Source organism: Peromyscus leucopus, chromosome 11 (assembly GCF_004664715.2).
Source record: "Peromyscus leucopus breed LL Stock chromosome 11, UCI_PerLeu_2.1, whole genome shotgun sequence".
Lineage (NCBI taxonomy): Eukaryota > Metazoa > Chordata > Mammalia > Rodentia > Cricetidae > Peromyscus > Peromyscus leucopus.
The window spans coordinates 47061580-47205758 of record NC_051072.1 but is presented as its reverse complement, the minus strand read 5'-3'; the positions used below and the strand labels follow the sequence as shown (position 1 = coordinate 47205758).

The 144179-nt window shown below is 43.4% G+C and overlaps 1 protein-coding gene across 3 annotated transcripts; it reads right to left on the bottom strand.

Moving 5' to 3' along the window:
* Positions 1 to 55808: 55808 nt before the first annotated feature.
* Positions 55809 to 139806, bottom strand: Pik3r1 (phosphoinositide-3-kinase regulatory subunit 1). 3 transcript variants are annotated; one of them, XM_028884829.2, is made up of 16 exons: positions 139583 to 139806; positions 129179 to 129894; positions 81633 to 81725; positions 80873 to 80947; positions 74800 to 74931; positions 73804 to 74005; positions 73513 to 73592; positions 62454 to 62556; positions 61569 to 61667; positions 61146 to 61326; positions 60793 to 60918; positions 59638 to 59780; positions 59277 to 59453; positions 59116 to 59184; positions 58409 to 58579; positions 55809 to 57170 (listed from the first exon to the last, which is right to left on the bottom strand). In XM_028884829.2, exons 2-16 carry the CDS (start codon positions 129510 to 129512, stop codon positions 56981 to 56983), a joined length of 2175 nt encoding a protein of 724 aa, XP_028740662.1. In that variant the 5' UTR covers positions 129513 to 129894; positions 139583 to 139806; the 3' UTR covers positions 55809 to 56980. The 3 variants fall into 3 exon arrangements, with proteins under 3 accessions (XP_028740662.1, XP_028740664.1, XP_028740663.1); XM_028884831.2 differs by lacking the exons at positions 73513 to 73592; positions 73804 to 74005; positions 74800 to 74931; ... (2 more) ...; positions 129179 to 129894; positions 139583 to 139806 and adding an exon at positions 66278 to 66444; XM_028884830.2 differs by lacking the exons at positions 73513 to 73592; positions 73804 to 74005; positions 74800 to 74931; ... (2 more) ...; positions 129179 to 129894; positions 139583 to 139806 and adding an exon at positions 64125 to 65014.
* Positions 139807 to 144179: the final 4373 nt, after the last annotated feature.

Sequence of the window (144179 nt, the reverse complement as noted above, 5' to 3'; positions counted from 1 at the left end):
GCTCAAGGAAAACCTGCATGCTCATGTTTAGAGAAAGAGAGAGACTGGGGGGGGAGGGGAAGGGAGAGGTAGAGATAGAGATAGAGACAGACAGGAGAGAGGAGATAGAACCAGGAGGCTTCAGAAGGTTGTATGAGCTACTGTGTTGGGACTGTCTGGAAGGGTACAGCAATGGAAAAGAGTTTATCTCCCAAAACTTCCTGTCCCCAGAGTTCCAAATCATCACAGTCATTCTCATGAGATCTAAAATTTCTCAGTTTCTGATTATATCCCAGAGCTCTCTAGCTAGCTGCCAGAAGCCAAAGCCTGCCCAGGAGCAGCAGGGCCAGCACATAGGTACTGTCTTAGTTAGGGTTACTATTGTTGTAATGAAATCATGACCAAAGAAACCTGGTGAGGAAAGGGTTTATTTGGCTCACACTTCCACACTGTAGTCCATCCTTGAAAGAAGCCAGGACAGGAACGGAAACAGGAGCAATGGAGGAACTTAGAGGCAGGAGCTGAAGCAGAGGCTACAGAGGGATGCTGCTTCCTGGCTTGCTCCCTGTGGCTTGCTCAGCCTGTTTTCTGATAGAATTCAGGACCACCAGCCCAGGGATGGCCCCGCCTACAATGGGCCGGGCTCTTTCCCCTATCAATCACTAATTAAGAAAATGCCCTATAGGCTTGCTTACAGCCTCATCTTATTGAGGCAATTTCTTAATTGAGATTCTTTCCTTGTAGATGACTTCAGCACATGTCAAGTTGACATAAAACTGTCCAGCACGAGTACAGTGATATCTCCACTAGGTTCTCTGACTTTGGCGACAGCAAAATGAATCTTTCATTTTGGAAACTGTGTGGTTATTGCTGGCACCGTGTTGGTCTATAAACAAAGAGCATCATAGATTGGCGACAGCACATACACTGAGTCCAGCGCATCATCCTTATCTGGGATGGTGCTCCTTCCAGAAGCTTCCCCTGAAGAGTAAGGAAGCCCTTTTCCTTGACTCCTCCCATGTCTTGGCCAGTTCAGTGTCCTGGCCTATCTCTGAACCAGTGTGATCATCCAGGGAGTAGGGGTGTATTAAATTTACACTCTGATCATTTATGTACTATCAAGGACTTCTGGGATAGCTATGGATATCAGAGCAAAGACCAGAGCAGCTTTCAAAAGAAGAAAGAAAATATTAGGTAAATGTGGTAGGTTTTTGGTTTGGGTTCTGGTTTTTGAGATAAGATCTTACTACATGTTCCTGGCTGTACTGGAACTCACTCTGCAGACCAAGCTGGCTTCAAACTCAGAGATTTCCCTGCCTCTGCCTGCTGAGTGCTAGGATTAAAGGTGTAAGCCACCATGCCTGGCTGATGTGGTAGTTTAATCCTAACCCTGGGAGACTGAGGCAGGAGGATTGCTGTGAATTTGAGGCCAGGCTAGGTTACACTTGGAAACAGGATTCAGAAAAGATAAAACTGTTTCCCCACATATTTCTCACACCGTAAAGATAGACTTTCTTTCATACACAGGGTACAAACTGTCTGTGATATGGACCAGCATGGTAATTTAGTTGCTACAGATCTAGCCACACTCAATGAGACCAAATCTTCTCTTTGTACTTCACTCACTCAACTCAATCCATGTCTCCTCCGAGACCAGTCTAATTACAGCCAGAGTGTGCACTCACACAGAATGTCTGGTAGAAGATCACTCCTATAAAAAGAACCACATGATTGGGGAGAGGGAGATTATAAACTAAAATAATACAATATACCTCGCGAGGGCCATTTTTGTAAGTTTTAAAGATCAGTACATTCACTATGCATTGCCTGCAACACAACCTAAATATCTCTGACTCTTTAACCTTCCCTGGTACTGACCACATGTAATCAGCACCATTACCTTGCAACTTAGAATTGTCCCTCTAGGTTGCTATTACATTTTCTATTTTCATTTTATGGATAATAGCCAACACCCACCTACACCTGAAGGTATTAACTTCAAATTCAGGCCATGCATGCCTCACTATTTCTTGAAACACGAGAAAAAATCACTCTTAGTCTGAGTGGTCAATACACTGTGAAAATCTGGACATGATAACTTAGAAATGCAGACTGCTGGCTTTCGAGGCCAGATCAACAGGTGAGTTCACTAGCCCAGACACACAACCAGTGTTGACCTAACACATTCTGAACTCTGTCCTTTACATGTTGAAAAAGCAGCTGCTTGTGCTACCATAAAAAGAACTACAGTTATGGCTGTCCTTTAAAGATATTAGATGGAAGTAAAAAATAGTCCAGAGGACAAATCTAAGAACAGAGTGTCCTTCAGTATGCTAGTGGATAGTACTGTAGCCTGTTCTGTCCCACTGGACCAGAATACCATAGACTGGGAAATTTATATAGAATTTGTTTCTCTGGCAGCTAGGAAATCAAAAGATCAAAGGTCTTCTTATTATATCATCCTATGATGCAAAGTGGGTGGTCAAGACAGCATGAGGCAGGGGCAGGGAGGAAGCATGCCAATACTTACCTTTTCTAAGTCACCCCCTTCCATAGTAACATTGATCCATGCATGAAGACAGAACCTCCATGATTTAATCACAGTTTAGAGTTCCTAACCCCCCAGTGCTGCGGTCAAGGCAATCACGTGTTCATCACATGAACTTTGGAGGATCCATTCCAACAAGTACAGGTAAACAAGCTGCACTCTATCTACACAACTGAATAGTATTTGTCAATAAAAAGAAGTGAGCTATAAAAGCAGAAAAATTTAATTGCATTCTGCATAATAAGAAGCCTATCTGAAAATACCACATGCTATATGCTTCCATCTTTGCCAGTCTAGAAAAGTTCATAGTTTCTAGGGATTTGAGGGAAAAGAGAAATCAATGAGCAGAATACAAAATTTTTAAGACAACTAAATTATTCAATATCCTGTGATGATGGCGACATGATGTTATGTATTTTTCAAGGCCTATAGAGCTGCACAACACAAAAGGTGGACCCTAATAGAAACTGTGAACTTTAATGACTAATTGTTCTATATTGGCTCATCAATTATGAGAAGCACATCATGTGCTAATGTAAGATACAAACAATAAGGAAAGTTTGGACTAAATGTCATGTGGGAATTTTCTACTTTCTGCTTCAAATTTGTCTGTAAGCATTAAACTTATAAAAACTGAAGCCTACTACAAGAAAGGAAGGAAGACAGGAGAAGGAAGGGAAAGAGGGAAGGACTGGGGCCAGCCCTTCTCTGCCAGGCGTTAGTCTCTGTCACATTTGCCTTTGTCTCAGACCCAAAGCATCAGAGTCATCGAGACTACGCACCTCCCTGGAAACCACGGCCCCAAGTGAGTATCTAAGTCTCCTCTCTTTCAATTTGTTTTTGCCCCCCACAGGAATTTTGTCACAACAAGGAAAAAAATTGACTACTACAGCTATCTTCCCAGTTCCCTCATGCTTTCCCCATCTGCCATGGTTTGTGGGAGTGGGCTACCAGCAATGCTCTCTGCAGAGGTCTCCATCCCCTTGGCTGTTTCTGGATTGGTGCAGATGAGGTGTGGTGCAAAGCCAATTAGAGTCTGGGATTTCATCTCTTGATTATATATAGGCAGACTCAAAATTTCATGAATGAAAACGTGGTCCAGGCAAGAATTGTACTCTCAGGAAGTAGATTGTGTTACCCTTTACAGACCTTACTGTGTTCACCTTTGATGTTTTGCCCAATCTGGTGTGATAATAAAGAGACTATATTATGCCAGGTCTCCAGAATATAAGCTCCTTGGGGATGATAACTCCACCTGCATAGTCAATCCTCAAAAAATGTACATGGCTGCCATGCAGTTTATGATGACGATAGAGGAGGAAGTTATTCAGCCATTTTTTAACTAGTCCAGCCACTTATAGAAGACCATTTCAACCTTCATCATTTTATAGATTTCAAAGGGATGAAGCTGGGGATTTCTCTCCATCCCTCCATACTACTACTCAAATTTGAGCTGGAGTTGGAGGTCAGAAGTCAAAGTTCACCTTTGTTTGGCATCATCCCCCTAATCTCAGGTCACTGCTGCTGGCGACAGGCAGATCATTTGAAAGAACAACACACAAACCTGCTTCCTCACAATATCAGGAATAATTGACTTATTATTTCACTTTTTTCTTCAAATGGCTGAGAATGCTGCACAGCATATAGTGTCTCTTTCTGGTCTTCCTGCAAGATAGGGCGCCAAAATTGGGAAGCCTTGCTCATCTGAAAAAGAACAAGGCCTCCTTTCCACTGTTCCCTCCAGAGAAAGTGATAGCATCAGTAGCCAGCTCTGTGTCCTCCTTCCCTCTCCCGACAATGCTGGCTAAGCTCTGGGAGTGAATGAGAAAGCATCTCATAAACAGAATGAGGATTAGGAAGACAATTCAGAAAATGAGCGCAGTGCCCGACAAATTAAAAGCAATTGAAATGGAGAAAGGAATGAAATCTTCGCTTTTTAGAAAGGAGAGGCAACCTTCCATGGCAGCATCCTCACCCCTTTCCTTTCTTGCTCCCAGGCTGCACATCCTTTTGCCTTGTCTTGCCCTCTCTTTTGCATTTTCTGAATAGAGTTGACGCCACTTTAAACGCCCATCTGTAGGTGTATCATTTAAATAAGGACATGACTTCTAGGCACCCATGATGACTCTGCAAGTCCAGATTTTATCATGTGTGTCCCTGCACAGAGCCTGCTGGGTGTCCAGGGCACCTGCAAGGAACTCAGACATACAATGGAATGTCATGCAAGTGTCTGATGCCAAGTTATTTCAATGGGCAAGATGGATGGGCAGGACAGAGGGAGGAGCTGCCTTAGGAGAGCCTTTTTTTTCTGCCCTAGGAGAGTAGGGGCATAATGTCAGCACTCAGGCCACTCCAGCTCATGGGGCCTCAGTTGCTCCTTCTGGAGCTGTATGATTAGGTTCACACCAGATACTAGGGGGTGGTTTAGCTTGGTGACTGCTAAGCTTCCCTTCTCATGCACATCATCCCGAGTCTTGACAAAATGCAAATTTGAACTCAGTAGGTCAGGTGAGACTGAGGATCCTGTAGCCCTAACAGATGCTTCCATTCGATGCTGGTTCCGCACTTTGGATCCCAAGAGCACACCAGTTTGAGTCTGCCATTAGCAGGAAAGAGAACAGAAAGGCATGACGCACCCCCCCCCACCCCCCCCCACCCCCACCCCCCCCCCCCCCGGTCCCAAGAGCAAAGGAAAATGAAACTGCCATGGATGGAGCCTCTGCGGTGCTCGGGGGAGGCCCCACTGCCAGCATTTGGTCCAAGTACACGCTTCAAAGGGTCTTAGCAACTCAACTAAGAAAGGGATCAAGTAGAAATTGTGAGTCCTCCCCATTCTAACACCATGGGTTGTTAGTGTCACTGAGATAATTTGACGGGCCCAAGATGTACCAACCCTGAGAAGAGCGGATGTCAACAGAGACCAAGAGCTCAAGGCACATGACAGGAAACCCTGACACCAAACATGACCTGCTGAAAATAGAGGTGTGCAGATGTAAATCAGCCACCACTGCTGTTCCCTGGGTGGAAGAACCAACTGGAAACTGCTCTGGTGACTCATCCGTCACCACAGTTGCCAAGAGCTCTCTCCAGTCAGTGCCTGTGGAGAAAAAAAATCTCCCTGTAAGCTTTCCTTCAAAGAACTTCTGGATTCAAGGCAGGATCTAGCTGAAACCCATTAACCAGGGCTAGGCGACACAAAGAATTGTGTCCTGCACTCCTTGAGCAAGAAAGCCAGCCCTGGTGGTCAGGGCTCCTTACTCCTCCCAGGGCCATGGCAGAATTAAAGGTTTTCCATAGGCAGGTAGAGACCCCTTTCTATGGTTCCTTATTTATCCAAGCAGGTGAGGCCTGATACTCTGAAATCTATACTCTCCAAACCCAACAAGGCCAGCCCTGTGTGCCGGGGGAGGGGATGTGTTCTCTGTTAGAAGCAAATACCTTGTACATTCTTCCTCAGCTGAGGGCCTCTCTCCTCTCTCTGGCACACTTGAGCGCTGTCTGTGTGTCTCTTTCTCCGTCTTTCCTGCCCATTTCTCTTGCTCCTCTTTCCTGTCCTCCCCTCTCTTGACCATTCATCCTAGCGCACACAGCTATGTCTTCTAAGGTACAAACTCCTGCTGCCTGCAGAAACCGAGAGTGGATGAATGGGGATGGTGTTTCATGTTGCCGTGTCTTGTGAAATATTTGCTGTATAGGAAAGGGTTCCCAAATACCACGATCCTGGCTGAAACTTACAATAGCAGAAACATTTCCTTGGGAGGTTGAAGGGTGTAGGATATGAGAAAAATTATCAGTGTTGGCTGGCACCAGTCTTGGAACCTTTCCTATGGGTGTGATATTGTGTTAGGAGTCAATAAGAAATAACAAAAGCTATGCCTCAAATCTTTATCATCTAGTGTGGAATAGGACCTGTGCATTAGGCTTATTAGATAATGAATTTTTCCATAATTGGAACTTTGTGGATGGGAGATTTTTTTTTCTTCCATCATTTGAGAGCACTAAAACTGAGTCTATTGAATATACCAACAGCAAACATATTAACAGGATAGAGGGCATGCTAACATAGTATGTGTATTGGGTTGTCATAGGAAAAAAAAAGTGTAGACCTCAAAGCCCAATGAGATCTAGAAGCTCAAATACCATCTTAATAGGGGAGAAGGCAGGAAGGATGTAGACAAATAAGTGATCGGAGGGGGAAAATGAATGGACCTTAAGAATAGGAAGTGATACTGTAGTCTGCCTGGACATGATATTAACCTCCAGATTTGTCCCTTATTGCCTGAGTTCATCTTCTGATGAGATTCCCAGGGTGGGTTCATGCCCATCCAGCTCCATTCTGAAGATCTGTCCCCTCCAAGCAGATAAGGAAAGCTCTTCCCTGTATTTGCTGCTGCTCCCCACATGTCCTCAATCTAAATCCATCAGTATATGAAAGGGCATTCGGGGTGACACTTTGCAATCACTTCCAGAATAAATATGACAGTGCATTGAAAGTTTATGGCACACTTTCATATAAATTATGCTATTTGATTACTTTCAACCAACTGTGGGGTGAAAAGAATTTGCATTTTTGCAGATAAGAATGAATCTCAGAAGGGTTAAGATAACTTTTCAAAATTCCATAGGTAGCTAGAAATGGAATTGAGGTTGTATACTCATATGCCCAGAGCCCCTTCATCCCCTCTGGAGTTAAGGAAAGGGAGCGTCCCTCTGCTCAGTGCCTTGTGTGGGAGTCCTAGGTGTTTGCATCTGGATATATTTTCCAACCTTTTCCACAGCCCCTTATCCTCAAAGGGGAAGACATCTCTAATACAAAGCCCATGGCGTTTATAAGTTTGTAAGTCCCCACCATACACCCAAAACAAACAAGCCAACCAACAACATACACAAACCCCAGTAACCCTGGCCACCAAGTGCTTTGTTTTCTTCTTTAAGGTTTTTTTTTTTTAATTATGTATATGTGGGGGGCTGGGGACATGCACATAGATGTGTTGGGTCCTCTTAGGAGCTGGAGTTAATTACAAGCAGTTGTGAGTTGCTCAAAGAGGATGCTGGGAACTGAAGTCGGGTCCTCTGGAAGAGCAGGGTGTGTTCATAAGTACTGAGTCATCTCTCTAGCCTCTAAGGACTTCATTTGGCCATCCTCACTTGTCAGGTTTAAAAGTAAATAATGAGATTCTTGGTGTGCCTGGGGTGACCACACAAGGATCATGTTATATTTTGCATTGAATCTTCTGCCAGTCACAATTTTGTCAAAAACTATGTTCTCTTAAGACAATTTGGTGACAATTACTGTGTCTTGTTCACTGATCCATGCTATCAGTAAGCATTCTGAATTTGAGATCTTGTGTTCTCTTTCCATGAAGGTCTTAGGGGAAAGCTTTAGTTGGTAATGCAGATAAGAATAACACAGAGCCAGCTGGGCGGTGGTGGCACACACCTTTAATCCCAGCACTCGGGAGGCAGAGCCAGGCAGATCCCTGTGAGTTCGAGGCCAGCCTGGGCTACCGGCTACCAAGTGAGCTCCAGGAAAGGCGCAAAACTACACAGAGAAACCCTGTCTCAAAAAACCAATAAATAAATAAAGAAAGGAAGGAAGGAAGGAAGGAAGGAAGGAAGGAAGGAAGGAAGGAAGGAAGGAAGGAAGGAAGGAAGAATAACACAGAGCCATTAAGGGAAAGCTTGAAAAGCTGTACTCTTTATCAGAAAACGTCACCAGGGTTCTCTTTTGTGGAGAATTAAGCCTTTAGAGCTAGGACTATACTCTGCCCTTAGAATTTTACTGGCAGGGTCTGGCCTCTGGCTGGTAGATGAGGCTATCATAGGTATGCTCAAACAGACATACCATTTCACTTGCCCAGCCTTAGGTTGGTTAATCACATCTATCTCTGAACCTCAGGATGATCGGTGATAAGGGATTGGCCCCTATCCGACAGGTGCTAGCTCTCCAGACTGAAATCAGGTCTATATATTTCAAAGGAGCTCAAGGTGGATATAACTGGTTGGCTCCCACACTGCCATTTGAGACGAGAGCATGTTAGCAAAGGTCATGGGAGGGGTGGTGAGAACCATTCCTGGAGGAATGCTTGACTCTGAATCATGCCCTATCTGGCCCCACTGTGACAGAGATCAAGAAAATATTTCTAGGTGACCCTAGGACCATTCTACACGGAGTATGCAGCTTTGAGTCCAGCCCAGAGCCATGGTGCTTGGCCTGGGATGCTCCAGGAATGTTCCAGTTAAAGGTGAAAATGTATACATCTTCTTTACCACCCAACCACTCCATCTACCACCTTCTAATGGCAACCCTTAGTCCGTGCTTGATTGGTCAGCCAGTGTGTAGAGTCTTTCACATGGGCCAGATAGTGCTCCTAATAACTCTTGGAGGTTATCCTCCATTAGAGATGAGGAGCGAGGTCAGAGAAGCTAAGTCATTCATTTAGCGATAGAATGTATATGGCAGGGTTGGGGTGCATGCCCACCCAGCTCAGTTCCAGCACCCCTCCTCTTCCCAACCCCGCTATGCTCTTTCTCATCTGAACCCCACAGGTCTGGAGTTGAGGAGCAGAGTGACTCGACAAGACGTCTCACCTGGAGACAGTCTGTCCCTCCCCTACACTGTTTCCCTCCTGTATCCAGCTGGCATCTTTGCCTTGTTGGACATTTGTTCAAAGGGCTTAAATAAAGATTAATCAGGAAGTCTGGTGGGAGGATGGCAGGCAGAGGGTTTATTAATGGAGCCAGGTGTGTCCCTTTTAGCCACAAAATCTGCCCTTTGCTCTGCACTCTATCCTGACCTTAGTGGAGGATAGGGAGCCCCTTGTCAGAGCTGAGAGGACAAGGATCAGGGGCAACACATGCTCAAACCACCTCATGGATATGTTGATTTTGGCTATGATCTGATAATGTCATTCTGTATGTGACATTTATCTCTTTATCCATGTCTTTTTTCTTTTTTTTTTTCTTAAGAGACAGAATAGAATGAAGACTCTTACTACAAGTACTTAATACAAGAGTAATTACAATACAAAATTTGGGGAATAGGCCCTCAGGCTAGCTTTTTTTTAATAGAAGTTAGTAAGTTTACAAACAGATCAGTATAATTCCTAGGATTTTTATTTAGCATTTTGTTCCTACTAAACTCAAGCCTCTGAACAGACTTTGAATTTGCTATCCTGGTTTCTCATCTTCTTTCTGTCACCTACTTAAGCAAGACACTCAACACCTCAGCCTCAGTTTCTCAAGATCTATGTGTGCACTATGGTACGTGCTTTAGAAAGAGAGATGTGAAGATTAGAAATGATGTATGTGGAGGAGGCTTTCAACAAATGGCAGCTGATATTAAAACTCTGCGATTCATTTCCAAGATGGATGAATCTCTGTGGATGAAGTGAATTACACGAAAGGCCTCGACTTCTGGTCTTTATGATTTCAAAACTGGTGCTTACGTATGCATAAATAAACTATGCTTATTTCTGTGAGCACACCAAATGTTGAAGTGGCTTGTCTGCTCCAGAAGACTTGGATGCTGATAACTAGGAGATGTGCAGCCTCGGAAGTTCAAGCTTAATGTGAACACATGCTCGCCTAAGAACAAGACTAGGACCATTAGCTCCCGGCAGGAAGCCTATGAGTGTCTGCAGAATGATCACAGAGCTTCGCTTACTATGCTGCTCAGAGCTGCGATGAATTCTCAGGCCCATTACCAACCGTGGAAACCTCATCCCTTGGGCCCAATCTGTATTCCACCTGCACGTGGGGACGAACTCCTCAAGGTGGAAGGGGGCATCCATTCGAGTCCAAGAAGGAAAGCTTCTCCTGAGAGTGTTTCTTCTTGGTGGATAAGGTGACTGGGGAGATTAAAAACCTTCCGCTTCCTCTGTGTGTGTGTGTGTGTGAGCTTCTGAGTGAGCCATAAAGGAACACTGTTTCCTAACCATCTCCTGTGTGACTACACTATGGGGCACACCCAGGGTCAACTCATTAGCAAAATTACCTTTCTCAAGTCCAGGCTGTGTCTGTGCAGCTCAGTGTAGGCTCATTAACTAGGTTTGTGGGTTTGGCCCTGACTTCTTGGCTTGCAGAGTTCCAGTTCTCTCAGTGCCCCACCCAATTTGCCCTGCTGAGAAAATACCCAGCTGTTTGTTTTTGTTTGGCTTTCGTTTACTGTGTTCTAATTCAATATCTATATTTAAAGTCAGAAGGGCAGTTAGATAATGGACTACCTTGATCCCAGGAAGGACACAGTGGGCCAAAGAAACACTGCGTTTTCTAGAACCTCTTTGTTCTAGGCCTACTTACCCATCACAGGAACCATGGCATCTGATGCCCTGTCTGTCTAGCGGCCCTTTCATCTCCAGAGGGTAGCCTAGAACCTCTACAGCCCATTATTCTTCCTAAAGGACTTGGTCCTATCTAAATCCTCTTTTCCTAGAGCATGTGAATCTCAAATGTTCATTTCTTATGTTGCTATGATAAAGTCAATAGCTGAAAAAAACAACACAAATTTACCATTTTACACTTTTAGAGATGAGAAGTATCCCTGAGCTAATATCAAGGAGCCACTTTGGTTGGGAACCTTCTAGAGACTCTAAGAGGAAAAAAAATTTTCCCTTATCCTGTCTGGCTTCATACTCTCGCTCTCAGCGTCTACTCCCCATCTCCAAAACCAGCAAGCTCAGATAGAGTTCATTTCTCACTGCCATGTTCTGATTCTTCTTTACCACTTTCAAAGAACCATAAGATTATGTGGAAGTCTACCTAACTTCAGCTCAAAATATGCAATTGGAGCCTTCATGTCACCTGTCACATTAATTTTTCTTTATTATGCCTGTAACATGTGATAGTCACAGGTTCTGGTATTAGATTGTTGATGCCATTAGGGAGCCATTACTTTGCCTCTTATACACTTTACCACTTTTCCATGAGGAAGAGCTTGCACAGGACCTTTGCTGAAGCAGGCCTGGTCACATGCTCTACACTTGTCCATTGAACTGTCTCCTGGTCATTGATGAATGCTTGTGCTCAGCCTCGCTTGGCAGCCTTCCCAAGCATGTGGTCTGAGTTGGCTTTCAGGTATTCCAATGTCCTTTCCCTTTCAGATGACACATGCTGTGTGTCCTCAGTAATCACCCATTCAGTTAATTCTACCTTAGATATACATCTCACTCTGAGAAAAACATGGCTGAACAGTTGGTTCTCAAGCTTTAAATTTCTGATTGCTTAGCATGCTCCAGGCAAAAAATATCAATCTTAGGCTTGGTCTTGGGGTTGTTAGTATCTCTGGAGTACATAAGTTGAGCTCTGCTGACAGGGATGGTATAGAACCTAGGACCAGAAACTGAAACATGTATGTCTTTCTTTGGCCACAGTGCTAACCCAAAGATAGACATATGGCCTCAGCCAGGTTGCCAGGGACAGTGATGCTCATCAAACATTCTAACACTTGCCTACATTCCTGGCCAAGATACACTTAGGAAGGGTCATGTGCTTAGCTCTGGCCAGTACATGAGGCAGGTGGGGTGGGGTGGCAGAGCATTCTTCTGCAAGTACAAATGCACTATTGGTCACTTCTAACACCAGCCTAATTCCTATGCTGTAGCACTAAAGATGGTGTTCTGTCCTAGAGGACATGACGACAGAATGTAGCACGTCCACCTTTCTAGGCTGCAGACAGCCAATGGCATCCACTGGCCATTTACTATGTGCATGAATTATACTAGAGTGTTGAGTCTTGGGTCTGAGATTAGTGGTTAACAGCATTAACTAACTGATGCTAACATGTTCTCCCCAACGGAGTCTTCCAGAGATCTCTGGAAAGCTCTCCTTTTTTGGCACTGCATATGGTAAAATTATTTCAAGCTTAGAAATTCAACTGTCATCTTTCCACAAAGAGGACAAGGACCATGCAGACACGAAGCCTTTCAGAAATATTGCCAAGAAATAAAGATGAAGAATCCTTCTGGCCACATAAAATCCTTGGCTACATCAAGGCACAAAGGCTGCTTGACCCTTCCATTCTCCTGATGTTGGGAGGACATTTCTGGTTTTGCTAAGCTAATTTGAAGGGTGTTCTGAAGGTCTTCACAATCATGACTCTTCCTTCTGACTGACTCATATGACAGTCTAGAAATATTCCTTTTCTTCTCAGAAACCCTTTCTCATAGACATCAATCTCCAATATATCAGAGCTCTCAATCTAATTCTTTGCCTTTTCTGCTCAGAAACCCTTTCTCATAGATAGCAAGCTCCTATATGTCAGACCTCTCAATCCAATTCCTTGTCCTGAGAGATGGTAAGTCCTCCATATTCCATATTCAATTTCCCTGTTGAAGTGTAATTTCACTTCTCTTTCCCATTTCCCTGGAAGTAAGATTTATTAATGGCCAAAGACTGTGAAATGACCCTTTTTGATTGTAACCACCAAGTTACTGAAAGGCAAAAATTCACCAGTGACCACAAATTAAACAACAACAGTGAATATTGATGGATATCACAACTTGCAGAAATAAGTAATACAGAGAAAATGACACTGCCTTCATCTTGCTGTGAAACTCTTTCTAGGCATTTATTTGCCTTCTTGCATTCCCCTAAAAATGAGTTTGGGCCTCTGGGAAGAAAAAGGTTTTGTGGGTTTCCCCATGCAGACATGATGACTGTGTACAGACTCATCCACAGCTGCTTATTTATTCCCTGTGTGAGCCAGAGAGGGGGCCGATAGGAGGTCACTTCTTGGGAAGAGGTTAGTGTCTGTGGCCATGGAATTTCACCAACATACAGGTCCACTGACGGTCAAACCACTAACACTGACCTCAGCCCCAGGCTTCAACCAATGGTGCCACATTCTGACCAGCACCCATGTATGGCTGAACCACATTTAGATCTGACCTGAGATGACCCATCGATCCCTACAAATCCTCTCACATGATTCCTCAGAGATCCCTGAACTGACCAAATTCAACCTCCACATTTAGAAACGGTCATTGGTCTGCAGGGGGAACACCTCAGAATTTTTTCAACTTTGATCCTAACTGTGGGTTGGTGGATAAAGTTGAGTCTCTCCTCCTAAGTGTCCTTCTGGGTGCTAACTTGTAGGAAAGATTTTGGCAAGCTTTATAGGAAAGATTTCAGTGACTGAAGAATGTCTTTAACTAATATAAACTTTTCTGTGTGAATATGTATTAGTGGCTGGAGGTCTTTTGTCAATTTCCTTACTCAACGGAGCAAAGCTGAAATATGTTCCAAAAGGATTAGTTATCCCATTAAGAATTATTAACTAGGAGCTGTGTTTACATAGTACCTGATAAGATGCTATTGGGAGTGAATTTCCTTAAATAATTTTTTCCCTCTGCTTCTCCTTTCCCTTCTCTCTTGTGGGGGAGGGGAAGGGCAGGGTGGGTCCCTCTATGTAGTCTATGACGGCCTAGAATTTAACATTCTTGACCCAGCCTCCTAAGTGCTGGGATTATAGTGTGCACCATCATACTGGCTTCCAATCTTTGTCACTATTCTTGATGAATGCAATGTTAATGTAACACACTTATTAGTTGGCAAATTATGATAATCCCTGTGAACATCTATATAGAGGACTCTAGAATTTCATATGAAGCGACTGCCTAGCCTATATGTTCAATTATTTCCCTGCAATGCTTGCCACTCAGAGTCTAAGTGGCTGACGCCAAGAAACAGTCTACTCTAAATGCCTGACCCTTGGCATATCACCTTGGCTACCCTGATATCAGCTGCAGGCCAGACCAGCATCATTTAGAACTGACGTTGTCTCATCACAGCTGCTGGCTAGCTTGCATCCATCTGCCCAGTCTCTGGGAAAGGCCCACAGGAACTGCTTGCTTTTCCTTTTCTAACTTGCCTCTCCCTCTACCCTCAATGACCTGGAACCACCTCTCAAACAACGGCTTTTATAGTCAAACTCTAGCATCCAACTTAGGGAGAATTCAAACCGAACTAGTTTACTTTTCTGTAGTGAAGAAGAATATGGGCTTGAAATACATTGTATGACACCAGCTCTGTGATCCTGGGTACAATCCCTAACCATCTTTGTCTCATTGCTTTTTTCGGGTGTAAAGCAGAGAGAATGGAGTCAGCTACATTCTGGGGTTAGTATAGCAGTCATAGTTTAGAAGTTTATCCTTATGGTAAGGTGGGACCTGTCACCCTATGTTTCACCTTTGGGAGGAAAAAATGACCGAGAGCTTCAGACCACAGTACAGTTAGGTTGGGGACAAGACAGATAAGAAATCAAGTCAGTGTTTCCTGGGGGTTTATGACTCAGCTGCTAAGTTGCTTCTCTGGGCCTGCTGTGTTTTAGGTCATGAGGCCGTTCAAAATCAACAGCCCTCCTCTTAGTGCTCCATTTCAAAGAACAGGGGCAAGATAGATTAGTTTAATAATCCTGTGTAATGAATGGCAGTTAATTGTTACAGAAATGCTAATAAAAATGGTATCTAATGTCACACTCTATCTTTTCCATTCTTTCCTGACAGCCTGGGTTCACGTCTCTAAATGCATTGCTGATGGCGGCTGCCCCCTTTGATGTAGATTCCAACACCATGCTTCCATTGACTTGTGCGTATGTATGTAAAGTGAGTTTCAAGGAAGTGATTTAAAACAGAGGCTGAGAGCCTCAGTGGATATTTGCTGGGGCTAGTGGGTGGCTGACTATGTGTGACAAGGAGTACAGGGAAAAGATACTATTAAAATTTCCAGCTTCCCCTGTCCCTTCCCTCCCTACTCCTACCCCTCTGTATACCTGTTCATCATTCCTTTTGGATGGTATACCCACAGTGCCAGCAATACTAAGAAGCTCAATAGACCAAGAGAACACTGGGTCCTTCCCCAGGCCTCTGAAGTCTACTTTTACCCATATCTCCTTGTGCTTCTAAATGGGCACTGTGATTTGAGAAGCTCTGTCTAAGGAAGGAAGCTCTCTTGCTTGCTGGTCCCTACCCATAGGGGTGGGAGTCCACATAGTCCCATGTTTCACTCCAGAGTGGCTGAAGGTGAAAATTGAGAGCAGCTCCTCCTCTACTGCTTGTCCATGAGGCAGGTAGAGAAAGAAAACAGTTGAGGAATAATGGGACAGGGAAGGAGGGAAAGGAGAGATGAGCAGCCAATAGGCACTTGGAGGTGAGAGGTGTACAATATGGCTGAAACTTCTGTTCTATTCCTTTCTCCTGGTTAGTTTTTATGGTCAACTTGACACGACCTAAAGTCGTTTAGGTAAAAGGAACTTCAACTGATAGATTGCTTCCTCAGTCACACTGGCCTGTGGCCATGTCTGTGAGAGACCATCTTGGTGAATGATTGATGTGGGAGGGCCCAGCCCACTGTGGGCAGCACCATCCCTAGGCCCAAGATATATAAAAAAAACTAGCAAAGCATGGAGTAGACAGTGTCACTCCATGACTTCTGTTTCTGTTTCTGCTTGAGTTCCTGGCTTCCCTCATGATGTACTGTGACCTGGAAGTATAAGTGATAGAGACTCTTTCCTCCCCAAGTTACTTTAGGTCAAAGTGTTTTATCAGAGCATCAGAAAAGCAAACCAGGGCATCCACTTTTTCAACTTCCTCAATAAGCCCACAATAAAAATCTCTTGTTTGTGTGTTTAATTTTGAAAACAAAACATAGCTACAAATGATAACATTGCCAACATTATGTTAAACCCACACAGTTTGTAATTTTTAACATTTTTCCCCTTGTTTTACTTGCATTATCAAAAAGAGACACATTACCAATGATACTAACAACTCATTGGCCCACTTCTTTGCTGAGATGCGACCACTATACAAACATTGTCATCCCATCCACTTATACAGTTTTACTGCATGCATACTCCTAAATGATAGAAAACATAATCTCATGAATCTAGATTTAGGTAATCAGTATATTTATAGACTAAAAGTAGCCCAGAATATGTAACTTTCAAATTTATCTATTATCAAGAAAGACAGATCAAACTCATATAGTTCTTATTAATTTAAACTATACATAATAACTTTACCATTTAAATGGGATTCTGCATGTGCGATTCATTGTCATTAAGTATATACATTGTCTTAGGGTTTCTATTGCTGCATTGAAACACCATGACCAAAACAATTTGGGGAGGTTTATTTGACTTACATGTCCATATCACTGTTCATTATCAAAGGAAATCAAGATAGGAACTCAAACATGGTAGGCACCTGGAGGCAAGAGCTGATGCAGAGGCCACGAAAGGGTGCTGCTTATTGGCTTGGCTCTCATGGCTTACTCAGCCTGCTTTCTTATAGAACCCAGGATTACCAGCCCAGGAATGGCACCACCCACAATGGACTGAGCCCTCCCCCATCAATCACTAATTAAGAAAATGTCCTACAGTTAGATCTTATGGAGACATTTTCTCAATTGAGATTCTCTCCTTTCAGGTAACTCTAGCTTGTGTCAAGTTGACATAAAACTAGCCAGCAAAATTGACCCCTTGTCAACTTAACCAACAAACACATTGCTATTAAGCCACAAACTTTCCTTTCTTGTTCACTCCTAAGATCACGCATTAACAACATAATATAAAATACTTTTGATGCTTAAAAATACACAGAGTCTTTACAAATTCAAACATTTTAAAACTCAATCTCTTTAAAACTCTGAAGACTCTTTTAAAACCCAAAATCTCTTTTAAAATTCAGTCTTTCTAATGTGGACTCATGTAAAATTAAAAAAAAAAAAGTTAAATATTTTCTGACTTCAAGAGAAAAATAACACTGCCCAGTCAAAATCAGATCAAAGCCATGCCCAGTATCCGGGATTCACTTACCATCTCCTGGGCTCCTCCAAGGGCTTGGGTCACTTCTCCAGCTCTGGCCTCTGGAGCACATGCAGCTTGTCTTCTAGACTCTGGATGACTGCACAACTCCTGCTCTTCTTGGTGGTCATCCCATGGTACTTGCTTTTCCAAAATGCTGGGGTCTTCTGCAGCCACTGGGCTGCACTTTCACCAATGGCCTCTCACAGGCTCTCTTCATGGTGCCAAGCCTCAACTTGTCTGCTTGACCCCTTCAGTCCTGGCCCTTCAACTGCCACTGAAGCTGTACCTTTACCAGTGACCTCTCCTGGCCTCTCACAGTGCTAAACCTCAGGCATTCTCCATGACCCCCTTCATGCCTTCAAAACCAGTACCACCTGGGTGATTCTTACACTACCAAGTTCAGTTGCCAGTGCAAGATAAAACCTTAGCCACCTCTGGAACATGCCTCTGTGTGCTGACTTTGAGGAAACACTTCCCAGATTTCACCTCAGTAATGCTGGTCTCTTCTCAATCACCACTAATTTCTCAGCCCCAGTTCACCAACATCCATTGTCCCAGTAACTCAGCGGTTTCTCTTCAGTGGTGCTAGTCTCTTGTTTACCATGGCTGCCTCTTCAGCCCCAAATGACCAGATGCTGCAGATTCTTCATGCAGAAGGCCTGGTAGACTCTTTGCTTCCCTCTGAAACTTCACAAGCCGGGCTCCAACATCTGCACTGCTCTCCATATTCTTATCTTCCAAGCTCCTTCAGAACAACTTGCTGAGCCTTCAACACTCAATGGCTTTTCTGGTTCAAAATTCCAAAGTCCTTCCACAATCCACTCTAAATATAATGGCCAGGTCTGTCACTGTAATACCCCACAATCCTGATACCAAAATCTGTATTAGTCAGGGTTCTCTAGAGTAGCAGAAATTATAGAATGAATCTCTCCCTCCATATGTGTGTGTGTGTGTGTGTGTGTGTGTGTGTGTGTATATATATATATATATATATATATATATATATATATATATATGACTTAAAGGCTATGGTCCAACTAACCCCACAGTGTCTGACTATGAATAGAAAGCCCAAGAATCCAGAAGTTGCTCAGTCCATGAGGCTGGATGTCTCAGTAGACTCAGAAATCCCATAGAAGTAGGCTCTAATAACAGTGAAGGAAAAGACTTGTTAGCAAGGCAAGAGCAAGCAGGCAAAGAACAAAAACTTCCTTCTTCCATGTCCTTATATAGATGTGGCCCTGGGTAAAGGTATGTGTCTTCCCACCTCAAGATCTGGATTAGAAGTGGATCTTTCTACTTCAAATTAAACAACAACAACAATGGTGTGTCCTCCATTTTTGAATTTTAGTTAATTCCAGATACATCCAGATATAGATGATGCATGATGCCCATCAACACTATTTTGAGAATGTTTGCATCTCCTAAACAGAAACTCCTTTTAAACAGGAGCATCCTGTCACCCTCAGGCCCTGGTCCCTGGTAACTATTTTACTATTCATCTTAACACATTTATTTTTAATTGCTGTATTACATTTCTTCAATAACTGCCTTGCATGTGATCTCGTTCTCTGGTGGATTAAAGAATTGCATTTGTTTTCTATTACTGTCAGAACTAATAACCATAACAATGACATGTATTATTATATATTCAACATATGCAAATCAATAAATGTAATCCACCACATAAACAAACTGAAAGAAAAAAACCACATAAGCATCTCATTAGATGAAAAAAAGGCCTTTGACAAAATCAAACACCACTTCATGGTAAAATTCTTGGAGAGATTAGGGATACAATGGACATAACCTCAACATAATAAAGGCAGTTTATAGCAAGCCTATAGCCATAATCAAATTAAATGGAGAGAAACTCAAACCAATGCCACTAAAAGTCCATTAAAATAAAACAAGTCAAGGTTGTCCATTCTCTCTGTATCTATTCAATATAGCACTTGAAGTCTTAGCTAGGGCACTAAGACAACTGAAGGAGATCAATGGAATACAAATTGAAAAAGAAGAAGTCAAAGTATCTTTATTTGAAGATGTTATGATAGTATATATAAGTGACCATAAAATTTCACCAAGAAACTCCAGCAGCTGATAAACACTTTAAGCAAAATAGTTAGATACAAAATTAACTCATAAAAATCAGTAGCCTTCCTATATACAAATGACAAAAAGACTAAGAAAAAAGTCAGGGAAGTAATACCTTTCATAATAGCCTCAAATAATGTAAACTATTGTGAGGTAATTCTAACTAAGGCAGTGAAATATTTGAATGATTAGAACTTTGAGACAGTGAAGAAATTGAAAAAGATATCAGAAGATGGAAATATCTCCCATGAGTATGGATTATTAGGATTAATATAGTAAGAATGGCCTTGCTACCAAAGGCAATCTACAGATTCAGTGAAATCCCCATCAAAATTCTAGCACAGTGCTTCACAGATCTTGAAAAGACAATATTCAGCTTCATATGGAAACACAATAAATTCAGGATAGCTAAACCAATCCTGAACAATAAAGGAACTGCTGGAGATATCACCATCCCTGATTTTAAGTTCTGCTACAGAGTTAGAGTAATTAAAAACTGCATGGTATTTGACACAAAAGCAGACACAATGAACAATGGAATCAAACTGAAGACTAAGACATAAATCTCCACCCTATGAACACCTGATTTTTCATAAAGAAGCCAGAAATATACACTGGGAAAAAGACAGCCTCTTTAACAAATGGTGCTGTTCAAACTGGGTAGGTACATGTAGAAGAGTCTAAATAGATCCATAATTATCAGCTTGCACAAAACTCAACTCTAAGGGGATCAAAGAGTTCAACATAAAACCAGATACACTGAACCTGAAAGGAAAGAAAGCAGGGATAGCCTTGAACTCATTGGTATGGGAAAAGACTTTCTGAATGAAACACTTTCCACAAGCACTAAGATTATGGGACCTCATGAAACTGAAAAACTTCTTCATGGCATAGAAAACCATCATTTGGACAAAGTAGCAGCCTATAAAATGGGGAAAAAATTTTTACCAAGTACACATCCAATAAAAGGCTAATATCCAAAATACATAAAGAACTCAAAAAAACTACATATCAATAAAACAAATAACCCAATTAAAAATGGGGTACAGGTCTAAACAGATAATTCTCAATAGAGGAATCCCAGATGGCTGAGAAACATTTAAAGAAATGTTTAAGATCCTTAGCCATTGAGGAAATGCAAATCAAAACGACTTTGAGATTTCATCTTACCCCAATCAGAATGGCCAAGATCAATAAAAGAAATGACAGCTCATGCTGGCAAGGATGGGAAGTAAGGGGAAACTCATCCTTTGCCTGTGAGAGTGCAAACTTGTACAGCCACTGTGGAAATCAGTGTGGTGGTGGGTAGGAATTAATCTACCTCAAGATCCATCTATACTGCTCTTGGATATATACCCAAAGGATGCTTCATCCTAGCACAGAGACACTTGCTCAACCATGTTCATTGCTGCTCTATTTATAGTAGATAGGAATTGGAAACAACCTAGATGTCCCTCAACAGAAGAAAGGATAAAGAAAATGTGGTACCTTTACACAATGGAGTATTGCTCAGCCATAAAAACAAACAAAACAAAACAAAAACATGAAATTTGCAGGTAAATGGACAGAACTAGAAAAAAAAATCATCTTGAGTGAGGTAACCCAGACACAGAAAAACAAGTATAGTATGGATTCACTTCAAAGTGGATATTAACTGTTAAGTCATTGATAATTGAATTACAGTCCAGAATCATAGAGTTACAGGGTAAGGGACTAGCCAGGGACAGATAGATCTTGTTAGGAAAGGGGGATCGAATTGATAGCTATGGATTGGGGTGTGGGAGGGTTGGGGGTCTGAAATAGGAGGATCAAAGGAGGAGAGGAGGGAAGAGAGTAATGAGGCAGAAAATATGGGGAAAGGAAGAGACAGCTAAAATTCAGGGCCATTTGAGAGACAGTATGGTAACCTAACAATAGAATCTTCCTAAAATATATACACAAATGAATACAGTATCGATGAAATTGCCAAATAATGGAGTAACAGAGCCCAACTGGCCATCTCTTATCACCAAATGAAGCTTCCAGTACCAGGACTGGGTTCCATCTAATTGAGTGGCTGATCAACGGGGTCCCATAGGAATCCCCAAACAACCCAGGCTGTTACCGAGACTATAGGTTGCTCTCTGCAAATTGACAGAAAGGCCTCATTGCTAAAGACAACACCTACACAACTCATTGAACATGGAGCCATGGATCTAGTCCCTACATAGAGTCTTGACGCCTTTTCTGGTCTTTTCCACCAGCCACAGGCTGTTCACATTCTTTGGTCTCCCACCTCCACTGTCAAAGCCAACAGTTTAGAGCCATGCAGACTCTGCTTCTCCTGTCTTACCTTTTCTCTAACTCTCACATTTTGCTTCCCTTGTCTACTTCCGACAGCCCTATGATTAATTACACTGGGCATGCTCAGACAATCTTCCTATGCTACAGTCACCTGCCCAGTAACCTTCATCCCATCTGTAAACATATTTCTCTTTTGCTATCGATAACTTTCAAGTCCAGGGATTAGGATGGGGGCATCTTCAGAGGAGCTCTTATTTTCCCAGTGGGTTACTAGAACAATCCTACAGTTAAAGCACACCTTTCTCTTCGTGCTCATGTCTGTGAATTCTCTGGCAGTACATCTGCCCTGGAACTTTCTGTCCCTTCTTTGCTTTTGAAGGTCTTTTTAGAGTCAGATCTGTCTTTATTTTGGGAACAACCACTACTGAGATGGATCCCAGAGAGCCCAGCTTTATTCTTACCGCGAATGAATGGTGATGGTGACTCTGCCTTGCAGGTCAGGCTCTGGGTGTTTACTCCCTTCATGTTTATACTTTGGAAATGTTATGGTCCTGATAACTGAGAGGGAAGCTAGATGATTCCACAACAGTCCAGGGAGGAATTTAAAGCAGTGCTCTCTAGGTCATGTGTTAAAAGAAGGGGTGCCTCTGACCCCAGGAAAAGCTGAAACCTCTGTTCATGGAGGAAGGTTGGCTAGGGGTGAGGAGATGGTCTTGTAGTGTGTGGCAGATGTTCTTTTGGGCTCTTTCCCCTTTAGAATTGACTCTTATAATTTCCTTAAAACTCAAAATGCATTCTTTGACAATCGTGAGAGGGTGGAAGTATCCATCTTTTTGAGAAAAGTATTTATTTTGAAGTAATAAAGGATGAGCACAAGTCGAGTCATACAAAGAGTGAAATTATTAGCTTAATAATATTTTGAGGGTGAAAAAAATGAATGCTAAGGTTGATTTGCTTGTGTGTCCTTGAGGCAAAGCGGTAGCCTATTCTAGTTGTTGATGACTGGGTTTTGCATGGTTATAGCAATTTAATTGTTTGTAGTAATGAAGGTTGTTTTAAATAAATATTCTTCACAGGTTCCATAGATGTGCTGAGATGGATTTCAGGTGGAAAATCCTTTAGTAGCACCAGCTGCTTGCTTAGGGGGAACTTGGGATAGGAAATAGAACACTCCTCGAACACAGGAAATTGCTTACTTTTATAGACTTTAGTGGGGAGAGGTCTCTAACTTACAGGGTCTCTGAGTTTAGTGGAAAAAAAAAAACTAGGTAAGATATCAATGATCACTCAGCAAGCTAATCCTAATGTCCCATCCTGCCTTGGGGGTTTAGCTGCTTAAAGGTGGCACTAGATAGGATATGAGGTGTGGTTAATTCCCTTTCCAGGGGCAGCATCAATCATCTAACATGGGTCTTTCTCAAAGCGCCTCAGTGTGTTCCATAATTACAGTATCCTGTTCCAAAGGCAATTCCAAAAGGAAGTAAAATCGCACACAAGCCATGGCTGGACAAAGCACCAGCTCTCTGGTGCCCCTGCTTTTAAGAGCCCATTAATGTCCAACTATTACATTTAATGAGTTTTCCTCTTCTAAAAGTGCTCAGACATGGGTCAGCAAGATGGCTCAGTGGGTAAAGGCACTTGCCACCAAGCCCGAGGACCTGGTTTTGATCCTTAGGACCGATATGGTAGGAGAGAACCCGCTCCCACAGTTGTCCTCCACATGAACTGGCCTATCCGCCACACACACACACATAAAATAAACTAAGCATACAAAAAAAATTAATGGTCAAGCAAATGGTTCTCTCTTTATACTTTCCTTGGCTTCACGTTAAATTCAGGAACATAGGGTGGTGGGCGCTGAAGCTGGGGGATGGCAATGAGTGAGAACGAAGTGCCTTCCTCCTGTTTCTCACTGTCAAGATGAGTTTTTATGGCTTGTTCCTGCTGCGGATTGTCCTTGGTATTATTTACTGTGACTAGGCTTTATCACAATAATAACACTGGGGGAGGGATAAAGGAGTACATGTAATGTAATGTGTCCTGGGTCTGGCAGGCCCACAGGAATGGCCTTGAGGAGGGGCATGGTTTTCTTCTGGGGGCCAGGATAAAAGCAGAAAGGGTGTGCTGAATTATGATACTGTAATGAGGGTGTTTTGAGAACAGAGTGTGAGAACTATTGCTTTTTAGAAGGGCAGGTTATCCCAGTGTGTCACGGACAACTTCATTCTATACCCTATCTCCTTTTTCCTCCTGGGGGACCGTATCATGGTATCACTTCGTAAATGTGACCTTAGTCATTATCATAATATATTTTCCCAAAGTCTGGAAAGGGCTAAAATACTTCAAAGGGACTTGTGGCTATTGATGTAACATCATTAAATTCTACTAGAAACATGAAGACATAATACTGACACTTCAGACTATTTTGGGCTAAAGAATGTAAATAGACAATGTTTCAAACAGAAACATCCCCAACCTTCTGATATCAAAAATAACAACTTTGCAACAGGCAGTATATCTGGGGTTCTGGCCACCAAAAAAAAAAAAAAAAAAAAAAAAAAATCTCCAGTGGAATCACAACCCCTAGTGATGAAACACAGGCTTAAAATAACAGTTTCGACTATTTTTAGAATTCTTTTTCTCCAAAGGAGGTCAAAGTAATGGAGATCTTTGAACATTTTCTCCAGTCTTGCTTCTCCTAGAGAGGGAAGTAATAGGCAGGGCTGGGCCAGAGCAGGGAAAACAGCCACCGCCTGAGGTGTGTGTCTTGCCTGACTGCTGTCAGGCACACACAGTGGGTTAAGCCCACAGCCCTTGCATCAATGGCCCCCACCACATCCTAGCCTCAGGTGGCTAACCTTCCTCTCTGCTATTTCTCTAACTTTATCCCAGACTTATTGCAGGACCTCCCTCATAGGCTTGTGGTGAGGGTTGTTCATCTAAAGCATTCCATAGTACCTGTGTCCCTCAATATCCACTGGAGGTTTGTTGATTGGTTCCAGGACCCCCTTGGATAACAAAAGCCACAGATGCCCAAGTCCCTCATATAAAATAGCACATAATTGTGTATCACGTTTTCATTCTTTCTGTCTTTAAACCTTCTCCAGGTCACTAATAAACTCAAATACAATGTGATAGAAGTCAGAAGTTGCCATGCATACTGTATGATTTAGACAGAAATAAGTGTCTGCTCATGTTTAGTAGAGATGCATTATTTCCCCTGAATATTTTCAATCTTTGAGAGCCTGAATCTTCATAGATGGTACCCACAAATAGGGCAGGCCCACTGAGAGAGGCACAGAATGGTCACACACACGTCACAGGTACAAAACAAGTCTAGATAAAAGTGTAGTTGTCAACACAAGCAGCACACAGTCAAGAGGAAAGGGTTGCTCTAGCAAATGAAGGAAGGAAAGATTTCAGACTTGGAGGAGAAAGCAATTCCTCAAGGGGGAAGCAGGGTATGACCAGAGCATTGACATGACATGGGGAGGCAGTTACAGGGACCCACCTTAGCAGAGCTTAGATTTTAGCCAAAAATCAATCTTCTTTCCTTCCTTCCTTCCTTCCTTCCTTCCTTCCTTCCTTCCTTCCTCCCTCCCTCCCTCCTCCCTCCCTCCCTCCCTCCCTCCCTCCCTCCCTCCCTCCCTTCCTTCCTTCCTTCCTTCCTTCCTTTCTTCTCTCTCTCTCTCTCTCTCTCTCTCTCTCTCTCTCTCTCTCTCTCTCTCTCTCTCTCACATACACACACACACAAGCTCATGTTTTTATGTAAGTGGTGTAGCTGAAAAGTTCAAGGTACTAGGATGCCTGAAAGAAAGATCTGTATTATAAACATCAGTTTTTGCCCCTCAGCAGGAGTCAAGTGTCTGGAGTCTGCTGGGGTGGGGGGAGCTGAAAAGCAAGTCTTCTATGGAGCCAGCCAAACATGAGAGGGCTAATAAATGATGCGAACTGACCCCAAGGAAATTTCTGATGCTCAAGGTAAGGCAAAGACCCAAGGCCTAGCCTAGAGTGCTAGAAAGGTCTTAAGAAAAACAGCGTTGGGGCTAGGGAGAAGGTAGGTTCAGTTCATAAAGTACTTGCTATGAAAGCCCACATTTTGATGCCCATCACCCATATAAAAAGCTTGATGTAGCACTGTAATCCCAATGGTGGTGAGACAGAGAGAGGAGGACCCCTGGGGCCTGCTGGCTAGCCAGTCTAACTGAATTGGTAAGCTCCAGATGCAACAAGAGACCCTGTAGTGAAAAAAAAAAATATAAGGTGGAGAACAATAGGGGATGACATCTGGAACATACTTATGGCTTCCACATACCTAGGCATGTATGTATACATGCACCCTCACACATGTGTGCGCGTGCGCATGTGCACACACACACACACACACAAACATAAATACATGCATACCCCTTCACACATGCTGCTATATTGTGTTAAAAAAGAACAGTCCCACAGAGACCATTCTTATTCCTCACAAAGCAATATTTGGCGCTGCCCATGCTAGAGATGGTTAGGAATACCTTTGAGATTCTTTGAAAGTATCTCTTCAATACGCTTAAGGTTCTGGCAACCTGGATGAAGGCCGTTGTGGGGGCACTTCTCTGGAGGAAGGCTGAGTATGTGGCCGCCGATTGTTCAGTAAATATTAAACGAGTCATGTAGATAAAGTGAGCTACTGAAGGTCAGAAGGGATTCCTTGAGCCACAGTGGTAATACTACAGAAGGCTGCCTTGATTCTTTGTTTTGTTATAAATCAAGATAGTTCTATTTTTGGAGAGGAAAAAAACAACCGGCAGCTGGTTAAGATGGAGAAGAAACAAAAAAATAAAATTTGAGACTGTTATCCATATTTTTGCTTACACGCAAAATTCCATGAGCCAAAGATGTAAATCTGAGGAAAGATAGTTTTAATAATAACAACTAACATTTGCCAAACACTTAGATACAGGTTACTATTACATATCGGATCACTTCATCCTTCATTAAGTAGGTATATCACTATTATCTACAAAACCATTATTGCTTTGCAGATAGGCAAGAAGAATAAAAAGATTATCTCACAACCTCAGAAGATTATTCTTCCTGTTAACATTATCATAATTAGCATTATCTACTAGCATAGATTCTGTGACTAGATTCTGACCTGCAATGATGATGATGATGATGATGATGATATCATTATTTCCACTATTGTATAAGGACTAACAGTCTTATGTTTGGGAGGCTTCCCTCATTAGACTCCTTTAGCTGAAGTTAAGCTGGATCTCTGTATGGATGGATCAACTGTGTATTGTGAAACACACAGTTTCAAGCCTGTGTGTGCTGCTCGCACACTCACATAGTCCCTACAGCTAGCACCTGTGGCACTGGTCCAAGCACTGACCACTATCTCACCCAGGAGGACCTCCCTGGTGGTCAGTAAGCCAAGCAGTGGAAAGGATTGAAAAATGTGCATCTGCTTGGCTCTGTGCCTTCCTTGGGCCTTTGGTTACCGTCAAGAGGATTGTCAGCCCTCCATAACTGAATCATGTCCTGAACTTCAAGTTACTAGATCTGAGTAAGTTTTCTACTCATGAGTTCCCCCATCTATACAATCAGTATTATCATAGCACCCGCCTTATACACTCAGTATTTGTTAGTCATTGTTTCTGGAAATCCTCAAGCCTTCATGGGGATAGTAGGGACTAGAGTCATGCCACACTTAGAAATGATAAATAATGATATCTAAGAACAAGTTATAACATGATTACAGAAGAAGACTGACACAGCATATTTCACAAGTATACCACAATGCCACTGAACATGAGCTTCCCCGTCAATTAGGAAGCAGAGCAAAAGGGAAGATTGACAGGACTGTAAGGAAAGGGCCCAGCAGCCTTGCTTTGAGATCCATAAAGTTGTCAAGCGTGGCGAGCAGTTACATCTGAGGAACACTTGCCTGAGTACTTTTAAAGCTTTGACTTCTGAGATTCTATTCATCTAGAAGCCCTGGGAGTCTTTTTCTCTCCATACCTCCTCCTTCTCTGCCTCTTCTTCCTCCTCCTTTTCCTCCTCTTCCTCCTTCTCTTCCAACTTCTTTCCTGGCTCTTCTTTTTAAATGAAAGCTCCCTAGATAATTGCTGGGTGCTTGGAAGCTTGGTTACCATCCACCCAAGGCCTGACAAAAAGCATCCAGCCAGGACCCAAATGGGCTTGCAGCCAGACAACAACAGCCAGCCTGATTTCAGAAAATGACCTCAATGACAGGCCTCTCAGGTATCAATTAAGCAGAGAAGTGGCAATGAACTAGCTTCATGGAACACCAGCACTGAGTCAAGAACATTTATCTTCTGGAGATCCAAATTAGTCCGATTTCAAAATTGTAGACACCCAGTAAAAAGGATGCACAGGGCTTAGTAGCTGAGGGGTGATGACAGTGAATCCTACCTGATCTCTAAACTCCCCCGTTTAATAACAACCATCATTCAAAGCATTGGCAATGAGTGTCTTCAGTGAAACTAGGAGCCAAGCAAAACCCTGACATACCACATGTGCAGAAAAGCAATGAGAAGAAAAGACTAGGACCTTAGGAGACTGGAAAAGATGAGAGGGTATGATTGACAGCTACATAAAGCTTGCCGAGTTTCCCTGGACCTACCCCCATCCTGCATGGTCAGGAGATTGGACCTTCCCATCTCCCTTTTCAGGAAACTGTCGGAGGATGTCCTGACCAAAATAGGAGATAAACTAGGGAAGAGGAAGACAGATTTTTAGGAAACAGGAGCCCACACAGGAAGGAGGTGAAGGGAAATCCCAGAACGATGACGCAGGGAAGTCCCCAAACGACAGCTGTGCAGCAGGCATGAAGGAGCAGCCCACAGTGGAGCCATGCAGAGGATTCCAGAAAAAAAAAAATACTGAAACTCAACAGTTTCCGATGAGTTTGAAGGTGTGGAAGGTTTAACGGTGATTATATATAGCCATTGGAAGGAAGGCATGGTATAGATTCTTTTAAATCTGATCAAAGAAGACATTAGGTAATGATTAACTCCAGGAAAAACAAGAAGTTCTGTAAAATAGAAAATACAAACAGTCTGTGTCACTTGCCTTAGAAATGAGTTGTCGTTTGGGGAAACACTAAATATGCATTCAACCAAAATTAGGATGAATATATTGAAATAATATGAGAGTTAAAGTGTTCATCCACCATAATAAACACTAGATTATACCAAAACTTATTGTAGTATTAGAGATGTAGTATTAGAAAATGGTTTAGAACTATGTAGTAAATGCACAGACACACACTCAAAACTAAAAGTGCCTCTCAAGAATATGATAGTGAGGTGTGTGTGTGTGTGTGTGTGTGTGTGTGTGTGTGTGTGTGTGTGCTTGGAATGTGTTAGTTTTATTTTTCCAGAGTCTACACTCTAATGTTTTATTATAAACTTTCCTGAAGCAGAGTGTCATGATGTTAAGTGTGTTGATTCTAAATAAAACTAAACCCGAGTTCAAATTTGAAAGGCACAGTGAAGAAGTTCTGTGAGCTTGAGGAGTTTCTTCTGCTCTGCATAATGTCAACTCGGGAGAGTGACATGAACAGGGCTCAGCTCATGGGTATGCACAGTTAAATGATCATGTCCTTGTAAACTCTTAGTTATAAGAGTTTTGTAAATTGGCACATAGGAAACACCCAGTAAATCTTAGGCGTTATTATTTCACTTTTATAATTATGTTTGTGTATTATTTTGATAAGAAAAAACAATTTAACAGAAAGCAAGTAGATCAAACAGAGAGTCACAAGAAGGGCATGTTGGAGGTGTCCTAGCCATGCCAAATCTGATGCCGCATCCTGGCTTACGTGATCAATAAAGGGCACCAAGTGAGTTGTGATGCTTGTGAGCTGGGAGGAAATGAAGAATGCCAAGTGTGTGTGCCTTTAAGAGAGGGGACTGAAGCTTCCAAGTATGTCCTTATTTAAAACCAGATTTGTTGCACCAGTATTAAAAAAAAAAAAAAAGCATTCTTCCCAGTGATTCTCTGACATAGAACGAATTTATTTTCTAGCCCTGTGTCTGCTGGAGAAGGAAGGGCAGTGGGATTTTTCTCCTGATAACTCAGGCCTCCACGTGGGCCTCTTCCTGGCTTTGGGTGAGAGGCCATGAGGATGAGGATGGTATGGCTTCCTGCAGCCCCTTCCCTGCCTCAGCTAGATGAGGGAAATGACCAGTCCAGACTGAAGACAGGCTGCAACCACTCGGCATGTTCTCCTACGGCTGCTAAATCAAAACAGCTAATTGGTACCATTTCCAGCTCATGCTAGGTGCAATTGGCTGAAAATCAGCCTGGCTGGTACAGCTGGAACCCGACTGTTTCTCCTGGAGAGCATTGCCTGCAGGGGCTCCTGCTAGGAGCAGTCAGCTTCTGCTGACTCACCCTTTGTGGAAGCTTTCCAGATCTGCTCCCCATGGTCCTCCCGGAACCCACCAAACCCCAGTTATCTGGAGTCCAGTTTCTCTTACTACCTTTTGGGGAAAATGCACTGAGGTCCCTGAAAGGCCACCATCTTCAGGCAACTGCACTGTGAACAGAACACTGGAGTGTAGCTCTGTCCTCTGCCTAGACTCAGAGCCCTCAGATCTTTCTCCGTTCCTAACCCAGATATGCACTTAGCATGGCTCACCATTTGTTGTATATTCACTTAGCCTGGTTCACCATTTTTTTGTATATTCACTTAGCTTGGCTCACCATTTTTTTTTTTTTTTTTGTATACTTACCTCTGACCTAAATGGATATAGTCTAAACACTTACATCGATCCAAAATGCAAATTGAAGTTGAATCCCCACTGCGGCAGTATTACGAGGCGGGATCTATAAGGAAGCAATTAGGTCCTGAGGGTCCGCACCTGTGAATGGGGTGGGCCGTATAAAAGACACTTGCAGGTGCTCCCTTTCCAGTTTTAGCTCATGAGGACTGACAGCAGATACTGCGTAGGAGGGAGAGGTGATTTTTTTCAAACACCAGCTCTGCTAGTGCTTTGATCTTGGCCTTGTAGCTTCCAGAACCGTGAGTAAAACTTTGATGTTTTCTGTGTGGCTCATTCTGTGGCGTTCTGTTGCAGCAGTCCAAATGAACTAACACAAACAAGTGGTGATTCCATAGCTCTTCTGTCAGTGAGGGAGACGATGTCAGGAAGTTTTCAGTTTAACAAATGTTTGGGGAGGTGAGAGGAATATTTGGATTTGGGCAGGAGACCCAGCTGGCAAGCTCAGAGGTGAAGCAGCTTTTCACATCGTGACGTGTGCAGAAAGTGTGGCATCCAGGACAGCTGAAGTCCTTGGGAGGACAACTAAGGCTTGACGACTCCCTCAGTGACCCCAGTGAGTCACTTGCGTTTGGTCTTCTGGTTTCTCTGTTTTTAAGTGATAATAATGATGTTCCAGAAGCGTGAAGTGAGGTTGTAAATTGCTTCATAGAATCTCCAAAAAATGAAGGCTTACCACTTGGATGGCTTTTGGGTGAGTGTGTGTGTGTGTGTGTGTGTGTGTGTGTGTGTGTGTGTGTGTGAGAGAGAGAGAGAGAGAGAGAGAGAGAGAGAGAGAGAGAGAGAGAGAGAGAGAGAGAAGAATGAGGTGATGTGATGGGCTCTGAGGTCATTGGAGATGAGGAGTCATTCAGTGGTTTAGCCTGGAGTCTAGAACCCAAGGCAGAAGGAAGGTGAGAAGGAATATTGTTGGTTAAAACTTATCAACCACAAGAGCAGGGCTGTGAACATCATTACATGTCAAAGGCAACACCCTGCTTACTCACTTTATGGGCACAGGAAGCAGCCTGCTGCTCACTACCGTATGAGCTTCCTGTTTCTGCTGCAACAAATGAAAACAACACAAATCTGTCATCTGGTGCTATGGGCTAAAATCTGGTTGTTGGTAGAGCTGTGCTCACTCCCTCAGGAGGCTGTGGGGGAAATTTGCTTTGCTTTTTCCATCTCCTAGGGACTTTGCATCCTTGATGTGTGGAGGAGCACTTTGCATGACTCCAGCTTCTGATTTTGTGACTATGATCTCCTTGGCTCGTTTCTACAAGGGCTCACTCTGGTCATTTCCTGCTCAGCCTTCCCAAAGAACCATGTACACCATGACATACAGGCCTTCTCAACTATGTGACTCACAGGTCAAAGAACAAAACTGAACTGCAATTACCAGAACTCTACAGTTTGCTGGGCTTGGGGTTTTGTTGAAAGACAGATAACCCAGATGCCAGTAACCCCACCTTTTAATTAATTATTTGTCCATTTCATTCTTTAAAATGTTCTTGACGCTGCCTAAAAGTCCTCCTCCCTTCTCAAAGATCGTCCCCATTTCTTAGCCCTTTTTGCAGTTCAACATAGTTTGCCCACCTTTCCTAATGCCTCAGGTTCTCCCTCGCCTGTACACTGGCTTGGCAAATTCACCGATATCTGTGATCATTAGTAGAAGGCACAAAATAGATACACTCCTAGGTGGGTGTAAATGCTCACAGGAAAACAGCAGCAACAACAATAAATGAACAAACAAAAAACGTACTACTTTGAAGTTGAAAGGGCAGGCAGCAATTGTTCAAACCACCTGGGGATGCATTTTGTAAAATACTAATGTTGAGGTGTAAACCGAGTTCTAAAAATCTCTCCAAAGAAATCTCCATGGACTCGTGCCTCTTGGAGTGATCTCGGGCATAGAGCATGAGCAAGGTGTGGGAGCTTGACAGTTGGACCAATCTCAGCCCAGCTGGACTTCCTGATTCACATCACGGCCCTTAGCAGGACCTTGGGTGCCTTGTGCGCATGTTACAGTTTGGCAAGTGTGAGCCCTGCTAGTGGAACAATGCTAGAATCCCCTGGCCAACTCATGTCACAGACTGCTGGGGCCCATCTCAGAGTTGTTGATTTGGAGGCCTTCAAGAGATTCCAGGGCTTTTGTCTAGCACATTCCCTGGAGACCAGGGTTTGAAAACCACTGGTGTAGAGCAGTAGGGAACAAGGGGAGACTTGGAGGAAGCCTCAGTGTAAATCAGGGCAAGTCACGCCACCATCTTGGTTTCTCTGCCAAGGTGAGCTGCAACATCATCTGGTCACCTGCACAGAAGAGCCTAACAACCCTAAAATAATTACTACCAGCCAAACAAGGAGATTGTCTTTCGAGCATCTGAGGCACTGTTAGTTCAACACTCCTCTTTCGTCTGGCAGGATCCCTTGTCCTGTGGAAAGCTTTCTTGGGAACAAAAGACAAAGCTTCTCTTGAGAGTGGGGGTGAGTCCAGCCATGTGGAGTTGCCACAGCTTCTAGGGAGCTTTCTTTTTCCTTCACACTTCTTCCTTACTCCTCTTTAACAGAGTCCCGAAATAAGTCACAATGGCTTCCATTTAACTAACCTGTTATTTTAATAATCCATGGATCCACACTAGCTCCCTGGGACAATAGCAGGGAAGGTTTTATTAACTTCATTTTGTGGATGGTTAACTTAACCTGCCCCAAATTACTTGGCATGAAGACCTGGTCACTACCCACAGACACATGTGTTCATTCAGGCTTGCTGGCTTCAGCTGTTCTCTTGAGAGGAAGCGTTACTGAGGTAAGTGAAAAGGGCCTCTGATGTGACTCACAGTGGATGAGAAAGAATGGGAAGAGTCTGATTCTTCCCTTCAAGGCCCTTGGCTTTGCTTTCTTTCTCCTCCTCCAACTTCTTTCCCAGTTCCTGTTTCTGTTGTTGTTGTTTGTTTGTAGTTTTGTTATGTTTTGTTTTTGAAATAAAAGTTCTCTAGATGATCATCGGGAGCTTAAAAACTTGGCTACCATCCATCCAAAAACTGAGAAATGGCATTCTACCAGGATCCAAGTGGACTTGCAGCCAGACAACAGCCAGTCTGAGTGTTGAGATTTCAGGCAGGAAGTAGCCTAGTGGCCCTGTGAAGAGTGTAGTTAATGCAATGGTTTAGAGACAGTAAGTGGGAAAAATCTCAAGGCCCTGGGTGTCTAAGGACCTGAAGACTTACCCCAGTCCTATGTGTACTTGGAAAGGAGCCCTCATAATAGGTGGGCAAATGAGTAGACCAAGATTTTATTGACCACACAATGGGTATGCGAGTCTTTCATCCCCTGATCCTCAGCGAGCCGATCTGTAGTAACTTATCCAGGGCAGAGAGGATAAAGCCTTTTCCTGCTGGATAAAAGGGTTAAATGCATCATGTCGGTCTGGTTCTTGTTTGTTTCCTGTCTTGTTGGTCTTGTCTACCAGCTGGTCCTTTACTTCTGTTATCCTCTGTTGAGGCTTCTTTTCTCTCCTTAGCCTAATCTCTCAATTGGACATGGTCAGTACAATATGTTGAGTTCTGCTGCCGAGGGATGGAAAGCCATAGGAACCTTCCTTCCTGCTGAATGCTGACTACTTTCTAGATATGTTTTCTTTGTATGCTTGGGTTTTGTTTTGTTTTTGTTTTTAATCTTAGGTTCACATTTATTAGGTATATCTAGGTGTCTAGTTCTGTGCTGATGTCTAAACCTAGATTCCGCCCCTTATTCTTCTATAGCATTACCGCTTTATAGAAGAGGAAACAGGCACAGAGGAGTTAAGTGGGAATTTGCTGTAAAATGTATTGGTTCCCAGATTTCTACAGCTGATTCTTCTTAATGGACTCTCAAGGGGGAGGTTTCATCAAACCCTGACATAGTAAACTGTGAACTTTAGGTGAATATTTGGGGGCAATCTGGAGAGAGTACTTTCTGCATTATCTATTAGCAAGATGTTAGGTTTCAGGTGAGGCCATGTGATGTGTAACGAGAGGACCCAAGGCAGAGTACCATCTTCCCATCACTTCAGCATCTTTGCTTCTATTTGAAAACCATGAACATTTAAAGAGGAATGAAGAAAATGTTATCTGGGGAAAACAAGTATATTCTCTTACTCAAACCAGGAAGTATGCCTCTGGCCTTGGCATACTCCTTGCAATGAGGCTAATATCTTTGACTCCAGGAAGAATTCAAAGCTGATGTTAACATGACTGCAAATCAACCTAGTATTTAGGCAGTGGTCCACTAATCTGATCAGGGAATCAAATGAAGTCCATTTCTTTATTCCTCATCACTGTAGTAGATAATCATAGTAGAACATATTCCAAACTAGAAATCCACTTAGCTAGTCTTAGCAAGTGTTAGCAATGCGATTGCAGCTTCGTGACTTTGTCTCAGAATTTGTGAGTTCTCATCTTTCGATGTAGACTTATACCTGTTCTCATTTAGAGAGGATAGATCCCAGAATCAATTGAGATGATATATGGAATGGAGACTTAAAATTAGTGGCTTTAATTTACCAGGGGTATCATTATGTCAGATGGTTTCGGAAGTCCTGGAATTAGGGGAAATTGAGAGGTTCAAGTTCAAAGACACTTGGGAAGCAACACTCATCTGAAGGCTTAGGACTAAGGACTGTTTTAAAGGTGGTAGGCAAGTTGATGCTGGATTTTGACTGAAGACCTTGGTTCATCACTTCATGGATCTCTCTATAGGACTGTTTTAGTGATCTTATGACTTGCAGCCGACTGCCCTCCCAGCAGGCCTTCCCTGAGAAACATAAATCAGCTCTACACTGTATGGAGCATGAATAGCAGAAGTCAAGGATCATTAGGGACCTCTGAGAGGCCATTCTGTAAGTGGTTGCTGTGGATGTTGTCAGATTTATTGTTCTAGCTAACAATGTTGCTGTAAGTTGGAACGACTGCGGGCTTCCATGATGACTTTGGCTAAAATTCAGACTTGTCCCTCAGCTCAACAGCTCTTTCTGTGTTCTGAACTTATGACTCCAAAATGTGTGTTCCAAAGGCTATTTGGAAGAGTAGGGGTGGGCAGCGACTAGTGCAGATGACAGCCAAGACCAGGTCAGGAAGTGCTGTGGATATTTTAAAGAGCATGAGTAAAAGACTCAGGATAGCTTCCGGACCGTAAGCCAAGAGAGCCACACTCAGACCTCATTGTCCCTGCTATAAGAGGCAGTAGCAGAGTCTGCCTAAGCCAGTGGTTTCACATGCCTGCCTTAACTGATCTTCTGTCCATGTTGCTAGCAAAATATCAAATGTAAGCTTCACTTCCTGTGCCTTTTCCTGTTGGTTTTCTGTGCTGGGGTCAGCCATCCCTTACGGAAATGGTTAGAAAAGCTGTTCAAGGGCAAAGTGTGAGGGCTCAGCCAGCTCCCTCCTGCAGGCCATGTAGCTTTTCACGGTAATGAAATATGATCAAATCTGAATGTGGTTCTGTGTTTCAAGATTTCTTCAAACGGTGTCAGAAAAGAACACTGCTTGTATGTCTGCAGTGGGAATTTTATACTTAATGCATGAGGTGCTACAGGGGTTTGTGCAGTGCCAACAAGGTACTCGGAACATTGTGAGATCACCATGGCCCCCTCTATTCTCACTATCAAGTGTCTACTTGGGGATACCAAGGAGCCTGCAAGATGCTCTGATGATGGAATGGCATGGATTCAATGGCCATTCTGAAGGTAACTTCTCCCTGACTACCTGTAACTATAGTTTGTTTTTATTTTCTTTTTTTAAGTGAAAGAACTGTCTTTCCTGGCAACACTATCTTACATGGTCCTGGCCACTGTCTGTTATAAAGTCCTTAGCAAGAGGAGGTGGTGTGAGAAATTCCCCTCTTCCACAGAAAAGAGATGTGTGCAAGGAGGGCTCATTACCACTGCCGTTCTTCCAACTTCCTTCCTTTGATGTGAACTTGATGGCTTGGGTGGAGCAGTCATCTTGTGGACATGAGGCAACCAAAAATGTAGCTAAAAATCCCCCATGGGAAGCAAAGGATAAAAGGAGCCCTGTGTCTTGGATAACATTGTATTTCTTACTGCCTCCAGCCAGATACTGACTATGGAAGTCACTTGCAGGCAACTGATACTGATTGTCTGAAAGAAGAGTTGTTTTGGAAAGGCAAGGCAATTAGAGGATCAGTTTGAAGTAATTTTGACACCTGGAGAGACAGGGATGGACTGGAGAGGAATGGGCTCAGATGGACCACTTCACAGATGGGAATGTGCGAGAGAGGAGGTAGCAGCACAGTACGCAGATTGTCCTGAGTTCACATCTTTAGAGGCAAGGTTTTTGCCTGGTCTTGGCAGACTAGCCTAATCAGAGACTCCAGGCCTTGTAAGAGACCTTACTTCAAAAAATAAGGTAGATGACTTCTGAAGAATTCACACACATGTCCACACACATATACATCCCTTCATATGCATCCCCCATACATGTGCACCCTATGCATCTGCCCCCATACAAAAAGCAAATCAAGTTATGAATACATGAAGATTATGATCATATTTATATACCAACAAACTGGATATTTATGCAGAGCTCCATATATATATATATATATATATATATATATATATATATATATATAAATGTGTGTGTGTGTGTGTGTGTGTATTTCCATGTGTGGGAATGAATAGCTGTCTGCAGAGTTCAAAAGAGGGCATAGGATCCCCTGGAGCTGGAGTTACAGGCAGTTATAAGCCATCTGACATGGTGCTGGGTATCTACCTTGAGCCCTCTGGAAGAGCAGTAAATACCTTTAAACAGTGAACCATCTCCCGAAGGGTAAACAGCTTTCCAACTCACTGATATCTTCTGATTTACTTTGGAGAATTATTTATGAAATTTAAGAAGTAGTCTAATATTATTAAAGGCAAGCTCTGTAAGCATCCTTGCTCATACTTATTTACACACTCACAATCATTGTCTTCTTTAACCTTCAGAATTAGTAGAACAATCAGAGCATCTAAATTTATCTGTATATTATATGTACTTTCAACCAATCGTCTCTTTTCATCATCAGAAATGTTAACATCAATTATTTGGATATTAGCTCCACTATCTAGTATCCACTAGTTTTTAATTATGATTTCTTTTAGAATGCCATACATGAGTGCTGTATTTGCAACATTTACATCCCTCCCTTTCTCCTCCGACCCCTTTCCCGCCCTCCCACTCTCAAATTGAACACCTCTTTTTCAGCCATTGTTACAGGTATATAAATACAGTATAAATACAGTTCGTTGGGTTACTTAGTGTTGCTCAAATGTGTTCAAGTCTGACTGTTTTGGCCTGAGTAACCCATCAGAATTTCTTCACACTCCTTTTTGATTTTTTCTTCATTTGGCTGGAGGACTGATTTTTTTTTATCTTGAGTAAGTTTCTTCTGAGAAGATAAAGAGTGACCATTTGTAGGCATTATATGTCTTAAATTGTCCTCAGATGTGACTTGCTGTTTGGCTTATCATATGGCTATTGTCACAATCCCTAACCCAGTAAGTGCTATGAAGGCAAGTTTTGACCAGATTCATATTTAACATATTTTCACCAGGTTCATTTCAAAGTATTTGAAAATACTAAATAACATTTAGTACCTAAAATACTCAATAGCGTTAACATTTTACTCAAAACACTCTGGTCCACTATTAGTATTGCCTGGTTACGTATGAAATGCATACTTTGTTTGAACCCTAGAAAAGGAATCAAACATTCTAAAACTCTTGTGCTTCTCTCCCTTGTTTTCCTTCCATTGACCCCACAGCCCCATGGGAGCTAAGCACACATCCTACCCCTGGGCTCCTCTGACTCTGAATCTCTGCCTTTGTGCTTTATTCCGCTGGTGGCCCTTATGTGACCGTTTGGTCCCCCCTCACCTCAAAGCTGTCTCATTTGGTGCTTTGCCTGCTCTGCCCTGTTCTGGAACTTTGAGTGTGCATGCCCAAAGTCTCTCCAGTCTGTACCCAAGGTCTTCCACTCGTCTACTTGTCTTGGCTATCTTTTTCTCTATTTTCTTTTTTTAAAGAGTTTCTTTATTAATGTATATTCTACTTATTAATGGGGCTCAGTGTGGTGTTTTCATACATGAATATAGCATGTACTTATCAAACACCACATCCCCTTTCTACTCTGCCTTCCTTTTTCCATTCTCTAGCAGTCACTATTTTTTAGCTTCCACATAAGACAGTTCATGTGGTACTTGCCTTTCTGTCTCTGGATTATTTCATTTAACATAACAGCCACAAGTTCTATCCATTTTGCTTCAAATGACAGCATTTAGTTGCTTATATATACTGTTATGTATATATACCCCATTTGCTTAATCCACTCATCTGTTGATAGACTCCTAGGTTGAGTCCATGCCTTAGCAATTGTGAATATGTTACAATAAGCCTGAGTACTTCTTTGATGTGTGTGTGTATGTGTATACATATATAATATCCAGAAAAAGGATAAATGGATCATGATGGATTATGTTGAAGGTCTATTTTTAGTTTGATAAAAATTTTGATTACATTTTAAATTAGCTTGCAAAGTAATAGATGCAATTATAACATTTTATTCATGCATATCATTGTAATTTATTAAAATTCATCCCTCATTACCCTACCCCCTTTTCTTCTAAGTAGCCCCTTATTTCATGTATTTTATATATTTAAATATATGTACATATATATTATAATCTAGATTTTAAAATGCAAGCTTATTTTGCTTAACACTATGACCTCCATTCTATACATTTTTCTGGCAAGTGATATAATTTCTTTCTTTGATATGGCCTAGTAAAACTTCTTTATCCATTCATCTGTTGATAGACATGCAGGCTGATTCAAAACATTAACAATTGTGAACAGCGCCACAGTAAATCTGGATGGGATGGTATCTCTACTATATGCTCAGTTAAGGTTTTCATATGTATACCCACAAGTGGGATACAGCTAGTTCATATTGTAGTTCAAATTGTAGTTTATTAAGCTCCTCCATACTGATTTCCATAGAGGCTGCATTCATGACATTCCCACTAGCAATGGATACAGATCCATTTTCCCCTGCTACTTTGCAGCATTGGTTATCATTTGCTATCTTGATGATAACCATTCTGCTGGGATAAGCTGAAATCTCACTGTTGTTTTCATTTACATTTCCCTGTTGGCTAAGGATGTTGAACATTTTTCATATATTAATAGGCTATTTGTGCCCCATTTTTGAACTGTCAATCCAATTCATTTGCTCTTATTTATTGATTGGATGACTTGAGTATGTTTAATTTTTTTCTTTATTCTGGATATGAAGTCTTTGTTAGATGTATAGTTGGCCAAGATTTACTCTTGTTTGTTGGCTGCCTCTCCATTCATATTCCTTCACCGTATAGAAGGCTTTTAGTTTTATATTATTTGTTGATTCTTGGTATGAATTCCTAGGCTACTAGAGACCTTTTCAAAAAGTCCTTGCTCTAGCTGGAAGTATTTTCTCTGATTTACTCTATCAATTTCAAAGTTTCGAGTCTTACATTTAGACACTGATCCATTTTGAACTGATTTTTGTACAGGGAGAAAGGGAATCTAACCTCATTTCCCATGTTCCCCCAGTTCTGTTTGTTGAAGCAGCTATAGTTTCTCTAATGTATGATTCTGGCATCTTAGTTGAAAGTCAAGTGCTCTGTCTGTGTGGGCTTATGTTTGTGTTCTCTATTCCATTTAGCTCGGTGGTAAAGCGCTCGCCTAGCAAGCGCAAGGCCCTGGGTTTGGTCCTCAGCTCAAAAAAAAAAAAAACCAAAAAATGAAACAAGCAAACAAACAAACAAAACAAAAGACTAGACCATTTCAGTGGTGACATGTCTGTTTCTATGCCAGTGCCGTGCTGGTTTCATTACTATGGCTCTGTAGTATAATTTGAAATTCAGTGCTGTGATCATCTCCAGCACTGGTCTTTCTATTCAGTATTACTTTAGCTATGTGGGAGCCTTCTGCACTCCCACCAGGCTTTTGGGAGAGTTTGTCTAGCTCTGTGAAGAATATCACTGAAATTTTGATGGACAGTCGTTGAACATGTAGATTGTTTTCAATTATGTAGCCGTTTTCACAGTGTTGGTTCTTCTGATTCATGAGTGTGGGGGTCTTTTTACCTCCTAATGTCTCCAATTTCTTTTCACAGTTTTAAAGTTTTCACTGTAGAGGTTCTTCCACCTTTAGTAAGATTTATTCCTAAGTATTTTATTGGTAGGGGGTTGGCTTTTTTTTTTTCAAACTTCCATATGGTTCTTTTTAGTGGCTATGTTAATTTGCATTCCCACCAAAAGTGTATACTTCCATTTCTCCTACAACCTACAGGATGTGTAGGAGTGTGTGTGTGTGTGTGTGTGTGTGTGTGTGTGTGTGTGTGTTTGCACACATGTAGAGAATGAACCAGAACTTGACACACATGAGGCAAATGCTCCGCCACTCATCTGTATCTTCCACCACTTCTTCTTGAATGATAGCTGTTCTAACTGGACTTAGATGGTATTTCATCGTAGTTTCAATTTGTGTTTCCCTTACGACTAAAGATGTTGAACATTTTTTTCATATACTTCCGGCTGACAAATGGTATTTCTTGTTTTGAGCAAAGGATCATTTTCCCATTTTTAAATTGGATCTCTTTTTGTTCTTTTAAGTAGTTTAAGTTTCTTAAATATTGTGGTTATTAACCCTCTGCCAGATGAATAGTTGGTAAATATTTTCTACAGATTTTGTAGTTTCTCTTGGTGTTGACTTTTTTTTTTCTTTTGCTGTATAGAAACTTTTTAGTTTGATGCAAATCTTCCTTGTCAGTTGTTGCTTGTTTCCATGCTTATGAGGCTCTACCCTCTTATATTTAGGTCTTTGATCTCTCTTAAGTTAATTTCTCTACTGAGTGACAGACAAGGGATCAGGTTTTAGCCCTCTGCATGGAGAGATATTAAGGTTTCTTAGCACCATTTATTAAAAAGGCTGCCCTTTCTGAAACATATGTTTTTGATGCCTTTGTTGAAAACCTATTGTCTGTATAAGGGTAGGTTTATTTCTGGGATCCTTGCCAGCTGATCATGTGATTGTTTTATACTTCATCCTCTTGATGTGATATATTATCTTTAATGATTTTAATATGTGAAACCATCCTTAAGATGGAGTCAACCTGATCACAGTGAGAGATCTTCTTGATGTACTGAATTCCATTTGCTAGTAATTTGTTGAAAATGTTTGTGTCTATATGCATTAGGAATATTGGTCTGTGATTTTCTTTCACTGTTGTCTGTTTTGGGAATAGAGCAATGTTGGTATTATAGATAGTTCCTTGCCTTTCTGGTCTTTAGAATGATTTGGGAAGGATAAAGTCAGCAGTGGAACCATCATCCAGTCCTAGGCTTTCTGTTGGGAGAAATTCTATTACTGATTTTATCTCATTACCTGTTATTTGTCATTGGTCCATTCAGTTGTTTTAAATGCTCTCAGGGTTTGATTTTTGCTAAAGCATATGTCTCCAAAAACTGATACCTTCATGAAGGTTTTCCAATCTGTTAGCACAGAGTTTTTCACAACCCTAATGGTTCTTTGTGTTTGTGTGACACTGATGATAATGCTTCCTTTTCTATCTCTGATTTAATTTTTTGGGTTGTCTATTTCCCCTCACCCCTTGGTTAGCTGAAGTTTTGTTGATTTTTATCTTTATACAAAAACAAAATTGATCTTTTGTAATTTTTTGTCTCTATTTCATTTATTTCTTTTTAACTTTTGTATTAATTATTTTATGTGTGCATGCAGGTGTGTAGAGATGATATGTGTATGATAGGGAGGGCCATGTGCATGCCGCAGTATCTGTGTGGAGACCAGAGGACAGCTTGTGGAGTCAGTTCTCTCCTACCTTTACATGGGTTTCAGGGGCTGAATTTAGATCATCAGGCTTGTACCATAAGTACTTTCAGCCACTGAGCCATCTACCCAGCCCTACTTATTTCTGCCCTGATTGTTAATTATCATTTTGAGATTGGTCTATTTCTGCTTTTTAAAAATCCTTAGTGTGCATTGTTAGATCATTTACTTGAATTCTGCTTATTTTTATCCCAGATACTCGCTGCTCTAAGCATGTCTCCCAGTGCTGCTTTTGCTGTATTCTAAGTTGGAGCATGTTATATTGTCATTTAATTTTTTTTAATTGAATTTATTTTTTGATTGTATTCACGGACCACTGTTTACAGGAAAGTATGTTGTTCAACCTCTACATATTTGTATAATTGCTCTAACATTTTCTCTCATCAATGACCTCTCGTTTTTTTGTTCCATTACGAGCAGAGAAGATGCAGAAAAAGAAAAGTGCCATTTGCAGGAAAATGGATGAAACTGGAAAACATTATATTAAGTGAGGTGACCCAGGCTCAGAGAAATAACCCTGGCTCTTTGCATTGGAGAATTTGTTCATTCACGTTCACGTTCATTACTGATAACTAAAGATGTCATTTTGCCCATTCTCATTTGGCTGTTTCAGATATTTTTGTTCTTTCTCTCTTGCTTATCTCCTTGGTTTAATAGTTAGGTTGGACTTTTCTACTTCTTGGGTACCCACTCTCCTGGTGGGGATTTATACTTTCATGGTGACTGGGGTTTTTATTTTACTTTTGAATGTAGGACTCTCTTAAGCAGCTTTTGTGTTTGCTTCTCTCAGAAGGATTTTATTCACCTTCATTCTGAAGGACAGCCTTTCTTGCTGGGTATAGCATTCTTGACTGGCACTTACTTTGCTTCAGAACTTGGAATACATAATTCCATTTCCTCTGGGCCTTTAGGGTTTCTTCTAAGAAACCTGCTATTAGTATAATGGGGTTAGCCTTAAAATGTGTCTTGGCACATTTTAAGATTCTAGAATCTTTCTTTTTACCTTAACAGTTTGACTATAATATGCTGAAGTGAGTATCTCTTTTGATCATGTCTATTTGCAGTTCTATAAGCCTCCTGTATATGATTATATAATTTCCTAAGACTGAAGAAGTTTTCTACTACTCCTAACTAGGCTTTCTATGCTTATTAACTTTTTTCTAGTTATGTTTGGGTATTCAAATGCAGATCTCTATTCATTTAGTGGTTCCTCAAAAGCCTTGAATGCTCTCACCTTTTTATTTTTTTCTTTCTTTCTTCCTTCATTTATTTTACTTATTTATTTTGCCTGACTGAGATATTATAAAAGGTCTAGATTTTAGTTCAGATTCTTTCTTTTTTTTCCATTTAATCTAGTCTATTGTTGAAGGCGTTGATTAATTAATTGATTTATTGAGTTAGTTTTCAAATGTTTATTTTTCTGTTAGGTCCTTTTAAAAAACTCTACCTGGTTTATTTTTATTCTGTATTATCTTACTTTCAGTGAACTGTTTATCTGCATCTTCTCAGGTCTTGCTCTGCTTTTTAATAACCAGTCTTTTGAATTATCTATCACACATTTCCCCCATATTAATTTCTTTGGGACCCATTACTAGAGAGCTACTGTGTTCTTTTAGTAGACTTATATTATCTTATTTTTTCACACTCTTTTGCCTTCACATTGAAATTTGTGCATTTGTTGGATTGAGATTCTCTGCTACTTTTTGGGATGAACTTAGAGGTGGTTTTATCTTGAAGATGTATCTAGGGTATTATTGATTTATTATACAGTTTTGGTTTAGTGTCTAGCCAGGCACTACAGTAGTTTGCCTGTAGCTTCTTTGGTTGTCACTAATGATTTGGGTGAAGTATATACTGTGGAAAAATCAAACTCACTGTCCTTGTGGTTCCTGAAAGAGTTGTGGTAGAGACAACAGTTGATGTGGGCCATTCATCAATTGCCTACCCCTACAATGAAAATGGTGTTCCCCCAATTATATGATGATGACCATTGATGCTAGTTAGCATGCTACTCACCAGGGCCTCTGGGATTGGCAGCCTCAGCAGTGATGAGGCCGCCTGAGATGCTTGCCTTCTGACCAATCAGTAGCAGAAGTTCACAGACAACATGGGGAGAAGTAGGATAGGAATTGTGGCCCTCACACCCTGTGATGGTTAGTTTTAACCATCCAATCAACACAATCTAGAATCACCTGTAAAGCAAGTCTCTATGAGGTAAGAGGTTGTCTAGATTTGGTTGCCCTATGGGCATGTCTATGGGGGTATTGTCTTGGTTATTGGGAAAGCCCTTCTTGTGTGAGTAGTAACATCCCCTAAATAAGGGGATCCTGGATTGTGTAGGAGTACAGGAAGTAAGCTAAGCACTACTATGGGTGCATTAATTCATTGCTCTCCGTTCTTTATCATGGCTGTAGTATGACCAGGACTCTCAAGTTCCTGCCACTGTGACTCCTCTGCCATGATGGATTTTGACCTGGAATTGTGAGCCAAATAAACCCTTTCTCCTAAGTTGTTTTTGTCACAGCCACAGAGCATAAACTCACCTTGGTCAGACAATGTGTGAAAACAGGAACAAGGAAGGAATGAGGTGGCCATAGAAACTTATGCCTCAGTGGTAGTGCCAGGACAAGAGCAGGACATTTGCTAGAGATAGACAAAACTGTACTTGTTTCTCCAGGTCATGTGTGCCCATGGGTTGGTGACAGCCAGAAACAAAGTTGATTCAGGCTCCTCAAAACAGTCCTGTGGGTAGGGCATCAATGTGCACTCTACTAGGCAGTGTTCTCTAGAGTGATAGAACTTATAGAATGATTCTCTATATATGTATAGTGGGAAAGGGGATTTATTAGAATGAATACAGGCTGTGGTCCAGCTAATCCAACAATGGCTGCCTATGAATGGAAGGCTACATCCGGAATGAAATAAAACCCAAATAACTGGGCACACCCGTGAGGGACTTTTCTAAACGAAATCATTTGAAGTGGGAAGACCCACTTATAATCCAGATCTTTGAGGTGGAAAGATAAACTTTTAATCCAGATCTTTTGAGGTGGGAAGATCCACCTTTAATCTGGACTACATCTTCTGTTGGTAGCCCATATAAAGAACATGGAGGAAATGAGCTTTCTCTCTTTACCTGCTTGATCTCACATTCAGTAGCAAGTCCATTCCTTCACTGACAATAGAGCCTACTTCTTAGGGATTCCAGCCTATACTGAAAACCATTGGAGGCATCCAGCCTCATGGACTGAGCAACAACCAAGAACAGCCATCACAGGCACTGTGGTAGCTCTCCTGCCCTTCCCTGTCATAGATGCCTGAACATGGTACAGAGGAGAGGAGAAGTAGAATCTATGTGGGTACCTACCTTCAGTTCTAGCTCTGGTGAGGTTAATAGACAGGCAGTCTGGTGCTTGGATATTTTCTAGCATTTCCCTGCTAGCCCAATCTTCCCTCATATCTCCATTTCTTTAAGCTGGGGGAAAGAGGAGAGATACTCTGAGTCTCTGGTAAATATTGAGATGACTTACTGCTCAGAGATTTCTTCAAACACCTTCCTTGAAACCTGTCCTATGCTCACAAATATTTGTAGTTACATCGCAAAAATTTCATGGGCTGATAAAGTCCCTCTCCTTCAGAAAATTTGGGCTTCCAAATTCTATGGATGTTACTAAAATGTTTCATTGAAATCTCTCATTATAGATGAGTGTGGTGGTTTGGATAAGAATGGCCCCCCCAAGATTCATATATTTGAGTGGCACTATTCATATATTTGAGTGACACTACTAGGAGGTATGGTTTGTTGGAGTAGATATCACTTTGTTGGAGAAAGTATGTCACTGGGGTCGATCATTGAAGTGTTGAAAGCCCATGCTATGCCCAGCTCACTCTCTCAGTCTATGTATCACAATGTAGCTCTCAGCTACTTCTCCAGCACCATGCCTGCCTGCACCCTGCCATGCTCCCCACCATGATGATAATGGACTCAACCTCTTCAACTGTAAGTGAGTCCCCAATTAAATGGATTTTTTTGGTAAGAGTTGCCTTGGTCACAGTGTCTCTTCCCAGCACCAGAACACTAAAACAACGAGTTAAAGAAGAAACAGGTGGGTAAAACTGAGGATGAAGCTCAGTTGAGGGGGGCACTTGCTTAGCATATACAAGCCCCTGAGTTTGATTCCCCAGGGCTGCCATCCTTCAAAGGAAGTAAAAGCAATTAAACCAGAAGTGGATTGTATGGGAGAACAGTGAACTATAGGGCCACATGAGGTTGGGCACCAGGCCCACTGGATATCCAGTGGGAAAGTATAGAGTCCAGATCTCACAGCATCAACAGAAGCTACACCACCTTTTATTTATGTGCACCACAAAACTAACATCAAGTGGCATGACATTTACCACCAAGCCTCTGGTCCATGAGAGTACAACATTCAAGCAGTGGGCCCTGATTTAGCTGCTCTTTCTTTCTGTATACTTTGCCAAATGGCTTTCTCAGACAGGGTGAGGTGAGTGTGGCCCAAAGACAAAGAATGCTGGGAAAAGGACAGGATGACCCTAAGGAGATTTTGAGCCGAGCCGTCAAAGATTTCTAGAACCATACTTGGTTTTTACTGCAGGTTAGATAAGAAAGCATCATAAGGGGAATTTTTCTGAAAAAAAAATGTAAACAAATAATATTGTGCAAGGACCCCTATCATTTACAGAGACCTCATGACAGACTCCTTAGGGGATGAAAATGTTAACTCCTGATATGCTAACAAGTTCCTTCTATGGGAGCGTTAAGCTATGAAGCTGTTCTGTGGTCTTTTTTTTTTTTTTTTTTCTTTTTCTTGGCTGATAGAAGGCTGCATTTCCCTTCAGTTATTGGAATTTTCCCAATATAAACCTTGTTTTATTATCAATAGCCTTCCCCTTTCCCTTCATTTATTTGTTTTGTGTCTATTGTGTGTTAGGCACTTTTTAAAATCTTCTGGTATATTTGTGTTTAATAATTAAATGTATTTTTCAGAATAATTAATAGACATCCATCCATTCACAGACCAGTGATTTTTGTGTGTGTGTTGGCTTATGAGAAATCTAAGAGTGCATGCCAAGGATCTAATAAAAACAAAATAATGTGCTTGATATAGGCATGAGTAATCATGAATATTTTACATAATGTATGTAGTTTAAAAGTCAAGTAAATACATTTTTCATTATTCACTATATATTTAGCCCTATGCTAAGCAATACAGTAAATGAAAAGTGGGAGATACATTCCTGGGAAATATAATTCTATTAGATGGGGGGTTGTTACCACTGAGCATATTCACTGGCATCTGTTATTGAGATGCCAGTCATGTGCTAGGTATACTCTGTGTGGCATGTGGTTTAACTTTTGCCTTCCCCCAGAAACTAATAAGTCAGGTGCGTCCTATGAAATCGGGACTTAAATGACCCTATTGTGCAGCAAGGGTGAGGATTTCTCATCCAGAACCGAAGGAGCATGTGCAATTGAATGCAGCTCCCTTCTACTCTGCCAAGGCAAAAGAGCCAAGGAAAGCTTGGCAGCTGTCCCTGGGTAGGGAGAACAGTGGCCAGCCTGGAGCTGAGCTGTGTGATGTCAGCCATCTGACCCCCCTGCAACATGGGACCCACAGATGAAGACATTTGTTTCTAGGAGAGAGTTCGCTGTATTCGCTGCTTTTCTTGTTGCTATGACCAAACAGTTGACAAGCAGCAATTGAAGGAGAAGGTTTTAATAGTTTGATGGGGTGCAGCCTGTCATGATAGGAAGGCATGGCAGCAGGGTCCTGAGTCATCTGGTCACACTACATCTATAATTGTGAAGCAGTGGAATGGAAATGGGACCTGGCTAGAAAAAATCTCAAGGCCTACTGCCCAGGGACCCAACTTTCTCTAGTAAGGCTCAACTTCCTAAAGGTTCCACCCACAGCCTTCTAAAACAGTACCACCAGCTAGGGTACTGCTCAATGTGAACCTACAAGAGATAGTTCACATTTAAACCACAGCACTCATACTGGAGGTGATGTTTTTGACAGTACTTAAAACCCTTAGCATTACCTGAAGGGTAATGGGAGAAATACAGTGACTCATGTCTCAACAGTATACAGGCTGGGTAAAGTCATCACAAGGAGTGTGTGGGCCCGTTTTCCTTTGCTAGGCGACATTTGAAGTGTCTCCTGCTCTGTAAAGCTTTGCTTTTCTCTCCCTTGGCCATCTTGAAGCGAATTGTTCATTGTTATTATAAATCTTCAAACAACAGAGGACAGTCATTCTAGTTTGCCTCCAGTAGAAGACTGGCCTCTTTGAAGGCAGCCATTTTCCTTCGCCGTCATTGGATGGAGCCCTCTCACTGAAGTTTTGTTGAGTGGATAATAAGCACTGTCAAACTTTTAAACTCCCAAGTCCAGAGGGAAGAACAAATTGAGTCTTTAGCAACTCTTTAAAACTACACAGCATGTGGTACGGGGCCTCTCTCTAGACGACAGCAGACACAAGATGAAATGACTAGTACATTTTCTCCATTGTGATAAAGTTCTCCATATTTTTTGGTTTGCAGAGGTTTGGACAGTAAATCAGTGAGCTCTGAAATGAAAGCTCTATAAATAAATTGGTTCCAGTGGGCTAGCCATACGACGGATGGTGTATTTTTCAGTCACAGCTACAATTTTAATGAGCCGTCCTGGTGATGGATGGAGCTCTCGTGGCACTCTGTCCTTAACGCAGTGAGTGGTGGTCCTGGAGGTTCATTGTCCTGTCCTTATATTATGGGACAGATCTTTACATGTGTCAGGGCAGGTCTAGCTTGGAGTTTTTTATTTAATAGCAAGTTAAGCCTGAGGCCATGCTCTGACTAGACTGTCATGATTGAGTACTGTAGAAAGAAGAAGATTTCTCCATTTCCTCCTGGAGAGCCAAATGCAGATAAGCAAGAGTGTGTTGGTGGCTACTCATTTATCCTTTTTTCTTCCCTTTTGAAAGCCTCTCAGCAGTTTTCTGTTGGGCTGATTTATGACATCAATACCCAGCTAGAGGATACAAAGTGGCATCTTTTGAGAGCATAATCTGAACTTTGGATAGGAAACAATCTATTATATCTATTTATGCTAAATGTATCACAAGATTCTTATTTCTAGAGAGGGTTTCAGAAACTGGTTAAGAAAATAATTTTTCATTTGTTTGTTTGTTTGAAAAAATGGGCTCAGCAATCAGGTCTTAAAAGATTGTACTTAACCACTGAGAACCCAGAGCAGTAATTTTCAACCTGCAGGGCACAATCCCTTTGGGGGTTAAAACAACCCTTTCACAGGGGTCTCCTAATACTATCAGAAAACACAGGTATTTACACTATGATTCATAACAGTAGCAAAATTACAGATATGAAGTAGCAACAAAAATAATTTTACGGTTGGGAGTCACCACAGCATGAGGAACTGTATTAAAGGGTCACAGCATAAGGAAGGTTGAGAACCACTGGCATAGAGGGTTTGGTAGGCCTCTTCTCCATGCCTCCTGTTGTCAGGAGGTGGTCAAAGGTCATCCTGAAATATACTTCCATACATACTGTAGAGAATTCAGTTGCCAGTTTGGGTTCACTTGAAGAAAAGCTTTTAAGATGTCAGCAAGACTACCAGAGTCTAGTTCTGGAGTGCTCTTCCTCCGCCATCTTGTTGACAATACAAAGGGCTGACAAACATTCAGATCGACCATAGCCCTGTAGTTAACAGTTTTGCTTGTGGGCTCCAACTGTAGTCAGATTGTAACTGGCATGTTGGGGGTGGAAATGTTTCTCTCGTTCACCAAATTCCCTCTCTAGATCCTAAACAGAGGCTCAAGAGCCTCAGATTCACACCTTGTTTCCACAGAGAAGGAGCTAGAGGCCTGGATGGGTACGTGAGTTGGCTAGGTTCCCATAGCTGGTTAGAGTCAGTAGTAAGACCAACTGGGCCTATCCTAATGCAAATTAGACTGTTTTCCTTTCCCTATGGGGTCTATACCATGAACAGCCATTGTATCACAAAGTAACATGTCTAGTACTCATTCATGCTAATACTTTTTAATGAAAACACTATAAGTTCTCTGAAGAGGTGACATAAAGTAGCCACTTTCAACCCTGTGTATCCAGGAAGAGAGTCTGCAGAGTTTGCTTGGGTAGAGTAACAGCTCTACTCTTGAGTTACCTAGTGAGGGATGAGGTCTGAGAGTTGGCATTTCCACAAAGTACCAGCGGATACTGATGCTGATGTGTTCTGAGCAAGACCCTGTGATTTCAGGCCATTCATCATTGGCCACCATGTTCTGTCTACCAGGTATGTTACATTGTTCACTCCCTAGCAGGAAGTTACTGGTGACCCCTTCGAACTGTTCTGTGCATTTTTTTCATGGGAAGTCTTTAGAGTCTATCCTGAGTGGGGAGGGTGTCTTGGCTTTGAGTTAGATGGCCTTGGCACTCTGTGTTCTATCTAACAGGTGGCAAGATCTTGAATAAGTCATGTCCTTTTCCTAGGCTTTTCCGGTCTGTAGAATGGGGGTAATGTCTTCTAAATCATATATAATTGTTGGGGGATTGCTTTGGATAAATCATAGGGAGAACTTAATGGTTAATAATTACTTGGTATGTCAGAGACCAGTCAGGAAAAGAGTATATATAGCCTTGTGCCACATAGTGACATCTCAGCTGACTCTGGGCTGCAGATATAATAGCGACTCCCTAAGATTACATGGATCTGGAACACTCCACCCCCACCCCACCCCCGCTGCCAACACACACACACACCCACCCACACACCCACACCCACACCCACACACACACACACACACACACACACACACAAGCATAACTTATTATCATATGCTTGTGGGAAAGCTGATGCAAACAAACCTACCATGCATGCTGGTGTGAAAAGTAGCAGCCTGGACAGGACCTGAGACCTGACAATCAACAGTTGTTATTGACTCATGTAGCTGATATATTTTAGAGTGCACTCCTACTTATAAAATGTATTCGGTAAAAATTTGCTGTTCCACCAGCAGTGGCCCCAGACACTCAAGTTCATGTGCCTTGATTGTACCATTTGCTATTGTGCTTCACCTATTCTCACATTTTTAGTCGACTTGGGCCCTACCTACAAGCCATACAACCCAGGTGTAGGATAATAGGCTATGCCAGCGAGGTGCATGGAAACACGCTCTATGATATTCACACAATGACAAAATTATACAGGCATTCACCTTCCGGAATGTATACCTGCCACCAGGCAATGCATGTCAATGCCCCTTACAGGCAGAATTAAGTGAGAAGAATTACTCAGCAGATAAAAGGGTTCAGAAACCAAAGAGGCTATATTGGGAAAACAGAGGGTTAGAAGCAGTATGAGGCTGCAGACCTTTGGAAGACTTGGCCAGAGCCTTGTCTGAGAGCTAGTTAGTGCATAGAATAGCAATGGCACCTGAGGAGACAATTCATACAGCAGAAGCTGCAGCCATGGACTCGATCATGGAAACCAGAGGTGAGAAAAATCTAGGGAATGAGTTCTGTGACAGCACAGAGCTAGAAGAAGACAGGACATGAACCTCAGAGCTGCCGCCATTCTTGATGCACCAGCCATTGTTGCCATGGCAGTGAATGTGGGTTCTCTCCCCCTTACGCCTAGATCATATCTTCTTCTCTAGCAGCCTCCCTGTGCTCACACATAAAACATGGGACCCACATATCTACATACGCAGAGTGTGGTCACAGGTTCAACTAGCAGGAAATGTCAGTGGGGAAGTTCTTTCACAGTAAGAGCTGCTGCTTGAGCAGGCGCTGCCATGCTAACTGGTATTAGGGAGTAACTTGGCCCTAATTATAGCCTCAAGTCACACCACTGCATTCTGTTCTGATACCACAAGCTGAAGTTATCCAGTGTACAAAAGACAAAACCAGAAGCCATCAAAAACCATAGGTACTAGTAGCTCATTGTTAAGGTTGGGTGGAGGATGGGAAAGATGGGAAGAAAATGAGACTTTTTTTTTAAATAGCAAGACCATGCCTTGAAATGCTGTCACAGCTGGGCAGTGGTGGCGCACGCCTTTAATCCCAGCACTCAGGAGGCAGAGTCAGGTGGATCTCTGTGAGTTTGAGGCCAGCCTGGTCTACAGAGCGAGCTCCAGGACAGGCACCAAAACTACACAGAGAAACCCTGTCTCGAAAAACCAAAAAAAAAAAAAAAAAAAAAAAAAAAAGAAAAAAAAAAAAAGAAAGAAATGCTATCACCTAGAAGTATTTATTTTTTACCATTAAAGCATTCAGATGCTACATAAATAATATTGAGCACACCCAAGTGACCAATCTGTACCTTTTTGTTATTTATAAAACGGAGTTGGGACAATGAAACAAATAAAGCTGGTGGAAGTTTAGAAACGTCTCCGATGAAAACTAAAATTTCAAATGGAAACTTAAGTTTCAAAACAACCTTTATTCTGTTTGAGGACCTAATACAATGCATTAAGCAACTTAAAACAGTACATAGCTTCACTGAATCTCTAACTTGAACAAAATGTCAAGGAGGCACACTCCCTCCCCCACCCCAGTTACCTTGTAAAGGCAAAATTACAACTGACCATGACATCCTCCTCCCTCTCGTCAAAAGACCAACTTTATTTTATCAATGTCATATAAACAGATTTGTAAAAACATTTAACAGAGTGTAGCTTTAAAAAATACACACATATAAATGAGGGTTTTTTTTTTTTAAATTTTTGTTTTGCTTTTATTTTCTTAAATAGCAGCATCCTGGGCAGCCAATGCTATCTCATGGTGACAAGTTCTGTGTGAAGGTGGAGAATCTGTCCAATTGAGCCACCTTCTCCCTAACCCCCAGTACTAGTTATTATATGTAACTCTAGAGTTCTGTAAAAAATAGGAGAATTTGGCATTTTGGAACTTTGTCCCATGTGAGGCATTGTGCTTTTAACTGCCCCTTTCTTAAATGACCCTAAATTCAAACAGACAGCAAAGCCCACTTTGCAACTCACTTAGATACCATGCATTGCCAAAGCACAGTTGGGAAAACCAGCAGGAACTTTCTCCCCATAAGGAACATCAGTAGGACTTCCCAAACAAGTTACTAGTTCACAACCAAGATAGATGACAGAACGACTGCTTCCTCACAATGACAGCTCACAGAAACACACTCTGACTGGACAACACCGAGAACAAGGATACGTCAGGTAAGCAAGTCCTCCAGACCCGCTCCCTGAAAGGGCATAGCTCCTAAACAGAAAAAATGTCCAACGATGAACTTCTCACTTCACTTGCCAACAGATTTCACCTTTATATAAGACAAAACAAAGCAACCTCAAAGGGAAAAAAACCCACACACATACACAAGACCTGTACTAGACATCTGCTTGTTATGTACTTGAACTCGACTGTGGATCTGCGTGGCTGAAAGGTGTCCTGGAAACACAGTCCATGCACATATACATATATACATATATCCAGGGCCGTGAAGTGGGCAAATGTTGCAAACCTATTCTTGCTGCCTTTTCATGTGGTTATGACTGCTCTGGTGTGGGAGATGAGGTCCCAACCCTCCCACTTCTAGAGTCCAGCTCAGCCTCTCAGCAGCTTAGTGTCTGGCTGTCTTTAGGATGTGACAGTTGGTGAGAAAACCTATGTGGGGATTCTTACATATCAGGAGTGCTGTATCCATCTACACTCATGAGCTACCTAAGGGATGCTACTGGATGACTGCCTTGATGGAATCCACAGAAACTTAGTGATCAAACTTCTCCAAGGACAGAGTTGGTGGGCATACTAACCTGTCATCCAAAAGGCATTCAGCAGGACAGGTGTGGCATGGCTCACTACTGTGTAGAACAAGTGACTTCTACCTTCTGACAAATGGAAAATCTATTGTACCACAGTTCATGAGATGAGACGTTTTTGCAAGTCATCTTGCCAAGTGTTGAACAAAAACACACGGAACTTGAAATGGCCAATCTCAGATCCACTTTTAGAATGAAAAGGAAGTTACTTGTGTTTGATAGCATACATGATGTGCTACAGAAAGAAAGAGAAAGAAGGAAAGAAAGAAGGAAAGATGGAAAGAAAGAGAAAGAAAAAGGAAGAAAGAAAGAAAGAAAGAAAGAAGGAAAGAAAGAAAGAAGGAAAGAAAAAGAAAGAAAGAAAGAAAGACAGCAAACTCCAACCACTAAACCTAGCTTACAACTATTAACTATTCAGTCTTATGTGGCATGGCAGAATGTTACCAATGGAGATTGCAAAGGCCAGAGGAAACCCAGGCAACCCTCAATTATCTGGCAGTAAGGATGGTAGGTTAGAAGAGTAAAGTCTGTAGGTTCACAGTCTGGCTGAGTGACTTTTGCTCTCGAGGATGAGCAGTGGCTTCATAGAAAAACAATACCCCCTCCAGACCATTAACCCAGCCACCAGGCTGCAAATTCCAAAAGATGAAAACAGCAACACAAAAAGACAAAAAATACCTTCACCTCAGCCTGGGAAGGGAAGAGAAATCAAGTTGTGCATCTGAGACTGAGAAAGGAAAACTGAAGATGCCCCTTGAATCTACCAGGGCTGTGACTGTGACTTTGGTTAGCCTCCACACTTCACAGCACGTGACAATTCCCAATCAACACACCAGCTTCTGCACATGTACATCAGGGTAGGCTCGAACTCTTCAAGATGCCACCAACTCCTCACCATGAAGTACAACATGCACAATGATGTGAATGAGAAGACTGCTCTTTGTATTTTTTCTAACACTTTCCACAAAGCACAGTCACCATCTACATGGGTCGACTCCCTTTCTGTTCTAAAGTGAACAGAGAGCTAGGAAAACAACTAATGTCCAGCTAAAAGGCTTGTTTTTCAGATCATGCTTTTGACGAAAATGGATGGTGGCCGGCTGCTGTGACTAGTCCAATATTAAAAAACAAGAAAGAGCACATTTTCTAAATGCAGGGATTCAACCTTGAGACCAGTGTGTTCAACCACAATAACAACAACAAAAAGAGCAAATTCCAGGAACCCCCCAAACAAACCCAGCACTTCATGAGAATGGAGATGCTGGCCAGCTCCGCTGCAATGGAGTTACAACAGGTCTGGAGTTGCTGCTGATTGGTAATGATTACCAAATTCAGACGGGGAAAGTTGGAGACAGCACATCCCCACTTCAATTCTTCTCCCCTTCTCTGGGATCCCGAGAAAGTGCTCACCACCTCACCCGCCCCCCCTCCTGCCCCCCACCTGTTACAACCCATGACCCCCTTCCCCTCCAGATTCAAGAAGTTCACAATTCATTAGGAAACAAACATTGCCAGGTACCGTATTTCAAGAGTCTTAACACTGTTGGACTCAGCAATACTTTGTCATATCATATATCATTTTCTTTTTCATTTTTATTGAATAAAGCAGCTTTGAAGCTTATTAGGCCCTGCCCAACATTTAGTCAAAAAAAAAAAAAAATCTGTTATGAACTTTTTAACCTTGGGCTAACAGCCAAGGACTCTGTACAAGAAAAACTGTAAAATATTTCATAGTTTTAATTCTTAAGCCATTTTCCTTTCTGGCATCCTGTACATTTCTTTAAAAAAAAAAATAACAAAACAAATATTAACAAAAACGAGGGACAATATTTTCAAGCAACGAAAACTGGGGTGAGGGGAGCTTATTCTGAAGGTGTGTTTGAAACTGGTAACAACGTAATAAAAATTAAGAATTGCATAGCGCAGCACGTTTAGCCTTCAGCAAAACAAAACAGAAGCTATTTGGTATTGATACAAATCCATCTATTTGATAGTTAGTCACCCAATATTATGTACATATTTTATATACTGAATGTCACTTCGAGTCCCCTTGCCCACACTCATTTTTCTGTTGGTGGGTGGTCGGTTGTCGATTTGACAAGTTTTAAGCGAAACATTTTCCGGTCTTTTTTTTTTTTTCCTCCGAACATGCTGCATCGATGTTCTCTCAAAGTGTCCTGTGTGAGCAGACCTGCCTCTCTGCTCCAGATCGTTCATTCATTAAAAAGGAAATAACCCACAGTGCGACGTGTCTGGGCTCACCACACCCAGCGACACCCAGGCTAAACCAGGCTGGACCAAACGGTTCCAGGCCCAGGCCCTTCAGCCCTGTCTACCTTCTGGTCTCCAAAGTTCCAACTTGCAGCTGGTAAAGCTTCAGAAAGCGTTAACAAGCACCATGGTTAAAGGCCTCTTTGTCCCTGCACGGAGAGATTTTTTTTTTTTGCATTTCCTTTTCTCTGTGTTGGCTGTGTGTTGTGGCTTTAAATTAAAAAAAAAAAAAAAAAAAAAAAAAAGAAGGAAAGAAAAAAAAAAGGATAAGGTTAGAAACGTCTAGTCATCCAACAGCCCTAGGCTGCCGTGTCTTCCCCGACTTCTTTTTGTCCAAGAAAGCTCTAGTCCCATGTGCAGACAGCCGGCTTCATTTCTGCAGCTCAGTTCACAGGTCGGGCTGGAGAGGAGCCCTGGGCTTCCCAGAGGCCTTGGGTGGCTTGAAGGTGAGGAACTGGATCCGAGGGCAGCGTGCTTCATCGCCTCTGCTGTGCATATACCGGGTATGCTAGTGTGACGTTGAGCGAGTCATTGTGCTGCACGAGGGAGGTGTGTTGATAATGTAGCACCAGCTCCTTCAGGGAGCTGTACAGGTTGTAGGGTTCGGCAAAGCCATAGCCGGTGGCAGTCTTGTTGATAACACAATGCTTGACTTCGCCGTCTACCCTGGAGAGGGAACAACAACCAAGTCTCAGACAAACGGAATGCCGCAGGGAATTTTTTTAAACAAAGCCATCATCATGGGAGGGCACGGGGAATGGGTCTGTGTCACTCCCGGGGGAGCCAAAGCCCCCAAGCCGCGGTAAACTATGAGTGGCCCTTTTACTGGTCAAGTGACACACACAAGGGTTGAGCGTTTGGGCCTGCTTCGGGGGACTGTTTGATGGTTAAATGTTTTAAAGTCGGGAGAGGCATGGTGACATGTGGATTAGGGTTCATATGAGACGTGAGAAGAGTGTGTGACAGATGTGTGGCTGCCCGTCACTTGTGGCAAGCATGTGACAAAGGGCAGCTTCCCACCTCCCAGGTGCTGGAATTACTGTCTCTGTGGGACCACAGGCTAGCTTTCCTCCGGTTATAATCGTCCAGCCTCTCCTCGAACTGGTATCACAACTCTCCAGCTTGGCATTTATTCGGAATTCTCCTAGTCTCTCGTCCTAACTCAAAATCCTCCCTCTGTCCATCTTATAGGAAGAGTTCTTAACTGAAGCAGTGATTGGCATAGACTATAAGGTACTTTTAGTGTCTTTCCATGCAAAAGGGCATTTGCTTCTCTGTCCCGAGGATGCTAGTGACTCCAAACCCACTGTTCTTTTGGTTGGCTCGGGGTCCCCATATACAGCCTGTGCTGATCCCAGTCACTCTGAGTGCTAGGATTACAGACATCATGCTCAGCCTTCAGGTTTTACTTTTCAAAGCACTTCCCAAACTACTATGAAATAAAAAGGAACTAGGCTACAAGACAGAAATGTGTCTCCTTCGGGGTGTATCTCTATAGGATCGCAGTGGGGTCCTTCCTCTTCTTGCTCTGGTCAGTCCCTAAAGGATTACTTTGTCTATTTTAGGTGATGGTCTCATAATGACCTTGCATTCTAACTATATTGACTTTTAGAGGGGTGGGGGCAGCGGGAAGGCACGGCCATTTCTGTTTATAATTAAGATGGGGGGGGGCGGGGAACACCTCAGGACAACTAGAGATGAACTTGTCTTGACACTGGACCCCAAGTCTCAATTGTCCTACCATATGGTGACAGGTGTCTGTTAGGTTCTTAACAGGTTCATTCATCTGCCTAGACCCAACTGCACTGTATGAGTCTTTGGGGTTAAGATGTTTTCAAATCCTGACCTCCAGGGACTAAGTGAATGAAATCTAATGAATGAGTAAGTTTTCTGGAGTGACTTACACCACAGAGCAGGCATAGCAGCCCTGCTTACTGCTCTCCCGGACCAGAAAAGTACCATCTCGCTTCCCCCGTAATAGATTCTCGGCTTTGTTTCGGTTGCTACTTCCAACATTCCACGTCTTCTCGTCATGGTGGGGCAAGTCCTCGTCATCTTCTACCAGTGAGTATTGGCTACATGGGCGGAAGCGAAGGTTTGTGAGTGAGTGAGTGGACGTGTGGGGACCCCAGCCTGCCCCAAGGTCTCCTTCCAAGCAGGCCGGATCGGAGGACTCAGCCTCCTCGCCAGTCCCCAGGGTGAAGGGTTAGCAAAAGTCATGCCTAGCTCCATTTTCAAATCAGCCATCACCCTTAGGTACCTGGGCAGAGGGCAAGGACAGTACTGAGAAGAGTGTCAGTTCTCAATTCAAACCAAACATATACTCAGCCTTCAAGATATACTAAACGTAATTGTTTGTCTCTCATTGTTCCAAAAATATTTGGGGATTTTTCTGATGTTCAGGGACATCATGAGGGACACAAAGGGTCAATTTACACAGTTGTGGGGAAAACAAAGCAAAAGGAGCCCAGTCTTCCTGGGCTCAACTCTCCCTCTGCAAAAATAACTCTGGTTAACGCTACTTAGTTTATACATTTTGCTTGAGAACAGAGTGAAAATCTGTTCACAAAACTCCCTCCCGGCTGGTCTCCCACCTCCTGTGGCTACTTACTCTTCCGTGTTTTCGTTTCCTAACCACTCGTTCAACTTCTTCTGCCGAACCCCCTTCTGCGTCAGCCACCTGAAAGAGTTTTGCAAAAGAGAGAAGGCATTGAGGACGCCTCTTTGATTTCAGCCCCTGGCAGTTCTTCAGGCTCTATTTCAAACACTTACATCAAGTATTGGTCTCTGGTCTTTCTCAGCTGAATGAGGTCTGGCTTAATGCTGTTCATGCGCTTGTCAATCTCTCGATATTCAGCTGCCTGCTTCTTCAAGTCTTCCTCCAGTCTCCTCCTACTGTCAATGATCTCACTGATGCGAGACTTTAGCTTATCATAATTATGCATAATCCTGCAGGCAGGAGAAACATATCGCTAAGTACCTGGGGACACCATGCAAGGTCCCCAAAGTTAAGCTTTGTTTATTCCATTTGAAAATTGCTCCAACGCCAGGAAGGCAGAGCATCAGTGACCAATCTTAAACAATTTTTGATACTTCTGTCACAGGGGTGTTGGCATGCTCATGGCTCACCTACCTTTGAATTTCTTTCTCGTTGCCTTCACGTTTAAACTTTTCTATGTATTCTTTGCTGTACCGCTCCTGGGTTTGGCACTGTTCTTCAAATATTTTTATGGTTTCATTAAATGCTTCAATAGCTGTTCTTTTCATTTGAATTTCCTGCAACACAACGTTTCAGAAGACAATGTTATCCCTGTCAGAATATGCCTTCTTACTGTGAGAGACAGGCTAGCTCGTGACGAAATGCAAGCGTGCTGCTAGTCGGCACCGTCATCCATGGGCACCGTAAGCTTAGTGACAGGAGCCCCCCCGGCCACTAACAGCCAGATGCTGAAGTTCCTTATTGAGGTGATGTATCGGCCACACAGGGCCTATGCGATTTTTCTCATCAACTTCAAATCATCTCTAAATTGCTTAAGTCCGATACAACATCCATGCTGTATAAACAGCTGTGTGGTATTGCTTAGACTACGGTAGCAAGGGGGAGCGGGATGGGGAGAAGTCTGCACTTTACATCCTCCATACAGGACCACGAGAGAGGGAAAGCCGGCGTGTACTCTGTTAGCAGGGCTGGATAGGAATTCACAACCTCTAGTCAAAAGGATCTGGAAACAGACATTTCTTGTGGAGAATTTTCTGTCTACCTTCACTTTTAAAAATGATTTCTTTTACTTTTTTTTTTTTGAGATTATAGTAAAATTGTATTATTTCCTCCCTCTAAATCCTCCCATATAGCCCTTCTTGCTCTATTTCAAATTCATGCCCTCTTTTTCACTAACTAGTGTGTGTGTGTGTGTGTGTGTTCCTAAATATGTAAACACAAACTGGTCAGTCTTTTAAAAGGCAATTTTATTTTATATCCACGCTGCTTTCTCCTCTGGCAATCAGCACAGTGGACACAGCCACTTCTCCCAGCAAGGGGGATGGATATGAAATTTCCATCCCAGAGCTTGGACAAACTGGCATTAGCAGTTATTATTAATGTCTACCCTGGACAGAAGTCTCCAGTCAGGAATTATATTGCATCAACTGGAAGCTCACAATGACCCTGCCAGTTAGAAGCAAGCTTAATGTAGGATTCTTATACCTAAGGCTACTCTGAAAAGGGTTAGACCATTCTTCTTTTGAATCTGATTATAACATGTGTTAGTCCAAAAGATCTTAAACTCACCTGGGAAGTACGGGTGTATTCCTCATATAATCTATCATATTCCCGACTTTTTTCTTGAAATTGAGTATTATATTCATGTAATTTCTTCCCTACAGCTTCAATATTATCTTCTTTGACAACTTGATCCTGGAAGGATATACAAGGAGGAAAACAGAACTCATTTGGTAAGCTATTTATTCAAATAACAATCCTTAATGAAATAGTCAACATGTTATCTGGCTCAGCCATTGTGAAATTCCAGTCATGGTGTAGAGTTTGTCAAAAGCCGATTTTCTATGTTGTCAAATCCTTTTCTACGTTGGAGAGTGGCCCGGCCCTGTGCTACTGCAGTTTGAGGAGTTCTGAGCAATTACCTGCTGGTATTTGGACACTGGGTAGAGTAACTTCACATCCAGCTTGGGGTTATACTGAGCTAGGGACTCATTCCGGTAGTGGTTTATCAGTTCAACCACAGAGTTGAAAGTTAATGGATCGGAGAAGCCATATTTCCCATCTCGGTGAAATATTTTGATTAATTTGTTATTTCCTCCTTTCCTGTAAATACAATATAAAAAGAACGGTTATTCAAGTTGTCTGAGGCAGTAGTGGGGGGCTCTTGGGGGAGAGGGAGACAGGAGAAGGAAGTGGGGGAGGGGAACAAGTATGGTTTGAAAATTCTGTCATGAAACCCATTTACTTTATGTGCCGATTGAAGGAGAAAAAAAAAGCCTAACGAAGGTTAGAAATGTTTTCCTGACAGCCCAGACATCCCAATGACAGCTGACTTCGGGGCTCACCTTAGTGTAAGAGTGTAATCGCCGTGCATTTTAGTGGATGCGTCTCGCACCAGAAAGGTCCCGTCAGCTGTATCTCGGAGTTTTTCATTCACTTCTTCCCTGAAATCAACACAATATAAGACCATGCTTACTTTTCAACTTTGAGTAACCACACTCCTACACAGACAGGCACACACACACACCGATTTCCCTCCTGCCCTCAGGATTGTTATACCATTGGATCCGACCCTTAGCCTGAAGAGACACTATTCTTTAAGACACAGAGCAAAAAAATCCAGCAGTTCCATATGTTTGACCTTGTAGAGTCAAATGTCAGTATTGCACATTTTCAAAGGTAACTAATTATTTCTCTTTGCTTGTAAAAAAATAAGTGCATGGTACATGCACTTATGTATGCACACACCCATTTACACTATTGGCATATCTATAATACACAGGTTTTTTTTTTTCCTTTTCAACCAGTCTCTGACAAACTGGTACAGAAAGTCATAATCCACAGAGGCTCTTCCAGCCCACTCACTAACACTCTGAAAGCTAAAAGGGTGTGCAAGGAGAGCAATAACCGGAATTCCTAAAGTCCTGCTTACTAGAAAGAGTGCAGGCAGTGCTCTATCGCCCTGGTGCGCCCCCGACATCTCTGTCAGTCCCCTGACATCTCTGTCAGTCGGGAAGCTTCCTGGGTCTTTCATTTCCTGTGCCACCCAGCACCCACGGCGCTCCAGTGCTCAGTGACTTTTCTGGTTGTCTTTGGAAGAGAACCAACTGTGCTTCATGCTTCTGTTGGATGACATCCTAAAAATGGAACTCAGCAAGCTGGTGCTTTCTGTTCTTCCTGGAAACCTCCCTGCCTCTGGTGAGCTCGCAGAGCCCCGGGGCCGGCCTTACCTCGAGATATCTCCCCAGTACCATTCGGCATCCTGTAAGGACATATTGTTGTTCATGCCGTTGTTGGCTACAGTCGCGGGCTTGGGTGGCTTCGGAGGCAGTGCTGCAGGCAAAGGAGGAAAAAGAAGTTGTCTGCAATCCTAACTCCAAATGCACACTTAAAATTATTTTATCACAATGGAGAGAAAGGGCAAAGGGAGGCAATTTTATTTTCATTTAAAAAATGCACAAAAATTCAATTTTCAGTTAAAAGGCAATTGAATTTACTAAGACGTTTACAATGGAGAAGGGGGGGGAAGGAGGGGGAGTGGACACCAGGAATTCACAATTCTATGTACCACGGCAGATACTTGTTTTCAAAAGAAATCTCAGAATATGGTTAACACAAGAAAAGGAGAAAAGTAGGAGGGGAGGGGGTGGATGACACAGACAGACAGACAGACCTAGAGGTTAAGAAATAAATGGGGCTGACTACGGGAGAAAAATCTCAACGCTAGCCCAGAGTCAACGTTTCTCCTTCTAGACTGTAGCTGTACGAAAGTTGTGTGCCCAGGCAGCTCCGGCTAAAGTAAGTAACTAGGAACATCTGAGCAGCAGAAATAACAGGAGTTGCCTTTCATTTTTTTTTCTCTTCTTTAATTATGAAAGACAAATTTGGTTGCTGTGTCCTGCAAGAGCGCAGTAATCACGTTTTTCAAAGCCCTCATTTACAGCAGTATGTTTTAAGAACTGGGCTTCTCCATGTTAGTGTTTCAGGCACAGCGGCTCTGCCAACGCCACTTTAGGAAACTCATCTGTGACCTAAATCTCCTTAGTCTTCATGTTACTATTCTGCTGGGGGACTCTGTGCTCTACATGTTAGGTCTGATGAACACCCCCGTCCCCTTCTTCAATGTCAAATCAGTATGTACACAGTGACAAAAAAAAAAAAAAAAAAGGTGACAAGAAGCCCTCAGCATTTCTGAGTTTCCTCGTTGCAGGGAGGGCTGACCCCAGAGGGAATAACCAAAGAAGCCTAGGATTTTTAGCCAAATCCAAAACCATTAACTCTGAAAGCACCGTGAGTGCTTTAATTTATGCTCCAGATGATTTCAGGTGTCTAGCAAGACTTTTCCAAAGGCACAGAAAGCCAACTTCTTTTTCCATTGTAGTATCTCAGCAGGAGAGAGCAAGCGAGTCCCCACATCTGATTTACAAGAGTTTCAGGTCATCAGACACGAGTTTTGAGTCACCGCTACATCTCACATGCTTCCTAAAGCACCCGGCATGATCCCAGCAAAGTACCACACTGCCAGAGTCCACAGCCAGCAGAGACAACAGCACAAAGGACACATCCCCTTAATTAAAGTAACAATATACAACAATATAGCCCAAGTTGCCAAGGATCATAATTAACAAAAGACGCCGGCAGCGGAAAAGTGGAATCTAGTTCCCATCCATTCAGCAAGACCCAGCAAGTGTCAAATACAGCCCGGGCTGCCTACTGCTACAGCCAAACAATCTGTTTAATTTTAAAGTTCTAATCAGACTAATTTTAAACCGTGAAACAAATCAGTAAAAATAGCAACCTCGAGAGGATCTGTTAACAGCAGCTTCCCCCCCCACACAAAAAAAAAATATTTTTAAAGTCACAAAATAAACTAGCTCTCTCCATTAATACTGCAGTATTACCTGGTGGATCCATTTCTATATAAAACATCAAGTCCGTGCCACAGTTTATATCTGTCTTGGTACACTCTAAGTCCAGGTCTTCCATAGTCCAAACCGTGGTGTACATTTGTGCGAGAGTTTCCTCGGCTGTGCTCAGTTATAAGAAAAGAGTCCGGCTTTCTTTGTAATGGTGTCTTGGAATTCATTTTAAAACCTATACGGGGCTGCACTGTAACCTATTACATCACACGCCCCAGCCAATCAAGTCAGAAAAATGTCACCAGACCACTCCTGCTTCATCAGTTCTCCTGGATGCCAGCCTCACACGGCCCCAGCCTCTCTCCGAGAAGCTACATGCCACACAGCTGCGATGTCTACATGCTCATCATTTCGAAAGGTGTTTAATTTGCCTGCTCTCCTCCAGCAGTGAGTTCTCTAATTCCCTTTTTATTGCTCCTCGCAGCGGCGTGGTACATTCCGCTGTTGGCAGATTGACAGCAGCTGATAAACGGCAGCTTCTAGCTCTGTCCCTCGGTGCAGCTGGGCTTAGAGATAGCCTGGCTAGTCGGGGGTCTAAAAACCTTACAGAGGCATCGGACTGCTACCCCTAAGCTCTATTTTATAGTCCTTAGGGATCCCCCATGTGTGTTAGAAGCAGAAAGGATCAAGCACTCTGGATATTTAAGACAGTCTTCCACAGTTCTTAAACACGGCCATAAATGCAGCACATTAAAAAGGGAAGTCGAAAGCCAGTACTCAGGCAAAATGCCTCTACCAGAATATCCCAAGGTCGAAACAAGACTTTACAGAATAAATCATGCAAACTCAGCCCAGGAATGGAGACACCTATTATTTGCAGAAATGATAAACGTAATGGTCAACATTGGTGAGTTTCAATGTTTCTCCCTAACAGCCCTGGACAGCATGGTACTTCTGCCATCTGCCAAAATGAGAGGCCGTACATATATCAGAACACAGAGTTCAGGTGCTCTCCGCCAAGTGTCTCACTCAGGAACCCATCTCACTGTGAACTGCTTTAAAGAAGGTGATGTAATCTCTCTCTCTCTCTCTCTCTCTCTCTCTCTCTCTCTCTCTCTCTCTCTCCCTCCCTCCCTCTCTCTCCCTCCCTCTCTCTCCCCCCTTCTCTCTTTAGCTCAGTGCTTACTCGGGGAACAATATCCCTTCTTAGCAGTGTTCAATATAAAGAAATCAATTTCCCTACAAATCTAATGATTTACCTCGGTTCTTTAAATGGTTCTGCATGTAATTTCGTCACCACGACTGGCGCTTGATGTGCACTGGCACTGGGAGCCAGGATCTCCTGACATTTACATTATTATGGAGGGTACTGCTCCCCTGAAAATGTGGCTTCATTTGAAAAACTAGAGTGGGCGTTGTGGCCGTGGAGGTTATGGAGCCGCGTGGAGATTTATGGAACACAGAAGCCCCTGTAGATTTCTATCCCATTTGGAATCACACAGCATTCGAAGCAGAGGAAGGCATTCTGTTCCCTGGCTCCTGTGCATCTGAGTCCCCTCTCTAGGGCATGTCTGCATTATTGGAGACAGCAGACTCAACCCTATCCCTTTCAGTTCACGCTTCTCTATTTGCCTATAGGTTTAAGTAAATTTAAACCTAAACTAAAATTTAAATAAAAATGGTAAAAAGTGGTGGTGAAGTATATCTTTAGACAAGATTTAAAAAATAATAATAGTAGTTGAATAAAAAGGTTGAGTCTTCTCCCAAAAGTAGAGAGACAAGTCCCCTTGGCAGCATAGCCCAAGGGTCAACCCAAAGGGACAGTGTGCCATACTCCCACAGGCAGTCTAGCTGCAGACTGCTCTGCCATGTGGCAAGGGGACCTAAGGGGCAGGTCAGGCAGACAGGTGATTTTCCGTAGTCTCTGCAAGCTCTGGCTTGGTCCCAACTTCCTGACCCTTACTTTCTCAACTCCAAACCCAATCCCCATCTCTTCCCCGCAGTGTCCCCCCCTGGAGGACAGAAGGGAGTGTCTCCCCTAATCTCCCATCTGCTCTCCCCAGGCAGCACTCACCCAGGCGCACACACTCCCAATGCACACACACACACACACACCCGCCCCAGCCAAACTCGAGAGGACGGCTTGCAGATAAAGAGCCCGGTGCGGAGAAGTGCATAAATGAAAAGCGACTTACTTTGTAGGTTATGCATTTCAGCGGTTTCGCTTTGAACTGCCAGTATCCCACCGAGAGAGAGGAAAAAAAAAAAATCCAAAGAAGCTGTTCTTCCACCAAGTGGGCCCAGCCCCCGAGGCTCCCCCGCCCGCCAGGCACCGGCAGTAGCAAGCCTAGCAGGAGGAGAGCGCGCAAGGCGGGGGCGCGCGACTCTCAGCCCGGCCGCCGGCTCCCCCAGGCTCGGCTGCAGCCGGTCCCTCCGCCCCGCGCCCCGCCCCGGCAGCACGTCCCCGGCTCGGCGAGCAGAGCCCCCCTGGGTCGCGCTACTGCACCGGGGAAGAAAGGAGCCCTGGCGGGCGCTCGCACGTCTCGCTCAGATAAAGATCGCGGCTTCATGATTAACTTGGGCAGGTTCAAATATTTGCTGAGCTAGGGATTTGGGGAGGAGTGGGGGAGGAGCACCCAAGTCAAAGTCAAAATTGTCATCGGGCTGACAAGTGGCCGAGGCAAGACTGACTTGCTCATTTTCGCCTTGGAAATGAGAAGGGCATTGTAAGGGGGCGCTGAAAATAGTTCTCCCTGGTGGCCATGGTGCTTGCAGGCGCGGGCAGCCCCCGCTCCGGGGGCTCAAGTGGCCCACAGTGAAGCGGCACAGGAAATGGCCCAGCTAGTTCAGCAAAAAAGAGAGTCAAAGCCGCGTTTGTGAAGGCCTGAACCTCTTGGAACGGCCCAGAACAGGGTGCCTCGCTCTTGTGTCCACCTCCTCCCACACATTGGCACAGTTGGCCCGGCAGGTGTAACAGGACAGCCTTTCACCGAGAGCATGGCACACGGGCTGGCAGCCCCAGGAGGACATCCTCCTCCACGCAAGCCCAGATTGTCAAGAGGTCAACTTCAGCTCACCTTCAAATGGTCCTAGGACTTTTCTAATCAGACTTTCTAAGGGGTGTGTCTGCACTGGGTTAACTGCTGGCTGGGCGCGGCAAAGCACAGGACAGAGGACACACCTTCCTTCCTGGGGCTTCTAGTCCTTTATTTCAGAAAGTTGCCACTAACGAGGTTGAGGATTGTTGGCTGGCCCGAAAAGAATTCATGTCTTTTCCTAGGAAACGTTCCCACCACGTCCACACAGAAGCCCCACTCTAACCTTTTGAACCATCAATAAAAGTCACAAAAGCCCCTAAACCTCAAAACATAACAGTAATTTAGATATTACCCCAGGCAATTCCTTCATACTGTAGGGGAGAAAAAGCCCCAGGCAAAAAGAACCCAACCTTCAGACTTTTGGTCCCAAACTCCATTCTCTGCTCTTAGCTTTCCTTGGTCATGAAAAGTAAAAACTGATAAGAAATGGAATTTGCTTTTAGGCCACATTGAAAAAAAAATCATACCTATAACAAAACTCTAGCTTTTCTCCCTTTTCGCTTAAGAAAAAACAAAACAAAACAGCTTTCTTATTTTAATGCATTGCCCTGTTTTAAAAAGAGCCCCTCTGGGAGAAACAGACACAATGGCTTCTTAAGCATACCTGTCTGGACCTACCTCAGAAACTCCTAGAACATTTAAATGTAAATCTGATAGTTTCAGAACAAAAGTATCTACAGGAAAGTAATATACACCAGAAAAGCCTTCAAAGAGCCATGAACACCTTGTTTCAAACAATTTCCTCACAATATGTACAATCACCTACCATGGAGGCTCTCTATGTGACTGCGTGAGAAGAATCTTTCCCCACTGGGAAGATTCATGCTCTCTATAAGCTTAAGGAGGGAGCCCTCTGCTGGCAGAACTGAGTAAATCACTCCTGCTTCAGAGAAAAACCATCAACATCACATTTCATCTTCTCTGGATCCAAGATGTTCCCCAAACTAACAGACATAATTAAAAGTGCTACTGAATAGACAATTCACTAATAAAGGCACAGACGTCACAGTACCTAGGAAATAATTTCCATTGGCCTGATAAGCCCCTTTAAGAAATCCTGTGCTTTCTCAATGTCCCATAGCACCCAGGAAACCTTAGCAGCATGACTGAAGGCAGGCTCAACTTCACCTTCTGGATGTTTCAAGCTAGTGTGCGTCCCTTTCCTCTGGGGTTTTGTACAACTCATTTCAGAGGCAAAGACAGGCCATGAATCCACTTTTCAGCAGATTTCACAGAATCAGAAAGCTTTCTCGTGATTATTAACATGTGTTTGAAAGTTGTGTGACATGGTTTCTGCCCTGAATAAGCCCTCTTCCGGCATCAAGTGAGCCATAGCCTGAGACCTGGAAAGCTTGCTTCTCAATGGCTTTCGTGTGCCACTATTAATGAGGAAAAAAAAAAAAAAAACACGAAAAAGGAGGCAGCAGAAAAAAACCTAAAGAATCACAATCATCTAGGGTAAAAGGAACATGTTCCTTCATAATTTTAATGGAACACAACTTGGAAAGTAGGGCCATCCAGTATGAAGCAAATCTGTAACTCCATGTTCAGGGATCACAATGAACCACACACACTAAGGAAGGATAGCCTTTTGAGTTAGTAAACAAACCCAGGTTTACATACGCAAAAAGCCAGACACAGGCTCCAGGCTTTCTGCAAAGGTCCGCCCACTGTCTAGCAGAGAGGGGAACTCTTTCCCCTGTGATTACTGCCACCTCCCCCACCCCCATCCTGTCCCTTGAGAGACAGAGAAGGCTGTGCCATGAGAACAAAAGTAAAACCATCCCCCAGCACAGGCTGTTGCAGACCTTGAGTAAAAGAGGCTAGTTTTGACAGGATGGAGCTGGGCTCTCCCCCTGCTCACCTCGACCTCAGGATATGCATCTTTTTCAAAGTTTCATTCCTTACCTTTGAAACAACTTATGTCAGACCACATTTTAAACCCAATGGGAGAAAGAGAGAGGAAAAAAAAAAAAAGAGAGAAGCATAAACTCTGAAAGTCATTTCCCTCTGCCTTAGCATTTGCTTATGTTTCAGCTGAAAACCCAGGGCAGAGTATTTCAAACAAAATGCATGAATTAAGCTCTTCAAGAGGGATGCAATGCACCAGTGGTTAAAAATTAACCTTGATGGGTGTAGGAGGGCAGGGAGAGAAAGTCACTTGTTGCTTCCTCCCAGCTTGAGGGTGCAATGTAAGACCCCAGTTATGCTACATTAGTATTTCCGAATACATCCATGAAATCCAAATCAGGGGTGGTGTTCAGAGGTACCCTGTGTTCACTGGATCTGTTCCTACTGCGGTTGCCCTGTCGAGGTCAGCTTAGCTCCCCTCGTCTGGGCAGTGTAAGGAATTCCAGAAAGCCTGCTGCCCATCTTCAACTATATCAAGGAGTTCTCATCATGGAGGGAATGGCAAGCTAACAAGAGAGCTCTGGAAACATACTGTCCACATCACCTGCCCACATCTGGACCTCCTTCCGTAAAACACAAGGAATCTTTCTCTCAAAGGGCTGCTGGATGCACAAAACGTTTCTAACATTTCTTTGAAAACCAAAGTTTATCAGTGTATGCGTATCGTTGGAGAATTATTAGTCTGTGCTCATATCTGTAACTGGAGTGGATCAAAATGAAAAAAAAATGCTTTTGTCTTTGCCTTTTAGAAATGTAGGCAAACCAATTAAACAGTTTTGAAAAAAAGGAAAAAAACAACCACAGGACAGTTAGAGGTAAAGGAACAGGGGCTGAAGAAGACACACACACCGTGAATGGGCCATTTTAACCCACGCAGAAAGCACACTGGGACCCTACTGGGACACACATGAAGTGGAAGACACAGGGGACCACTGTCTACGGTCGCACATTTTGTGCACTGCACAAAGGCACATTGGCAAGCTGTGTGTGTGGGGGGTGGGGGGGGCGTGGCACTGACATCCGGCCACTCCACCCACCAAGCCACACGGCCTATTTATGTCAGCTCATTTAATCCTAACAATCCTGGGAGAGCCACCCGCTCGTCTTTCCGCTGTGCATCCCATGGGGCCTTGTCCCCAAACCTATCCACCTGGCACTGTGGCCCTTTGCTCTATGTTGTCCACAGGATCTTTCTGGTAACTTCAGAAGGGTTTTTGAGTGGACACTGAAAACAGCCCTGTGGTTCAAGATGGTTCCAACAACTTAGTCATACAAAGATTGCAAAGAGGACAGGCCGGACCCAAAGGTAGCTCCTGGGCAGATCCAGCTGTGGCATACACTGGTCGGGGAGCATAGAGTGAGCCTGTCATCCCTGTTTCTTCAGAGTCCCACTGGTGACTTATAACCCTGTCGCTTAAAATGTGGTCTTGGGTCGGTGCCTGATGGACCAATTTGGAGAAACCCATTCTTAAGAGATCGCGACGCACAAATGTCCTAGCTTGAGTGGGCACAACCTAAAGAATACAGCCTAAGACACTTTGATTAGCTGGTTTGCTGTCCATCTGCATCAAAATGCCATTTTCCTTTTCTCCGGTTAAAATTGGACCTGTTTTCAAGGCCCCTTTCAGGGTGTATTCTTCCATGAATTTACCTACTCAATTACCTTAAAAAGTTACCAACTGTAGCTCTAAAGCTCTGTCTTAGGACAAGGGCACTCGCAGCTAGTATTTAGGTGTTACGTTTTTAACAGGCCTTATTTAAGTTGATATTTTGCCTTTTCATTCTAACTACTACCTGGTAAAACTCAGAGAAGATGTCTATCTGCCCCACAACACACACTTCCTTGAAGTCCCCATCCAAGGGTCCTTCAAAGACTCCTTTCTGTTCAGAGTGGCAGTTTCTATAAATGACTGATTGATGAGCATTCACTTGAGATGCACCGGAGGTGAGCTTCCAAAGCCCTTGAGGACCCTGGCATGCTGGGCTGGCTGGTGGGGAAGGCCTCTGGGAAGGCACTGGATTCCCACCGGTTTGAAGAGGTCATTTCTTTTTTCCTGGGATGCCCTGCCAGTCACTGCCTTGGAGCTATCCTGGAGCCCAAAGGTGTTCAGGATGAAGGCACCTTCCCTACTCTCCTGTAGGTGGAGAGTGAAGTGAGACACTCTGAGGCATCCAATTAATCCTAAGGGAACCAGATGATGCTCAGGGTGGCTGAGAAGTACCACATGGCATGGAAATGGTTCAGATAGGGCTTAAGAATTACTTGGGTTTAATTCTTTTCCTTTCCTTCTTTTTTTTCTTCTTCTTTTTTTTTTTTTTTTTGGTGAAGGGCATACACAAATACTGGGACAATCCACTGTGTTCAATCTTTGTCATTCTTCAGCAGCAGAGCTGACGGAACTAATCCTCCTTTGAAATTAGTATACCAATTGCTATGTGGGGGACTGGAGTGCTCTTCTGTGTATCAAGCCACATTATGAAAATGGTTGATGATGATACATGCTTGCTTTTATGAGTCAGTCTTATAAAAGACATTTAATCCATTTATATTAAACTCCAGTGGTGAACACACCCGCCCTCACCCCCCATCAGACAAATAAGCCCTTAGTAATCAATTCATCTGTAAAAGTCCTGTCTGGCTTTGAGCCTCCATGTCACCTGCCTGATGAGGCCAGGGGGTGTTACTGAGAAGCCCAGGATGACCAGCTCCTCAGCTCCCCTCACCCTAAGCCCTTCAGGGCAAATAAAGCTCAGCTGTGCCTCCTCTCCACGGTGCCTCTCAATGGTAGTCGGGAGGAAGTGAACAGTTGCAGCTGGCCGCTTTGGCTGGGGCCTGCCTATTCTTGGTACCTCTCTTCCTCCCTAGCCAGTGTGGTTAGTCTATGGCTCACAGCCACATCCATTCCCCACTCTCCTTCTTTCCCATTAGGGCCAAAGGCGGCTCCTGAACATAACCCAGGGCTCCTGAATCCACTATCCAGTAAATTCATATGGGACAAAAACCTCTGTTGCTGCCCTTGGCCTGAAGTCCCAGGCGATGCTTACAGATAGGTTCCTCAGTGCACTTGTCTATAGCTCTGGGCATCCCCATTAAATGCTGTTGGCTGTGGTTTGGAACCTTTAGAATATACCCTGCTTGCCTCCTCTATGATCATTCTCACGCTGGGGACAGTATTTGGGGCCAGTCCTCCTAAGTCTTGCATCTTCAGTGCTCATCTCTAGCCAATCATCTCAGGCTGGGGTTTGAGCCCAAGCCCTCTCTCTCTCTGTCTGCTGCCTCCAGATGTAAAGACACACAGCGGCCAGGCAGTGACCGACAGAAAAGCACAGTCTGTTGCTCTGTCCCAGCGGCTGCTCACAGCCAAGCTAATCTGCATGAGTTACCCATTGTCGATAGTAGAAACAGGGTGCTTCAGTTTAAAGGGCTGGGCGTAAAGGATGCAAGCAAAACTTCCTCTTGGCCCTGCACCTACATTTCACCCTACTAAGGGCTGATTAGTCATCTCAGTGACCAGCCTTGTGTGCTAACTGCTACCAGATCACAGGTTGTCTGGACTCTCTAAATGAAAACCTGCTTTTCTAGGTGAGTCCATACTCCCTGCCCTGTTAAACGGCTAGAAGACCACCTGCTTTCAAAGAGGCCTCTGGCTTGCTCTGACAAGCTTCTAGTGAACACTGCTTTCATATTGTCAGTGTTATTGAGAGTGTTTGTTTTGACGGACATTTCGCGGCAAAATACACACTCCTTCCAAAATACACACTCCAAAATACTTTAAATTATATAGTAATTATAAATTCCCCCCCCCCACTTTATAAGCATTAGAAAAACCAAAAAAGAAGTCAACAGCTAAAACAAACTCCATAAATGTATTCAGCAGCCTGAAGCCTAAGAGGTGTTGGGTCCAGGGAGTTCTCCCAATGCTCATCTAAGACAAAAAGGTAGAGGCAGGAAGGAGGCTTGAAGTCAAGGCCAACCCCTGCTACAAAGTGAGTTCAGGGCCAGCCTGAACTACGTGGTGAGACTTTGTATCGAGCTAATAAATTCAAAAAAAGAAGAAGACAACGACAACGACGACTAAAACCAAAATAGCTTAATTCTGCAAGAGCTGACATCTAACTGTACCATATAGACCACCACTGTTATTTTTCTGTGAACTATAAATTTAACATATTACTATGGGTTACAATTGTATTAGAAGCCTGCATTAATTCAAAGGAGATAGAAACCACTATTTCTATCTGTATGGGCCTCTTTTTGTAGCTAAGGAAGAGAGAACAAAATGGTTTAAGCATTGGCTCAATGGTATCTGCTACACACAAGCTTACTCTGTTTCTTGTATTTTTTTTTTTTTTTAAACTTGCAGAAGTACAAAGAAAAGGCCCCAAAAGCTAAGTGAACGTCAAATGTTGCAAAGCCTTACCTGGTGCTGGCTGTCGTTCATTCCATTCAGTTGAGATTAAAATCTCTATCACTTTTATGAGGTGTTCAGTATTATCAGAGCTGCAACAGAAAGGGTTTTGTGAGAACCAGAGTTCCTAAAAACAGTACCGTCTCCATTCATCATTCTACTGATGGGTGGAAGGCAAGTCCACATAAAATGCGCATCTGTGACCCAGTATCTTTAGATAACCCTGAAATAACCATTAGGGCCCCTCATCACCCCCTTCTCCATACCCCCCACCCCCAAATCTCCTTTTCATCTTTCACTTACCTGGATGCTGGGAATCTGAAAAGCACAGGGCTGAAAATTTCAGAGAGGACTCTTGCATTCAGAAGATTTTTGCTGGAGGCTTGAGAGAGCTTGAAGAAATGCTTAAGTAAATACTGAAGCGTAAGCCAATACTGATGAGGTATATTAGGCGACCTAATGAGCTTCTTCAACAGCTGGATGTAGTCTTCAGAGCTTTGTACTTCTACAAGTTACGGAAAAAAAAAATACAGGAAACAGTAAGGCTATGTAAAGGTGCCAACGAGCCAGTGCTTGAACCATTTCTTGTCTCTGCTTTAGCTACACGAGGAGGCCCATAGAGAAATCTTCAGGAGAGGTACCGAGGACATTCGTCCTTCTTATTAAGAAATGCATTGTGAGAAAGTAAAGATCTCCAGCCAAATGAAATGCAAGACATTCTTCTTGTAAAAAAACCACAAAATGTTCAGGGTGTGCTCTCAGAAGCCTGGCCTCCATCAGGCAGCACCAAGCATGATTGGCTACTTCCTCAGAGCATCAGATAAGTATCACAGGTTAAACTTTGAAGGTCACGAACCACAATTTCCTGTCCCCAAAGCACTGAACGGAGGAGCCTCGGCTGCTGATGCTGGGTGCTCCACCCTCGATACATTTTGTTCTGGGTGTACAGGGAACAGGGCAAGACTATTTCTCACCATGCATTCTAGCCCTGGGTCTCCGAGTCTGAGGCTAGTGCTTGAATAATCATGACCTTCACATCTGCAGTGATCTTGGCAGATAGTGATCAGAAGTGAATTAGCCAGTTTAACACATGGGCAGGCTTCTAAGCAAACAGGAATCCAAGTCCCTTCTGTGCCCGGGTGCTGTGCAGCTAAGGAGGGAATCAGGGTGGTGGCGAGGCACTGGGGGACAGCTTAGAATTTTCTCAATGCCTTCTGCTTATACCCAGCACTTCACAGAGTGACAAGCATATCTACATGTCAGTATCTGTTCGGAGAGGTCTGAAAAAATAAAACCAACCTTGGGGTAAAGTCATCATTTCATTGTAAACAGCTACTGGAATGACAGGATTTGGTAAGTCCAAGAGATAGCGTTTGAAAGCGTCTGCTAACACTTGTACATCAATCATTTCCAAGTCCACTGAGGCGGCATCTAGGAGAGAAATAATTTAAGAAATATTTCAGGCATTCATACTTCTGTTGGGCCAATTTCCCAAATGTGGGACTTAAAAAAGATACAGGGACGGAAGCAATGTGAGGAAAACGGAAGCCATGGCGTGGTGACTACTGTTTCCCATAGGGCTAGTTCCTGAATTTGGGACAGAATGGCTTTTCTTTGCGTAGCTGTCTCATGTATTATAAGCATTCAGCATGCCCAGCCTTTCACTATTGGGCTAGTACCATAGTCCTTAGGGCAACAAGAAATAATGCCACTGTTATTGATAAGCTAGTGCCCTCTCCAGTGCCTGTGTTGAGCCCCAGTGCGCCATACAGAAACACGTTTGGAGATGGACCCTGCAAGAGGTGATTAGGTTAAACAAGGCTGTCAGAGTGGGCCCTAAGTCCGATCTAACTAACACCATTATAAGAAAAGACAAAGTCACAGAGACACCAGGAATCTAGGAACAAATGAAAGGCCATGTGAAGACACACTGAGAGGCAGCTGTTGGAAAGCCAAGGGAGGCCTCAAAGAAAGCAGACAGGTCTATGCCTTCATTGTCTTGGGTTTCCAGCCTCTACAGCGGTGTGAGAAATACATTTTATTCAGTTTGGGGGAGTAGTTCTGCCCAGACTGAGAAGGGTCTGACATATATATAGCCAGTGTTTCCTCGTACCACAATAGGAAGATGAGAAATGAAAAGTCCAGGTTTTCTCAAATCTGAACTGATAAATGCTACATAAAATTCAACCTGAACAGAATGCTCAACTAAATATCAAGATACTACAGCATTTTAGCAATCAATTTCAAGATTGCCTGTAGAATAATCTGAACAGTTCCAGAAAGCTTTTCCTAATGCTGTCATTATCTAAACTGTGAGCATCCAACTCACTCAGAACAAAGAGAAGGAGAACGAATTTCTCCGATAAATCTATCAGCTAGAAAGGAGGCCGAGCCATTCAGTAAAGGGGTAACGGTAATCTAAAGCACTTTTCTGCACACATAAGGTGTATGTAGCTCAGTCCTTGGGATGGGAAAGGAAACGAGGTCCAATAGAAATCAGGGGCACCAAGAGCAAGATTGGCCAAGGGCATCCATAAAAGACAGCCATTTGGCAATTGGAAGGAACGTGAGGAGACTTATCTAGGGAAGGTGTGCTCAGAAGGTGGGCTGACGTTACATGTTGTTTACTGTCTCCAGTTATGGCACTGAGGGTTCTTCTGTGAAGGAGATATAAGGAACAAGATAATATAAAGAAATTACATAACTCAGTAAATGGCTGGATCAGGCAGTGTCTAGGAGATGAGAAAATACCAGAGTCATGTTAAAATGATTCTATAAGGAAAGGCCAGTACTTAGGCTATCCCTGAAAGATGGATACTGTAAGTAAGCTCTTTAAACTTTCCCCCATTCAGTTAAAAAAAAAAAAATAAAACCTCTGCCTATTCATGATCTCTTTGTAGCCAAGAAATTTTTATATGACCCAAAATATATAGGTATGTAAAATAGGCACACAAAGCAAATACTTACTGAAATTATAGATCAGTTTATTTTAAAAGTATTCTTAAGTACACATATAATTTTACCATTGATTAAAGGTGAAGGCTAATTGCCTACTGAGTGATTTTCTTTGTTTATTCTTATATAGAATTAAATCTTAGCTTAGTATTGGATACTGTAAGATACACAGCACCTTCAGTGCTTTTCAGAGGTAATCAATATTATTATTTAAAAATTGTGAATAGGGGCATGCTGTTTTCCATAAATGCATGATATAAAGTGGCAGAATTACATCAAGAGTCATTCCAAAACTTTCTGGAAATTCTGTTCTAACCGCATCCAAAATTTCTTTAACTTTTTTTTTTTTTAATGAAACTCAAACAACAGTTTTCACAATCAAACATTTTTATACAATCCAATCCAAAGATATACTAATATGTGTGTATGCATACATGTGATATGTGTGTGTGTGTGTGTGAGTGTGTGTGTGTGTGTGTGTGTGTGTGTGTGTGTGTGTGTGTGTAAATACATGCCAATATCCTAAAGATACACAAGCTAAGAGGGATGATAGGAAAATCCATGTCAAAGTCATCCATAATTCAATCGTGGTGTTTCTATGAGGCAGGAAACTTTTTAAGTAATTCATACCATACGATGGTGTTGAACCAGAGCTGGGGTGGGTGCGGCCACAGGCATAGACAGCATACACAGTGCAAGGTGTGAAGGTTTTATGTTCAGAACTAAGGATACAGTGAAAGTGAAGGAGGACTCATGGGTAAATGCTGCCCAAAATGTCTTAGGCTAGTCCATATTTGGTTTTGACTTAAAGTTTGGTTCAGAAACCTTGTATCGTTCCAAATTCTTCCTGACCACCACATGCAGGTAGTCGACCCTTTACGGGAAATGACCCACACACTGGGAAGCTGGGGTAAATCGAGGCTGAGACTAAGTCACAAAAAGTCTTCGGACACATCACTACATTAAGCAAAACTTGTTCCACCAAGTAGCCAGGGGTAACTCTAGTATACACTACACATAAGACAGGAAAGGGAAAAAAAACTATAGAAGTTGAAGGATAAGGTGGCAAAACGTTGTGCCACTTAAATATCCTAAAGAGCTAACCGGACACAAAGCACTTTATAGTAAGTGTGCAAGGCCATACTGGGCCTTTGCATAAAGGGTCTAGCCTGAAACTAAGTAATTGTTAGTGAAATTGTATAGTGTCAGTTAAGACTACAGAACTCCAAAGAATATTCCAAGTTTCTGGCCCCTCTAGACAATGCCCTTGTGTGCTTTATTTCATCTCTTTGCCTTGGAAAATCACTGAATTTCTCATCCTGAAAAAGTATGCTTCACCATTTGTCGATGTCTGTAGGGTCACATGTCCCTTTCTTGGGCATAACCCCCTTGGTGCACTTGCAAGGGCCGATGAGCAGTCCCTTCACCAAGAGAATTGGCAAGTAGTCTGGCAATTCTGTATCTCACATCACACCTGGGGAGCCTTGAGGACAAAGTGTGCCTCTCCCCTGCTCTTCCTGCCTTCCTCAGCAGCCAACGTAAGCCAAACGGCAGGTATTTAAGGGCTGGAGCCCTTAGGCTGGTGCTCATTTCAGAGACCTTCTTAAGAACCCAGGGAGGGTCATCCACCCAAGTCTTGACAATGTTTGAATGAAATCACATCATGCAGGCCTTGGGATAAACTCACCACATGTCAAAGTGCACAAGAGTTGATGATGAAGTATACTTGGTTTTATTACTTTTTTTTTTTTTTTTTTTTTTTTTTTTTGGTGACGTGACTTTCCATGTGCCCCGGGGTTTCTGACTTTTGCAATATAAGATTCCTCTTCTGTATTAACACTACCCTGGCATCTCTTAGCTACCCACAGCTGTCTTTAGTGAAAAGAGCTGGTATTCTTTTCATTTCACTTTTCACTACATTACCAATGGGTAACCAGGTCCTACAATACTTCATGACTCCAGTTCCCTGGGAAGCCCCACCCCCAACCCCCAGCCAGCCACCAGCTGATCTCTATCTGGTTCAGTGGTTCCTAGGGCATGTGGGCAGAGTAGGCTGCAACTGGCACTATTTGGAGACATTCTTGACTGTCGTGACTCGGGGGGGGGGGGGGGGAATGCTACTGGCACCCCATGGGTAGAGAGGCTAGGGGATGTGGCAAAAATACCCTGCAGTGAACGTGACAGTCTTCCACTTCTTCATCAGCGGAATACATCAACACCGCGAGGTTGAGAAAGCCCAATTCAGGTTATGAGAAACCAAAGGGCATCAGGAGAAAATTTGGACCATTAAAATTCAAGTAAGACACACACACACACACACACACACACACACACACACACACACACACACACACGGCAGTTTGTTAGTTTGTTTTAGGGTAAAATGAAGGAGGGGTGGGGAGGGGAGGGACAATCAGAATAATCTGGGTAAAAACCACAGCTTTGCTGCCCTCCCACCAAATCATGTTAACTGAATTTGCTTAAGTTGGGCTTTCCTTCCTGGAGACTAAGAGTCACCCACACTTCAGGTTAACATGAGATGCTGTCAAAGGACACAGTGGGTATTAAGAGAAGTGGGCTGCTTGTCCCACCTGTCTGGCGTCGCAAGTTTACAAGGTCATTTAAAAGCCGGCATTTCCTTTGTCAGGTGAAACTGAGGCTTTCTCCGGGATATTATAACAACTTGATGTATTGACAAGTCTACAACCTGGAGACACTTTTTGCAGAGGCACTCTTAATGTGTGTTCTTTTGTGGCTATGAAAATGTGCCAGTTTTCTATATGTGGGTTTTGATGGCGATGGGGAAGGAAAGCTGCCCATCAAAATATATTATTGACGTGAGTGAATCTTGGTGGTTTACACCATCTCTGAGTGGTGTGAAAAAAAAAAAAACAAAAAAAAACAAACTTTTTTCCAGTGCTAACCTGGATCATTTTGTACTGGTCACATTAAAAACCTTAACCACCAGCTTTTCACAATTTCATCAGTTTCTGATGTCTTCACGTTTCCTGTGACTTTTAGCATGTGTTCAATTTTACTTTTTTTTTCCTTGTAACCAACACATGTAACTCTATTTCAGTTGGCAAAGAACAAAGTTTAGTGTTTCCTTCACACCCTGGTAAGGTTGGTGGAAACGTAGGAAACAGAAAAGCCTCTCACTCTTGACTTTTCTGCCAGTTAGCATCTAAAGACCCCATTGGTAGAAGCATGGGGCACATCCGCACAGAGGTATGTTGCCCTGTGTGTGCTTGGCTGAGCTCAAGAGACACAGGAACTGGAGTTGAGACATTTGGTTGGGTTTGCTTCAAGTGAAATCACTTACTGATAAACATCTAGTCTCGTCTTTTCTCTAAGAAATGTCTTTTGTAGAAATTCCCTAAATTGCCCAATCCTGAAGTTACTTCCCACTTCAAACGGTTACCTTGTAAGGGTCAGATGGGCATTCCTGTGCAAGCATACTTCTGAAGGAGCCTTGTCCAGAACAAGAAGAAGAGCATGTACAACTCTTTCATTTAAATATCCAAATTCAGGTAAATGATATGAGGTAGAAACGCACAAAAACAAAAAGGAAGAAAGAATACTATAAATGAATGAAGGATTTGAAAAATTCTAGAAGTTGGTATGAGAAGATAGATTGCTGACATGAGTTTACTACTTTTCCCTGTATGGAAAAGAAAAGAGGAAGCCATTTAAAGTGACCATTTGGCAGGACAAGTTAGTGTCTCTTAAGTAATGGTGTGCTGGAGCTGGCTGGAGCTGGCTGGAGCTGCTTCAGAAGACCAAATGTTCTCAGTTTTTCCCAACTCCACATTCAATGACATCATGTTAGCATGAAGTCAGCCACAGTGGGGATATTTACATCACAGAGGGGCTAACACTCTAACCCAGTAATTTTCCTCTGCAGAGAGTGCAGTTAGCGTCACACTACTGAATAAATCACCCAGGGTCATGATGTTACACGATGGACATTTGGCATGAAGAGGTCAGCAGGTGAGCAAGGAAGAAGGCCAGCAAGCCAGGTGGGAGGAGAAGAGAGACAGAAGGAGGAAGACACCAGGAGACATTTGTCAAATGATACAGACTTAGAATCTTCTCAGCTGACTCAACTGAATGGCATGTGACCAATGGCAAGGCTAAGGAACATGACCGAGGTATAGTGTCCAATGAATGCCAAGAAATGGTTTCTGAAATTCCTGCAGAACCCAGGGGCTCATGTGTGTGAAAAAGGTTGAGAGCTCACACTCACACCTCCACTCAGGAGCCACACAGCCAAGGCGTGCACTGCTAACTCAATGGGTCAGAGGAAACTCTATGATTTAAGGAGTCTTTTGAGACTTACAGTGTTGGGGGAGGGGCGGGGGGGGCGGGCCGTCAGAAACCGAAAGGTGAGCTTTATCCTCGTTTATGGGACACTCACCACAATCAAGAAGCTGTCGTAGTTCTGCAGGGTTGCTGGAGCTCTGTGTTCTGTAGAGAGTCGAACATTCCAGTCCTAGGACACAAAACAGACCATGTATGCAAAACACAGTTCTCTGGAGAACCTGTGAGCCTGGTGCCAGAGGGACATTCCAATTTCCATCCAGTATCTATTCGAGATGTGTACTAAATATTCTTGGAAGCCAACCCCAACAATTAATTTTATCTGCTATGTCAATAATTTTTGGCAAATCCAGTGGGCCATTAAAAAGCAGGTTACTCATATTTATTAAATTATGAAGAATTGAAGAGCTCCCACAAGGTAACCGCATGTTAGTCTAGAACAGTGGTTCTCAACCTGTGGGTTGGAACTCCTTTGGGTTTGAACGACCCTTTCACAGGGGTCGCCTAAGACCATCAGAAAACGCAGATGTTTACATTATGATTCATAAAGGTAGCAAGATACAGTTAAGAAGTAGCACCAAAAATAATTTTATGGTTGGGGGTCACCGCAACAGGAGGAACTGTATTCAAGGGTCACAGTGTCAGGAAGGTTGAGAACCACTGGTCTAGAGTTAGAAATTATCAGCCAGGATTCCTCCCCTGGTACAGAGACCCACACAGCTGGCATGGTTAGAACGGCCTCTATTGACGGCAGTTAGGAAGACAGTCACATATTGAATGGCCTAGAGATGCATATCAAGTTTAATAGCCATGAATTGAAGGTCTCAAACACTAACTCCCTCTAGCAGTCTGGTTACCTTTCTTCTCAATGGCTTCTAGGAGCTTGATAAGGAGAGGTGGGGCAACATCAGGAGGGGCAAACTGCTCAGCCAGATCGGGAAGGGTCAAAGCTGAAAAAAAGAAATCCCCGACATTAGGTTTCATGGGAGGCAGTCAAGTGCATTCAACCACAATGAAGAATATTTAAATACAAGTAATTCAATGATTCCCATCCATAGCAAACTCAGAGTGGCGCTAAAGGGATTCCTACACCATACTACACATTATTGGGGCCTAGGACATACCTGTTGTTTTTCTCCAGAACACCCTCCCAATGCCCACCAAGCATCCCAGAATCCCCTGACAACAGGCCTTGGATGGTCTCTCCTCTGGGACGTCTTTCCTAGGACAGACTGTCCTGCCTTAGGGCACCTCAGAGTGCAGGCTGGGTTAGGTAGAGGGGCTCCAGGCTGGACTGGAGCTTGGGTGTTCAGGGAGCATTGAGAGATGCTTCGGGGTACAGCTCCCTTTATCCCCATGCCTGGGCACATTGCTATTTAAGAGTGCAATCTAGGGGAGCTCTCCGAACATCTGAAATCAAGTCTGGCTTCTAGGTTATTATAAAGGAACCTTTGCTCAGGTAGGTGAGACAAGATAAAACCTTATGAGATAGTGTGTTATCCTGATGCATAACTGAATAGCTAAACTCCTAGCAGCTGGGCATTCTTTTGTACCCTTGCACTGAGTTCTATCAATGAAAGGCAACACCAATGACCACTGGCCACCTAACAACAAACTAAACCCCTGTGTAATTGTTATCAAAACTTTTGCTTGCGTGCGTGCGTGCGTACGTGCGTGCGTGCGTGCGTGCGTGCGTGCGTGTGTGTGTGTGTGTGTGTGTGTGTGTGTGTGTGTGTGTATGTGGTAGGAAATGAGACACTTAAAGTTTTTAAGGTTTATTTCATATTATGTATGAGTGTTTTGCTGGCATATACGTATATGATGTATATGTATATGTATCACTTGTGCGCCTGGAAATTGTAAAGGAAAGAAAACCCTGGAACTGGAGTTATACATGTTTATGAATTACTATGTTGGTTCAGGAACTAACCTGGATCCTCTATAAGAGCAACAAGTGCTCTTAACCACTGAACTACCTCTCCAGCCCCAAGAAATACGATACTTTAATAAACTGTGTTTTCATATGTTATGAGTACATTTTACCAGTTGTAATGATACAAAATTATCTAATAGAATGACAATCACAAATTACTTGCTCTGACAACATTATATTGATAACCATATTTTTCACTCAAAAAAAGAAAAAAAAAAAAACTGAAGTAAAAGTATTTTTCAAAACTATGCCAGAAGAGGGAGCTAAATATTTCACCTCGCATTTTTCAAACTCCAAAATATAGTGTTGCGAATCTTAATGAAAACATCTTCAGGAGTAACTCATCTGTCAATAATCCAATAATTTCAGGTGTTTATGATTTATAACTTGCATCTTATCTAGGACAGTTTCATATAATCCACTGAATGGCCATAATTAGGTTTCAGTGAGGTTTTAGTGGTATAATTATTATAAGATGTATATGATATTAAAAAATTCTAATTAAACCCATTGTAAGTACCAAGAATCAACATAGAATAGTAACAGATTTATAACTAAAAGTAGTGTTATTAAATGACCTCAAAGAGCTAAGTATGACTTGGGAAGTCATTTTGCAAACTCCAAGACTCCCTGGCCTAAGACCCCTGGAGTTCCCACTGTGTCCTGTCGGAATCCCATGGGGTTTGTCACTCAACTATAGTGACGGAAGCAGCCACCCAGAATGAAAGAAGAACAAATTCTAGAGGAAAACCCTATCACAACACTGTCCAATGACACTTTCTGTGATGAGAGAAACAGTTGGCCAGGCTTGCTCTACAATACAATGACGACTGGGAACTTAACATGTAGCCACTGCAACATTCAGCAACTGATTTTTTTTTTTTACGTTTAATTAACAGATGTGGCCTGAAGTAGCTAAATGCAGGCTGTGACCACAGTATTTAAGACTGCAATCTGAGAACCTGAGCAAAGGCAAATTCTGATAACGAACTGAAAAGTTTCTGAGTCATTTTCTGCTACATAGACCCCAGAATGATGACATCTTTGTCCAAGATAAGGCATCCCTGATTGTGCTCCATAACCTACAAATCTCTCCATCTGGCTTCCTGGGAGACTCTGCCTCATGACACCACCATCTCATAGCTTTTTGACATAATAAAGGTAGAGTAGCTATCCATTAACTTTCTAGAAGGCTCCTATGGAGAAGGCTGATGGGACTTCATTCCTAGAACCAAGATATCTAAGAATAGGGGTAGTAATCTGTTTTGAGTTAGTAGTAAGTTTGATTTTGTAGGTGATTTCTATGAAAAACCCAGCAATGAGATCAGTCAATTTTAAATGTCAAGATGTGAAACATTTTTGAAAAGTGCTTATAATATAAATGTATTTATTAAAGGTTTATAATCATTTTAACTAAAAGCACTATAAAATTTTTTAAAAAAAAGCTGATATGGAAGTGTAAGCCTGTAATCCATCATGTGGGAGGCTACAACAGGAAGACCATAAGCTAAAAGATAGCCCAGGCTACCCAGCAGGACATTGACTGGAAGTACACACACACACACACACACACACACCACACACACACACACACACACACACACAGCAGCAGCAGCAGCAGCAGCAGCAGCAGCAAAGGGCACACCATTTCATTTCCTTTGATAAACTATAAACCACTTCCCTTGGCTCTCATGTTTCAGCTCACAACAGGATCCTCTCCCACAAATACCTTCCCTCCTCCACTGAACAAAACGAAGGTCATCCCATCCATGTACGTACGTACTAGAAGGGAAACGGAAGGTAGAGAAGTGGAGTAAAGAAATGCTATCAAGCCGGATTCAGTACCGTGTTTTCCTGCTAAGGAACCCCAGCACGGCCCCAAACCAAAAGCCCACGGCTAAGTTGTAATTACCCAAGTATGAATACCCACACTGCACTCATGCCACTAACTTATTAAATCATTCCCCTTTCATTCACATATAACACAAGCATTTTTTATGATTAAAAAAACAAAAAACAAAAAACCAACCACCCACTGGCACTGAGATCGGAATTGCTTAATAAAGTTTATCTCTTTCCAAAATCTTATCAGCAGGATCACTTCAGCAGGCAAATAGGAAAACTAAATTAAATGATAATTAAAAATTTCACATAACTGTGATTGAAATATGCACCCAGCAGTTGCTGGTTCGGCAAGGGCTACACGTAGAGGCGTTCCCATCCCTCTCTCTACTACAGCTGAAAAAAAAAAAGAAAAAAAGAGTCGAACTGTCTTGTTTTCCTTTGTCTTTCCTACATTTCCTTGGCAAAGATGTTTTTGTTCGCCTTTGGTTATCCTGAGCTACAAAGTACCTTTTGTTTCACTCATCCTGATGTTTCTGAAAGCCACTGTGATAGCCATGGCCACCAAACATCTGCGGGAACACTGGCCTTTTCAAACCACTGTACACATGTGTAGGAAGCAGGAGCTCTCCGGTTTGTACTGTGTCCGTGAATGTCCAGCTGAATTTTTTTTTAAGACGGAAGAAGCTTTACTGTGCAAAGGCATCAATCACCAAAGCTGATCGAGATTTTGCAATCGAAACTTTAAAAGGCAACATTTACAAGGTGAGACAATCAAAAGAACAACAATTCCAGGATTTCCTATTCCTTAGTATAAGGTCTCTCACTCACTGTGCTTCCTCTCTGAAATATTCAGACACAGGTAATATGGCAAGTGCCTGTCGCCCACTTTAAACAATGGGATTATCACTAGAATTCTAAACAGCATTCTAAAACAAATGTTATTTTCCTCAATAATCCGAAACCCAACTATTCTCTAATTCCATTCAATATACTAGACCTATATATCTGTCATAAGATTTCATCATAGGAGATTCCAGCAAGAAGCAGCAACTACTGGGGATGACTAAGATTGGTAAGTTGTTGAGTAGTCCATAATGAAACATCAAATCATAGTCTGATAAGTCCTAATGGTACCAAAAGTTAGTTTTAAAAAAACTACAGAACATATAGGTTGGGGCTAGCAAGCAAAATGCAAATTAGCAGCATGAACTTGTAAATTTTACATATAAATTCCATTTGATGTGATTTTTTCCACATATTTTTGACCTGAAAAAGAATGCACTTTGATTCGGAAACGCGACATAATGCATTGTCTCAGGTCTGCGGAACCATGTTCATTCTTGAGCATCTGGAAACATCTGTGGACTTCCTGGCACATCCAAGCCCAGTTTCTCCCTTAGCCAAATCATTTTTCACTGGAAGCAGTCAAGGTTGTGCAAGGAAAAAGAAACAATGTGAAAACAGCCAAAAGGTCTGACAGGGGAGAATCTAAGCCATGTATAATTTCTAAGGAAAGGCAGGCTCGGTCAGGGTCAGCTTGCCTTCCACACTCACAAGAACTCCGGTGAACCAGGGAGCCCTAGGTCATAGAAGAAATTACTCATGCTACAACGGAGGCTGCATTTTCTCTTTGCTCTCTCTGCAGGCCCTGGTGACAACCAATCACACAGAACAGAAGGGACTCTCTCCAAACTGAAGCCCTGCCCAAACTACTTACTGGGGCAAGTCTCAACACTCCTGGGCACCAGCGGTGTGTGGGAGATAGGAGCATTGTGTGCTCTAAGTGGTGCCAACACCCCTAAGTGCAAGATGAAACCAACACACAGCTGCACCTTTTGGAGGCATTCTCCATTTAAAAAAAAAAAAAATTAAAAAGAAAGAAAAGAAAAAGACATTTTAAAGTTGGTGCCTGGCAGGACTGAGTGGAAAGTTTAAGGAGAAACATCAAAACGGCAGAGACTGCCCAAGCCAAGGATTTCATTCCTAATGGGAGCAGCTTGGAAATGTGTAAAAAACTGCTCGTTACCACTCAAAATGTAACACGAAATACACAGGAAAGAAAGGATATATGCAAATGGGAACTGATATTAAATCAAGATGTTAAATTGTCTATGGACTTGCTGAATCCAAGCTTTATTTCTGTCTGAAACAATTTTCTCTTGTGACTTCAAAAGAAAAAAAAAAATAGTGGCCACAAATCAAAGCAACTTCAATTCTTTTCTTAAACAAACTCTATAAGCACGTTCATACTATCTACCTGTGACAGCTAATACCTTGGACTTCAAACTTGCTAAGCTCTGTGAGCTGCAAACCACATCAAAAGCTGGCGTGCTCTTTGAGCAAGACAGTTAACACTAAAAAATAAAAACAAGGTAAAAAAAAAAAAAGAAACTGTGGGTTCGTTAATTTTGGTACACACTGGTTTCATCAGTATTGCTATTATAATGAAAAGCACAGAGACATGGGTTTCCATCCTTGTGGTACCACTTCCTGACAGTAATCTTGGACAAGTTAATTAACTTGGACCTGAGTTTTTTCATCTGTAAAATGGGAGTAATTTTATGAGTTAGAAATGATTAGTGAACAACATACCCTCAGTGGACACAGTACAGGATGTAGAAAGCACAATCGTTATTAACATTGGAATTATTCAAGAAATCTTTACTATGATTAGCAGATTTAAAAGGTTTTGTTTTTACGTGTATAAATGTTTGTCTGTCAGTCAATATATGCAACCACTTGTGTGCCCGGTGCCAAAGGAGGCCAGAAGAGGGTGTTGGATTCCCCTGGAACTGGAGTTACTGATGGTTATAAGCTGCCATGTGGGTGCCAGGAACTGAATTCAGGTCCTCTGAAAGAGCAGACAATGTTCTTAACTACTGAGCAATCTCTCCAGCCTCATTAATAGATTTTTAGATATTCATTCCTGATGACAAAATTTAAGACCAGAACTATCTACAATATTAAGACATTTTTCTTAGTACTTCTTAAAGGAGGGGGGGCATGCCTGATGGAATAGATATTAACATTTTGCCTCTTGCTCTATAAATACTCGGTACCTTTAGAAGTCAACTCAAATATTATATTATTTTTAATTTATCAGACTTTCTCCCAATAAGGACCATAATACTAATCTGTTTGAATTATTTGACTTCAGTTCTCTGAATATGAAGGGAAAAACTAAGTTGGAATGATGGTGTAATAAATTATACTAAGCTTCCAGAAACAAGATGGGTTTTTCTTTGGAGGAACGGGAAGATAAAAGTATAGGCAATGAAAACTGGGAATTGATACGAAATGAAATCTTCAGGCATGGCCACATTGTTTTCAGAGGTAACTGCTAACATGGAATTTTTCAAAACTGCCCACAGACTTAAACAGACGTCTGCAAGTCCTTGAAGCTAGCTACCCCGAACTCCTTAGTTCTTCCTAGCTCCGTGTCCACCTCCCCTATCCCTTCTGCTCCACAGCTCTGAAGGCAAGGGGAGAACGGGAGGCCACGCCCACTTACTTTTATTTCTATATAACAGACTGGCAGAAAGAAGTGGCAGGCAAAGGTCTTATGAAGAACAAGTAGGCACACAGCTCTGCCTCTGCGAAAGCCTTCAAGTGACTAGAAAGAATACTGAAGCCCACACAAGGTTACACTTAATCTCTGACAGGCAGGCTAATTAATTGTGATCCTTATCACCTAAATTGGAATCTGATGTAAAGATGACAACTCACAGTGCACAGCAAATTAAAATGCTGAGCAGGAGGTAAATAGGGAAGAAAGCGAGCGCATGCACACACACACACACACACACACACACACACACACACACACACTCACTCACTCACTCACTCACTCACTCACTCACTCACACACTTCCTACCCAGAAAATAAATTATAGTTGAGTCCAAGGAATTTCAGAGGCCAGTGATTTATAAGGAAGTTGGTCTTTTGGTCCGTTGGCTTAGAAAGATTTCATTTGAAGCGTGACTCAGATGTCCCATAAAGGAAAGAATGGGGAGACGGGGATGGGGAGAGAGGAAAAAAATAATCCCATTTCGTGCACATGGTGGGCACTTGGCTCTTTGTTGAATGAGTGAATGAAGGACTGCTAATGGCACCAGCTAGGAGCCGTGTCCCCACACTATTTCACACACATGCTCTTATTTATTTTTCACAGCAGTTCAAAGATGTCTAGTCTTTATTATTCTTGATTTAAAGGCAAGGAAACAGATGTAGAGAAATTAAGTCATTTGGGCAATGTCATAACCTCCTAAGTAGTGCACATGCGTTCAGCTCGGGCCTATTCTCTCTCCATCAGTCTCTGGCTAGGGAAAGAAACCTATGATGTTTCCCACAATTTCCTTTCAAGGTTCCCAAGTGTCAGTGGTAGCTGCAGTTAAGAGCTGCATAAGACATGTGATACTCAATGCCATAAGGCAATGTCCATAATATTTACTGGTGGGTTTAAGCACAGCCACTTTGACGGCAGCATCAGTGTATATCCTCCCCCAGCTAGACAGTAAATACATTCTCCTCGGCTTTCGTGATGGACAGTAACCAGCACTGTGCATAGAGAAGCAATAGGAGCCCCCGTTGACAGCAGACGGAGGTAGGGGAATACAGAAGAACTAGATGGCTGGGAGCTGATAGCAATGCTCATGCCAGATGATACCCATGCTGCAAGATCTCAGACCACACTTTCAAGGAGCAAGAATTGAGGATGAGTGTACCAACTGTAGAAAGAAAAGCATGCTACGAGCTAGACGCTCTGGTTCCTGATACTGATAACTCTTGCCTACATGCACTTCTTCATAGGTTGGTGTTACAATGGACCTCGGGGACAAAGGACTGAGGTCCCAAGGTAAGTTCCAGCCAAGGAAAAGACTCCTTAGATTTGGTGTGTGGTTTGGAGAGCAGGCAGAGAGATGGGGCATTGGAGAAGCAGTGGAGGCCAGTCACCACGGCTACCAATGGCTTCCAAGCATTAAACAGTTAGTGTGAGAAACTGCTTGACACTTTCTCCTCGAGAATCTGAAGAGCCTTAGGAGGTCCTCTAATTGCCCCCATCTTACAGATGAGGAAACTAAGATTTTAAAAAATGAAGCCATTGACCCAAGGTCACTACAGCAGGAAATGGCAAACTGACTTGAATGAATCCAGCTTGCTTTCTTGGGAGGTCCACTTTGTGCATTCTGGAGGCTACACAGCCAAGGGCAGAGGCTGCAAAGAGCTCTCCAAGAGACTCATGCAAATGACCCTAGCAACATTGACAGGCCTTGGTGACAAGGAGCATGTTTGTTCAAACCGGGCTTGGGGTAGTGGGCCGGCTCTCACCACCGCTTCTGCTTTATCAGGTTTGAGATTTTGCCAGCCCACTCAGCCAGGCTAAATATTTTCAGGACGGCATTTATTAAATATTTTTCTCATAAGGCTAAACTAAGCACATTCTTCCTCAAGAATGTCATTGGGTTTATTCAGCTAAAAATAACTGGCCAACTTATCATATTTGGCAAAATATGAAGGACTCTTTGTGAATCATCAGGTGGAGGAGAGGTCCAGTAAATAATATAATAACCCAGGGTCTGAAAAGATGGCTCAGTGGTTAAGAGCACTGGCTGCTCTTCCAGAGGACTCGGGTTCAATTCTCAGTACCCACATGACAGTTCATCATGACTATAACTCCAGTCCCAGCAGACCCAATGTCTTTTTTTGGTCTCTGAGGGCAGTATATGCCTGTGGTATACAGACATGCAGGCAGGCAAAACACTCATCCATGTAAAATAGATAATAAAAATGAAATAATAATACAGTGACTAGGCTATCAGAAGGGGAAGAGCAAGAGAAAAATGGATTGTGTGTGGAATGGGCAAGAAAGATGAAAGACTCAAATACCGAACAGAAAATTCTCTATATAATGAGAGAAATACGTGAGAAAACAAGCTTGTAAGTCAGACTTTTTCATTAACAAAACCTTTAAAAAAAAATCACAGGTAGAAAACTGTGCTATCTCCATATAATAAAGGCAAACAATCTTGAGATAAAAGCATGAAGGCCATGGTTTGAAAGAAATCAAGCAATGTTTTTACCACCTCTGTTCCAGGCCATTAATTCTGGTGGGCCAATACATTTTCCTATTTCAAAAGAAGCCATGTTCATCAGATAAATGAACAAAAATGCATCCACCTCTTCATTAAAGAAGCGGACGGACTTAGCTTGGTTATGGCGTTAAGAATGTTAAATGAGTCGGTTGAAGCAGAAGATGTAGTGTGTCAACACATCCTCTTCAAAACACCTCCATTTGGAATTAGCACTAAGTTACGGGGAGTTATTTTTGTCAGGCTAACCTTTTTTTTTCTTTTTTCCTTAACTGCACTACCAGGAGGCACCGCAGCTAGAATTGTAGAAAATATTAAGTATATATTGATTACATCTGACCTTGTTCCACCAGAGGTTCTCAGAATAAGCCAACTAGCTGGGAGGGGACAACTGAGGAGTGTGCACTCCTCGTAATAACTGCTTAAAAGTCCACGGGGGTGAAGTGGTCAAGTCGATACCAAGGAGCTAACTGCGAGAAGAGAAAAAGGAAAAGCAGCCCGACTCTGGGTAGGAGGTAACCAGCCCGGCGTTTTAATTAACACCTTAGCACTTAGTGGAAACACGGTGTCCTGCAGACAGGACACAGCTGAAACTTCCTGGCTGCAAGTGGGAATGGTGGGGAAATGTTGATTTTCTATAAATGGAAATACCTGGGATGTTGTTAATGAAAAAAGTCCCCGTGACTCAGTCTGGTGGCCGGGCAGCGGGGAAGGCACTGCTTTCGCTGTGGGGTGCTCTTTTCTGCCATCAGCATCTCCGAGAAGACCCTGTCCGTGCCGCCCCCCTACACACACACACACACACACATACACACACACACACACACACACACACACACACACACACACACACGCCCCCCCCCCCTTACAGCCACCGCTTCTCTGTCGGGCTGAACAGGAAGTGGCAGTGCCCGCACCATGGGAAGGAGTTTTGTACATTTTGTTCTATGAGATTAGCCTCGGTAACTTTATGAATTATGAGCTGTCAACTCCTTTTTCAACTGCTATAGAATAGGCTTCTTAGAAATTGTAGCTATAAATAAAACAACAGATGTTTTCAATTGGCTCCAAGAGCGCTTCGGCAACTTTGTTAAAGGGGAGACGTTAAAAGGAATCGCCCCACGACTGCATTAGGGCTCCGCCTGTTGGTTGCTTTTGTAACAGCCTTCTAAAGACCAACGTTTTCATTCTCAAATTATTGTTTGAGGCCACTTACAAACTGTTAGACTCTAACAAAGAAACCAGGAAGGGGTTAAAAAAAAAAAACAAAAACAGCCGTACCCTCTCTGTGACTTCTATTTATGTATGTGTGTATGTGTGTATGTATGTGTGTATGTATGTGTGTGTATGTATGTGTGTATGTATGTGTGTATGTATGTATGTGTGTATGTATGTATGTGTGTGTGTATGTGTGTATGTATGTGTGTATGTATGTGTGTGTGTGTGTGTGTGTGTGTATGTATGCATGCTTAGATCCTTTTCTGGGCACAATTTCATTACATCCTGCGGGGGGGGGAGGGGGGGTCCAAAAAGGTAAGAAGTGAAGGATGTGTTTCATGTTTCCTGGTTTCTCTATGGGCAATGAGAGTCAGGTAACTGGACCAAACATTCAGTATCTCTGAGCCACATTCACATGCAGCTGGAGTGAAATGACCACGGGTTAATACGATCAGCTGTATTAAACGGCTTCTAGTTCTTAGACTGTAGGATTTGGAGAGGAAACAACACAGATAAATACAAAATAATTAAATTTATATTTTTCGTGTCCATGAATCACTTTAAAAAGTAACTCTGTGTTCTCAGCCGCTGCTGTGCTACCGAAACTCTGGCGACAAGGGGAGGTGCCCGGAGGACAGCTGGCGTCAGCACCCCGCCCAGGTCACTGCAGACGTGTGTGCTCCGCACAGGGGAAAGTGAGAGAGGGGTGGCCAATGCCTGACACATCATCGCGTTACAATGCCCTGTCATTCTGAACCCAGGGTACGGGGCTCACAGGGACGTTGGCGAATTAGGTACACATTTTCCCTTTGCCAAAATGAGCAGTCCACACAAAGGGACTCAAGGACTCTGGTGGCTTCCTACATGGACCTCGTGGAAGATAAGAGGCCAGTGTGTAAGTGGTGACTGCTCCAGATCGGACCTTGGCGACAGTGGAGCTTCTGCGTGTGCTGACTCGTGGGGAGGGAAGAACGAGGAACTGAGAAGAACATAAGGCCAGCAAGGGAGGGAAGACAGACAGACGGAGCAGTCTCTGACCTGGAAACCACACTGCGCACTCAGGGTACCTCCTGGAGGGGTGACAGCGGCCTGGAAAAGCCCATCAGTCTCATCTGGCACCTGGGAAAGGGACTCAGAGAGATCGGGTGTGGGCACCAGGGCCCCGATGGTACAGCGGAGGTTACAGCTCCAAGAGTGCTTCTCTTTCCATATGACCTTTTTTTTTTTCTTTCTCTCATCCTCCCTCTTCCACACTTGAGTTATTTCTCAAAGTAATCTTTTGTTTTGTTTTTTGTTTTAAAGGTTTATTTATTTATTATGTATACAGTGTCATGCCTGCATGTATGCCTGCAGGCCAGAAGAGGGCACCAGATCTCATTATAGATGGTTGTGAGCCACCATGTGGTTGCTGGGAATCGAACTCAGGACCTCTGGAAGAACAGCCAGTGCTCTTAACCTCTGAGCCATCTCTCCAGCTCCTGCCTTTGGATGTCTGACCCATGCACGTCCAGCAGCACTGCTGGGCTCTGAGGGAAAGGGGTAGAGGAGGGCAAACTGCCTATGAACTAGTCAGTGACGGTAGGCAGAGGTGGGTGACCCCCAGGAATCTACCCTGCCCCCCCCCTGGGGTGGGGGCCCTAGGGCTTTCTAAGTTTATGTGATCCCCAGAGGAAACTTGCCATTCAGTTCCTGAATTCTTCAGAAAAATCATACCTTCTTTAAAATGTGGTTGTGGAAAATAATCCCAAACCACACAAGATCAGAAACGAGCCACTAAGCCCAGAGCAACTGAACTGTGGGGACGACAATGACGAGAGTCACAGCCAACACTGTGACGCCTTTAACATGTGCTTGTTCTGCACGGCTCTGCTTGGGCAGCTTTTACTGAGGTTTCCGACTGCAATCATCCACCACTCTGGGAGGAGAGCTCTACAACCCCCACGTTTATGAGGAGGGGAGAGACGGCCGACTCATGACGGAGTTTGTTCAGTCTCACACAACTGAACCAGTCAGAGCCAACATTCAATTCAAGGGACTCCCCGTGGACCAAGTACCTTCAAAAAAACGGACCGTCCAGAGCCAGGTGGCAAAAGTCAGACATGGTTCTGTGGGCAAAAACTGACTTGGGAAGTTGAGAACGCCTCCCTGATTGGTCTGGCTCCCTACGGAACACAGTCCTCTTTTCCTCATAGTTCACACAATGTACGGCCTACCTGACTGTTGGCTACCCAATGGGAACAGGCCCCATCATGGTGACATTCACCTCTCCTCACTCCTGAAAATCACAACATGACAAGAGCTTGTGGGCACAGTTCTGTCCTTTCCCAACTGACCATTCACTCTGGAAGGGAAAAGTCAGATCTGGAAAGAAATCAAACGGAACACGTGACACGGTCCCCATGTAGACGCCAGACCACGTCAGAGAGGAGTCGGAGGCGGCCTCTGCAACAGGGGCTTTGAATGGAAGCAGGTATGTGACTGAGTTTTGTAGCAGCTACATTAATCTTTTACTTACTCTCATAAATATAAAATATGGCCACTTCAACATATAACAGATAAAGAGAATTAAGTAGGAACTGTATAGGCTACATTTCTACCCTTGTCATCCTCAGAACACGCTCGGTCTAGAGCAGCGACCTGCCAGCAGCCCAATGTGGCTGTGACATGAGCATGGTAGACCCTGGAGTGGGCAGTGGTGCTTTTTCAAATAGTCCTCCAGTCTTCCTCAGCGCGGCCTTGGTTATCTTGGGAAGGTAGTCGTTTAAAAATCAAAATTATTAAGACAAACAAATGAGGGACTATACTGTAGTGTTACAGGAGAGTCAAATAGGAAGGCACACTTTTACTGATGGCACATAACCACTCAAAATGGCTCAGCCCTCCTGGGCAAGCATTTGGGCTGAGCTGAGTGGGAGATGGAGCACCCACAGCACTTGACACAAGCAAAGAACCTACGAAGAACTTACTAAATCAGCTGTCCCAGAGATTGTCATGGCATCCAGCATGAGGTCAGGACATCAGCAGGGCTGTAGCGAAATGGTCTGATTAACAAAGTGGTTGCATCTGAGGATGCATCCATCTGCTCCTGGCTTCCCCTTAAAATGAGCAGGAAGTTTGACTGTGTGCCTCCTGTTTCGAGACCAGTGTCTGCTGACGGCAGATGACAGAAGGTTCAATTCCCAGGGGAAGGCTGGCATCGCTTAGCCATTAAGCCAGAAAGCACACAGTCTGCTTAGGTTCACATCTGGACAATATGAGCTGCAATAATTTCATTTATAAAATTAGGGGTCATTAACATGCCCCGTATTGGCTGAAAGACGAACGGACAGAAGTTACAATATAAAAGGGGTGGAGGTAGAAATATCTACCAATATCAGAGGCAGAGACAGGTACCTTCGTGAGCTGTGCTGCTTCTTGTTAAGACGGTCTAATGGTGTACATTTTTATAGCACAGTCCCGCCACCAGTTCAGTCTTTATAGACCATTTCGGTTAATGACCTCATTCTTAAAAAGACATGGAACTATTTTTCAAGCGTGGTGGTTGCAATCTTAAGTCTAAGCTGCACGCAGTCTGGAAACACCAGAAAAAAGAAAAGAAAAGAAAGAGATGGCTTAAGAGGAGAGCAGAGCCATGCTGCAGCTCCTTACGCTGTGATACTGTCTTCTTACATGAGGTAACTCTGCCTGCTGCTCTCTCCCCGAGCCTGACTCTTTCTAAGTACATGGCTGCGAAGCTTCGACCCAGCTCCTCATCGACACTTCTAAGAAACAATGAGTTTCATAACTCAAATATCTATTCATAGTCTGGGCCCAGGAGAGAGTTTCTTTTAAACAGGTGAGTGTCTTTTGTTTTCTCTGAGGGCAAGGTGTTTGTGGGAGGTGGGAGGCAGGGCAGCAGAAACCAGAATTGCAGACAATTCTCATCTTGGATCACATATCATAAATTAACAAAAGACACCACGTTAAAAAAAAATGATTATTCAGGAAAAGCAGCAAGAAAAGAACAGAAAGTTATGTTTTCCACAGGGAATCTCCCTTAGAAATGTCACTTCCTGGGTGGCAGATGCTGTGTGCACTGAGTGCCTTGAACAGGCACAACTAACACAGAACAGGGAGTAGATATTAAAGGCATGGAGTCTCCTCCAGAAATGACAGTTCTGGATTTAAAAAAAAAAAAAAAAAAAAGCTATGCAGTAAATGGTTGGTAGAAATGTTAATGTACTCTGCAAAAATCATCTAATGAAGGAAGAGTGTAATTGTGCAGCATATGTATAAAAGCAGAACATAATGCAATCAAAGGATTTCACACCCTGTACATGAAATGTTCCAACTGGCTGCCATGACCACATTAAGCCAAGAGGCCAACTTCATGGTTACTCTGTAGTGTCAGCCATCTTTCTGTTCGACAGAAGGGGTGACGTTGAAGGGAACCTCATGGTTCCTCTTGTCATCCACCCATCTGTATTTCTCTAACTTCCCAATTCTGTTTCTTGCTCCTCTAACTCAAGATGCTCAAGGGAGGTTAGGGCAAGTCCAGATGTGGTGGTGATCTGGGCCCACTCCCACCTTGGACCAGACCACCCAGCATCCCAGCTTTCTGTGACACCTAGCATAGCAGTAGCCAAGAAGCCTCTATAAAGTACTTCTGACCTCTCCCTACAGTGGCCATACCTGAGGATGCTCTATCCTGCAAGATGGGTCCCAATGTACCACCTCTCCCAAAATCCTGCAGGGTCACCAAGCCACAAATATCCAAGTGAATGCACTTCAATGCAATTGCCATTCAATGAGGCAGAACATGGGGCATATGCTTGTTGAACAGCTGCCCTGCTTTCCCAGACCCCTTTTAACTTGACAGTGTTTTCCTTCTTCCATATTCACACATTCACATTCACATTCACATTCACATTCTCTCTCTCTCTCTCTCTCTCTCTCTCTCTCTCTCTCTCTCTCTCTCTCTCTCTCTCATATTCATTTTCTCTCCTGCCCTTCCCCCCCTCCCTCCCAGTGACCATCCTCCCCACTCCCCAGTCTATGACAAAGCTCAAGGTTGCAGGTACTCTCTGGCCTTTGCTCACACAAAAGCCCACCTCTTTAACTGACTAAAAGAAAAATCCATCCCACTGATACAGGAAATATGAAGTGGGAATGATCCAGGACACAAGGACATGGTCAGTTTTCACAGAGCATCAAGCCCAATTCTCATAGTAAGGATATGAGGAACAGTCGCCTTTGGAAAAAAAAAAAAACAAAAAAAAAAAAAACGACTGCTCACCGATAGGAATCACTGGGAAAATGTAATTAAGATTATCAACACTGCACACAATGGATTTAATATTAGAGATCAAGATATGCAATCGTACTCACTTGACCAGAATCAACTTTACTACCATAGGAGTACAAGAAGCAAGCCATAAATTGATGTTGCATGTAAAATATCACAAAATGATTTTACATATATTGTGTTTAGAGACTCTAAAAATAATAATAAAAAAAAAACCCTAAAGACAAACACAGAGTGGGATGGGAAAACACTAAGCTAATAAGCAACTTCAAACTGTTTCCATTAAGGAACAGGAAACATCTAGTTGGGAAAATCAATTTACTGTGAACTCAGCCATTTTGAATCAACAGATACTTGCTTTTAAACACTTCTCTGAGTCCTCTTCTACAAATTCAGGGTCTCACTTCCTGAAAGCAGGTACTTCAGAGAAATACTAAAACTGTACCAGCAAGGACCCTGAGTTACTCAGGCTGCAAAGCCCAGGCCCCTGCAGCTACTGGCCATCAAGGCCCCAATCAGTTAGGACTGCAAGTAACAGAATTGGGAACTCAAGGAAATGCAGATCGCTGGAGCCATGAAATCCCCTCTAACTTCACCCTTTCTGTCTAATTTGCAAAGCCCAATACTCCAAAAGGTGAGGTAAGGATCTTCTCCGAGTTAGACTCTCTCCCCGACAATAGCTGTGTGGGAGCGGGTCAGCTGACTCCTTTCACTTTCGCCCTGACTTCCTCCCTTCAGATGAAGCACAGTGGGGCCCGAGTAAGCCCGAAAAGCTCAAAGAATGCTGTGTACACAGGGAGGCTGAGATGAAGATGTAGACAGCTTCAACACACTTACGAAGTTCCCTCCCCCTCATCACTAAGCATGGCCTCATGTTCCCCAAGGATGATTCTGCAGGGCAGAGTTCCATTAACTCCTGGTCCGTAAGAGTCACAGAGCTATACCCAACAAGTGACGGTCTTCGCTCCATTGCTGAAACAGGCAGGGAGGCTGCCCCAAAGTAATCAAATTATTCCAATATTGGTGGTCAAGAATGAATACCAACCAAGTCTTTGGGAAGACTCAAGTCCTGACTTCAGAACTTGTTCCTGAACCCATTAACTTTCTTTTCTTTTTTTTTTTTTAAAGCTACAAGTGAGCTTTCCACATGTGTGGCATTGGAAAATCTTTGACAATGTATTCAGGATGACTGAAAGAGTCCTCGAAAGCCAAGGACTGATGCTTCTCTGCTAACTTTAATCAAACGGGGTTAAATTTCATCATCTATTTAAAAATCTCAGAAGTTCTAAAAAGCTCTGTAGCAACCCAATGGCTAAAAGCATTCCAGGTCCTTCTGGCTTTATTCCCCTCAAAGGCTCTCTCCCCGGACAGGCTGCCTCCGAGCCACATCGAATCCATCCCTGCAGTCAGGGCCCGGACTTGCCTGTGTCAGCCGGGGACGCGGGCAAAAGGGCCTTGGAGGTTACCCAGTGGAAAATTTGGGAATAAGATTCCAGAACCTCAGGAAACTCTGATTTAATTTAAGATACTGTTTTGTTTGCCTCGTGGAAGAAAAAAAGTAAAAGGCAACTGAGGTAAATCTGCACCTCTGCATTCCATAAAATTTAAGACCTACCAAAAAAAAAAAAAAAAAGACTGTGGGTCTAAAACAGTTAAGTTCTTCCAAAGGTGTCATCTCTTAAATTACAGTAAAACCTAAGTTACAACTGGAAATCAAGACACTTCTTAGTCCATTCAGACCAACTGAAGACTAATCATGATTTACATATTAAACTGATATTTCTATAGTCCTAGACTTAGGGTCTTGACAGCATCATTTTTCAATTGAAAATTTCACTAAAATGAAGCCTTTGTTATGTAGTTTTTACACTGAAAACACCCAGATGATACACACACACACACACACACACAAGATCCCAACATCTCAGCGCTACATCACATCATTCCTCCTCCTATGATTTTACTTTTTTCTTTTAGGAAGGAGAGTGTAGGTGGGGATAAATAACCCCCCACCACCACCACCCAGTCCTTTTCCAATCTGAAATCCATGACTCAAATTTCTTTTCAGTAAACTTTCCATTTTTCTATTCTGATAGGAGAAGACAGGAGGAAGCGGCCATACAAAGCAATGGATCATGTAGGTGAAGAATTACTGTGTTCTTGGGAATCCCTCCTGGCTAAGCTTTATTTTGGTAGTGGCACCAGATGAAGAGGGACCTCACAGGAGTCCCCAGAAGTTTGACCTGACACTGATGGATACTGACTCGTATCTCTTTCAGATGTGCAGATTCCTATTTACTGGCCATACTGATGACCAAATAGACAACATGTAAACATCTCTTGAGATCCTGGAAACATGACTGAGAAGATGACTCACTCAGTCCATGAAATGTTCGCTGCACATACAACAGGACCTGAGCTTGCATCCTCAACACCCACATTAAAAACCTGGAAGAACCTGTCTGTGGTTCTGGCAGATGGACCCCTGGAGTTCACTGGTCAGCCAACCTAGCCAAATCAGTGAGCTCTAGGTAAAGAGAGAGAGAGAGTTTCTGCCACCAAAAATAGGATGGAAGGGTTGGAGAGATGGCCCAGTGGTTGGTACTGCTAGCTGCTCTTGCAGAGGACCCAGGTTCAGTTCCCAGCACCCATATGGCAACTAACAACCATCTGTTACTCCAGTTCCAGGGAATGGAACACCCTCTACTGGCCTCCACAGGCACCCAGAATGCACATGGTGCATATGCCATACATGCAGGCAAACACTCATACACATAAATACATATTTTTTATATAGAAAGTGACTGAAGACACTAGGCACTGACCTCTGACCTCAACACACACAGAGACCTGCATGAATGTGAATACACATACATACATCACACATACATTAAAACAAAACAAAATTTATAAAAGTATAAAACCTAACACTGTGATCCTTGGGGGTACAGAATGCCACTTTCTTAGAGTGGGCACAGATGGGCTCAGCGGTTTCTGTGTCAGGCACTCTTCTCATGGAGCAAATGTCCCACCTGCATGGTCTAATGCTGTGTGAATATGACTTCACTGAAGGAGGCAGGAAGCATGCATTCCAGTTACCATAAAGAACTCCAGTAAGGCAAATGTGTGCGCCAGATTCCAACAGCTCTGCTCATGGTAGGTACTTGCAAACATGCCTGAAAGACCCAGCTGCTTTTAATTAATAGCACATGCTGGGAGCACCTAGCCTAACTTAGCAAAATATCACTTTATTTTAAATAGGATTCTGAACATTTTTTATAAGCACTGGATCCATTTATTTTTCAAGTCAAATAAATAACCCCAAAATAAATTTAAACTGGGCTCTTTTAAAAACAGTCATATTTCACATTGAATGTGCTCCTGAGGCCAGAGGAAATGGTCTTTCCTTTCCCAAACTTTTTAGCCAAGTACTCACAAACCCCGTTTCTTCCCAAGAATATTTGCTTTTTTTTTTTTTTTTTCCAAATTTCTCAGAGCCCAGTTTTAAAAGGCTGGAACTTTTCACAAGGCAAAATAATTCCATTTGCTTGTTCGCTCTTTCTCTGAGTCCAACTTGGATCCTATGGGACACATAAACCCTTGACTGAAATGCAGGCTAAGCGTCATGAACCATGCTAGGATATTGGTCAACCACAGCTCAAAGTACAAATTCAAAGAGAGATGGGGAGTGAGCTCTAAAGCGAGTGTGGCAAGCAGACACACCACTGAGCATGACTCTTTAAGCCAAAGTAACAGAAACATACAAGGAGAAAATACACATTTTATGACTAATTGGGGGAATAAGACCGGTAGGTAGCCAGGTAGCCATGACTATGCTAGGAAGATGGGACAAGGTAAATACAGATTCACGTTTACCCTGAATTCCTTAATTCCTTAACTGTTTTGTCAAATACATTTGTAGGGCCTGGGATGCTATCTTAGTGGGTGCTTGTCAAGCATGGCTGAGGTCCTGGGTTCAATCCCTAGCATTGAGGGGAAGAAAAAAAAAAAAGAGTGCAGGTACTATATGGGGGAAAAATACAAAATTGAGCAGAAGAGGAAAAAATTGAACAGCATATAAAAAAATACAAAATACAAAAGCTTTTGCCTTGGGAGAAAAAAAAGTGGCTCTGGTTTTCAGCCTGTGCTGTGTAGCCAACCGCCACTGGATGGCAGTGGGGTTTTATTTCAGGAAACTGCTCAGTGAGCATGGGTGACTCAAGTCTTTTCTCCAACATGCCTGGCCCCAAAGCCCCGAGGATATTAGGGGGAGGAAAAAAAGGCTCTTCTCTGCAAAGAAAGGTTGGGAACCTCTGACCTAGAAATCACAAACCTCTGTCTGATTTTCAATAAGTTTCTTGAAAACTAGTATCAAAGCATGGAACAATTAGAACTTCTAAACAAATTAGAACTTCTAAATAATTTCTAAGAGTTTGGAATTCAGGCAGCACATGCCACATACATGCACACATCTATCTGCATGCATGCAGGCAGGCAGGCAACACACACACACACACACACACACACACTTCTGCAGTCTGCTACTGAGATACTGTCATCCTGAGCCCAGTAAAGAAACCGAAACCACACCCACTTTTTCTGATGAACTTGATGGCTTCACCACACTTTTCAATGGTACACTCTTCCCTCCTTCCCTTTGGGGGTGGGGGTGGGGAGTCAGTCACCTCACCAGTGACAAGCTTTGCTTTCAGTAAGGACATTTGCCAACTTAAACAGCGTCTCCCAGGGCAACAGGATAATCAGAGACACATGTAGGCCCTCGCTGTCATCAGATGCAAGCAAGCTCAACCTCCGCCTGAAATTGAGCCTGTAATTCGGATGATCCTCAGGCTTGGAAAAGGTGTGGTCCAGAGGGTCTAGAATACAGCCCTTGACTTAACAGCAGAGAAGGGACCCAGGAACAAACTTTTTGGTCTCTCCAGGGCTTCTAACCAGCACTGCTCCTTCAAAGGAGACACCAGAAGGCCAACTGCTCTAATTCTTGGCAGATGAACACCCTAAGATGCAAAGCCCTGAGATCTTCCTCCCTCCTGCAGACAAAACTTGGGCACTGTTAGCCAAGCTGGATCACAAGGTATCAGCAGAATCCACCCAGTGGGTCACTCCTGCCCACAGCCAAGGCCCCACCCACCCCAAACCAGGGTCAAAGCCCCAGAGACTCAATCTGAGGCTGCACTTTCTGACGTCGTTCTCTGCCGTCGTCCCCGTGTGCCCCCCCCCGTCTCCCCCCCGTCCGTCCCCCCCCCCCCGCCCCGCCCCGCGCGTGCCCCCATGTGCCTTTCTCTGTGCATCTAGAAAGACTTCAAAACCGTGCAAAGTCTAAAAGGGAGAAAGAACGAACAGGCTAGAAAACTTAAAAGAAAGAACAGAAGTTGTGATGCTAGTCCACAAAACTGCTTCCTACCCTCTGCGGCTGTCATGTGCCATGGTCAAGGGCTGATTCATCCAGTCCACAGGCACTCAAAGCCGCCCCCACCCATGGGCGACTTGACCCATCAATGGCTTACAAGCATCCAGAGCCCTCAGTTTTTCTTGTTTTTTTTTTGTTGTTGTTGGTTTTGTGTATGTGTCTTTTTTGTTTTGTTTTTGTGGTACTGGGATTAAATCCAGAGCTTCCTGCATGTTAGGCAAGTACTCTACCACCGTGCTGGCTAGTTTTATTTCAACTAGCCCATTTTGGAAAAAGGGACCTCAGTTAAGAAAATGCCACCACCAGATTGGCCTGTAGTGGTGTTTTTTTTTTTTTTTTTTTTTTTTTTGGATTGATGATTGGTAAGAGAGGATCCAGCTCACTGTGGGCAGTAACTCCCTTGGGCTGGTGGTCTTCGGCGCAATAAGAAAGCGGGCTGAGTAGGCCATGGGAAGCAAGTCCATAAGCTACTTTCCTCTATTGCCGATACATCAGCTCCAGTTTCCAGGTTTCTGCTTTGAGTTCCCATCCTGACTTCCCTGGAATAAATCTCTTCCTCGCCGCATTACTTTTGGTCATGGTGTCTTATTACAGCAATGGAAATCCTAAGACAATCACTAAACTGCATATGTCAGTTACCCTCCCCTCCTTCCTCCCTTTATTTTTTAACAGGGTCTCAAACATGCTCTGTAGTCCAGGCAGGCCTGAAACTTGTGATTCTCCTGCCTCAGTCTCCCAAACAGTTGGTATTGCAATGCGCCACAGCTCTGGCTCAGAGTCCTCAGTACAGCCTAACAAGTGATAATTTAAAGGGCTGTAAGGAATTATAAGGACATACTCATTATAAAAAATGACTACCTAAATATAACCAGATGCCCTGAACAACCAATGAGTTTTCAGAAATGGTGCTTAAACCATTTGAGCTGAGAACCTGAGTGGACTTGGGTACAACAGGCTACCAGAGATATTTTGCAGATTTTAATCAAAAGTACAATGTCACTCACACATTATGACATTGCTATTTCAAAATCTATGCTAGATTGCTTTTTCTTCTATCACTTCCTTTTCTTTTCTCTCCTTTCTTTTGAAACAGGGTCTCAATTTCTAACCCAGGCTATTCTTGAACTCTTGACTAGCTTCCTTGCTTTGACTTCCTGAGTGCTGAGCCTGCAAATTTACACCATCATACCCAGCTTGAGAAATGATCTTATAGTCCAGGTTAGCCCTAAACTCAGTATGTGGAGCAGGCTGGCCTCAAAATCCTCTTGCTCCGGTCTTCCAAGTGCTAGGAGTTCCACACTAGAATTTCTACTGCCACAGTAACAAAGGCAATGTTAATCAGCACAATCATCATACTATCTATCTTATCAAATACAGTGGGCGGCAGCAGCAACAACAACAAATAGGTGTGGTCATAGAGCCAGAAATCCCAGCACTCAGGAGGCACAAGCAGGAAGATCTCAAATCCAAGGCCAGCCTGGGCTACACAGCAAAATCCCATCAAGACAAAAAAACCCAAAAATGTCTATTGGGTGTCATCCTTGTTCAGATCGTGTTTGGGTAGTCATGTTGATGAGACTGGATGTAGGTGGCCATGTTGATGAGACTTGATGGGTGTAGCTTCTGACGTATTGAGGAGACACCGTCTTCACGTGGAAGGGGGAAAGCTCACAAGGCCTCAACTATACAGAAAGAACTGCGGGTAACTAAAGAATCCTGAGAGTGAGAGAAACCGTTGTCTCTGGGGAAGAGCACAGAAATTGGTTATCCAGTACCAAATGGCTAGCAACATTATACAGACTGAGCAGGTTGCATTTATGTACTTAGGAATACACACACACACACATACACACACACACACACACACACACACACACACACACATACACACACACACACACACACACATACACACACACACACACACACACGCAACAACAATTAAAGGAAAAGAAGACGTGAATTCAAAACAGAACAAGGGGTTACATGGGAGGGCTTGGAGGGAAAAAGGGCAAGAGAAAAAGTATATAATTATAATCTTAAAAAAATAAAAAAGAAGCCGGGCGGTGGTGGCACACGCCTTTAATCCCAGCACTCGGGAGGCAGAGGCAGGCGGATCTCTGTGAGTTCGAGGCCAGCCTGGGCTACCAAGTGAGTTCCAGGAAAGGCGCAAAGCTACACAGAGAAACCCTGTCTTGAAAAAACCAAAAAAAAATAAATAAATAAAAATAAATAAATAAATAAATAAATAAATAAATAATAAAAAAAAATAAAAAAGACATCTACAACAGTGGAAACAAGGAGCCAGAAGAGGCCATTGGTTTTGAGGTTGAGACTTTAATACCAATCTTCTCTTTCCCCTTGGGGGTCACAACCAGCCAGGTGGACAGAGCACAAGATTAATGTAGTATTGCACAATACTGAGTCAAGGACCTCTTCGAGGACACAAAGTTGTTTTCATTCAAGAGAGTCATGCTGATAAGCCCAATTTTGAAATCTCATAAAGAATCTTAAAATTTCAAGGCAGCTCATTCACACTCCTGAGTGTTGCTGCTCTTAGGAATGGGAAGCAAGGAACACAGCCATGTTCTCAAGGCAGGCTCTCCTCACAGGCTGATTGACTGTTGCTACAGGAAGTCTCCAGCCTACATGTGGATACTATTTCCCAAGCTCATTTGTAAGTTGGCTGTATAAAGTCTGAAACCCACTTTTCCCCTAGAAATGGTATATTTCTGAAGGTTCAGGCTCCAGATTAGGGCACCAAAGTCCACTTCATCAACATGACTTTTAATGATGGTACTCATGGGCATACCAACGGCATTATGGGTGACATAAATTTTAGCAAATGAATATAGAAACCTAACACACGTTGGGAAGTTTCCATTTCATAGATAGGTGTGCCAAGCCTGACAGAAATAGTCGAGACTTCTTCCTGCCACCTTTATAACTGGCAAGGAGCTGACAAAGCTGTCCAAACACAAGAGGCAGAAGGAGGGCGTGATAATGACATGTAATAATGCATGGGACGCCATTGCCTTCCCTCATGGGGCCTGTGACTGAGGTCTAGATCCCACGGGAGACCTTACCCCTTCCTGTCCCAACCATCTGAAGAGGGGGTACCCAACCCCAGCTCTCTAACCCCAGAAAGAAAAGTGCAGCCAATGTTCCACTGGGAGGAACACATGGGGGACTAAGGAAGACATACCACCCTCAAAACCACGTGCCCCCCAACCCAGCTCCAATCCTAAGGGACACCACTTGCCCGGCTGGGTGGCATGCATCCCACTTCCCACCATTACATTATGAGCCTCGTTCAGGGGAATCCGAGCTAGCACTTGGCATGGAATAAGCACATCACACACAAGCCTGTAGAGAGGGAACTCTCCCCAGTTATCTTGGAAACAACTGAAAGTCAACAGTAGGAGATGGAGTGTTGCTATTTCAGTTGCTTGTTCTCTCGTCAACTCCCTTCTGCGTGGGAATGTTCAAATGACTGCTTGAGAAGACGCTGGTGTTACCTTGCTTTCCCTGGCAGTTTTCATTCAAACAGCCCTTGAAATACTTGATAAGTGATGCCTATAAACACCTATTAAAATGCAGCTTTACAGGAGGTTAAGTCATGATGATAGTCCAGCAGCACAGGTACCAGTTGTAACAGAATTCCTAGAAGGGCACGGTGGATTAACCTATGGCACCTGGAGAAACCAGTTTGGTTATGATGATGTCCAACAGTCCAGTTCAATATTGCTTAAGAGTGAAACTGATTTAGAGGTCAAGAGGGTATGCTTCAAGCCTGCATCTTCGAACAGGGCCACTTAGAGTGCCAGGGTGGACAATCTGTCCGGGTAGGGTTTTAAAGCCCAGTAGATCTGCACTTATGATATCAACAGAGAAAAACTGAGGAGGGGTACACCAAGATGCAGTTCTGAGGGATAAAGAGGGGAGGGTTTTAAAAAGGGATCCACATCAGCTAACTGGAAAACGTCGACTTCTTGAAAGAGGGACTGAAAGTTTTCACATGTACCTAATTCGATTCTTCTTAAACAGTGGGAACCAAAGCAGCCAGAACAGGAAAGTGACTTTGAATTTTAAATAACGAGTAAGCATATATTCCTTTTCCTAAAGGAAGGGACAAAAATAGAAAAGAAAGAAAGGTATCATTCCTGGTAAATGGGCAGGCCTTTTCAGAAGGAAATTACACAGTCCAACTGCAACAATGCATTTCAGCTGGCCTACACGAGATGGCCATGCCTTGAGTTTCTCCAGTTTCCACAATGCTGCCGCCTTTTCTTTCCTCTCTCCTCCTCTCGATCACACTAAGCCAAGCAGGGTAAGCCTAACCCTGACATTTGTGAGAATCTGCTGGAAAACATAAACATGTTTCACTTCCTTCAAAAAACATCTCTCTTTATACATGGCCTCACTCCAACCATTCTCCTGCCTGCTTCTTCCTTGTATTATGCTCCGCTCATTTTAATCAATATGTTGCTTTGTAACAGTTTATATATTTGCTTCACACATATATAGGTGTACTATGTAAAAATGGAAGCAAATAACATATGGGCTCCCCTGGTTTTCTTGTACCACCTCTTTCTTTCTCTGTCATCGTCATACTTAGTTCACAGTGGAAGGCACATGAATTAATTAACTGAACATGGAATGCCCAAAACAAGGGCATCAAATGATTATTTGGGTAGTCCACAGCATTTTAGAAATGCTCCTAATTCCAAAGATGAGCAGGCACATGAGAAAGAAAGAGAGCCACAAGGTTAGAATATGGGCCTTATTCATAGTTTGCTAGGTTATTACCCAACACACACACATTTATACAGAGTCCACAAGTAAAGCACTATTGTGTATACAATTTAGCTTTCAAGGTTTATAAGATTTATTTATAGATACTTGGGATGATAATTTATCACTTAAAATCTACTTATTAATAATAAAAATTGCTATACTGCTGCTTCCTCTTTAAGTTCAAGCTATCTTAATCATTGCATGTATATACACACACACACACACACACACACACACACACACACACACACACACACACACATATATATATCCACCCAATTAATAAAGGAACTCTTTTCCCTGTTTGCAATTGCTTGAGAATTTTCAACAAAAGCCTTTATTTTTTGTCAAATGCACCTTATGGCATTAAACAATTCTGGATAGATGCCATTGCTTAAACCAATGGTCTTTAAGCAGCACCCATGGTCAAATTAGCCAGATCCCAGCACCAAGAGTCATCAGCTGCCCATTCCACAGGGCCTGTCCCATGTCAGCTGGGCAGGAAATACCAGATTCCAAAGGCTGGAATCTGAAATTTTGAAAGAAAGCCCAAACCAACCACAGAGTTACAAAATCAGCCATCAGTTCTTCTAATTAAAACTCCATTTACTATTCCATTAAAATGGAATTCTGATGGTCTCAAGAAATATGCATTTACAAGAGGTATGTACCCCCTTCTCCTTAAATACCTATCATGACTTACAGAGGCTGGCTACGATCAATCTAAACCCCCGGTTTTAGGTTCCTAATGGAATTGTGCATTTTCAAGTAGTTTAGCCAAGAGCATCACTGAAAGAATCCTCTCTGACTCTCACACCACCTGAAGCGTGGGCATTTCCTTTTCCTTCTCTCTTTTTACCAATAGGTGGCAACCTCTATTGGACAAATGAATCAGCTTCAGAGCAGGCGTCTCTTCCCTCCAACCAAGGCCTTGCACTTTATTCTTTTACTAATGAGCTATTTCATAATGAACTAGTAATATGAAAACAAAATATTTTTAAGTTATTTTGCTATTGTAATGCTGATTTTTGTAAGGGAAAATGAAGTTCTAAAAATGAAGGTTTTCCTCAAAAAGAGACACACTAAATGGACAAAGCAGCAGAGACCTGCAGTTCCGGGCATGATTTTTGCCAGTACTATGCCCTCTGAACGTAGCATAACATATGTAAAACTCTGCCCAGCAGCAGACCAATGACCTCTAAATGCTTTACACTTCAGTGGCACAGACAGTTGGGCATGACTGCATACACCTATAATCCTAGCCCCAGAGAAGCTGAGGTTGGAGGCTTGTCATGAGTTTAAGGTCCACTTGGGCTGTATAGGAAGCACTCATCTCCTAGGACCATACAGAAAGACCAGTCTTAGAAAAACAAAACCAAACCAAAAAACCTAGATGCCAGCGAGGAAGACAAAGGAACACAGACTACCAGAAAGGATCTTTCAAGCAACAAGACTTATACATGCAAAGGAAAACTCTACGTTAAGAAACCAAACTGTTCCAGGGATGTCTGTCTCTGGGGGGGCGTGGACATAGCTGTGGAGAAAACACATTTTGCCACAGAGCACCTCGGCTCTGTCTACCTTCCACCGAAAATGAAATAAACTCTCCAGTGAGGAAGTGTTTCAGAAGAGGCAGCCGGTGTGACTGCGGTGATTCCACTGTCATTTAACGTCACTTCTCTTTGGACGTCGGCAAAGAGAGGAATGAAGAATTCACTACTTTTCCATGAACCGTTGCTTCAGGCAGTTTTCAACTGTTTAAATTGTCCCTTGGCCTTTATTTCCTGTGGCTGGGCAATTTCAATTCCTTTCGTTTTCGCCGGGTTTAAAGATATCACTTAACTCTAAGTCTCTCTCTCTCTCTCTCTCTCTCTCTGTGTGTGTGTGTGTGTGTGTGTGTGTGTGTGTGTGTGTGGTGTGTCCGTGTCCAATGTATCCTTTCCATTTTCAATTTTATCATCAAATAGTAAGCTTTAAATACTCCTGTCCTCTGCTGAGGCATGACTGTGAGCGCTCCCTCACGCCCCAGCCCCTCGTCATCAATTCTGTTTCATAGATGAGAAAGCCAAGGTTAAGTATGTTTCCATCTTTAGGTCATGCAGCAAATAACTCACAGTAACTAAGATGGACAGTTGGCCAAGGATGTCCCTGGAAGTTCTTGATGTCTGGCTTATTCACAAGCACACCACATAAGCAAGACCAAAGGGAGGGGACCCTGAATGAGAGTACAGTGGTTGACCTGGTGACCCTACAACAGCAGAAACCAACCTTCATCCCGTGTTCTTTTCCACCTGCCCTACACGGAACAAATAACGAAAAACCTAACCAACTATTTTTTTTTTTTCCTGAAGTCTATTTATATAAATTCCCAAATGTCCCAGAGAACTATTACCACCACTGACTGTGTTCATTTTTACTATAATAAAGAACTGTGAAAGACACCTGGGATTTGGCTTAAGGGTACTCAAGTAGTCTGAATTGTTTTCTCTACAATCAGGAGATTCTTTTTGGCTAGAAAATGTGACAGGTAACAAGACCTGTTCCACATTATACACTGATCCTTCCATGATGTGGGGATACAGTCTGTCCTCCTAAGACAGCAGCCGAGTCTAAGACTCAGTCTGAAGCAGAGGACTCGGGTGCCTGGTTTCATCCCACAATAACTGTGAGAAAGTTCATTCTTCTGCTCTGCCCCTTGTACACAGGATGCACAGAGGCTGAGAAAGTTGCTATTTCTTGGGATTTCTCAGAAACTCTATAAAACCCATGGGGAATACAATGCAATAGAATCTGACAGAATGTTAAAGGACGGATACACAGTAAAAGCTACACTTTTTACCTCTAGTCCTACTAATTCATAGTGATCTGAAAAATTCAGACAAGTACGTTTTTTTTTTCCCTCAGAATACACAGATTACCTTATCACTCACTATCACTGGAAAACTAAGAAAGAAAACATCAACAAGAGGTCTAAACAGTTAATTATCCAAAAGCAGTTAGTTAGCTAGTCAACACATTAATACATTTAGCATGAGTTACGATTGTGGTTAGAGCTAAAAGTCTTTTTGGTACCCACAAAAATTTAATTTATTACTTGACGTAAAATAAAATATGCAATTAGAAAAAAATTTTCCATAAAGCCACTGAGTGAGCTTAATATTTCTAATTAAAATAAATAAGCCCCAACGTCCTTAATTATGACCCATTTAGGTAAGAGACTTTCAACACATGCTTTCTGCTAAATCTTACTGAAAGAAAAGAAATTTTCCATCACTCGGCCCTGTCTCCATGTAAATATACTCAATTGCTTCATGCTTCTGATTTTTTTTTTTTCTTCTAGGTAACCAGAAAAATGAAACCAAGTTAAATCATTTCAATTTTAAAAGGCTTTAATATAAACAGAGAACTAAAAACACCACCAAGGGCCATGGTTAGCAGAATTTTTATTTCCCCCTGATGAGCATATACTGTCACTTTTATGTATCTGTCAAATCCACAGGAACTTAATCTCAACAGAGAATATAATTAATGCAGCCACAGATCACTCCAAATTAATGGTTTAATTTAAACTACAGCTGTCTAATCTTTTCATAGTAAAAGAGCAGAATACTTAATGCCTGGCTCTCGAGGAGTAGGAAGTGAACACGGGTAAAGAAAAAAAAAAAAAACCTGGAGTTACTCAGTTGTCCATGAAGCTTAAGGAACCATTCTATATACTTTCAATTAAACAGTCCTTTGTCACTCAGGTCCTCGTGATTGTGCCACGATCGGCGGCAGACTACTCACTCTGGGTGCCAAAGATGACCTGCGTCTGATCCTGAGCTATCAAAATCCATTCAGCATCTGATGGACGGTGAAGGCCCAGGCTGGGGCCAGGCTTGCTTGGACAGGAGCTCTCTCGGGTCGGCATCCTGAACCGCCTCTCTTTGACCACCAGTTGGCCATGGCTGCCTTACACCGATTTTCTCCAGCAGTCATTTGGGAAGGACACAAATACCTGCCACCAACTCCTAGTGGGCCAGTCTACTTCTGCCCTTCACTGAGAACTGAAATCTGATTTTCAATATTTAATATTTACATACACGCATATACATTGGTCAGGTCCACCCCCTATTCCCTCTCCCTCCTCTCCGACTACTTTTCCTCCAACTTCACGTTGCTTTTTTTTTTTTTTTTTTTTTAATACTTTTCCACTGCAGAACTCAGGGCTTCCAAACCCCGCCCTCTTTTAGTTCACTTCAACTTCCCTTGAATTTTTTAGGTTATGACCTCTATGGATGGCTCTTCCCAGAGCTGAATTTTCTCTGAGGAAAATCTCATCTTCTGGGAGTTCATAGGGGAGGGTGCTTAAAAAAAAAAAAAAAAAAAAAAAAAAAACAGGAAATGAACAAAGCCTTGCAAAGTTTTATGTGTCTGATCACAAGAGCAGCATTCTTGTCTTAATCAAAATTATCCTTCAGCAGTTAGAGTCCAGTAGGTGGGACGTGCTTGTCACCGAGGTCCAGAACAATTCAGCCCATGCTGAGGCAGAAATACAGGTTTCCCGTAAAGGGGTTCAAAACGGGTCTCCCTCCTTCATCTCAGCCCTCTGTGGAAACCGTGACAGTAGACCAGTGGGAATTCTGGCAGGAAGCAAGTCTCATCAAAGACTGACATTTTGTTTGGTTTATTTAAAAAGCAGCAGCAGCAGCAGCAGCGGCGGCAGCAGCAGCAGCAGCGGCAGCAGCAGCGGCCGCTTTCTGTAGAAAACTTGCATTTTCCATTATGTGGTGTCTGGGGAGGGTGTGGGAAGAGGAAGGTTCTCTATCTGTAAGCACTGTAATTTACGATGAGTAATGTGAAACATAAATGAAACATGTGACCCTCTGAGGCGGGGGTCAGCAGATTTTATTCCCACTTAGGTCCAGTTTCCACTGTCACACCAGGGGCTTTCCCTGGCTAGACCCACGACAACTTATCCAGACACTGAGGGCTTAATCCAAAGATGACCAACTCGGGAAGAGCCTTCAACAGTCGGGAATCCTCTGCTCTCGCTCAGCTGTGTGGGCAAGCCTGGACTCAGCACACTTCCGGCCTCACAGGAGTGAGGGTGACCCTAATCACAGCACCGGGCTAGCCTCAACTCCTGAGAAGGATGGAAGGGGAGTGCTGAGGCTACGCGCTATCCCACAGACCACTACCTACTCTGTGCCGTGGGCTCAGCGTGGGAAGACACTGGAATGCCATGGAAGATCGTGCTTTCCTGGCCCTGGCGTCCTCTGAAATTAGGACTTCAAAGACAAACATGGCACTCATCTGATGACCTCATAGAACCACCCAACACCTAAAAGTTTTGCCTTCACAAATTATGCCCAAGATGTGACCCAAAGCCTGACCACGATGTTCTCTGAGCAAGACTCAATTTAAAGCCACCTGAAAAGCATTCCCATCCTGATCCAAGAGCTCACAACTGTTCTTTTTTTTTTGTGAGCAAAGACTGAACTTTTCCCTAACCAATCAGCTAAAGCACAAATAGCCTTCTAGACTGGCATTGCTATTAAGGATTTCAAACCAAAGTTCCAAAACTAATAATGAACTAATTTGCACCTTTGCTAAATAAACGGGGGAACCTGTATCATCTCACAAAGGAACTTTAAAAGAAATGGATATGTCTCATAAAAACAAGTTTGTGGGGAAGCAGTGGGGGATGGTGGCGAATCTGTTCCACGTACATTATATACATGAATGAAAATGGCCTTGTGTAACCATGTATAATAAAGTTAATTAAAATAAAATTTTAAAAGTAATAAGTATAAAAATTGCCTCCATGGGCTGGAGAGGTGGCTCAGAGGTTAAGAACACTGCTTGCTCTTCCAAAGGTACTGAGTTCAATTCCCAGCAACCACATGGTGGCTCACAACCATCTGTAGTGAGATCTGGTGCCCTCTTCTGGCCTGCAGAGATACGTGCAGACAGAACACTGTATTCATAAAAAGTAAATAAATCTTTAAAAAAAAATTGCCTCCTATGGGTCTCTGGTTTAATACAAGCTTCAAGTACATGATTTTGACACAAACGGTACCAATCAACCTAGCATGTGACTGTCCATACCTGTGGTATTTGTAAATTACTTTGAGATTAAAAGGAGAGTAGGCAAAAATTACAGAAATTTGAAACTGTATTTAAGTCTAAGGTTTAGACACTGCTATTTCTTTCTTTTTTTTTTTTTTTTTTTTTGGTTTTTCGAGACAGGGTTTCTCTGTGTAGCTTTGCGCCTTTTCCTGGAACTCACTTGGTAGCCCAGGCTGGCCTCGAACTCACAGAGATCCTCCTGGCTCTGCCTCCCGAGTGCTGGGATTAAAGGCGTGCGCCACCACCGCCCGGCAACACTGCTATTTCTTAATCCGACTATCTAGAGGTCCCTGTCCTCCATGCTGGCTGCCTGAAGGTTATGAGTATGGTGTTGAGATACGCACATTTGGAAGCAAGTCTGACGGCAGACTGACTCTCCACCAGCTGTGTGGGACCCTGGTCTAGTTTCTTTTCCTTTGTAAGCCTCAACCTGCAAACAGGACTAGGGAATTACACCAGGGGACAGTGAGCAATGCCCAGCACACCACATACTCTCCATGCTTTCCTGCCAACTTAGGACAGGCATGTTGAGGCTGAACTTTTGCACGTCAGAGCAGGACATTTCCTCTTACACGTTTATATGAAAATGAGGATGTGGGATCTAGGACCATGAAGTCACGAATAGAACCTTTCTAGCAAATCAAAAACCCATGCCATTATTCAGGTGCACGCCCAGAGATGAGAGGTCCAGAGTCAGGTGATAACATTCCTTAGCATCTGCCCTGCCTTCAACAGAGTTGCCAAACATTAACTCCTTTTTCATCCTCTGTCAGCAAAGTATGTCTACCCTCACGTCAAAAGAGTTTACAATCACTACTAACTAACCTTCCTACTTCCTGTGAGAGCAAATACATTTCTAACTGTAACTACACATAGTATCTGATGCTGATAAAAAAAAAAAAAAGGTGGTTCCTGGAGGACCCACGGAATCGAGGGGCTTCTGTGTGTGCTAGAAAATGGGACAAGCAGGGCTGCCTGAGAGGAGAGACGGGATGGGATGACAGTTCTACATTTTGAAAGACGGTTGTGAAATTGACCCATCCCTTGAACCATCCCCTTATGAAGTGTATGAAAGACAAGCCTCTCACGGCCAGACAATACAGGCACAGGAAGAATAGAAGACAGGGAGGGAAGGAAGGGGCCAGGTGGGAAATAAAGGAAGGAGGGGGGGAGGGAGCGGGGAAAGATTGTTTTCCCCTTTAAAAAAAATTACTCAAAGTATTATCTAGGTTTTCAAATTAAGTTGGACTTGGTCAAAAGCAGTTATACAACTAAAGACTGTGGACGGAAGACAGTTCAGTTATTTGACCAAAGTGTGATAGGCAACCAGTTCTCGGATCTGCTGCACAGATCCCGGATCTGGCAAAGGAAAGAAGAGTAAACATTTTTGCACTTTGTGAAACTTTTCCTTAGTGAGAGCCAAAGTTAGCCGATTCCAGCCGCAGAGGGGCTGGGGAGATGTGGTCTGACAAGAATGGGGAGTTTAAGCTAAACAATTGTGCAGTTTCTGAGCCAGTATGTTTAAACTTCCTCTACTCAAAAAAGCTGACAGTGTTACTCAAGTTTCCCTTAAGGGGAAGATTAGCCCACAAGTGACAGTTACAATGTAACTGTCCATAAAACTCCAAACAATGAAGGCCAGTAAAGTAGCAAGTTACAGCCTGCTTGACCGAGCAAGCAGCTCCATTAGCTGGGCACTTTTGTATAATTAACCCTGCAAAGCTTTGCCTGTAACCTTATAAGCTGTACTACCGGATCTATTTATGTAAATGCAATTTCATATATATTATGTATAAGTACATATAATAATGTGTATATCAACTCTAGTTTATATGTTTTATATATAAACATGTAAAATGTATATATAATATATAAATCAAAAATGTGATATATAACATCAAGAAGCATTAGTTAAGTGAAGGCTAATTTGACAGCTAATATTTTCAACCAATCTGATAAGACTCACAGGTTTGGGCTGAGAAGGCAAGGCTCAGTCACTGCAGTGCTTGCCTTTTAAGAACAAAGATCTGAGTTCGATCCCCAGAATCCACATAAAAATCCTGGCCATGGTGGCTCACATCTATAATCCCAGTCCTAGGGAGGCAGAGACAGGAAGGTCCCGGGGCTTCCTGACTAGCCAGCCTAGCCTAGCCTAGCCTAAACATTATGCTTCCGGGCCATTGAGAGACCCTGTCTCAATGGAGATAGACGGCCTTCCTAGGATGTCATCTAAGGTTATCCCCTGGCTCCTAGATAACACACACATACTAAAAACAACAACAGGCTACAGCATCCAGAGGGGATAGACTATCTTTAGAATGAACCACCTCTTCCCAGCTTGCTGATCTGGCATTCTTCTGCTGTAAGGAAGAATGACTCCCATGTCTGCTTCGTACATTAGGTTTTCTTGGGTCCATTTCCTGAGACAGGAAACATCCACTTTGTTTAGCTCCTTTTGTCTTGGCAGACCAGAGGTCACTGGAAAGCCAAGGGGTCATCTGTCTTTGGCTCCAGGACACACCCCTGGCTGAACAGGAGTGGGTGAGTCATAAGCTATAACATGATTTACCTATCAGCCCTTGTTAACATGGCTTATCTGCCTGAGAGTACCATGAGATCAAATCCCAACTTTTCCACTAGCTGTGTGCCTTGAGGACACCATTTAAGTCCACTTTGGTTTTACAACAGGTGTAGGGATAAGGCCACCATCATAGCGTTGTCATAAAAAGTAGAAAGCTAACACATTGCTAAGTGTGAACAGAGTACCCAAAACATGTGTAACATGCAAAGACAGGTGTAAATCTAGCTTTAGATTTATGTGGGTATACATATAGAGACAGACATATATTCCCTTAAAGTTTTTATGCAGAGTAAGCATTTTCTAACCACATTTATATACTTTTGTTATATCATTGTAGTTCTAGGAATTTGGAAGATGGACCCTGTATAGATCTAACAATCCTTAAGTCAATCAAAAGTTTAATGTATGCACTTTCTAATTGTGAACTCAAGGATGAAAATATAAATTTTAAGCCCCGCCGCCCCCCCATGACACAAAAGGTTTAATGTGTTATTTTGGAAGACTTGTTTATTAAAACATCTTTTCAATGTAGCCAATATAAGGTTTAAGGAAGCAGCTCATGCCCTGGATGCCATCGTTTCTCCTCAAAATGGGGTTGAAACTCAACAGCTTTGGGCACTGATTGCTAGAGATGGAGGGTAATTTTGCTGCTTGGTAACAAACACCTTGTATGTATTTTGGCAAAGAACTTTAATATTATTCTGACAATCATTCTTATAATCAAAAAAAAAATTTCAAAAACATATCTAGAAGTGGTTTTACATTACATCAAGGGGGACGATGGAGAACACTCACATCTGCACACAGGCCTGAAGCTTCAACTCTTGAAGTTCTCACACCACATCTCTTGGTGTACCTCCTCCCAGTATTTACATTCATTCTTTTTCTTTGGATTCTGCAGGATCTTTCTTCTTATATCCCTCTCAACATACACCTGTTTTTAGCAGTGTCCATTCTACTTTTTGGTGGATATGACTAGTACACTTTTAGTTTCTTTAATAATTCCCCTTTGGGGGCTGGTGAGATGGCTCAGTGGTTAAGAGCACTGGCTGCTTTTCCAGAGGACCTGGGTTTCATTCCCGGCACCGACATGGCAGCTCACAACTGTCTGTAACTCCAGTTCCAGGGGATCTGACACCTTCACACAGACATACATGCAGGCAAAACACCAATGCGCATAAAATAAGAATAAATAAATCATTAAAAATGTTCTTAAAAAACTAATTCCCTTTTCATCTCACGCCATCTTATTGTCTCCTTGGCTCATAAGCACCCAGCTGCTTTCTGTCCACTTTTAGCGGGGCAAGCTTGAAATTTGAAATTCCCCTCACTTTTAGAAGTCTCTCTTGCCTTCCAACCCATTGGGTGCTCAAAAATGACCATTTTCTATAGGCTTGAGGATGTTCTTCCCGTGGACCAGTGAGTAAGATTTCTCACAGACATGCTGTTTGCCCATCTTCTCCATCGGCTGGGGTGCTGGTTTCAAGTCTAAGGTCAGATGGGGGAGTGAAACCATCCGTTCTCAGGCCATTCCCAAACAGATGCTGGTTTCGGCGTACTTTTGCTAGTCTGAAAGAAAAAGTCTTTCCAGTCGTCAGCTGGGCTGTCCGAGGCCCTGACTGATCAAAAGCCTAGAATGTACAAATCTTCAGCTGACTATGGTTTTCTAAACCACCTTTAGCACTCCACATATAGACCCCACCCTACTGCGCCACCCCCTGGCTTACTGCATGGGATTTGTTTGTTTGTTTGTTTGTGGGACAGATTTCATTATGTAATCTAGTTTGGCCTTGAACTTGCACCTCAGTTTCCTGAGCACTAGGATTACAGGTCTGAGCCACCATACCTCCCCTCCTGGTTATTTTTGGGACTGTTACCTCCTACTGCACAGGAAGATACAGTTGGAGAGATGGGAAGAGGAGAGAAACACTCCAGGGATGAGGCAGAGGCAGGGAGGTGGGGAGGCTGCCTGAATCCTTGCAGGGGGTCAAACCTTACTCTATTGTGTTTTGAAACCTGGGTCCACTGAGTTTACAACAGGCAGGTCCTCCAACTAGTTCTAATTCCTGGAATCATTGAGAATGTGTTTTTGTTCTTGCCTCTTATGACTGTGGTAGGAAGCAAGGTCCTCTTTGAGGCTCTCAAAAGGCTATTCCAGAGCTACCAGTTAGGGCCTTTTAAACTCAGGGAACGTTTTACATATTTTTTTTTTCAATTGAAGGAGGAAAAAAGCAAAAATTAATGTATTCAAGAAGTCTTCCTGGCACTCATTGCTCCAGAGACAGCATCGTATCACATTGTCTTGTTAAGTACCTCGAAATAAAATTCACCTGTGCCCTACACATGCCCTCAGCCACCCCTTCTGTCCTTGGAAGTCAGGTAACAGAACACAATGTTTACATTACAAACTTGGCAGTGGCCTACTCTGCTGAGAAATAAAGTTTGACATTCCCAGGAATTTAGTAATTTACTCGGCCCTCTAAAGCGGCATTTACTGCTAACCTTGACATAATTCAGGGAACAAGGCTCCGGATTCATTTGAGTCAACGTGAGAGTTCTTCTATGTACAGACTCCAAGCAGCCATTCCTCACCCGCCAAAACACACAGCTCTTAGGCTGGATATCCTCAGGACTTTGACTTTGAAGCAGGTCAGATCCAGCCTGTGTTCCCTTCTAACAGAAGGGTATGAGCCCAAAGTATGAAAAATTGAAACTCAGATGCATGTGAAACAAGATTTGGCATCTTCAAAAATAACAGAAGCCGGGCTGGTGTTGGGGGCGGTATGTTCATAAGACTATGTAACTTGTAAATTATCCGACCAAGGTACACATTTCCTGGGATGGGGGTGGGGCATATATAGGCATATACCCCAAACACGGTCTTCTTCTTGAAGTCTCATCCATCTCCTTGTAAGCCAATCCTTTGACATATTTATCAGAAATGAGAAAATGCTGTAAGAGGTATGTAGTATGAAGGTAACTTCTTTTGTAGTTGTGTGAATGGAATGACTAATGCAGCTTAGCAGATAAATACACATGAAGATCATTCACAAAGCAGACTTCAGCTGCTCGTAGCTTCAGAGAGGACAGCAGGCCCATGCTGTGGCTGCCACCCTGCTGGACATGGCTCTCCACTCTGCAAAGGCTCTGTAGTTATGGAGTCCCCTTTCTTTCCAAAAAACTATTCACACAATAATCTGAGCTTATGCTTTATTTCAAAATGGTTTTAAGAACCAACCTTTGTAGGATAAGCAAGCAACATCAAAAATGGCTAGAAAAACGCCTAGAAAAGGCCTGGCAACACTGTGTCTACAGAAATTTAAGTTCAACTTAAAAATGAAAGATATTTTTAGTAAGACATATTTATGAGGAAGTATGGGACAGTGATTGTTATACATACTTTGATATATTCTAAATACATTTGTTCCGTCTCATTCCTTGGAATTTAGATAAAGTCAGTGTTCTATCCTCTTTAAATATGTTTCTTTCAAAAATAAAAAATTCATTTTTTGGCTACCTTTAAAATAACCTCATAGAGCCGGGCAGTGATGGCACACTCCTTTAATCCCAGCACTCGGGAGGCAGAGCCAGGTGGATCTCCGTGAGTTCGAGGCCAGCCTGGTCTACAGAACAAGATCCAGGACAGGCACCAAAACTACACAGAGAAACCCTGTCTCAAAAAACCAAATAAATAAATAATAACCTAGTAGAGCTTGCTATTGATAGACAATGCTTTAAAATTATACAAAATATACAAATTAAAAATGTAAAGTTTTTAAATGTTATATATAAAAACTATAAATAATTACACATAACTGTTTAATAATGACACCAATATATCCAATATTGATAGAGAATGATTTAAAATTATACATAGTATACAAATTAAATACATAGTTTTTAAATGTTATATGTAATAACTATAAATAATCGTACATAATAAGTTTAACAATGACACCAAAATACTCAACTATGTGTCTACAGTTAGGATAGAAATAAAAAAAGAGAGAGAGAAAATATTCAAATGAATTGTTTAGTGAAGAAACAACATTCTTTTTTTTTTTTTTTTTGGTTTTTCGAGACAGGGTTTCTCTGTGTAGCTTTGTGCCTTTCCTGGAACTCACTTGGTAGCCTGGGCTGGCCTTGAACTCACAGAGATCCACCTGGCTCTGCCTCACGAGTGCTGGGATTAAAGGTGTGCGCCACTACTGCCCAGCAGAAACAACATTCTTAAGTTTAATTAAAATATACATCAAAGGGCTGAGTACAGCTCAGTGTTAAAGTGCTTGCTTAGCATCCACAAGGCTCTGAGTTCAAGTCCCAGCACCAGAAAACAAAAATTCATTAAAGAAATACAATAAAATTAAAGCTAACAGCATTCAATGCAGTCACAATAGTTTATAACATCTTAGGAAAATACCTAATATCACAAAATAGTGCCTTCTCAGCACCTTTCAGTAATTTTGAAAATTGCGTTTTATCAAAGTAAGTAGAGCAGGGCGGAACCCAAGGCAGCTTCTTTTTGCTGGGTCACTGATCCCATGTGTGGAGACCAGTATCAGGTGCTTTCCTGTCGAGGAGAAAGCTGGACCAAGATTATGACCACACAAGACAGTCACTGGCTTCGTGCCAGGCCCCTGCCTGGTAATATGCAAATTCGTTACCTCTTCTACAGATGTGAAGTCCAAATAAGCAAAGTTTCATAATCTATACACATTATCACTATCCTTTACTGATCCCGGAGAATTTAATTCAAATATCCATTAAACAAATCTTACAGGACAACAATGAATCCAGAGGCTGCACAGGATGAGACGGCATTCCACAGATACCATTTAATTTGCTCCTGTACCACAGCACATGAACCTTGGAGAGTCACGCACCATTGGGGAGGTCAGCCCAAGTGCCCACCAATGAAAGTACAGACATCATTATACTCTGGTGATATATGTCTTAAGATCATGTACCACATAATTTGGCAAAAAAGTACCACTGGACACTGAATTAGCAATAATCCATATCATCCCCAGGGCAGCTTCTGAGCAGATCTTGTGAAAAGAGCCTGTGAGCACTTCTTCTACCCAGCTACCCCAAGTCACTCCTCCACATAAATGCTCTCCTATTTGTCCCACATCCAGGGGTTCAGGGTAGTATTATTGGGGTACTACTAGTGAAAGAACTTATCCTTAAGGGGTGGAGGAGTTAGTTCTCCAACAATTCTTAGCAACGGAAATTGAGAGGCTGAAACAAAATCATAGCCTCATCTCAGAAGGGCAGCATTGAGCTTTTCATTTCACAATTAGCATGCCCTGGTAGTAAAGGGCTAAGGAATATTTGGGAAGCAAGGCAGAGTTTCTGATCCAAACAGCCTATCAGAAAAAAAAAAAAATGTATTTCAAGTATGCCAATATCCTTTCCTGTCCTAGATATCAGATTTGATCAACAAATTACAGATAATCTTCTACACTAACTTCAATATGCATCAAGCTGACAGGACAGAACAATCTAAGCTCTGCATAATGCACGCCACTAGCTGAGAACAGATAAGACAGCTGATAATAGATTGCCAAGACCGCCACACAAGAAATAGTCCAGGGAAGGTATTCCTAAAAATGACATCCAGGCACTTGGCATGGCAGAGGGCCACAGGGAGAAAGTTCCACATCCATAATTAAATGGAAAGTTCTGCCTCTTCTTTCCCTTCCCACTACAAAGCTGCATTTTAACAATGTACACTGTATTTGAGTTTTAGTATTGTAGGTCCAAGATAGTTACTTAACAATGTTTCCACTGCCACCGCAGTAGAATAAGAATAAAAAGGATACTTTTTGGATAAATATCGATAAAGAAGGATACTTTAGAAAATGTTCTGACACTACTTTGTTAAATTAAGGGCAATTGTATCCAAGTTGCTGAAAAAAAGTTATTTCTACCTTCATCTTGTCGGTCTCTGTTTGGATTTGTTTTATTAAAAGCCTAAAAACTGCATTGATATTAAGTGCTAGAAGTTAAACTAAGACATGAAAACATTAAGTACAGCCTGTCATCAAGCTATCCTACTCGGTGTCTAGCTAGTACACCAAGTTACCCCACCCCCACCCTGCAACTTGGTCTTCTGTCCATTTTACATCCTTTCTTGTTGCAATCTGTTAGCAACAAAAATACACGTAGAAGCAACAGCCAGCTGCACTAACATTTACTGTCTGTTTTGTTCGGTTCCAACTAAAATTTGAATATGCAAATGATGTGACACACTTGGCACGTGAATTTCCCACAGGTACGAAGTTTTCTCCTTTTGGGATGCGACTCAGCAGATGTAAGGCACCATTTGTTGTTGACTTTCAAATTTTCTAATGTTTATTTTCTCAAATCCAAATGTACCGGAGACATGTTTACTAATCCCTTTTGGACAAAGATGCAAACATCCGCCTAGAAACCACACTAGACATCAAACTTACCAAAACTCCAATGACAACAAAGGTAAAGGGAATACTTATAGTGTATGGGTTTTATCTTTTTGAGAAAGAAACTAGTAACAGTATTCAGTCATTAATGAAGACAATAGGCTCCTTTGGCTTGAATAACTTGTTCAGATCAGAGGTGGGAGCACACCATCCTCACTGAACAGGTAAGATCTGTGGCCCTTCACGTACACACACACACAGACACACACACCAAACCAAAAAAATGCTAAGCCCAGAAATTTAACATAGAATGAGAAGGAATACAGTAGTTCCAAGACCCTCAATGGGTACCTAAATACACAAATGGTACCAATCTCTCTCTCTATTTTCTTCCTGTACATACACACCAAGATAAGAGTATAATGTATAAACAACTAATAAAAACTCCAATAATCATAACAAATACCTAGTAAAGCCATATACATATGGTCACGGCCTCTTTCTCACTCAAAATGTCTAGTTGTAATGTTTTCAGCTTCCAGTTGATCTCAGAGAGCCAAAGGAAGCGAAGCCAGGGGTTACAGGGACCTACTGCATTTCACTTAAGAGAAAAAAAATGGGGGGGCTGGAGAAATGGTTCATTGGTTAAGAGCAGGTACTGTTCTTTCAGTGGACAGGAATTCAATTCCCAGGATCCACGTCAGGCGGCTCACAACGATCTGCAACTCTACTTTCAGAAAAATTCAATACTTGCCCACATAAATATATACATAGCGACAAAAACAGAAATAAATCTAGAAAGAGCAAACCTAAGCTGCCTGCCTTGGCCACTGATTCTCAAGGACACCAGTCCTGTTATCTAGGCACCTAACTTTACTGCTTCCACAGTCACAGGGTAAAGAGGCAACATTCTGTCACTGTGTGTAATACGGGGGGTGGGTGGGGGGTGGGTGTGTCTTAAATCAGCTGCTCTGGGTTCTGTGGGGCAGCCTTGACTCAGTTGCTCTGGGCTCGGCCAGTGGGTTCCTAACTAGTTGTTTCAGAGAAGGGACTGAGGCCTCCTGGGAAAGTGGGGTAAAGGAAGCGTCCTTTCTCTTCTGGATTTCCTTTACAAATGGGTATGAATATGCAAATTGTTCTTTGATTCCAGTCCTTCCATGCAAACATTTCCAGAGGGGTGGGGGTGAGGAGGTGAGGGGGTGATTATATTTTAAATTAACAGGAAAAATAGTTTAACAAAGCAAGAATTTAGTGATAAGAATATTAACTGTTAATTGTTTATATTCTCATGGAAGGGAGGGCTATATCATAGTATGTAATAATTTATAAGCAATAAATTCTGTAATCACAAGAGAAGTGGTGAGGTCATCTCATTTTATCAAAAGTAAGAATTACATTTGTCACCAGGCATGGTGATAGATGCTTTTAATCACCGCACTCCAGAGGCAGAGGAAGGCAGATTTCTGTGATCCTGGTCTACAGAGCGTGTTCCAGGCCAGCCAGTTACATGGTGAGACTGTATCTCAAAACAAACAAAAAAGAACTGCGTATGTGGGCTAGGTACATAGTACTTACATGTACATAGTTCTTACATGTACTCACATGCATGAGGTCCTGGGTTCGAGTCTCAGTACCATCACCATGACCAGTAAAATTACAACAACAATCATAATAAATATTTGTGATTAATCAATTACACTGATCTTTCAGAAACATAGTCCGTTTCCTAGGAAAACACAGAAGGCAAACATTCAAACTTTTTCTGACTATCCAGACGCAGAGAAGGAGGGAGGCTCAAGGGCCCTCTCATCAAAGGTCCTGTAGCTTGCCCTGCTTTCTCCACAGAGAACCACGGTGACAGAATGCAGAATAAGTGACCAGCACCAAAAGGCAGATGCCGGAGACAGTCCTCCAGCACCCAAAGGCAGAGGCCGGAGACAGTCCTCCAGCACCCAAAGGCAGGTGCCGGCCGGAGACAGTCCTCCAGCTTCCTGGCAATGCCTCGCTTGAAAGGAAGAGAGAAGGTAGACAGAGCTAAGAAAAGGCCTATTCTGAAACACAGTTCCCACCAACAGGAATGCCTCCCTGCCTGTTGTCTCCAGCAGAGAGTCATGCCTGGAGAACATGGCACCCCACCAAGGTGTGTAATTCAGGGTCAGGTCTCTACTTTCTGTGACCTCTGTGTGGTGCAGTTGATTAATGTGATTTACCGCAGCCTTGCTTTCTAGACAAGGAGTAACAAGCATGGAGGGACACTCAAAGGCCAGAGTGTGAAAAATGCAAAGATAACATGCCTGGGAAAACCATGAACACAAACCCAGAACGAAGGCTCTTTTCTTTTCGTATTTAGAAAGGATTTTGGTCAAAATGTAAAACAGGTCAGGTCAATGTCTGCTTTTTGTTTTATATGTAAAAAAAAAAACAAAAAACAGCTAGGACCTGCTGTCAGGAGTCCCCAGGGTCATGGGTGCATGGAGCATACAGAGGTTTGTGTAAAGTCGGGTGCCCAAGTGTCCTCTCAAGTTGGCAGAGTTTAGAGGTTTACACAAACTCTTGGTCAGAAGCTCACAAGACTAAATATCCAGCCAAGGCTGGACTTCGACCGGAGGACTGCAAAGTGTGTGTCCACGCTGCTAAGCAGCGCTGCAGACAACTTCTTCACAAGAACGTGATTTGTGTTCCCCACCCCTAAACCCTCACTCACAGTTGAGGCATCTCCTTGGATAGGAGGGAAAATGCGAGACCCCCCAACAAAGTCAGGTGGTGTGTCTGTCAGAACGCTTGTACCCAGCAGGTAAGGCAGAGGGGCCAGATTGCTGATGTGTGCCTCAGTGTGGAATGTACACCTTGCACACTCCAACAGAACAAGGAAAAATGTGTTCCCCAAAGGTGCCCAAGTGGGTGGGACACTAGGTGATGGGAAGGTGCAATAAAACATGAACCTCGTGTGGATAACTGCGGCCTTCACACAAACAGAAAGCCATAAGGGGCGGGGGAGCATTACAAACAATACAAAATCTGGGCCCCAGGTCACCTGCTGGTAGGATACACCTTCTACTCCCTATCAGCTTCAGCTACTTTTCTAGCGGCAGAACAACCTGTCCCAGGGGCTGTGGCAGAAGATAAGCATTCTGGAGGCACAGCAAGCAATGTGGAAGGCCACAGCGACAGCGTACCTCAGAGGTGAATGAAGCAAAGGGCACGTAAGGCATGGTGGCCAAAAGCAGGCTGAGCTCGTCAACCTGTCCACCTACACGTGACACACAGAGCAAGTGGCTCCTTTCAGGCGTGTGTTGTAGCTGGAGGATGAGGCTCCAGCACAAGTCTCCATCACTGGACGAGGCGCCACTACTGAACTGTGTTGCTCAGGTGCATCACAGGGGACCAGGACCCCTCTTCTTGTAGAGCTCACCATGAGAAAGGCAGGAGCAGAGGGGCAGGTTGCCACAGGGCCAGCTTCAGTGAGGAGCAGAGGGGATCAGCAGAGCAGGGACCTAGGAAAGAACTGTCTGAGCTGAGAGGACACCCAGCCATGAGGGAAGGAAAACAGAAAATGTCTTCATCTTCTGCTTTGCTTTCGAGCCCAAACTAGGGACTCCAGCTGTGTTTACTGAATGAATGTGATGCCCCCAGTCAAAGAACATTCAAGAAAGAAACTCATTCACTGCACAGGCCAGGGTGTTCTAAACAACTGCATGCAAAACGTAATGGTAGAAGATCCGTTGTTCCCGAGAGGAGCTCCTTAATCAGATGTTCATATAGGTTGTGTTTTGTTGGTGTTGGCGTTTCCTGAGCATTGATTATGTACCTGGCACTCACTAGCTTAGCTCCATAGCTTATCCTCATGCAAATGTTGTTTCCTTTAACCCCACAACTAAATTTCATAGTCTTCTCTCGACGGGAATGAATACACTTCAAAGAAAGAGAAAGGTGGATTCCCTTGCACGAGGAGGAACTGCTCATAAAGAGTCTACTTTGGCCCAGAGTTGAGTGACAGTCTTCTCTGAAACACAGAGGGATAGCCAGGAGCATAGGTGTTTGGGAGGCAGAGTCAGGAGGATGGCCAGAGCTTAGGAGTTCAAGACCTCTTCTCAAACATGAGGCAGAGAAGGGGATGACTGTGGTTATGGAGAATCAACAGGATAAAAGAAACAAGGTTAGCATGCACACTGGTCCAAGCTTCCTCTGTCTACATCACTGCCCATCAACATGTGTCGTCCAGGTGTCCAGGTGCCCAGAGGAGAGAATTATGCACAGTTCTTAGGGCTTGAAGAGTAGTGGCCTTATAAATGAGAGAAAGAAAACCGAGAACTCAAAGGAAGCCATATTAGATGGAGGGGGTCCAAAGAAAAAAAAGACAAGACTGAAGAAGTCTATTATGTAAGAGGAGAAAAGAGAAGGGAGAAAAGAACCCCCTTTTCTTGCTGCCACACAATTTTCCACTACAAAGGCTCTGGAAATGAATACAGATACAGCTCTCTGTAACCAACACAGGAGCTGCTGACCTCCCACGTCACATGAATCATATTTAAATGAGACTCTGAGGCTAAAGTTCCTAGAGTATCTGATGAATGTTTAGTACAATGCCCTCATGGTGACCCCCTCCTTCCACGGTCTTCCCAACCTTTCAGTCATTCCTAATTTCTCATGAATGCCCAGGCCCATTCTTTCTAATATTTCCATGTACGCTATCATGGGTCTCTTCTCAAATCCTACTAAAATCTTTCATTGTTCTCTCTTTCCACATAGCAAAAAGAAAAATGAAAAGGCTATTAAAAATCTCACTGCTCACCAGAGAAAAGAAAGCATGGTAAATAGTACAACACCTTACAAAAAAAAGAGTCATTTTCCTGTAAGTCTTATTCCTTGACAGGGTATGACAGCCGGAGAAACTTACACCGGATAACAGTTATAAAATATAATTTTGCTTAGAAGCTATTTTCACCAAGTCTTTTTTGTCAGTAATTATGACCTGGAACCCTCAACTCCACCTTATGAGTCATCTCTAATTCAACTGAGCTATTTGTTTATGGTTCTGCAGCCCTTTGTATTTTGGGTGCAATGAGGTAATTTTTCTTCTTAACTGAACCTACTTAACTGTTTCTAACTTAAAAAAAAAAAAAAAAGAAGTCAGGAGACCAGAGAGAGAGGAAGAGTTAAACAACTAACAGCACTGGATGCTCTTCCAGAAGACTTGGCTGCAATTTCCCCAACACCCACATGGTAACTTCCAACATCATGTAGCTCCAGTTCGGGGGATCTGGTGCCCTCTATTGACTTCTGTGGGCACCTGCATGCCTGTAATGCACACATACAGTCACACACACTCACACTCACACACACACACACATATAAAATAAAAATAAGTAAATCTTTCAAGCAACAAAGACAAAGAGAAGTTAGGTCAGAAAACATGTTATTTGGTGGAGAAAAAACAATGACTTGTTTATCTTCCGTCTACTAAACTAAAATATGGAAGAAATGCAGTACTTTGAAAACTGTATGTGCCTAGAACGCATGGACAGTTCAAGCCTTTTTGGTCTGCTTGCAAAAAAAATGCTTTTAACTTACCGTAATTTAAAAAAAAAAAAACCACATTATTTGTTCCTATTAAATATAGTATCCCTTTGGAGTCCAATGCGGGAGGCATATCTCAAGTCTGTTCTTTGATACCACATTTTCCATCTTGTTTCCCAGTGCTAAAATAAATCTGCCTCTTAATTCTTATTCCGTCTTTCATCTGGGAAAGCCTGACGACACAGTACGATCAGAATTCCTTCCAGAAACCTCCTGTGCAGCCCCCATCCAGCTCTGTTCGGTATGCAACCACAGCTCAACAGCTTTATCTGTTTAATGTACCTAGTTATTCCTTTCTAAGTCTCTGGGGGTGGGGAGAAAGACTGCATCCTCCCACATATACCCCCCAAAAAAAGGGGGGGGGGCGAGATTTTCTAGTGAGAAACGGTATCTAACAAAACAGACCGCACGAAAGCTGAACAGGACGAAGCTGTCTCGGTGAGAAACTGAATAAAAGAGAATCTACCCAGGAACAGCTGTGTCCACGCCCAAGCATGCGCCACCTCCAGCACATGGATTTTGAGGGTAGCTTCCTTTTAAGACAAGCAACCAGTGAACCCGACTTTCTCCTCACGGGGCCAAGCAGACTCCAAGCATTCTGCCACAATGGCACTGCCCTTTGGGGAACAGAAGCTTCTTTCCTTTTATGCTAACCCCAAGCCTCAAGAGGAAACCAAGGGGCAGATTCTAGGTTAGAAAAACAATGGTTTCTTCTCCGCTGAGTTCTGTGGTCACTTTAAGACCCTACATTTTTCCATGCAAACCACATTAACATTAAATATGCTTATACTAGACTTACCCTTCGCTTTCCCAAAGCAGTAACAATCCCCAAGAACGGGACGCCTGCGTTAATTCAATGGCCACTGTAATAATAGTGTTTAATGATACTCACTAAACAGGCTCTCAGACACCATCTCCCAATTCCTACAAACTCCCAACCACACAGAAGCAAACTTCCAGCCATGTCACGATTGACCAGACTTTTATATACACTATATATCAGTTCAGGTCAACTTGCCAAGATGGCGTCTGCTCAAAGCTTAACGTCCTGGCTCAAATCTAAGATTTTACTACTTAAAAAAGAAACGAAAACCAAAAGGTCATTAAATAACCAAACACTCATCATGCTGACCTGGTTGCTCAGTGTCTGCTTCAGTTTTGGAAGAACCCGGTGCCACAGGAAGAGGTCGAGGGGGCCGGGGCTTCGGAGTGGGAGGGGAAATTCTTTTCCTTCCAATATACTCAACGTAAGTTCCTGGAAAGTCTCCCCTCTCCCCGGTGGTCTCATTGTAACCATTTAACCAACCGATATCTTCGGGCCGGGCTTCCTGTCCATCAGTGAACCCAAGCGCCACTAAGGACCCTTTATTCACAGTCAGGATGTCCCCCAGGTGCAGGTCGATGTCCTCTTCCCGCTCCTTCTTGTAGTCATACAGGGCTCTGTACTGGTAGCCCTCAGCACTCATATTGGCAGCTCCGTCACCCTCCAACAGAGGGGGCTGCCTGAACACCGCAGTCTGAGTTTACGTTTGGAGGGAAAGTGAGTCCAGAGAATGGGCGAAAACCCCCAACAGGTGGCCAGCAGAGGACGAAGGACCACTATCCAAAGGCTTAAGAGAGGTGACTGGCCATCCGGCTGTCCATCTGTCCTCCATCAATGGTGTGACTGAAGACGCGGCTCTGTTCCCTCTGCACGCCACAGTCCTCCCTGGTGTTTTTTTTTCAGCGACTTGTCAACACCTTGACTCGGGGCTGACTCTCACAGCGAGGCCCAATCCTCGCTGACGTTCCTGTCACGCCGTCCATCTGCCGTCTGATTTTACTGTCACGCTCCACTCTCAGCTTCACCTAGCAAAGCAAAAACAAGGCTTGTGAATGAACCTCACACTTTGCCATCTGTGGGGCTTTGAATTTCTACTTCCATTCAACAAGTACTTAATCACTCCGGCTGATGACATACATAGGCCAGTGTGCTGCTGCTTGACACAGTATACAAAACCCAAGATTAGTAAGACAGTCCCTGCCTTCTAAGAACACTGGGCGGGACAGGAGTCGACGTGCTAACAGGTGGCAATGTTCTAGAGATAAAAACTGGTACACAAGGAACCAAAACATTAGGTAACTGCCATAATAGCCGCTGTCACAAAATGCCATGGGGTTCAAGTGAGAGACCACATCAAATTGCAGGAATCTGCAGACAGAATGGAATGTGTGGCATGATCCTCGGCACAGACAGACCAAGCAAATGTCATATTATGGAAAGAAGCACAGGCCGTCTCACCCATCAGAAAACAGAGAGGGAACAGCAAACCTGGGCTGGGAAGACAATAAGGGCCATCTGAAATGCACACGTGCACAGTGAGTATGAGTAAGTCCGTCCTCTACAGTGAGCCTTGCATGGTGATGTTGGGGACGCAGTCACTCAGGAAGGCTGCACTCAAGGAATCCCAGTCTGACCTCAGTGCCCACCAGGGACTGACTGGCACAGAGAGAAAATGGAGGTGAGGGCTGCTGAGAAAGGTGAGGACAGAGACCAGAGAGGCAGCAGCAGGTACATAAAGGTGCAAACTGAAGTAGTACAGCATAAAGGGGGAAGGGTGGGAGGTGAAAAATGCTCACGGGCGGGAGCAAGTAGGGCCAGGGTTTGATCCTGGGTTGCTGACAATTCCATACCAACAGCAGGCAAAGGAAAGCCAAGAGACCTGATGGGCTCACGGGATCTAGACATCCACTGCAGATGTGCTAGATGTCCACTACAGATGTGCTAGTGACCGGCCAAAAACTCCAGCTGAAATCAGGAGTACACCTGAGGTCTCGTAATGAGCTCTGAATGAAGTAGAACTGATTTCAGTGGGATGGGAACCATCACTGACTTTCTGGGATGCCAGACTGCAGGCCAGCCATGAGGAGAGCAACTAGATCTTACGGAGTTAAGATACGGGAGGAAGTAGCCATGCTGCGGAAGTACTATGTAAAACAGGCTTGGGGGAGGCCAGGGTAATGAGAGCCTTTTTCTTTCCATCGCCAAGCATAGTGGGTGCAGAGCAATTGGAGAGCCAAAGTTAAGAGAACTTCAGTCACCATGGATGGCTGACAGGACAGCATGCAACATGGATCCACGCTGCCCCTCATTTATTTCTCAATGCTACCTTTACTGTAGAGACTCAATTCTAGCTAAAGGTCTCAAGTTCACCAACCTGTACAATGAAGCAATACAAACACAGCCACACGAGTCTGTGTCAAAGAGACTTTCCTACGTTTAGAAGAGAGAAACATTTTAGCAGTGAATTGTTAGAGGCACTCGTCAGTGTAGGCATCTTAAGCAGCACAATCTAGCCACAGATTAATTGTTATGTTGGCATTCAGAAGTGTAAAGTATTCAACTTCACATGGCTAAAGCCTCTTAGCTTTATACAATAACACTCTAAGGAGGGCTGCATATTAAAAGGAAGTAAAAACAAACACTGGAAATCTTTGTGTAGCAAGAATATTAATTTGGGATAGTACTCTACTTTGCATTTCAGGCATCAGAGGGAAGAAAAATTAATGCAGCCAGTGGAGCGGATGAGAAAAATAAGCTATATTACGTTTGAAGAAAACCTCTCCTTCTGAAAGATCCAGAATCAAATTAAATATTCATTGCATAAATTCACACAAAAATGTAGAACTAGCAAATCTCATTTTTTTTTTTTTTTTGGTACTAATGTGCTCTGTACAAAAGAGACACAGAGCTCCAAAGAACATGAACATTTACATATCCCTAAAAGCTTGGAAACCAGGCAATATGCCTAAGAATAATTTAATTCCTTCAAATCTGCCCTGAAATTTTTGTTAGCTTTTTCTGGCAATGTATGTCTTTTAGGGGGAGGGGAAAGCCCTAAGTCAGTAGCCAGGGCAGATCTTTCTGCCAGCTGGTGCCTTGCACTTCCTCAATTTCAACCACCCAGAGGACCAGTTTGGTGGGATTCTCAGTAGAACAGGAAATACAATGCCTCCAGCCCCCAGCAACCATGAAACAAGGCCTAGCACACAGCACAACAATATAACTAGGCAGGTTCCACACCAGCGACTCAGAAACTGCTCCATGCCTTTGCAGGGCTCTCTGAACCTGAGAGCCTCTTGAGTGTGCCTGGGGCTAAGTCCACAGGAGGGAGTGCAACTCTGGGAGGAGTCTGATAACTGTAGGAGGCTAGATTCTTGAGAAGCAATCCCCACCCTGTGTGCTGAGACCTGGGAAATTGGGCCAGTGCTCTCTCCCAGGCAGTGTCAGGTGAATCTTAAAAACTCTGCAGAACTCCAGGTCTCAGTCTGATAAAGGAACCCCAGATATCTTAAGACACGGGGACTGCAGGTAGAGGACCAGGAAGATCAATGCAGATGGTTAAGGTTGGCAGTCAAGGTCAGCAGCTACTGAGTGTCAGTGAAGCAGTCTGAAGGCAATGTTGTAAAAAGAGAGGGCGAGCACACCAGTCATTTATTTGGGTGGGGACCTGGTCACGTGGCGACAAGGTTCAGAGAGACCTTGGCTGGGCACAGAGTGCACAACACAGCCCTCTGCACACTTTCTCTGGCCTGCCATACCCATTTAAATGAGGCAGTGTTAGCACAATCATCATCACATGATACGTAGTGGGAGCTGTGCCTACATTAACCCATTCCATCTTCGCAATAACCAAGGTGTTGTAGATATTCTCACGTGACAGATGGAGGACATTTAGTACCTCGGGCATAACCGCACTCAGCATCAGCTGTAGACTAAATTCTGATGCAGCCAGTGTGTGGAGCCCCCACTTTTGAGACCACCGTCACTTACTTCTGGACTCCGTGAGCTAAGATGCCCAGGGGCAGCTTAGGCACCGCAGGAGCATCAACAATGCAGTGTCTTACCTGCTCTGGCTGTTCCCCCAGGAGAATTCTGTGGCTCTGCCTTCACAGCAGCCACACAGGTATGTGCGGCTGGCTCTCTAACACACAGGCACAAAACGAAGCCAAGATAAGTGGTCAGCACTCCAGCCAAATGCAGGACCCAGCGCCTCAATCATGCAAATGTCCTCCAAAGTGATTTCATTAAAATGCATCCTTGCCTACGAAGTCCATAAATTAGTGACTAAAAGGCTCTTGAGTACATCGCTTCTGGAAGACTGCCCACTTCTGGAATCCTGTCCTTCCCTGTCCTACCAATGTAGCTTCTGCCACCTGTATCCCTCTTGGCCAGTCTGCCCTGTGCTGCTCTCCTGGGCCCCACATTGCACAATTTCTAACAACTTAGCTCCTCCCTGGGGAGATAAGGGAAGCATCAATCCAGAGTCACAAGGGCTGTCACATCTAGAGGACTGGCAAGCTCTCCCTTAAATGGTCCCCAGGACTGCAGACCACCCAGCAGCCGGGATCATGAGCACCTGTGGGAGCCTCCTGACGTCAATTTGGAGTTTTGACAGAACAGGTATTTCCCACTTCCACCAAATTATGCCTCCCATTCTCTTTGGCTACAAACACCTGCCCAGCAAACTTATTTTGATCCAGATTCAGAGCAAAGGTCATTTTATGTGTGGATAATAGTCATCGCCAACAAACTATTATTTGCAGGTAACTCAGGCAACTTTATGATATAAGCTAAGGCATGTATAGGATACTGAATACTCCCCCCAAAAAGCATAAAGGAAGTCTGTGAAGAAATTAAAAAATAACTTATTTTTTATACAAGACCACATGCAACTGCCCACAATTTCCTTATGGGAACTATTTGGCTCCGGTCTTTCAACCCTACGCATGGCTGTCTACAGTCCCACTCACTGGATGTAAAGTTTCTTTCCCTGCTAGCATACTGAGCAATTCTCATGCAATTTGCCCAGATAAAATTGTTCCTAGTGCTTGACAGATAACAATCCCTGACTGCTCGATGTGCAAATGGCTTGAAAATCGTCTTTTTTTTTTTTTTGTTTTGTTTTGTTTTGTTTAACCTTCTAACCCACAGGCACAATGAGAAAGAACCAAAGTCTCTGAAAAACCCTCCGGTGTTGTTGACTTACTCTATTCACCTTTTACAAAGGACAGGATTTGGGGGACATAATGGGGAGGCAGAAATAAGGGACCTCCTCAAATTGCATCTAAAACAACAACAAAAAAGATATCTACTCGTGCATTGCCATCCTGTGACATTAGCAGTGTGACTCTGGGTGGTGGCACCAAAAGGGTCTGTAGTCAAGCCCTTGTCTTGACCACACCACCATGTGTAACCCTTTGTCCCTTAACATTCGAGCTCAGCATCTAGGATACATGTCCCACCTCCGCTTACACAGTCTTTTGAAACACAAGACCCATGACTTGAAAACCTGTCTACCTTTCACAATTCTGGAAGTTAGGAGCCATTAAAACTGACTGAGGTCCTGGGCAAACACTGTGTTTTTATATGTAAAGTGACGAGACCGAACAGCCTCAGTTAAAAAAGGATGGATGGATGGAGGTATGCTCAACTTGAGTCCAATGCTACAGGCATCTAATATCTCCATTCCTTTCCAGACGGACAGCTAAGCAGAATGTGCTGCCTGCCACCACCCTCTAGGCTGGGTAGCAAATGTGGGTAGGTAAGGTGTGAAGGCTGTAATTCTTGCCTGCAAGCCCTTTATGGGGCTGCGAGCACACACCCAGGTGACACTTTAAGAGACAGGACTGCAAAGCAGTTACAGCCCCGGTTCCCGGAGCACACCAAGAAGAGGAGAGGGCTACCCTGGCCCACCCACAGCAGCCCTTCTAGACTAGAGAGAGGGGGGTCACGATAGAGAGAGGGCTAGGACGAAGGGCCGTGGGACTAAGAAGAGATCTTCCCATTGAGAAGAGGCTATGAGGCCCACGTGCCTGGGTCCCTGCACCACGACAGTAGAGACTGAAATGGTAGCCCTGGGGGGAGTGGACAAAGGGAGGTGCCCTAAAGTGCCTCTTCTTATGAAAAAAAAAAAAATGGTCCTTAAAATTCATGGCAGGAAGAGTGAATTCTCTGTTGCAGCTAACAAGGGTTGCCCTGACCCATGCCTAGATCTAACTATTGGCAAGTCACTGAAGCCTCCCTCCGGCATCATTTCATCACCTGTGAGGCCGGTGGAAGAAGCAGACCTATACCTCACTAGGTCATTATGAGGATTAAAGGCAATTACGCTCACAAAGCATGTCGCACCATGCTTCTCAGTACAAGCTTAATATAATTAACCCCAACTCAGTGCTCGCCGTGTGCCAGGCACAGTTCTTGGAGTTTTGCATGCACCCTTACAAACTGCTGCAGCTCAATTATCAGCCCCATTTTGCAGATGAGAAAACAAGCAAAGTTAAACAACGTGACCGAAGTGACAGTCAACTGCAGGGATGGCATTCTCGTAACTGCTCTTAGGAACAATAGGTCTTCGAGCAATATCAGCATTGAATGTCACTGCCATTTACACAATGCAGATTTAAAACAGCAACAGACAGGTGCCAGGAATTTTCTCTGTGCACTGCCTTTCAATGCTGCAAGCAGTTCTAAAAGCAGCCTGAAGCTACCTAAAATAAAACCCTGCTGTAAATAGAGTCAGATAGAGCCTGCCTGTGGACTTAGCCCAAGTAATTCTTCTTCCAGACCCAAGGGGGAACGCAGCTCAGTAGAGGTCAGCGGTGTTATGTGGGAGGGCGACATGAATGTGCTTGGTGGCCGGGCACAAGGTGGGAGTCACGACACAGTTGTCTAATTGGGTTTCAGGGCTGCTCCCTTAGGCTGCCCTCAGGGAGGAAAAACTGAGCGCAGTAATGCAATGCTCAGGAGAATGAGGGCAGCTGGGTCCTCACGGGACAAGCCCAGCCCTCAAGACCACGGAGGCATTCCAGGATGAAGGCTGGACCACGGGCAAGGCATCTCGCCTCTGCCAACCCACACCACCCACTGGTGGAGCCTCCTGACCCTTTGGCCAGGTTCCTATGACTTCAGTGCTCTCCCAGGTGATCATTAACCTGAGAACTATTTTGACTCCAGGTGCTTTATAGGTATACATTTGATTGACTTTCAAGGAAAACCGTGGTGGCGGAACAAAATCTCCAACGACGTTTCTCCAGTCCTTTGTTTTATTTCTTCAGTAAGCTTGTACTACACTTATTCCACATTTCACCAGAAAAAGGTATGGGGGTGGGGGTGAGGGGGGTAGCATAAGCCAAACAAACAGGCTATATGTAATTACACAGTCTATTTTTTCAGTTCATTTAGCTTAGTGTACAAGAAATGGCCTTGAACTGCCACTATGTCAGGCAAGTGATTTCAATAAGAGTATTGGCAAAGGCATGACAAAAAAAAAAAAAAAAAAATCACGAGGGAGGAGACAAACGAGGCTTTAAAAGGCACAATAATAATATGAATGCTTTAAGAGTTCATCACAACCCATGTTTCAAGAAGGAGAAAAATGATACAATTTACACTGTCTCATTAGTAAAAACAAAACTGACAGTTGGGTTTGGTGGCACAAGCCTATAATCCCAGGATTTGGGAGGTAGAGGCAAAAGGCTCAAGAGTTCAAGCCAACTTATGCTACATTGGTAGTTCAAGGCCAGTGTGGACTAACTTTGACACTGCCTCCAAAATAATGAATACACACACACACACACACACACACACACACACACCCCTACCTGATAGTTAATCCCTTCTATTGACAAGTGACTTTCTAGTTTTCAAAGCTTCACCAGGATACTTCATTTCCTGCCTTTGCTGGCAAAGCCCTGTACCTTGCAAGGGGCTCTGTGCTTGGCCAATCTAATATGCATAACGGACTGACAGTTAGGGGCTAATTTCTTCTGTGTGTATACACCTCATTTATGAGAGAATTAAAAGTTCAAGCAAACGTTAGCTCAGCTCTACTCGACCATAAACCCCTCTTCCCCTAGTTGGCTAATTCACTATCTCTTTATCCAATAAAACACATTTTGCAAATCAAAAATGCAAACACAATAAAAGCTGGACCAGGATTATTGCTGCTTTAACAAGTAGGTGGATAATTTTTCAAAGTAAATGCCTTTTACAACACTTTCCTGAAGTACTTAGGAGAAAGGGGGGGGGGGTAGAAAGGAAATTTCAATCAACACTATAACCTTAAAGCTCATGGTGTTCATGGCAAAAGTTTAAAGGAATAGCCAACACTTTAAAGGGTACAAAGTTTGTGCGAGTTGAATAGACTTGCCCTTAAGATTCAAAGCCATTTGAGAATTGAAAGGGGAAAGGAGACAAAAAAAAGGTAATGGGGGAGTGGGTATGACTGAAATATGTAATATGCATGTATAAAAATGTCCTAAAAATTAAAAAGAAAAGCAATCCATCAGCTTAGGTGTAATTAACATTTCCAAAAGACACATCATACAACCCACCACCAACAGCCAAACTACACATTCCTGTAATGTGTTCTATTGCTTAGTTTCCCCATACCAACTTTATACTGGAAATGTATCAAAGACAAAAAACAAAACAACTAAAGAAAACAACATATTGAATCAGTGGACAGTGAAATACTTTTTTTACATGGCTACAGCGCATCACAGATGTGAAAAAAGGAGAGTGCTATCATAAAAAAAATGCAAATAAAACAGCAGATAACAATGTGCACATGGCAGAGTTGTTATGCAACTAGGAACAGGTCCCAGTGCAAGATGAAAGTTAAAAGTGAACTCCCACAACAGTCTGAGAGGCAGTATCAGCTCCATCCAACTTTCTTCAAATCATAAAACTGACAGATTGCTATGGGAAAGTCGTGTGGCCTGCAACAGGCAACTAGACAGAGGCGGCCAGCGGTGGCACTGCAGGGGAACTTGTGCAAAGCAAGGAGCTTCCCCCTCGGGCCTTCACTATTTAAACCTGACTTTGAACTACCAGAGGTGCAAGAAAAATCCAGATCGTTTTCTTTGCAATGAGTAAAAACAGTTGTTTCCCAAATTTTAAGCAACTTGTGTGCTTAAGAAAACGACCTGCTTACCATTAAGTGCTTTATCTCAAAAACAGTGAGTGCAGCTATTGGAACAAAACAAAACAAACAAACAGAAAAGCTCATGAACATGTGCTGGTGCCTTGCTCAGTGACAAACGATGCATGGACACCTCACCTATGCAGAAGGCCCTTAAATCTAATGATTTCTACTTTAGAAATCTACTAATCTAATCCGTGGCAGAAATAACCCCATCTGCCTACTCTTCCAAGCTTTCTTTGCTCATAATAAGGTGCCCAAAACATAGGATAGGCTAACGAAATATTAAGATGTTCTTCCACATGGAGTCTAGGTCAATCAGCTTTGGGAGTGCTCCTACCACCTAAAACTTGAAACTGGATCTCACTGAAATGACAATCTCCTGCTACATTCAAAACCCGGAACTGCTTCATCCTTTCCTACTTCGCACTGTCTGACAAAGAGGAAAAAGACAGGAAAAGAAAGGGGAAAAAATTTAAGCCCTAAAAACCATGAAACCACTAAATAAAGCATAGATACACACCAGCACATTAAGAGAGCCTGCAGCTCCTTCCTCCGAGAATTAACGGTGGAAGTGAGACCTTTCCGGTATTACCAGCGCCGGGAGCAGAATTCCCCTGAATCCTGTGCGGGCACAGGCATTCAACATGTCACAGCCACTCTGCTCACACCCTTGCGTTATTGTGCGCGAAAGCTGGTTACCCAAACGCATTTCTGTACATGCGTGCCTGGTCAGAGCGTTCCTATTCTCTTTGTCTCGTGATCTGCCGGGCAGTTTCTGCCTTTGGGAAGGAAGTGGCTTGCAGACAATTCCCCTCCTGATATTTTAGCTTAGGCTTGCACGCGAGCCGGCTTTCCCCAGTCGGCCGCATATTGCTGGGCAGGTCCCTCCAGGGTTGCCCCGCGTTAGGAAAAGCTGGATTTCCGGGCGGTGCCAGGATCCCACTCATTATGCCTCCTGCAACCTGCCCAAGCCCGGCGGGCGCCAGACGCCAAGCTAGAGCCCCAGCCACCGACCGCCCCGAGGCGCACTTCCCCCACCCCGGAAGAGGAGGGCGGCAAACTTCGGAGGGCGGGGGCTGGGGGCGAGCTCCGGGGACCCCCGTGGCCCAGCTCGGCCGGCGACCCCGGCTGCAGCTGCCGGGCCTTGGAGGGGACGTCGCGCCAATGCAAAGAAAGCGACCCAGGCGCTCTCCTCGCGCGCTCCCGGCTCCAGGAAGCTGCAGGGCAATAGGGGACCCTCGGAAGCGTGAGGTGACTAAGGAGGAGGGGAGCCGGCGACCGCTGGCAACTCCCGGACCGAATGCGCCCGGCAGCGAGCAAAGCCAGACCCGGGTAGCACCGAGGAAACGAAGAGCAGGAGGTGGTCGCGACCACGCAGGCTAGCCACTGGCCCGAGAAGGCTTCCCAGCGGTGGAGAGATGCTGGCGACTGGGGATTGGCAGCTGGGTCGCTTCCCCTCAAGTGGCTCGGCAGCAGAAGCGGCTGCCGGTGACAGGAAGAGCAGCGGCCGAGCGCGTTCGCACCGCCTCCCCCTCCCGGGCACACCGGGACCCACCGCCGCCACCTACCTCCGGGGCGGCTCGCTTCCTTCCTCTGCCCCGCCTGGGCTTCAGCGTCCTCTCAGGGTTACAGCTCCCGGGAGCCTGCGATCCAGCTGCGACCCGCCGGCGCTTCGCTGTCCCGGCTCTTGGGCTGCACAACCGTCCTCGCCGCGGCCGCTGCTTCCTTCCAACTCGGCTTCAGCTGCTCGCTACTCCTTGCCGTGCGTGCGCCCTCAGCTCCAGCGCCTGGCGCCAGCCCCGCCCAGGACACGCCCCTCCGCCCCGCCCCCAGACACACACCAATCAGCGCCCGAGACCCCGCCCCCCAGAGCCCGAGCCGCGCCCTCCGCCTCTACCAGTCTCCGGGCAGGCGGGCGGGCGGGCGACCGGGGTCCAGGCGCTGTACTCAGTGCCTACCGGCCCTACCCCCACCCTCTCCCCCGCTGCCCTCGCCTCCGCCCCCTGCACAGGGATGCCCCGGGGCGACCGGACGGCGGGCGGGCGGGCGGTCTCCGCTGCGGAGCGCTCTACCTCTGCGCGCTTGCAGCTGGTTCGGCTGCGGGGCGTCTCCCAGGCCCGAAGCAGGGAGTGGAGGTGGGGACCCAGGGAGGTGGAAGATAAGTTCAGGCCTCCCGGGGAGCCCGGGCTTGCTACCTACGAGACCCTGCGTCTTTCGAACCCACTAGAGCTTCAGCACAGTGCCTGGGGTCAGGAGGACGCAGATGCCAACGCTCGCCAAAGAAGGGAGGCCCTGTAATTCCTGGCTTCGCCAGCACAGCTTCCCTAGTGGTCAGAAAAACCGCGCCACCCAGCGTGGCACTCCCGGGGTGAAGGAGGGGTGAAAGGGTGAGCCGGAGCAACGAGTCCCCGCAGCCTGAGGCCGCCTGGAAAACCCTGGCACCGCCGCCTCCCGGACCCAGGCAGGACCTAGGGGAAAAGGAAGAGTTCTGAGAGGAGGGATCTCTGGCGGGCCATGGACCACAGAGCCTATGTAGGTCATCCAGCCAGCCCAATGCTTCTGACAGGCTGCAGAAGCGCAAATGAATTCTATGGTTTCTAAAATGTAAAAGTGCAGGTCCTTGGAGTAGTAACCACACCTGAAGCTCCTCAAAAACAAAAAAGTGATGTTGGCTCGACCTTCCCATGATATGAGAAGATGTCAGCCCGTGTTTTGTTCTCTTGAAAACGTTCAAGAACTCTTGAACTTTTAAAAAATTGCTCCCAGGATATGGCTTGTTTTGCAGTTCAGGGGTCGGCAGCCACCCACCCTTCCAGCCCTAAAGTTCCTTTTTGCAGCTCTTCTCCAGGGTTCTGGCAAGAATCCTACTTTTTCTTAACCAAGTACTTAGTCTTTTGTCAAATTCTCATTTTAGTGTATTAGTGTGAGTGTTGTTGGAAGCAAAGGGGGAAAAATGAATTTCACAGCTTATCCTTAGCAAATGTAATCTCTTTTTAAAAGGTGACTCACATTCTACTAGATCGGAGATCTCCTTGGCACAGTATTCAGGTACTAATGCTCCTGTTACTCCTGGTATGTATTGAAGACAAAAGCAGGCGCATTTAAGAATCCACTAGTGATGTGGGATGTGGTGACAAACACCTATAATCCCAGCACTTTGAAGCTGAAGCCACAGAGTCTGAAGTTCAAGGCAGCCTAGACTTTGTAGAATCTCTCTAAAAACTGAGTATGTTAATTTGTGGAGGGAGATCCATCTTATGAGTAGAACCATTCCTTGGGCAGGAGATTCTGGTCTATACCTGTGGAGAAAGCAAACCGAGTATCATGTGTGCACACATTCTTTTTGTTCTTTTCTGATTGAGGACATAACGTGACCAGCTAATTCAAGCTCCTGTGGCTTTGACTTACCCACGATGACAGACCACTTTGAACTATGAGCTAAACCCTTTCTCCTTTAAGTTGCTTTGGTCGGAGTATTTTATCACAGCCATAAGATACCAGGGTGCATTTGTGGTACTGTGTAAAATGAAGAGCCCTCTGGTAGATGGCAATGATGTGTTTTCCTGTGGTAGAGGTTCTTGGATCTAATCCAAACTAAGATGACTAAAATAATAAAACATTCGCCATGTTTTCCTTAGGTTCACCTCTGAGGAAACTGAAATTGCAGCTGGCTCCTCTTCTTGTGCTCACTAGAGTCTTGGGAAAAGGTTCCACCATAGGTGTCTCTCCAACCCAGTAACAACGCATAATCCGTAATCACACTCCCTCTTTTAGACAAGTCCTCAGCAATTTATTGTGCACTTAGACTGCCTTTGACCTGTTTCCATCATAGCTGAACACAACACAGAGCTAATGTCAGAGGGGATCACATGAGAGGAAGATAAATGTATGTATCTCTCCATACACAGCACCAAATAACCTGTCTGTTTCATTTGTGTGTTAAATTAGTGCCTTCCCACACATCATTAGTATAGTATTTTATTTTCAGTTCCCATAGATTCTATGAATTAAAAGCAGTGACAACATAAGATCGGTATTTTATGTGGAGTATGTATATGTATCTATACATGCTCACATGTGTATGTATGCATGTGTGGGTGCATGTGTCCAGTTGACAATGAAGTCTTCATCAATCACTCTCCAGTTTATGAAGCTAGGTCTCCCAGTTGAATCCCGAGCACCCCATCAGATAGTCCAGCTAGCCAGTTGGCACCAAAGATTGCCTGTCTCTACCTCCTGTGCGTAGCGATTACCGTTGAACCCCTATGCCCACCCAGCATTTACTTGAATGCTAGGGATCTAAACTCAGGTATTTACTCTTGCATGACAAGTTCTTAGCCTTTGAGGCTCAGCCTTAAACTTGTGTTTTTTGGTAACCTTCTCTTGAGTAAAATCTTATCTGGAAACACAAAATGTAACAGTTATAAAACAAGAAGCTGATATGATAAGGCAAGAGGCCCATTGTGCCACTTGCCTGCCTTTCTTTTCTGCAAAACCTCGAGATACTGGAGTCAGGACCATGAGCACCTCCTTGGAATTTGCTGGGAATATAAATTCTGTGTCTTCTCTAAACCAAAAATGTCAGATCGAAGTGAAAAAAGCTGTTTTAGGAAACTCTCCAAGCCATTTGCTAAAACCTGGGGTTTGAGAATGATTACCCTGGGGTTTTGGGGACATACCAGAACCCACTCCAATAAAATGCTCATATGTCATATAGATACAATGTTCTAGTTTGCTTTCTATGGCAAGAATAAAGACCACCACCAAAAGCAACTTTAGGGGGAAAGAGCTAATTTCATTTTATATCCTACCGTCCATCATAAAGGAAAGTCAAGGCAGGAACTGAAGCAGAGGTCATGGAAGAATTGTTTGTGGCTTGCTCCCCACTGATCCCTTGGCTTTCTTTTTTATACAATCCAGGACCCACCTCCGCAGGGTGATATCACCTATAGTGGGCTAGGCCCTTCCACATCAATGATTAATCAAGAAAATGTCCCTCAGACTTGCCTACTGGCCAATATATTCAAGGTATCGTCTCAATTGAGATTCCCTTTTCCCAAAGACTCCACCCTGTGTGAAACTGACCAAAAAAAGGAAGAAGAGAAAAAAAAAAAAAAACCATGCAAAAACTAACCAGCCCACACAGTTCAACTGGTATTGGTCACACTTGGCCTTGGCGTTGACTGGTGCCTAAAAGTGTCAGAAGATGTGCAATTCCCAACAGGGATACAGGAATGTCACTTACAATGTATAGCAGCAAAGATGGTTTGGAAATCAGAGTCCATCAAGGACCTCCATTATAAAGACTAAACAAAGTGAGATAATATCCTCAACAATCAAAAGCCGGCAGGAGGCATTTACTGGTCATCTGTACTCCAACCACTGCTGTAACTGTGATGTTGGAATATACTTACATACTGGGCTGGAAATGTGTGTGGATTTTAGGGATTCAAACACAAACCAAACGAATACAAATGTCCTGGAGTCTTGCTCAACATGAGGCCCACAGACTAGCAGCACTGGCAGAATTAAGGGGAAGGTTAGAAATGCAGAATACGAGATCTTATTTTAGACCAACTGGCTCACAAACTGCAGTTAACAAGATGGCCAGGTGGTACATATGCAGGTTAAATGATGTACCTAAGTGGCCCTCAATTTGGATCACACAGCAAAATTGCCTAGGGAGTTTACCAAAATCCAGGATCTGTCCTGTATGTATTATATAAGATGTAACATATAAAATGTCTAGAGGTGAGCCATGAGCATCAGTTATTTTTAAGTATCCTCACATAACCCCAAGGTGAAGCCAGCTTCTGAGAACCACTACCGTGGAGAACGCAAGTAGAAAAACCGTCTTCAGGAATGCAGACAGGTGTCGAAACATCTGATCTCATGAAGAGCAACTGATGCTGGAGGCTAGACACTAAGCCCAGGTTTTCTACACCTTTCAGTTTTCAGAGAGTCACTGGAAATTTATGTTTGTGGGAAATATCTCAATTATTACATGGTGGCAACTAAATCATCGTTTTTGATTTTTGTTTTTTTAAATGTGGGCTAAGCCAAGAGTATGATGGTGACCGCTTTGTGAATTTAAATTAAATAAGTTAGGCCAAGGGTGTTCAGGTTGTTCCAAAGCTGATCTGAAGATGCAGGTATCCCACATCT

Excerpts from the sequence above, each read along its gene's own strand:
- Pik3r1 (XM_028884829.2), bottom strand. The coding sequence starts at position 129,512 with ATGAGTGCTGAGGGCTACCAGTACAGAGCCCTGTATGACTACAAGAAG. Across the intron at positions 74,006-74,799 it reads AATGATGACTTTACCCCAAG|AAGTACAAAGCTCTGAAGAC; the intron begins GTTGGTTTTATT and ends CGTAACTTGTAG. Across the intron at positions 59,454-59,637 it reads AACGAGAAAGAAATTCAAAG|GATTATGCATAATTATGATA; the intron begins GTAGGTGAGCCA and ends TCCTGCCTGCAG.